Source organism: Ammospiza caudacuta, chromosome 21 (genome assembly GCF_027887145.1).
Source record: "Ammospiza caudacuta isolate bAmmCau1 chromosome 21, bAmmCau1.pri, whole genome shotgun sequence".
Taxonomy (NCBI): domain Eukaryota; kingdom Metazoa; phylum Chordata; class Aves; order Passeriformes; family Passerellidae; genus Ammospiza; species Ammospiza caudacuta.
The window spans coordinates 13289-156873 of NC_080613.1; the positions used below are offsets into that span (position 1 = coordinate 13289).

At 41.6% G+C, this 143585-nt stretch overlaps 7 protein-coding genes across 16 annotated transcripts in view; 4 read left to right on the forward strand and 3 right to left on the reverse strand.

The window, feature by feature from the left end:
- Positions 1–20102: 20102 nt before the first annotated feature.
- LOC131567006 (steroid 21-hydroxylase-like) lies at positions 20103–26451 on the reverse strand. The gene is made up of 10 exons (XM_058818487.1): positions 26043–26451; positions 25806–25931; positions 25129–25280; positions 24562–24657; positions 24182–24289; positions 23439–23525; positions 22895–23080; positions 22048–22208; positions 20939–21042; positions 20103–20350 (listed from the first exon to the last, which is right to left on the reverse strand). Exons 1-10 carry the CDS (start codon positions 26449–26451, stop codon positions 20103–20105), a joined length of 1677 nt encoding a protein of 558 aa, XP_058674470.1.
- A 10435-nt stretch (positions 26452–36886) lies between these two features.
- LOC131567001 (COMM domain-containing protein 4-like) lies at positions 36887–37457 on the forward strand (the record flags this gene model as incomplete). Its single annotated transcript, XM_058818477.1, has 3 exons — positions 36887–36949; positions 37189–37223; positions 37322–37457. Coding segments are annotated over 3 exons (234 nt in total), but the record flags the coding sequence as incomplete, so codon positions are not given.
- Positions 37458–38982: 1525 nt separating this feature from the next.
- Positions 38983–72023, forward strand: GARNL3 (GTPase activating Rap/RanGAP domain like 3). Its single transcript, XM_058818309.1, has 29 exons — positions 38983–39110; positions 41275–41344; positions 42659–42733; positions 44022–44121; positions 44578–44696; positions 45321–45385; positions 45966–46029; positions 46295–46321; positions 46714–46789; positions 47385–47483; positions 48040–48143; positions 49298–49406; positions 50727–50772; positions 53176–53282; positions 54100–54221; positions 54899–55003; positions 55735–55809; positions 56723–56834; positions 57576–57674; positions 58586–58702; positions 59384–59556; positions 59866–60024; positions 61850–61916; positions 62551–62658; positions 63046–63164; positions 63389–63524; positions 64522–64731; positions 65037–65148; positions 65917–72023. Exons 1-29 carry the CDS (start codon positions 39055–39057, stop codon positions 66071–66073), a joined length of 2988 nt encoding a protein of 995 aa, XP_058674292.1. The 5' UTR covers positions 38983–39054; the 3' UTR covers positions 66074–72023.
- Positions 72024–73497: 1474 nt separating this feature from the next.
- Positions 73498–85791, forward strand: FBXW2 (F-box and WD repeat domain containing 2). 6 transcript variants are annotated; one of them, XM_058818129.1, is made up of 7 exons: positions 73498–73839; positions 75254–75763; positions 76982–77176; positions 77972–78105; positions 78709–78795; positions 79417–79586; positions 81041–85791. In XM_058818129.1, the coding sequence occupies exons 2-7, from the start codon at positions 75274–75276 to the stop codon at positions 81327–81329; spliced, it is 1365 nt and encodes a 454-aa protein (XP_058674112.1). In that variant the 5' UTR covers positions 73498–73839; positions 75254–75273; the 3' UTR covers positions 81330–85791. The 6 variants fall into 6 exon arrangements, with proteins under 6 accessions (XP_058674112.1, XP_058674115.1, XP_058674111.1 ...); XM_058818132.1 differs by having other exon boundaries at positions 75346–75763; XM_058818128.1 differs by having other exon boundaries at positions 73498–73767.
- LOC131566759 (uncharacterized) lies at positions 83316–91021 on the reverse strand. 3 transcript variants are annotated; one of them, XM_058818135.1, is made up of 3 exons: positions 90845–91021; positions 88444–88498; positions 83316–85836 (listed from the first exon to the last, which is right to left on the reverse strand). In XM_058818135.1, the coding sequence occupies exon 3, from the start codon at positions 85774–85776 to the stop codon at positions 84469–84471; it is 1308 nt and encodes a 435-aa protein (XP_058674118.1). In that variant the 5' UTR covers positions 85777–85836; positions 88444–88498; positions 90845–91021; the 3' UTR covers positions 83316–84468. The 3 variants fall into 3 exon arrangements, with proteins under 3 accessions (XP_058674118.1, XP_058674119.1, XP_058674120.1); XM_058818136.1 differs by lacking the exon at positions 90845–91021 and having other exon boundaries at positions 88444–88653; XM_058818137.1 differs by lacking the exons at positions 88444–88498; positions 90845–91021 and adding an exon at positions 87782–87866.
- A 1773-nt stretch (positions 91022–92794) lies between these two features.
- RALGPS1 (Ral GEF with PH domain and SH3 binding motif 1) overlaps positions 92795–143585 on the reverse strand; it is a 75235-nt gene continuing 24444 nt past the window's right edge. Inside the window, exons 11-22 of the mRNA XM_058818323.1 lie at positions 123575–123712; positions 121864–121957; positions 113969–114036; positions 102427–102553; positions 101715–101866; positions 100487–100538; positions 100154–100234; positions 99141–99246; positions 98000–98092; positions 97720–97825; positions 96263–96354; positions 92795–95880 (exon numbers count right to left, since the gene is read on the reverse strand). Of these exons, the coding sequence (XP_058674306.1) occupies positions 95851–95880; positions 96263–96354; positions 97720–97825; positions 98000–98092; positions 99141–99246; positions 100154–100234; positions 100487–100538; positions 101715–101866; positions 102427–102553; positions 113969–114036; positions 121864–121957; positions 123575–123712 (1139 nt within the window). The 3' untranslated portion in view covers positions 92795–95850. The remainder of the gene's footprint in view (positions 95881–96262; positions 96355–97719; positions 97826–97999; positions 98093–99140; positions 99247–100153; positions 100235–100486; positions 100539–101714; positions 101867–102426; positions 102554–113968; positions 114037–121863; positions 121958–123574; positions 123713–143585) is intronic.
- ANGPTL2 (angiopoietin like 2) overlaps positions 133348–143585 on the forward strand; it is a 15624-nt gene continuing 5386 nt past the window's right edge. The window contains exons 1-3 of one of the 3 annotated variants that reach the window (XM_058818326.1): positions 133348–133634; positions 136961–137107; positions 142235–143091. In XM_058818326.1, the coding sequence (XP_058674309.1) occupies positions 142284–143091 (808 nt within the window). In that variant the 5' untranslated portion in view covers positions 133348–133634; positions 136961–137107; positions 142235–142283. The remainder of the gene's footprint in view (positions 133635–136960; positions 137108–142234; positions 143092–143585) is intronic. The other 2 variants (XM_058818324.1, XM_058818325.1) reach the window with 2 other exon arrangements.

Sequence of the window (143585 nt, forward strand, 5' to 3'; positions counted from 1 at the left end):
AATCGTGGTGAGCATTTGAGGAGTGCTCAATAATCAATTCTATTTCTCTCTTTTTCTAGCTCTCTCTATTCCTAAATCATTCCAGACAAGTCAAATGAAAAATGAAAAAAACAAGTTCAGCATCAAAGTCACACTTTTTCCCGTTGTCTGGTCAAGAACAGGCTCTAAATCCACTTACTGCTGCCTTCAACGATTCAGACTTGCAAAAGCATTCTTACATATTTTACAGGTTTATCATAAAACCCACAGAACGCAAGCTCTGAATTACAGGAAAAGGTACACAGGCAAATATCTAAAGGGATCACTTATTAGTAAATACATACCTTGGTAGAGATCGCACTGAGAACCTTTCTGAGGGACTCTAAGGGACGCATGTTTTCTGAGCACCCTATAAACAAGAAAAGCTAGGATATAGTACAGGACATCCCCACTTTTTCTACATATTCAAATAGTATTTTTAATAAAAACAATTCAGTTAAAAAAGAAGGAAGAAAACCAAGCTAATTTTACTCAGCTGTATTTACTGCCGATTTAGAGAAAAATCCCGGGCAGCGTCGGCCGTTGCGTCACACGTCGCGCCGGCAGCAGGGCCTGCCGGGAGTTGGAGTCTCGGGCTGGTAGCCACTCATGTGCCGCGATAGCCGTTGCGTCACACGCCGCGCCGGCAGCAGGGCCTGCCGGGAGTTGGAGTCTCGGGCTGACAGCCACGGCTCCGTCCCCCGCCACCGGGAGCTGCAGTCCCTCCCGGGCATCAAACGGGTCCTTCGCCCCAGGGCGGGGAAGGACCTGAGGCAGGACCGCTCCTCCCGAATGCCCTCTCTTTTCCCCTCCAACTCTTTTTCTTTTTTTAACGCTGTTTTTCACCCCTTTCCCTTCCCTTCCCTTCCCTTCTGCTCTCCTGCTTTCTTTCCTTTCCTTTCCTTTTTTTCCCCTTCCCTTTCCCTTTCTTTTTCTTGTATTTGTAATCTTGGTTTTCCTTCCTAGCTTTAGAATCAAAAAGCAGCAGTAGTAACTTTCAGGCTACCTGGGAGTAAAAAAAACCCCAAAACTATAATGATTGAAAGAAAACTATTTATTCCCTGGGAGCCTGAAATTTTCTACTGCTGCACATGACACAGAGCTTTTTATTCCTTCTTATATACAGTTGATATTTTATACTCGCTTTATACACCGCCCCCTGCCGTCTGCACCGGCGCTCTGCAGGCAGAGCGCTGCGGCGTCGTTCGGTTCTGTTTAAATAAACTCGGCTAAATTAGGCTTGGTTCGGCTTAGGTCTAAAATCGTTTCGGTTCGGCTTTTCGTCTAAATTCGGCTTTTCCGGCTCTTCGGCTGAACTCGGCCCGGTTGGGCTAAAGTCGGTCATATTCGGCTCTTTGTCTAAATGCGGCCAATGTCGGCTACAGTCGGCTATCGGTTACACTCGGCTATCATCGGCTCTTCGTCTCAAGTCGGCTGTGTTCGGCCACACTCGGCTCTTCGTCTCAAGTCGGCTGTGTTCGGCCACACTCGGCTCTTCGGTGAAACTCGGCTATTTTCGGCCACACTCGGCTCTTCGGGGAAACTCGGCTGTTTTCGGCTACACTCGGCTCTTCGGGGAAACTCGGCTGTTTTCGCCCACACTCGGCTCTTCGGCTCTTCGGAACAATTCGGCCCGGCTCGGCTCCCTCAGGGCGGGAAAGCGGCTGTCAGAGGACCCCGGCACAGCGAGGCGTTTCCCCACATGCCTGTCACAAACCCGCCGAAATACGCCCGCCCGCGGCGCCGCTGAGACCACAGCATGTGTCGGGTACACTTGAAACGTCACAGAAAATACCACCGGGGCCGCGCCGGGGTCGGTATTCCATGCAGGCAGTCCACTGACACCCACCCCGGTCCTCCACTTCCCCGCCCTTTTCGCCGCCCTGTTGAGAAGGTCAACCAAAAGTCCGCGACATCCGCGACGCGCCACTCCCAAGGTGGCGGCCTCTCGGCGCAGGGCTGCAGTACCGCGCTCTGCCCACAAGGCGGCAGCACTGCCGCCCGCCCCAGCCGGGGCCGCAGCGCGCCTCGGGGCTGCGGGCAGCGAAGGCGGCAAAAAAGAACAGGGGCGACCCCCGCCGAAAACTGCTCTGAAATAAATGCCCCAAAACAACCGGGAAGAGGAAAAAAAAAACTTCTGCCTCTAATCTAATAGAACAAAACAAAACAAAACCTCAACAATTTCTTTAAAAAAAAAATTAAATATTAAAATTTTTTTTTTTTTCATATTAATATTCACATTTCTATTTACAATGTATATTGATGTACACTGTCCATTTATACATTTGTTTTTATGAATACATTTCTATTCCATATTGCATATATCCCTAAAACTTAAATTTATTTTTATATGTTTATACATATTTTTACATAGTAAGTATATATTTCTGTTAGGATTTTTACTTCTGTAACACTCACAGTACTCAAAATAAAACCCCTGCCTCTACCCCATACATGGCAAATAAAACCCCCTTTCATCTCAACTGTATTTAATTTTTTTAAAAAAACATTTTTCAAATTTATATTTAAAATGTTTACTGATGTATGATCGATTTTGCATTTATATTTAGCGATTTATTTATAAATTTATATTCTATGTTACATGTGTTCCTATTACTTATATTTTTATATACTTTTATTCATATCTTTATATATTTATTATATCTTTCTGTGTTAGGATTTTTACATCTGTAACACTTACATTATTTAAAATAAAACCCCTGCCTCTACCCACATTAAAGCCAAAAAGAACCTCAGTCTTCTCAACTGTATTTAAATATTTTTTAAAATTCTGTTTTTCAGGTTCATATTCACTTTTACATTTAAAATGTATACTAATGTATACTCTTATTTGTATTCTCCATTACATCTCTTCCTATTATTTATATTTACTTAAATTTTGTGTTTATATATATATATTTATATCTTGATTTTATATCTCAATATTTAGAAATATATAACAATAATATCTACATTCATATTATTTAAAATAAAAACCCTGCCTCTAACCCAATAATAAAAAAGACCCCAACCCTTTCTTTTAAAAAATATTTAAATATGTTTTATCCTTATGTCTGATTTTTATATTCATATTTGTATTTATAATGTATATTAATGTCTATTGCTTACTTATACATTTATCTTTACCAATGTCAAGTTATAAATAAATTTATATTCTATATTACATCTGATGCGAGTAGATATTTATATATTTTTATACATATTTTTATGCATTGATTAAATATTTCTGCGTCAAGATTTTTACTTCTCTAACACTTATAATATTCAAAATAAAACCCCTGCCTCTACTTAAATAAAAGCCAAAACATTCCCTTTCTTTTAAACTATATTTACATATTTTTATATTTATATTCCCATATAATGTTATTTATATTCTATACTACAACTCTTCCTATTACTTACATATATTTATATATAAATTTATATTCATACTTTAGCAATTTCTCTTTATATATTTATTATATATTTCTATCTTAAGATCCACATTTCTATATTACTTATATTATTTAAAATAAAACTCCTGCCTCTAACCAAATAAAAACCAAGGACACCCCTTTATTTGAACCAGATTTAAAATTTAGAAAGTAAATTTATTTTTCAAAATTTAATGATATTTATATGGATATTTTTATTTATTTTATTCATAGATATTATATATATTAGAGAGAATACCTTCTAATATAATAATAGATATATATTTTCTGTATCATATTTTTTTACTTATATTTATTTAAATTAAATAAATATATACAAATATATATATACAAAAAAAAAAACTGATAAGAGACTAAGAACTTTTTCAACAGATAACCACAGTACTAATTTCAGACTTAGAACAATATTTAGGCATAATCACTACCACAAAATTAACCCAAATTAGAAAAATTACCAGAAAACCAACAAAACAAGCTAAACTCATTTCTGAGCACCATAGTCCTTCCTCACTCACAATATGCAATTAATTCTCTCCTGCCATTTACATCCCCAGCATCATCCCATACTGAGCATTCCTGGCACCAGAAGTCACTCGGAGCCAATTAACATCCAACTTTCCCTTCCTCAGGACTGTGTGCTTTCTGTGTCTTTATGCACACAAGGAGCAGCTGTCAGACCCACCTCTCAGCAGCCTAACAAGCACTCAGATGTTCTCTCCAGGTTCAGGGGTTGCTCACAGTGAGGCAGCTTTCAATCCAGTCAGGATTGCCTCGCTTCTTCCCTGGCAGTAGCCTTGCACAATTACCTCAGCTGGAAGTCAGACCCCACTCCCTGAATTCTCATCTCTGCCTTTAAGTAATGCATTGTGTGGAAGACTGTGCAGCAGTTTCTGAAAGAAAGTGATTTCAGGAGAAATGGGAAATTCATGGTCTCCAGTTTCTCAGTTAGTTGGTGAGTGTCAGGGGTCATCTAATAACAGCACCATCAACAGTTTCAGCACTACCTCTGTGCAACCAACACTTGTTAGAACATGAAGTGCAGTGCTGTCATGGCTAAAGTGAAGAGAAGTGCTGTCATGGCTAAACGCTTTCAGGGATCAGGGAAATGGGGAGGAAGCAGGAAGGCAGGAGATCAGGAGTTTCACAGTGCCTCTCACCATAGCTCTGTGCCAAGTACTTGACACTGGCAGGGGTCTGTGCACAAATCACAAACAGGGCAGGGCTGCTGGGAACTGCCTTGAGCCGTTTGATTTTCCAGCATCAGCCTCATTCCATGGTTACGGCAATGGGAAGATGCCACCAGCTCACATCCCAGGCAGCAGACCAAGAACTCAATGTCACAACTCACTTTATCAGTTTTTTGCCCAATCACACAAAGCAAAAGCACATTGACAGTAGCTCTATCCAACCACTGTAAGCACAGGTACCTTTGGTTAAACAATGCTTGCTTATTTCAAATACAATACCTGCTTGTGAGCCTTAAACACAATGCACAGAGCTCCAGTATTAAGCCTAGAACTTCCTAATATCTTGCTAGATAAACTTTCTGTAGCTTAGGGAGTCATTCTAGGCAAGTGTTAATACACAGACCATTGTTCTATTTGTCCTTGCTTTTCCACAGTTTAAATAGTTTTTCTGCTGACCAATCTCATGGCTGCTGCTCAGCTCTGATCACAGTTCTGCTGTCTCTGAGGCCTGCCTTTTGCAGCTTTCCCAAACCCCTCTGATTTTACACATTCCCACAGTACTCAGTGCTGGATGAACCCTAGTGCAGAAACAGAGGAAGCAGGATTTAGTGAGTCTACTCACCCAAAGTACTGGGAAAGAAACTCCCTATCAGATGAGTTCTGCAGATCACAGACAGGAGGAAATGTAGTTACAATGGGTTACGCATGAGAACTGTGCTCACATGCAGTTTCCCGGGGGGTTTTTGGCCCTGCTAGCAAACGTCACCCTTGGAAGCACATGAGCAGAAACAGATGGGTCCCCCAGTGAGCGCCTTGCTAAGATAACCCTCACAAAAAAACCATTCCATCCCCTGTGGTAAATTATAACTGCTGAACTGCCAGCTGATGGCATTGCTGCCCCAGGGCTCTGTGTTTGTAACTCTGCACACGTTGGGAGCGAGAGCAGCTGAGCTGACACCTTTCTATGGGGAAGAGCCTTCAGTTTGCACGTCCTTTTCAACCATTTCAAGCAAAGACACCGGCCCAGGGTTACAAGGAATAACAGCTGTGGAACTTCTCCTTGAAAATGCTACAGCTGAAATAAAGCTGCCAAGGTGTGCTGATATGGGCCATTCTGCCAAGGTGTGCTGATATGGGCCATTCTTGTTTCTCACACAGAACCTGTCACAAAACTAAATGCTGCAACAGGAGCAGACAGCATGCCAAGCAGGCACTGCTGATCTGAAATGCATCCAAAATAACTAAACCTCCTGAGCCTGGAAATCCTGGCTTGAAATTCCATTACAATAAACTTTCCAGCACTGGCACTCTGGGATTTGGAAAGTAGAGTCTGTTCTCTCGGTCTTGTTAATTCCTTGATTTATCCTCACTTTTGTGTTCAGCCCCAAATAAGTCAGATTCTACTCAATTACAGTCTGAACTGGACAATATTTCCCTACTCAGCTGAGTGGTGTTCCATCACAGTGAAATAAAAAAAAGGCTACAAAGATGCAGCACAGGTCTTTTCTTTCTTTAGCTTGCTATGCCTACTTTTTTATTACTACTCCATTTTCCTAGAAACCTACTTAGACTGGGAGAATACTACCAGTTACCTGCCTATCTGTGAAAGTTATCACAAAAACCAGAAGAAATAATCCAGATTAGGACCAAAAACAGCCCCCCCAAAAATTGCCACATCTGCAGAAAAGAATTCCACCAATAAGCCTGTTCTGGTGCAGATATAGCAGGCAGAATTTTTTTCCAAGCAAAATACAGCTGGACCTTGACTAATCCTTCACATTGAAATGAAGTTGTATTTTTGTACCTGGGAAAATCACTGCCAGTCTCAGTCACAGGTGCATTGACAGAATCCTAAAAGATGCTGAGGACCAGTCCTAAATTCATTTATGAGTTCAGTTCTGTTATCAGAAGGATAGCATCAGTTTTCTTTGTCCCTATCTAGTTGTCTTCCTCGATTTTCAATTTCCCAGAAGGGAAGCCCCAGACTCCCGCATTTGTCCTTTCCTTACTGGAAGCCCCCTCAGGGAAGATGAGGCATTATCAGATGTCATTTCTTCCCTTGTCCTGGGGACCCTCAAACACCACCACAGTCTGATTACTTGTTTAGAGACAAAACCATTTGAATTAGTGCTAGGAACCTTGTCCCACCTCTATTGGACCTCTATTTCTGCTTCTCTTGTATTTTTATTTCACCAGACTGCAACTTGTTCAGATTTGTTTGTCAGCAAACCTGGCATGTCAAAAAATTGTTCAACTGAGAAGCTCCATCTCAAAGTGCTTAGGCTATCAGATAACCCAGGCAATGTTTTACTCACACCCTGATAGTTAAAACTATTAAACTTGCATCCCACCTAGCATGTTGACACAGCATTACCAGGAAACAAAGTTCATTTTGTCTACACATGCAAAAATCATGAGGTGGCAGAGCATTTTGACTGATACAGCAAAGTTCTTACAACATAAAGTAGTGTGTGTGGTTTTCCTGGTTGGGTTTTTTTTTTGTTTTTGTTGTTGCTGTATCTTTATTTTTTTAAATAATACACAAAGTTCAGTCATTTGAGAAAATCATCAAAGAGTAATTGCCACACCAGCGCTATTTAGCATGTTCCTTTTTCCTTTTTTCCCTGACTGAAACCCACATCAAGTAATTACATGCAATTAAACATATTCTTTCCAATGCTTTTGCCTGTTTTCTTTTTTCATTTCACTACAATTACTGTGAATTCTCTTTTACTCATCAACTTGCACTTTTCAAGCAAATTTTCATGCATTTTATGCATCAAAAGGGCCAATACCTCAAAGAGGAGGATCTTTGTAGCCTGCCCTGATGGAGGGCCATTTCATCCAAATCTCATCATTTTCATCCAAATCTGTTCTGCGCCTCATCAAGGCTCTGATAATGGGCTCTACACATCAGAAATAGTCAAATTGCAGTTTGAACCAGAGAAATTTTTTTTATTTGCTGCAAAGTAGCAATTACACGAATCTTCAGCTACACAAGGGAACCTCTCAAACAACAGTGCTGTAAATCAAGCAGTTTGTTCACTTGAGATAGGAACCTAATAAGAGAAAAATAGTCTCCAAAAGAATTCATCCCATCATTGAATTTTTAGGCTGTTTGAGATACAGACTGTGTCTGGATGCCTAAGGGGGTCTTAAGAGCTACACAGGCAGTGGTATGGTGCAAATAACAAACATGTGTGAGTCAGCACTGACAGACAGAAAGGGTAGGATCCCTGTCCTTTATCAAATCACTATGGACAGGATCTTCCTTGTCTCAAATATTTTAGGAGCACAAACACTCTTCAGCCTCCATTAAATAACATGGTATTGACTCCTCTCTATGCCAAGGATTGAAGAAACATGCTACAGCCTCACCTAGAGGAGTTATAACAACTCCCAGTCCTATGCACAGGTGACCTGTCCAATTACTAACTAAAACAGATTAATAACAGAAATATAGTCAGAGACCAACAGAACTAATAAACCTTCTTCTATAGAACATCATACTTGTTTCTCATCCTCTCCATGAACCAGTCGCCACCAAAAACATATTGGGAAACCAGAGAGCCTGAAGGAAACCATTCCTCCATGCACTCCATGTTCTTAGCACTCAAAGCTCCAGGGAATTTTCCTTGAGCAGGTAAGGATATGGTGACAATGCACTTTGAGACTATTACTGCATGATGCTCCCAGGCAATCCATTCAAACAGACTGATTCACCTCAGCCCAGCTGAGCACACCACAGGAGCAGAATAACTCTGCTAGAGCTGGTTTCTGTATGGAACAGGCTGATGAGCTCCAGCCACTGTGCTGTGCCCAGTGACTCCAGCTCACCTCTCTGAATTTCTGCTGAAATGGGAGGGCAGGTTGCCAACACAGGCTGGGATTAGACAGAAGGCAGCACTGGAATCAGCTGGGGGCTCAGGACTCTGGAGCTCCCCACCTGAGAGCTCACACGTGTTTTGTTCTGCTGAAAATCCAATTTTGTCACTGGTCTGGAAAGAGGAGTGTTCTTGAATCATTTTCATCTGAGAAGCAGTTGAAAATATGTATATAAATATATAGTATTCATAGAAATATATCTTATATAGAATATATACTTTATAGATAATATTATATCTATTGTTATATATAATTATATATTTTATATATTATATATTATTATTATATATTATATCTAATTCTATATATCTAGAGCTATATCTAGAGCTATGTGTTAAACCATCCATTTTTGCCTGAACATCAGTTCCCTGTCTGAAGTTAAAATTATGAACAGTGAACATGTTATGGACAGTGGAAGCTGAAAGCCAAACTAATTTACAGATGGATCCTGGAAACTCAGCAGAGTTAGACTACTGAAGTCAAAAGGCTCCAATATTTTATTTTCTATTTTAACCTAAAAAGGATAGTCTGGTGACATTTCAGGTTCAAATTGAGGTTGGGACAACAATTACAATTGAAGAAGTAAAATGCCACAAGTTCTGTACATGACTGGAATCAACTTAGTCCACACAGCTATGAAGGGGGTGATACCAGCAGTAATCAATTCCTAATGTTATTTCCTGTGAGTACAATGAATTGTATAAACATAAATGCTCAAGAGTTAAGTTTATGTTTGGATTCTTCTAAAGAACAAACTTTTAGGGATTATAAAAACGCCTGGCTTTTCCTTCTTCCTCAGAGAATTCTCACCTGGTATTTTGCTTTGACAATTTATGCTTCTATTCTGAATCTGAAAATAATCAACAGTAACTGAAACGGGCATAGGAAAATACATTATTTTTTCCCAGTCAACCCATGATACCACTGCACAATTTTGTGAGGGAAAGTTTCATTTGCCTTCCAGCCATCAGGCACTGGCCAGCATTCAAGCAAGCACATCCATTCAGATGAAGGACCAGCTTGTTGCATGACTGAGCAGCCAAATTCAATTCATACTTGGAGTGAAACCAATTAATATTTGTAAATAGAATATATACTTTATATATTGTATTATATAGATTATATAGAATTATATATTGTATGTATTATATATTATTAATATATATTATACATAATTCTATATAACATAGAGCCATACCTAGAACCATATCCGGAAGCATACTTAATACATATCTAGTACATATACAGAACATAACATTCTGGAACGTACCTAGAACTGTACCTAGAAGGGAACCCAGAACATACCTAGAACACAATCTACAACGATTCGTAGAGTCTAGAACATGTCTAGAACGCACCTAGAACGCAAATCTAGAGGCCAATACAAAGCAATCTAGAACGCAATTTAGAGTCTAGAACGTGCCTAGAACGCAATCTAGAACACACCTAGAACGCAATCTAGAACACACCTAGAACGCAATCTAGAACACGCCTAGAACGCAATCTAGAACACACCTAGAACGCAATCTAGAACACGCCTAGAACGCAATCTAGAACACACCTAGAACGCAATCTAGAACGTACCTAGAACACGCTCTAGGACAAACTTAGAGCGTAACCCAGAACATGCCTAGAACACAGTCTAGAACGCAGTCTAGAACGCAGTCTAGAATGCACCTATAACGTAATCTAGACCACACCCAGACCATATTCAGTGTACGGAACTACATCTAGAACATACCTAGAACGCACCTAGAACTAGACCTAGAACTGTATCTAGAACCTACCTAGGGCCTTTTACGACAGTCGCGCTTTACGGCACCTTTTACGACAGTCGCGCTTTACGGCCGGTTTTACGACAGTCGCGCTTTACGGCACCTTTTACGACAGTCGCGCTTTACGGCCGGTTTTACGACAGTCGCGCTTTACGGCCGGTTTTACGACAGTCGCGCTTTACGGCCGGTTTTACGACAGTCGCGCTTTACGGCCGGTTTTACGACAGTCGCGCTTTACGGCACCTTTTACGACAGTCGCGCTTTACGGCCGGTTTTACGACAGTCGCGCTTTACGGCACCTTTTACGACAGTCGCGCTTTACGGCCGGTTTTACGACAGTCGCGCTTTACGGCCGGTTTTACGACAGTCGCGCTTTACGGCCGGTTTTACGACAGTCGCGCTTTACGGCCGGTTTTACGACAGTCGCGCTTTACGGCCGGTTTTACGACAGTCGCGCTTTACGGCACCTTTTACGACAGTCGCGCTTTACGGCACCTTTTACGACAGTCGCGCTTTACGGCACCTTTTACGACAGTCGCGCTTTACGGCCGGTTTTACGACAGTCGCGCTTTACGGCACCTTTTACGACAGTCGCGCTTTACGGCCGGTTTTACGACAGTCGCGCTTTACGGCCGGTTTTACGACAGTCGCGCTTTACGGCACCTTTTACGACAGTCGCGCTTTACGGCACCTTTTACGACAGTCGCGCTTTACGGCCGGTTTTACGACAGTCGCGCTTTACGGCACCTTTTACGACAGTCGCGCTTTACGGCCGGTTTTACGACAGTCGCGCTTTACGGCCGGTTTTACGACAGTCGCGCTTTACGGCACCTTTTACGACAGTCGCGCTTTACGGCCGGTTTTACGACAGTCGCGCTTTACGGCCGGTTTTACGACAGTCGCGCTTTACGGCACCTTTTACGACAGTCGCGCTTTACGGCACCTTTTACGACAGTCGCGCTTTACGGCACCTTTTACGACAGTCGCGCTTTACGGCCGGTTTTACGACAGTCGCGCTTTACGGCACCTTTTACGACAGTCGCGCTTTACGGCACCTTTTACGACAGTCGCGCTTTACGGCCGGTTTTACGACAGTCGCGCTTTACGGCACCTTTTACGACAGTCGCGCTTTACGGCCGGTTTTACGACAGTCGCGCTTTACGGCCGGTTTTACGACAGTCGCGCTTTACGGCACCTTTTACGACAGTCGCGCTTTACGGCCGGTTTTACGACAGTCGCGCTTTACGGCCGGTTTTACGACAGTCGCGCTTTACGGCCGGTTTTACGACAGTCGCGCTTTACGGCACCTTTTACGACAGTCGCGCTTTACGGCACCTTTTACGACAGTCGCGCTTTACGGCCGGTTTTACGACAGTCGCGCTTTACGGCACCTTTTACGACAGTCGCGCTTTACGGCCGGTTTTACGACAGTCGCGCTTTACGGCCGGTTTTACGACAGTCGCGCTTTACGGCACCTTTTACGACAGTCGCGCTTTACGGCCGGTTTTACGACAGTCGCGCTTTACGGCCGGTTTTACGACAGTCGCGCTTTACGGCACCTTTTACGACAGTCGCGCTTTACGGCACCTTTTACGACAGTCGCGCTTTACGGCACCTTTTACGACAGTCGCGCTTTACGGCCGGTTTTACGACAGTCGCGCTTTACGGCACCTTTTACGACAGTCGCGCTTTACGGCACCTTTTACGACAGTCGCGCTTTACGGCCGGTTTTACGACAGTCGCGCTTTACGGCACCTTTTACGACAGTCGCGCTTTACGGCCGGTTTTACGACAGTCGCGCTTTACGGCCGGTTTTACGACAGTCGCGCTTTACGGCACCTTTTACGACAGTCGCGCTTTACGGCCGGTTTTACGACAGTCGCGCTTTACGGCCGGTTTTACGACAGTCGCGCTTTACGGCCGCTTTTACGACAGTCGCGCTTTACGGCCGGTTTTACGACAGTCGCGCTTTACGGCCGGTTTTACGACAGTCGCGCTTTACGGCCGGTTTTACGACAGTCGCGCTTTACGGCACCTTTTACGACAGTCGCGCTTTACGGCACCTTTTACGACAGTCGCGCTTTACGGCCGGTTTTACGACAGTCGCGCTTTACGGCACCTTTTACGACAGTCGCGCTTTACGGCCGGTTTTACGACAGTCGCGCTTTACGGCACCTTTTACGACAGTCGCGCTTTACGGCACCTTTTACGACAGTCGCGCTTTACGGCCGGTTTTACGACAGTCGCGCTTTACGGCCGGTTTTACGACAGTCGCGCTTTACGGCACCTTTTACGACAGTCGCGCTTTACGGCCGGTTTTTACGACAGTCGCGCTTTACGGCCGGTTTTACGACAGTCGCGCTTTACGGCCGCTTTTACGACAGTCGCGCTTTACGGCCGGTTTTACGACAGTCGCGCTTTACGGCACCTTTTACGACAGTCGCGCTTTACGGCACCTTTTACGACAGTCGCGCTTTACGGCACCTTTTACGGCAGTCGCGCTTTACGGCCGGTTTTACGACAGTCGCGCTTTACGGCACCTTTTACGACAGTCGCGCTTTACGGCCGGTTTTACGACAGTCGCGCTTTACGGCACCTTTTACGACAGTCGCGCTTTACGGCACCTTTTACGACAGTCGCGCTTTACGGCACCTTTTACGACAGTCGCGCTTTACGGCACCTTTTACGACAGTCGCGCTTTACGGCCGGTTTTACGACAGTCGCGCTTTACGGCCGGTTTTACGACAGTCGCGCTTTACGGCACCTTTTACGACAGTCGCGCTTTACGGCCGGTTTTACGACAGTCGCGCTTTACGGCCGGTTTTACGACAGTCGCGCTTTACGGCACCTTTTACGACAGTCGCGCTTTACGGCACCTTTTACGACAGTCGCGCTTTACGGCACCTTTTACGACAGTCGCGCTTTACGGCCGGTTTTACGACAGTCGCGCTTTACGGCACCTTTTACGACAGTCGCGCTTTACGGCACCTTTTACGACAGTCGCGCTTTACGGCCGGTTTTACGACAGTCGCGTTTTACGGCACCTTTTACGACAGTCGCGCTTTACGGCACCTTTTACGACAGTCGCGCTTTACGGCCGGTTTTACGACAGTCGCGCTTTACGGCACCTTTTACGACAGTCGCGCTTTACGGCACCTTTTACGACAGTCGCGCTTTACGGCCGGTTTTACGACAGTCGCGCTTTACGGCCGGTTTTACGACAGTCGCGCTTTACGGCACCTTTTACGACAGTCGCGCTTTACGGCCGGTTTTTACGACAGTCGCGCTTTACGGCCGGTTTTACGACAGTCGCGCTTTACGGCCGCTTTTACGACAGTCGCGCTTTACGGCCGGTTTTACGACAGTCGCGCTTTACGGCACCTTTTACGACAGTCGCGCTTTACGGCACCTTTTACGACAGTCGCGCTTTACGGCACCTTTTACGGCAGTCGCGCTTTACGGCCGGTTTTACGACAGTCGCGCTTTACGGCACCTTTTACGACAGTCGCGCTTTACGGCCGGTTTTACGACAGTCGCGCTTTACGGCACCTTTTACGACAGTCGCGCTTTACGGCACCTTTTACGACAGTCGCGCTTTACGGCACCTTTTACGACAGTCGCGCTTTACGGCACCTTTTACGACAGTCGCGCTTTACGGCCGGTTTTACGACAGTCGCGCTTTACGGCCGGTTTTACGACAGTCGCGCTTTACGGCACCTTTTACGACAGTCGCGCTTTACGGCCGGTTTTACGACAGTCGCGCTTTACGGCCGGTTTTACGACAGTCGCGCTTTACGGCACCTTTTACGACAGTCGCGCTTTACGGCACCTTTTACGACAGTCGCGCTTTACGGCACCTTTTACGACAGTCGCGCTTTACGGCCGGTTTTACGACAGTCGCGCTTTACGGCACCTTTTACGACAGTCGCGCTTTACGGCACCTTTTACGACAGTCGCGCTTTACGGCCGGTTTTACGACAGTCGCGTTTTACGGCACCTTTTACGACAGTCGCGCTTTACGGCACCTTTTACGACAGTCGCGCTTTACGGCACCTTTTACGACAGTCGCGCTTTACGGCACCTTTTACGACAGTCGCGCTTTACGGCCGGTTTTACGACAGTCGCGCTTTACGGCACCTTTTACGACAGTCGCGCTTTACGGCACCTTTTACGACAGTCGCGCTTTACGGCACCTTTTACGACAGTCGCGCTTTACGGCACCTTTTACGACAGTCGCGCTTTACGGCACCTTTTACGACAGTCGCGCTTTACGGCGCCTTTTACGACAGTCGCGCTTTACGACACCTTTTACGACAGTCGCGCTTTACGGCCGGTTTTACGACAGTCGCGCTTTACGGCACCTTTTACGACAGTCGCGCTTTACGACACCTTTTACGACAGTCGCGCTTTACGGCCGGTTTTACGACAGTCGCGCTTTACGGCACCTTTTACGACAGTCGCGCTTTACGGCACCTTTTACGACAGTCGCGCTTTACGGCGCCTTTTACGACAGTCGCGCTTTACGGCCGGTTTTACGACAGTCGCGCTTTACGGCACCTTTTACGACAGTCGCGCTTTACGGCGCCTTTTACGACAGTCGCGCTTTACGGCCGGTTTTACGACAGTCGCGCTTTACGGCACCTTTTACGACAGTCGCGCTTTACGGCGCCTTTTACGACAGTCGCGCTTTACGGCGCCTTTTACGACAGTCGCGCTTTACGGCCGGTTTTACGTCAGTTTTTTCTTGCCCATCTTGGCGTTTTTTCTTGCCAGTCTTGGGGTGTTTGTCCAGATTTCTTCTTGCCCATCTTGGGGGGTTTTTTTGTGTTTTTTTCTGGGTTTTTTCTTGCCCATCTTGCGGATTTTTTCTGAGGTTTTTTCTGGAGTATTCTTGCCTATCCTTGGGTTTTCTTCCGGTTTTTTTTTTTTTTTCCTTGGTTTTTTAAGGGTTTTTTCTGGTCCATCTTGGTTTTTTTTCCTGGGAGTTTTCTCACCCATCTTGGGGTTTTTTCCTTGGTTTTCTGTGGGTGTTTTCTGGGTTTTTTCTTGCCCTTCTTGGGGGTTTTTCTGTGATTTTTCTGGGTTTTTTGTGGATCTTCTCCTTGCCCATCTTGTGGGTTTTTTTGGGGGGTTTTTTTTCCTTGCCCATCTTGGGATTTTTTTCCCTTTTTTTTCCGTTTTTTTTTCTGGTTTTTCCTGGGTTTTTTCTGGTCCATGTAGCATTGTTTTTCTGGGATTCTTCTTGCCCATCCTGGGGTTTTTTTCTTGGTTTTCTGTGGGTGTTTTCTGCATTTTTTCTTGCCCATCTTGGGGGTTTTTTTCTCGGTATTCTCACCCATATTGGGTTTTTTTTATTGGTTTTTTGGTTCTTTTCTAGCCTATCTTGTGGTATTTTTCTGGGTTTTTACTTGGCCGGGACCAAAAAAAAAAATCAGCCAGGGTGGAAGGCAGCTGGGGATTTTTTATTCTAAATTTAACAAGGAGTTGCAAAACCTGGAAAGCAAAAGTCACACACACAAGGTTAAATCCAGTCAGCATGCGCTCACACACACAGAGACGAGCAGACAGACACAGCCACGTGCTCTCACACATACTCCTTCCACTTACATGCTCACTGTGGCCCTTACCTGAGATGCTGAAGAAGGTGCTTTGACACATCTTCTGGCTGCCGCTCCTTGAGGTAAATGGCAGATCCTGGGGAAAACAGCAGCCACGAGGACCTGTGAGTCAACAGGAAGGGTCAACAGGTGGCTGACAGCTAGGACTTGTCCCCACTCTGGACTGATAAATTTTCTACCCAAAATCCCACGAAAGACAGATGACCAGTAAAGTTGTTATAACTGTTCTACCTAACTGTGACTACGTGCCAGGGCAGGGCAGCTGCGATCATAAGTGGTACAGTGTAAGTACACACAATATAAGCTGATGCATACAGTGCAAGTCCACATAGAGTGTAAGTACACACAATATAAGGCGACATGCTTACATACATGCCAATTTTTAAATCTGTCCCAGGGATTCCCAACCTGCTACTCTCCCATCTCCAGGCTGTGGCCCCCGACTTATCTTTTGGATGATAGGTGATGGGAATCCATGTTGCACCTGCAATGAGTCTGCCTCGGAGGGCCCCATGATCACCTGCTAGCCTCTGGTCAGCTACAATGAAGAAAACCAAAACCAAAGTGTGAGTTCAGAGTTATGTGGGCCTAATCCCAGCAAGGCAGCTACTTGCCCACTCCTGAGTGTGCCTGGCTCCTTCAGGCTCCAGCTTCATCCTGATTCCAAGGCTGTGGCCTTCATTAGGGGTGGCACCTGGGTTAGAGAAAGGCAAAGTTAAATGGCATTCCTGTGAGTGCAGTGGATCACCTTGTGTGCTTTAAGACATGTGAAAACCTCTGCTAGGCTTCTGAGAAGTCTCTTGGCGGGGGAGGGAGGGGGGGGGGGGAATGTGTCCTCAAATCAACAGCCTTTCTCACCCTGCTGCCTTCAAATCTCCCCCCACCCACAATAACTCCTACCTGGATACCTGCTCACCCTCCCTCTCCTAGTCACAACCCTTAACTCGCCTGAAGCCTCAATCTCAAACATCATCTTTGACACTAGGCAGATCCCTCTTGTGACAACATGATGAATCTGCTGAACAAAGTGTTATACTTGACAGAACTGGGAGCCTCTGGAAGATCTACTCCTCCTAAAAAATAATAAAAAACAAAACAAGAACAACACCAGAACTTGCAAATGCACTTTACCACCCCTTAACACAAAACCCGAAATTGTTAACTTAAATACTCCCTGTATTCCATGCTGTTTTCTTCAGTCTCTTCCAAGCCTCTATTGCTTTAGATGCCCAGAAACACCTGCTGAAAACAAGCTGAGATAAGCTGAAAGAGCCTCCTCAATGAAATGAGAGGAGAGTTCTTACCCCAGCACATCCCAGAGAGGGAATGAAGCTCCTCAGCCAAGGCTGGGGTTAATATACCCCTGATTGTGCTCGCCTCTCGTTCCCATGGCACCCAGGAAAAGGGAGGGGGCGAATCCCACCAAGCCCTCAGAGCAGCTGCAGCTGTTTGGCTTCTCTGGCTCAGATTCAAGGGCAGTAAAGGGCTTGTTATAGAAGAAAACTCTACAGAAAAATAACAGCGCTTTCTTTTTTGCAACAACTACTTGGAGCAGAAGAACAGAAAACTGGTAAAACATAAAACTTTGTGTTAAGGTTACACATCTAGCTAAATTGGGTAATTTGCTGTTAACTTATGTAATTATTCCTTGGTGATTACTAAGTAGTACATCAGTAGTACATGCTGCCTAGCCTGCTCGGGTGCTGCCCCTTGGCAAGAGGGTTCTTCCCTTGGCATTTTCTCAAAGTGATGCTCTACGCCCAGGTTGGCCTAGCAGTTCCCTAGTCCCTGCTGGATGCTTCAACCATAGCTCCCAGAGGGATGCTTGGGATACCCCCGTTAGCCCCTGTGGACTAGCAGCTCCCTGTGCAGGTGTGCCTGGGTAACCCTCTGAAAGCAGCTGGTCGCGTGGGGGGCTGCTAGACCTTGGAGCGGGGGAGGAGGTGAAAAAAGTTCATGTGGGGTGTTCCCTTCCCTACACAGCTCTTCGTCTGCCCCTTAAACTATGGGGTGCCAGACTTGCCTTTCCTTCTACCCCAAAACTCATTAAAATTCTAAAAAATCTACCCCAAAAAATACCTTAAAATTCCCTCAAAAGCCCTAAAGATACCCTAACTCATAAAAAGTCCTAAAATTACCCTCAATAGTCCTAAAAAAAAATCCCTAAAAATCCTTCATCTCCTGTCAAATGAGACATGAGGTTAGGAATTAACTTGGGTTAGAAATCAACTTCAGATTTAAGTGGAATATGCTGTTTTGAATTGTTTAAGTTGTTTAGTCTGTTAAATTTGCTGTGTTCAAAAAAGCCTGTAGCTCTCAAAATTGTCTCAAACAAGGTGAAAGGAATGTGAGCTTCCAAGCTAGAGGAAGGTAAGAGGGGCCCCTTGGACCTTGAAATAAGAAGCAAGCCAAAACTGAGGCTGCAGGACACAACTGACAAACAGCGAGCTCTCTGCTCAAGGACTGACATTAACTAATTGTAATGCAATGAATATGCATGAACCTATTGCAAAACTTAATGCATATGCAATAGGCTGGGGGAAAAAGGGGAGTTTGGACTCTCTGATTGCGCGCATGTTCTTTAAGGAGTTATCCTGCATGCGTCCGACGCTGAATAAAGATACATACCCACTTCACGACTTTTACTAGTTGTGGAGTTTTTTCCGCAAATCATGCGGACCCTGTGGGAAACCTGAGTTATGTCACCGGGGCGGGGGGAGCGCAGGGGCTGTGGGGATGATGGAGCGGGAGCTGCGGGCGGCACCCGCGGGGCGGGGGGCCCCGGGACCGGTGCGGCACCCTGCAGACTCTTCCCTTGAGGGTCCAATGTTTATTTTGAACATTTACCCTGCAGCTGGATAGCTCAGGTAACAACCCCTCCGTTGCCTTGTACTGCCTTATCTGGCCTACCTCTCCATTTCCTTCCATTATCTTGGCTTCCACTGCCTCCCCTTGCCTTGCCTGGACCCCTTGTCTGCCCCTCCCTTTCCTCGTGTTGCCTTTACCAACCCTCCCTTCTGTCGTCTTGCCTTCTCCTCTGTTGTTTTGCCTTGTTTAACCCTCCCTTGCATAGCGTTTCGTACCCTTCCTTTTTTTGCCTTACCTAACCCACGCTTGCCTTGCCTTGTATTGGTGCCCTCTTGAATTGCCTCTTCCTCCTTTGCCTTTCCTCACCGACCAACCTTTCCGTTCCCTTGCCTTGCCTACTCCTCCTTTGCCGTTGCCCCCATTTCGACACATGACTCGAGGGGCGCGGACGGTCTCGTTCCCTCCCTGCCCCTCCTCGCTGTTCTCTCCCTCGGGTTTTTGCGTCGGGGGAGTGCTCCTGAGTGCCCCCGCTATGTTCGGAGCGAGCACTCCACCCTGCAGCGCCCGCTCCCCCAGGCCCTCGCTCTGGGGACGGCGCTCTACTCCCCTCCCGCCCCCAACAGCTCTAAGCCAATCGGTTGCCAGGCACACCAGGCCTCGGCCAATCAGAGCGCTTCATGCTTTGAGTCGCCTGTTGCCAGTCGGATCAGCAGAACGCAGCGCCCCGCACAAACCCGCCGTATCTCGCAGGGCTGTGAGCCCAACCCGGACCGCAGCCTCTCCGGGGAGGGCTTTGCGGAGCGGGGAAGTGCAAATCAGCCAGACCGCTATCTTCTGATGCTGTCCGAGGGCTGTGGCGGGTGCCGAGAGTGGCCGGTCAGGGTGGGCGCAAGGCTGGGCTTCGGGCGTTCCGGACGTTTAGGGGGTCCCAGGAAGAGCCGGGACTTGTGGGTTCAAAAGCACAAATTTTATTAGGAGGAGATAAATGGGGCCCTCCCACACTGCATTGACTCAGGCATCCGGGAGAGACCCAGCTATCTGGTTTTGAATGGGGGCACGCAGGGGTCAGGTGTCAGGTGAGTTGGGATGGAGTCACGCAGGGTTCAAGCAGAGTCAGATGGGGTTAGGTAGGGTCACAGCTGGGGCCATAGCCGGTGTCAAGGTGAGGCATAGGGTTGGCAGGGGTGAGGCCGATGTCAGGTGGGGTCAGTCAGGGGGTCACGGTCAGCCAGGTTCAGGCAGTGTCACACAGGCTCAGGTGAAGTCAGGTGTATTCAAGAAGGGTCAAAAAAACCTCAGGTGAGTCACAGTGTGTTCAGAAAAGTAATAAAGTGGTCAAGTGGAGTCAGGCCAGGGTCAGGGTAAGCCCGGGGGCTGGCAGGGCACCATACGCAGGCGAAAGGAGGGGCAGCGCAGCACCGTGCCCGGTGAGCCCCTCAGCTCCGGCAGTCCCTCCGGGCCCGGCTCCAGACGGAATTCCCGCAGGATCAGACCCAGGAACACGAAGAGCTCGGCCCGCGCCAGCCCCTCCCCCGGGCACGATCGCGCCCCGCAGCCGAACGGCAGCAGCGACCGCGAGGGGGCGCCCGGCGCCAGGAACCGCTCTGGGGGGCGGCGGGTCAGCTCCGAGGGGTGCGGGGGGACCCGCAGGATCGGGGGGTTCTGGGGGGGGACCCACAGGCTTGGGGGGAGCGGGCGCCATGGGGGGACCCAGGACTTAGGGGCGGACCTCCACAAGTTTGGAGGGTGCCTGGGGGTTCCCCAGGTTGGACTTCGGGGTTCAGAAGGGAAACATGGGGGTTTGGGGTGACCCAGGGGCTCAGAGGGAGCCTAAGATTCGGGGGAGACCCCAGGATGACAGAGGGGATTCATATGTTTGGGGAGGATTCAGACACCTGAGGGGGGTCTCAGGGGTTTCGGCAGGGGGGTAGAGGGGAGGAACAGGTTTTGAGGGGGGTACACAGATATATGGGAGAACTAATGGGGATGGTGGGGGGTAACCACAGGTTTGGGGGAGGGGGTGTGGGGTTGGGGTGGTTCAGGCATCGGGGGGGGGGGACACTCATGACACAAAGGTGTTCCCAGGATACCCAGGAATCAGGGAAAACACCATGGCTGGGGGAACCCAGTTTGATGTTTGAGGAAACCCAGGAGTTCAGGGGGGCACTCAGAGTGCAGGCATACCCACATACCGGGCAGGAAGACCTCAGGGTGCTGCCAGATGTCAGGGTCCTGTTGGGCTGCCAGCAGGTTGGGGATCAGGACAGTGCCGGCTGCCACGGGGAGCCCCCCAAGACTGGAAGGGGACAAGGTGCATGGAGATAGACTGCGGTCTGCTGGGGGCTACTGAAAGTTACATGGGCCATACTGAGACCTACTGAGGCTCTCTGGGGGCTCACTGGGTATGACTGGATGTCTGTTTGGGTCTACAGGGTCTATACTGAGATCTGGTAGGTGCTGCTGGGAGTTACTGGGTGTCTGTTGGAGTCTACTGGGGCTCTCTGGGGTCTCCTGGGATCTATTAGGTGCCTACTGGAATTTACTGATGCTATACTGGAATCTACTGGAGCCATACTGACACCTACTAGAATTTATTTGGGGTCTACTGGCACACTGGGTGGGATCTGCTAGCGCCATACTGGGATCTGGTGGAGTCCTACTGGAGCTCTCTGGTATCTACTGGCTATCTGTCGAGGTCTACTGGGGCCATACTGGGGTCTACTGGGCTCACTGGGAACTGCTGGACCCATCGTGAGCTTTTCTGGGGGCTACTGGATGTCTACTGGGGTTTCGTGGGGCTACCTTGGACTTACTGGGATATATTGGGAACTCCTGCTGGGATCTTCTGGGCTCTGCTGGGGCCTACTGAGGCTATTCTGGAATCTTCTAGGATCTACTGAGTGTCTGTTAGGGTCTACTGGGGTCATACCAGAACCTGCTGGGGCAAGTGGAATGTACTGGGGTTATACTGGGGCCTACTGGGACCTAATGAGTCTTATTGGGATTTATTGGGCCCTGTTGAAGCCTACTGGGTCCTACAAGGACTTACCAGACTGTACTGGTCTATTGGAGTCTACTGTGGCCCTACTTCTACTGGGCCCTACTGGTAAATATTCTGCATATTCGGGTCTTACCCGGGCCATGCTGGGACCTGATGGGTCTTAGCGGGACTTGCTGGGGTCTAATGGGCTCTGCTGGGTTCTCCCGGACCCTACTGATGATACCAGGCGGACCCTTCCTGTTCTGTGGTGGTTGCCCCTCACCCAGGCTGGCCGGTGGCGGCTCCTCCCTGCCCTGGTACCTGGTGTGGCGCAGGGCGCAGTGGGGCAGCGCCAGGGGCGCAGGGGGTCGCAGCCGCAGGGTCTCGCTGACGGTGGCCTGAAGAAGGGGCAGGCGCCCCATGTCCCCTGGCCCGGGTGGTCCCTGTGCCCCCTGCAGCTCCGCCCGCAGCCGCACCTGCAGCTGCACAGGTGTGCCATGTCTGCCATGGGGCACCAGGGGAGGGGGTGCATCCCAGGGGGCACACAGTGGCAATGGGATGACAGGGCGACTCCCCAGAACCCCAGACACCCCCAAACTCACCAACCTGCCCCTGGGACCCCAAACCATCCTCAAGCCTGGCCCTCTCCCTTGGCAACCCCCTTGAACTCCCAGATCCTCCCCAGACCTGTCCTGAGACCCAACCCCCACCCCAGACTTGCTCCTCCCTCCTCCTTGGGGACACCCCTGAGCCCCCAGATCTCTCTCTTAGGACCCTCTATCCCTGGACCCTGAGCCACCTCTCCATGGAAACCCCAAACCAAGGAGCCACATAGAGACACAGACACAGCTCTGAAATGTCTGAGAGATCCATGGGGCACCTCAGGGTGGTGCAAGGGCACAGTGTCAGCCATGGGGAGGAGGACGTGGGGGACATGTAGGACACAGGTGGGGATATGGGACCCCCAAGTACACACATGGAGCCCTGGCACTGTACAGGGGACAGGGGGTGCTCCACATCATCTGGGGGCAGAGCAGCAGGAAACCCACGGAGAAGGGAACATGAGGGACATATGGAACACAGGATGTAGGGGGGGACACAGGACCCCTGGGGACACAGAGGACCCCCCCAGGGCTGCATGGAAGACATGGAGGGACATGTGTTTCACCTCGGGGCGGTGCAGCAGGAAGGCCACAGCCCAGCCCAGCGCCGCCGCAGTGGTCTCAGTTCCCCCAATGAACAGGTCCACCAGCGCCATGTGCAGCCGGGGGGGGCTCAGGGGGCCCTCCCGTGCCCCAGGATTACGCCCCAGCAGTGCCCCCAGAACTGAGTCTGGGGGAGGGGAGGGGCACGCCTGGCAAAGGGGTGACACGTGTTGGGGGTTTCTCCTGATCCCCAGCTGCCCCCAAACACGGGAGTCTCTTCCAAACCCCCAAGTCCACCTAAACCCCTGGCCCTCCCCAAGGCCTTACAAGCCTCCCAGACCCCCGGCTCCTCCCATCCCCTTGGGTCCCCCCAAACCTCTGTTTCCCCAAAAATATGTGGGTGCCCCCAAGCCCCTGGGTAGCCCCCAAACTCCTGGTTTCCACCCAGAACCTGAGTCCTTCCAGACCCCCATGTAGTTTCCAAAGCCCTGGGTTTCCCCTGAGGCTCTGTTCCAACTGCACCGCTCCTGACCTCGGGCTGCCTCCCAGCTCCCCGGGCCTCCCCACCTGATGCCGCTGGATCTGGGTCTCCACAAACATGTCACGGTGCTGGACAAGCTGCAGCAGCTTCCGCAGTCCCGGGTTGGGCAGGGCCTGCACACAGGGACTCCATGGGGACCCCCACCGCCAAGAAACCTTTGACCTCAGAGAGACACCCGCTCCCCCAGAGATGCTGCCTGAGTCTCCTGAGCCCCAGAGATACCCTATGGCCGCTCCCCTGGGCCATACAGACCCCTCCAATGTCCTACAGGCATCCTCAGCACCACAGAGACACTTTACCCCACCTCAGCCCTATACAGCCCCCACAACTGCCCCTCCCAGGCCCAGAGATCCCCAACACCATATAGACCCTGTAACACTCACCCTAGCCCCACACAAACACTATAACCCCTGCCCAGCCCCATTAGAGTTATAGGGTCCCTTCCCAGTACCACAGACACCACCCAAGCTCTCTATGGACCCTATAAGCTCTCTGTCAGCCCTCCATACCCTTCTCCAGTCCCACACAGATGCTATAACCTCACTCCCAACCCCATATAATCCCACCAGCCCCATATCTCTCCCATGGGCCATATAATCCCCCTGAGACTCACAGCCCTTCCCAGGCCCCCAAGGGCCCATAGTCCCCCTGTAGATCTCCACAATTCCCTTATTGCCCCCATAGGGCTCTATAGCTCTGGGCTCCATAGACCCTCATGCAGCAAAAAGGCCACAGCCCCACAGCCACCCCCAGGAGCTGCCAGGCTCACCCGCAGCAGGGGCAGCAGGTCCAGCACCCGAACACTGCTGTGCCCCCAGACCTGCAGCAGCTCCCCCAGGCAGCGTGAGAAGGCCCGGAGCTCCCCTGGAGGGGGCACCTGGAGGAGAACACACCTGTGTACTGCCCAGTACTCAATTGTCTCTGGATCCCCCAGAACACCCCGAACATCATTTCAGACATTCGGGTCCCCTCAAATTCCTATGTGCCCCCAAACCCCTGCCACCCACACACAAATTGGTCAGTCCCCCCAAACAGCTGGATGTTCCCTCCACAGACTCCTGGGTCCCCCCCAAACCCTGGGCCCCCATAAAAACTGGGGTCCTCCTCCAAACCCCTGTCTCCATCCTGGGCCCCCTGCCAGATCCTCACCAGCTCCCCAAAGAGGAGGCGTGCGATGGTGCTGCAGGTGTGGAAGGTGAACACCTCAAAGGGGTCCAGGGGGGCCTCCCCATACGAACGCAGCTCCTGGGGGAAAGAGAAGGTTAGAGAGAGCCCCAGAGCAAATAAAGGGGGACTCCAAGGCTGGTTTAGGGGGTCGCACAAGAGAAGTGCAGAGCTCTGAGGGAGTTATGGGGACTCACAGGGATAATGCCCTTTTGGGGTGCAGAGGGTGAGGTTTGGGTGGGTAAGTTTTGGGGGACAGTGATGCGGGTGCAGGGTTTGGGGATCAGGTTTGGGATGCAGAGATTGGGGGATGAGTGCAGGGGGTAGGGTTTGGGGGGCAGTTTCCAGATGCAGGGGACATGGTTAAGGTGCATGGGTGGGGTTTGGGTGAAGGGAGTGAGGCTCAAGGTATCAGTTTTGGGGTGCATTGGCCAGGGTTTTGCTGGTCAATATTGTGTGGGGATCTGTTTTGCAATGCTGGGAGGATCAGTTTTGGGGGTGTCGGGGTTGCAGAAGGATCATTTTGGGCAGGAGTCGGTTTCAGGGTCTCACCTCACACAACTCCTGGCCCTGCAGCCAAAGGAGGGGCCCGAGATGCCCCCCAGCCCGTGCCAGTGCCCCCCGAACTGCTCCCCGCTGCCGCCGCCAGCCAGGGCAGGGGTCTCCCAGTGCCAGGTCCCGGCCCCCCCGTGACACCAGCGACCCTGGGGTTGGGCAGGAGCAGTAAGGGACCCCCAGAAACCCCCCAGCCCCTATAGGGACCCACCTCCAATACACCAGGGGTGTGCTACAGGGCCCCACTACCTCATAAAGCCTCCTTCAACCCCATAGCCGCTTCCTCCATGGGACCCTCCTAATGCCACCCTGGAGGCTGAAGGGTGTGTCTGGTGGGGCAGAGACCTCTAGAAACTGCCCTAGCCCCTACAGACAACCCACCCCTCCAGAACTGCCCCCCCCCCCCCCAGTACCCATGTCCCCAACTCCATTGGGACCCCCTCCCAATCCCGTAACAACCCCTTCAATCTCATAGGGACGCCCTCAAAACCCATAAGGACTTGCCATCCCACAGGGCCCCCCCAAACCCTTAGAGACCCTCCCCGAGCCCCACAGAGAACCCCAGAAACCACACAGTGACTCCCTTCAAATCCCCCGAAGGGCTTCACTACACACAGGATACTCCCCAAACCCCACAGGAACCCCTCCAACCGCCCCCCACCCCGCCGCCATACCCAGATAGCTGTGGGGGCGCCCCAGCCAGTCCCCCCAGTGCCGGACCAGCGCCTCGCGGATGGTCGCCACCGAGCTCGGCACCAGCACCTCTGCAGGGAAGAGGAGGGGCTGGGGGTACTCCAAAACTGGGGGAGATCCCAAACCAAGTGGGGAGTCCTGGCGTGGGATTTTGGGGAGAGCATCGGGGGATTAGGGCCCCAAGAAAGGTTTGGGGGGGTTTGAGGAGAGGTCCCCACCGCAGGGGGAAAGGGCAGAGTTGGGGGCTCGGAGAGTCCCTGGGGAGCAGGGAGGGGAGTTTGGGGGGCTGTGGGGTCCCGGGCGGTTGGGTTGGTGTCGGGTTCGGGGGTCCCGGGCGGCTGGGGTGGGGTCGGGTTCGGGGGTCCCGGGCAGCTCGGTCAGGGTCGGGTTCGGGGGTTCCGGGCAAGTTCGGCTGGGGTTGGGGATCCCGCACTCACCGCGGCCCGCCGCGCGCAGGCGCAGCACGGGCCCGTGCCGCCGCGTCAGGCGGCTCAGGTGCAGCGCCCCCTGTGGGTGCAGCACGCCCCAGCGCGGGCCGCGCCCATCGCCACGCCGCGACAGTCGCGACAGCAGCGACAGCGACAGCAGCAGCGACAGCAGGCCCAGCAGCAGCGCCGCAGCCGCCATGGCCCGCGGGGTGGGGGGGCGGACCGGAGAGCCCTTATATTGGGGAACCCCACAACCACGCCCCATGCAGCCCCACCCCCTAAGTCCTGCCCCTCTCAGGTGGCGCACACGCACCCTACTACGACAACCCGCCACCGCCAGCATAAAAGTGGACCCTGGGCCCAGCCCCATAAAGAGCGCCCCTTAAAACCCCACCCCTCGAGGCTCGGGCCTCACACGGGAGGCTTAAAGCCCCGTCTCACGTCAAGCCCTGCCCCGCACCGGCCGCTCTGCCTTTGTAAAGGGGAGCCCTACGCCCCTGCCCTGGAGGCAGCCCCCCATCCTCTATAAAACAGACCCGAAGTCCCTGCCCCGGGATCCCTGACTCCTGATGCATTGATTCCTCCATAAAGCAAACCTCTAATCTCTAACCCCTCAAAATGACCCCACCACTATAAAAGTGCCCCCTCAAGCCCTGCCCCTCCAAACACCACCTTATTAAGGGGACATTTTAAGCTTCACCCTCCTCCTCACCTCCCCAAATATCCCCTATCCCAATTCCCACAGCCCTCGTGGAGGTGCTCCCACCCCCCCCCCTTAAGTCCCTGCACCCAGAGCCTCCTTCACAGGTGCCTGCCCCCAATTTCCCTCACTCTAGCAGCAGCATTTGAGGATCAGAGACATTTATTGGGGTCCAGCAGAAGTGAGGGAGGTCTCCAATAGACTGTGAGTCCTAGGGATGTCCCCTTGGGGGATGATGTCCCTCCAGTTCCCGGGTCCTGGAATGATTACAGGTGGGGACTCACAATAATCTGAGAAGTGCTGAAGTCAGGAAGGGGACCCCCACCCGGGGATGTGTTGCCCGGGGAGTTTGTGGGGTGCTATGGTGGGGGCCCTCAGGAGGGGTATTGAGAAGGGAGTTCCAGGTGGGGGATGTCTCAATGTGGGGATCTCTCAGGGACCCCCCAATAGGATTAGGGATGTGAAAGTGTCAGGAGGGGGGCTCCTGTGGGTGGGTGCCAGGGATTGGGCCATGGTGTAGGGATCCCGGGGGTGCCCCCCATCAGACGCTCCCCCTCTGGGGCCCTTGCAGGTGTTGGGCCAGCTGCAGGTCCTTGGGGAGCAAGAGGATGCAGTGGGCAGTGAGAACAGTTATGAATCCTCCATCACCTGCACTGAAGCCCCTCAGCATCCCCTGACCCCTTGGCAGCATCTCCCAGGGGCAGAAACCCCCTAAACACACTCTCAGGGCACAGGGTCCTTTCAAATCCAGCCACTGGCAGCTCAAACACCCTGTACCCCTCAAAGTGGGTAGTGGGCCCCAGTATCAAGTGACCCTCTCCCCATACCCTGACAGACCTCCCCCTGGTGGAAGGGGCCCTCACATAGCACTTCCCACAGCCCTCCATCCATGGAGGCCACAGACCCCCCGCCACTACAAACCTGTCAGCCCCATGGGCTCTCCCTGAGCCCCAACAACGTCCCCTTAGCACCCACAGATATCCTCCTAGACCTCCCTAAGCCCCCAGAGCCACCCCCAGGATCTGCCACAGCCCCTCTGGACACCCCCACCCCCTGAGTACCCATAGCTCCCTTCCAACTGCCCACAGAACCCTCCCAGCCCCCCCCCCCACCCCAAACCCCCACAGGAGGGTTCCCCTTGGACCATCTTTGGTCCCCCTGCAGCACCAGCTGACACAGGGGGACACGGGGAATGTTGGGGGACATAGGAGGACATGGGGGACGTGGTGACACGAGGGGGATATGGGGGACATGGGGACATCGGGGTCATGGAAGGCACAGGAGTCGGAATGATGTGGGTGGGCGTAGGGGACATGGAGGGGGGCTGTGGGAGACATCAGGACATGGGAAGACAGGATGGGGACATCCTGATCTGGGGCCATATCACCCTGGGGAGACCTTGGGGACACCCCAGGAAGGGGGACAAGGGGGTGACATCCTGGGGAGATCCTGAGCGTGGGGACTTGGAGGGCACCCCCCTGGCGACATCCACTGTGGGGAAAGGGGACACAAAGCCTAGGGGCATGGAGACAGTGCTCTAGGGACCCCCAAATGGGACAGGGCGCCAGTGCCACCACAGGGGAAGGGGCACAGGGGACATGCATCCCCTGGGGGGATGGGTGGACACAAGGACATCAGGAGGCACACAAGGACACTGCAGGAGGACAAGGCCATGTGCTGGGGGGAAGGCAAGGACATGGTGGGGCTGGAACAGTGTGGAGGGGGGGCTTTGTGTAGGGGTGGTCCCAGGGGCCTCCAGGGAGTCTTTAGGGGGGCCCAGGGTGGATTTGGGTGGTCCCAGGGGATTCTCAGCAGATGTTTGCACATCGCAGGGTGGATTTGGGGGATCCAGAAGGTGGTGAGGGACCCCAGGGGAGATCCTGGGGTGGATTTGGGGGCATCTAATGGGGGTTGGAGGGTCCTGGGAGGGGGTGAGGTTCCCAGGCACTCTGGGGTGTATGAGGGTGGGTTTAGGGGGTCTGGAGGGGGTTTGAGGGTTCCAGAGAGTGTTGGTGGGGATTCTGAAGGTGGAATTTGGTGTTCCAGGGTAGACTGGTGGAAGGGCAGTCTGGAGGGTCCCAGTTGGTGTTTGGGGGATTCCTGGGAGGGAGGGAGAGGTTTTCAGGTTACATTTGGGGGCTGCCAGAGGGTCCCAGGGAGTAGAGAGTGTCTGGGGGGGGGGGGGGGGGAGGGGGTGTCTCGTGGTGAATTTGAGGGAATTTGAGGGATCAGGATGTTCTTGAGTGGATTTGGAGTGTCTCAGGGGTTGTTTGTGAGGATCCCAGGGTTGATTTGGGGGGTGCAGGGTGGATTTTGGGTGTCTAGGGCAGGGTGGATTTTGGGTGTCCCATTCTGTGATTAGTCCTCAGATCCACAGTGAGTATCCCTTGTAGCAGTGATTCTTTCTGCAGCACTGCAGCCCCCACCCCGGCCCCAGTGATTTCAGCTCCAGTCCCACAAGCTTTATTTTACTGCCAGCTCTCTTCTTCCAGCTCCAGCTCTGTGTTTTTCCAGCTTCAAATGCCAGCATCTGGCTCTTGGCTCCAGCTTGGAAGCAATTCAGCTCCCGCACGAGCCTCCGAAAGCCCACCCCACCATCCATATGCTAGCGCTGCAGTGATTTTAGCCCCCACCGAGCAGTCCCCAGGCACTTTGCCACCCCCCGCGTAAGTTCTCCTGGATGCCCACAGCCCCGTTCACAGGTCTAGTGCCTTTGCCATTTTCATTCACGTTGCCAGCCCCGCAGTCCACTTCCCAGCCCCACAGTGCGCCCCAAGAGGTGCCATCACAGGCGCAGGCAATATTCTGCCATCGACGGGGTTTCAGGCGCAAGCTTGCAGCCCCCTTTCGCCACCCCGCACATCCCGTTCTACTATTAGTGGCAATACCCAGCCCCTGCATCCATGTCACAGGCCTACAGTGATCTCGGCGCAGGAACACTACAGTGTCAGGTACCAGCCCTAAGGTTACTGTGATGTGTTAAGCCGCAATTCCAGTCGCACAATGACAAGACCAGGCCCAGTGACCTCAGCTCCTTTAGCTCTTTCCCCACAAGCTTTATTTTACTGCCAGCTCTCTTCTTCCAGCTGTGTCCCATTCTGTGATTAGTCCTCAGATCCACAGTGAGTATCCCTTGTAGCAGTGACTCTTTCTGCAGCACTGCAGCCCCCACCCCGGCCCCAGTGATTTCAGCTCCAGTCCCACAAGCTTTATTTTACTGCCAGCTCTCTTCTTCCAGCTCCAGCTCTGTGTTTTTCCAGCTTCAAATGCCAGCATCTGGCTCTTGGCTCCAGCTTGGAAACAATTCAGCTCCCGCACGAGCCTCCGAAAGCCCACCCCACCATCCATATGCTAGCGCTGCAGTGATTTTAGCCCCCACCGAGCAGTCCCCAGGCACTTTGCCACCCCCCGCGTAAGTTCTCCTGGATGCCCACAGCCCCGTTCACAGGTCTAGTGCCTTTGCCATTTTCATTCACGTTGCCAGCCCCGCAGTCCACTTCCCAGCCCTACAGTGCGCCCCAAGAGGTGCCATCACAGGCGCAGGCAATATTCTGCCATCGACGGGGTTTCAGGCGCAAGCTTGCAGCCCCCTTTCGCCACCCCGCACATCCCGTTCTACTATTAGTGGCAATACCCAGCCCCTGCATCCATGTCACAGGCCTACAGTGATCTCGGCGCAGGAACACTACAGTGTCAGGTACCAGCCCTAAGGTTACTGTGATGTGTTAAGCCGCAATTCCAGTCGCACAATGACAAGACCAGGCCCAGTGACCTCAGCTCCTTTAGCTCTTTCCCCACAAGCTTTATTTTACTGCCAGCTCTCTTCTTCCAGCTGTGTCCCATTCTGTGATTAGTCCTCAGATCCACAGTGAGTATCCCTTGTAGCAGTGACTCTTTCTGCAGCACTGCAGCCCCCACCCCGGCCCCAGTGATTTCAGCTCCAGTCCCACAAGCTTTATTTTACTGCCAGCTCTCTTCTTCCAGCTCCAGCTCTGTGTTTTTCCAGCTTCAAATGCCAGCATCTGGCTCTTGGCTCCAGCTTGGAAGCAATTCAGCTCCCGCACGAGCCTCCGAAAGCCCACCCCACCATCCATATGCTAGCGCTGCAGTGATTTTAGCCCCCACCGAGCAGTCCCCAGGCACTTTGCCACCCCCCGCGTAAGTTCTCCTGGATGCCCACAGCCCCGTTCACAGGTCTAGTGCCTTTGCCATTTTCATTCACGTTGCCAGCCCCGCAGTCCACTTCCCAGCCCCACAGTGCGCCCCAAGAGGTGCCATCACAGGCGCAGGCAATATTCTGCCATCGACGGGGTTTCAGGCGCAAGCTTGCAGCCCCCTTTCGCCACCCCGCACATCCCGTTCTACTATTAGTGGCAATACCCAGCCCCTGCATCCATGTCACAGGCCTACAGTGATCTCGGCGCAGGAACACTACAGTGTCAGGTACCAGCCCTAAGGTTACTGTGATGTGTTAAGCCGCAATTCCAGTCGCACAATGACAAGACCAGGCCCAGTGACCTCAGCTCCTTTAGCTCTTTCCCCACAAGCTTTATTTTACTGCCAGCTCTCTTCTTCCAGCTGTGTCCCATTCTGTGATTAGTCCTCAGATCCACAGTGAGTATCCCTTGTAGCAGTGACTCTTTCTGCAGCACTGCAGCCCCCACCCCGGCCCCAGTGATTTCAGCTCCAGTCCCACAAGCTTTATTTTACTGCCAGCTCTCTTCTTCCAGCTCCAGCTCTGTGTTTTTCCAGCTTCAAATGCCAGCATCTGGCTCTTGGCTCCAGCTTGGAAACAATTCAGCTCCCGCACGAGCCTCCGAAAGCCCACCCCACCATCCATATGCTAGCGCTGCAGTGATTTTAGCCCCCACCGAGCAGTCCCCAGGCACTTTGCCACCCCCCGCGTAAGTTCTCCTGGATGCCCACAGCCCCGTTCACAGGTCTAGTGCCTTTGCCATTTTCATTCACGTTGCCAGCCCCGCAGTCCACTTCCCAGCCCCACAGTGCGCCCCAAGAGGTGCCATCACAGGCGCAGGCAATATTCTGCCATCGACGGGGTTTCAGGCGCAAGCTTGCAGCCCCCTTTCGCCACCCCGCACATCCCGTTCTACTATTAGTGGCAATACCCAGCCCCTGCATCCATGTCACAGGCCTACAGTGATCTCGGCGCAGGAACACTACAGTGTCAGGTACCAGCCCTAAGGTTACTGTGATGTGTTAAGCCGCAATTCCAGTCGCACAATGACAAGACCAGGCCCAGTGACCTCAGCTCCTTTAGCTCTTTCCCCACAAGCTTTATTTTACTGCCAGCTCTCTTCTTCCAGCTGTGTCCCATTCTGTGATTAGTCCTCAGATCCACAGTGAGTATCCCTTGTAGCAGTGACTCTTTCTGCAGCACTGCAGCCCCCACCCCGGCCCCAGTGATTTCAGCTCCAGTCCCACAAGCTTTATTTTACTGCCAGCTCTCTTCTTCCAGCTCCAGCTCTGTGTTTTTCCAGCTTCAAATGCCAGCATCTGGCTCTTGGCTCCAGCTTGGAAGCAATTCAGCTCCCGCACGAGCCTCCGAAAGCCCACCCCACCATCCATATGCTAGCGCTGCAGTGATTTTAGCCCCCACCGAGCAGTCCCCAGGCACTTTGCCACCCCCCGCGTAAGTTCTCCTGGATGCCCACAGCCCCGTTCACAGGTCTAGTGCCTTTGCCATTTTCATTCACGTTGCCAGCCCCGCAGTCCACTTCCCAGCCCCACAGTGCGCCCCAAGAGGTGCCATCACAGGCGCAGGCAATATTCTGCCATCGACGGGGTTTCAGGCGCAAGCTTGCAGCCCCCTTTCGCCACCCCGCACATCCCGTTCTACTATTAGTGGCAATACCCAGCCCCTGCATCCATGTCACAGGCCTACAGTGATCTCGGCGCAGGAACACTACAGTGTCAGGTACCAGCCCTAAGGTTACTGTGATGTGTTAAGCCGCAATTCCAGTCGCACAATGACAAGACCAGGCCCAGTGACCTCAGCTCCTTTAGCTCTTTCCCCACAAGCTTTATTTTACTGCCAGCTCTCTTCTTCCAGCTGTGTCCCATTCTGTGATTAGTCCTCAGATCCACAGTGAGTATCCCTTGTAGCAGTGACTCTTTCTGCAGCACTGCAGCCCCCACCCCGGCCCCAGTGATTTCAGCTCCAGTCCCACAAGCTTTATTTTACTGCCAGCTCTCTTCTTCCAGCTCCAGCTCTGTGTTTTTCCAGCTTCAAATGCCAGCATCTGGCTCTTGGCTCCAGCTTGGAAACAATTCAGCTCCCGCACGAGCCTCCGAAAGCCCACCCCACCATCCATATGCTAGCGCTGCAGTGATTTTAGCCCCCACCGAGCAGTCCCCAGGCACTTTGCCACCCCCCGCGTAAGTTCTCCTGGATGCCCACAGCCCCGTTCACAGGTCTAGTGCCTTTGCCATTTTCATTCACGTTGCCAGCCCCGCAGTCCACTTCCCAGCCCCACAGTGCGCCCCAAGAGGTGCCATCACAGGCGCAGGCAATATTCTGCCATCGACGGGGTTTCAGGCGCAAGCTTGCAGCCCCCTTTCGCCACCCCGCACATCCCGTTCTACTATTAGTGGCAATACCCAGCCCCTGCATCCATGGCACAGGCCTACAGTGATCTCGGCGCAGGAACACTACAGTGTCAGGTACCAGCCCTGAGGTTACTGTGATGTGTTAAGCCGCAATTCCAGTCGCACAATGACAAGACCAGGCCCAGTGATCTCAGCCCTTTTAGCTCTTTCCCCACAAGCTTTATTTTACTGCCAGCTCTCTTCTTCCAGCTGTGTCCCATTCTGTGATTAGTCCTCAGATCCACAGTGAGTATCTCTTGTAGCAGTGACTCTTTCTGCAGCACTGCAGTCCCCACCCCGGCCCCAGTGATTTCAGCTCCAGTCCCACAAGCTTTATTTAACTGCCAGCTCTTCTTTTGCACTTTCTGCTCTAAATCTTCACAGTAGTGCCACACAATACTACTTGTGCTTCTCAGGACAGGATGTTTCTTTTAGCTGTAGTTCTTGAGCTCTGATCACAGCCCTTACAGCAATTTCAATTCCAACCATGCAGTTCACCTCCCCGCTCCACAATCCCTATCCCAGCCCCACGGGGGTTTTACACCAAACCCTACCATATTTCTGTCTCCTCCACGTCTGCTGCCTCAGCTCCAGCTCCTCAGCTTCCTACTGGCTGCAGCTAAAAGCTGCTCATGCTTCTCACTGCACCTTGGGGCTGTTGATAAGGCCACAAATCAGTTACTGCCATTATTACAATTTCAGTATCTCTAGAAGCTGTCCCATCCACCCACCCAGCCCTAAGTGGCAACCCTAAGTGGCATCCCAACTCTGGGGACACTGGAGGCCTGAAGCTCAACATCCACCCTCCCCCTCACCCTGGCTCTCAGCCCAGCACCTGCACAAAGGCCCCCTCACCTCCCCTCAGGCAGCTCCAGGGGCTGGGAATAGCCACTGGACTCCTGCCCCCCCATCCCAAAAGGCACTCTTGGGCTGGTTCTTGGGCCCTAGAACCCTCTGAGCCCCCACACCCTCAGCCCCTTGTTGGTACCACAGGGCAGGGGCTGGGATCCCCCAGGCATAACCTGCAGGCCCTGTGCTGCATCTCCATGCCTTCCTCCCATGGCATTTATCTAGCCTCAGCATTTCCACCACTCCACGTTGTTTTGGGCCTGGCTCATGCCAAAATCATTATTCCACACCCTGGGGTTTTATATCCCCACTGCTCTCACAACTGGTGTTTCAGCCCCAGTCCCACAACCCTTACCAAATTAACATGAGATATCTAGTAAAGAAAACAAACCAAAACGATGTATTAAAACAGGCAATAATAAAATAACACAAGTAAGAAAAAAATCATTACAAGTAAAAACAAAATAAAGTAATAAAAATACAAAAAGCAAGCTTTATTCCTCGTATTCTGAACATTTCTTTAAATCCAGAAACCGCGAAACGGCTACTTCCCAGCCCCCAGTGACAGCAGGCAGTGCCCCCCCCCCACCGCGCCACTCCAGGCCCCACACCAGCCGCCGGCTACCCGAGCCACGCAGGGCGCGGCAGAAAGAACTGGACACGGCCGGCCCCAGATACAGCCGCAGGCGTCGCGTCCGTGCTCACCAGCGCTCCCCCGATCAGCCGCCGCGGGGGTCCCGTCCTGGCGCAGCGCCGCTCCTCGGATCGCGCATCCGCAGCTCCCGTCGCTCCCAGCTTCACCGCCGAACTGACGCCATCGCGCTCCAACGCCCGCTATTTATGCCCCACGGGCGGACAGCCAGCCAATCACAACCCGAGGCAGCGCCTGCCGGCTCCACCAATCCCAGCCCGCAAATTCCCGCCGCGCTCGGCTCCGTGACTCCCCGCGGTCCCCTCAAGCGCTGCTCCCGCCGCCGCCATTGCTGTGGCCGCGTCCGCCCGCTGCCCGCCGCCTGCCCGCTTCCCTGGACCAGAACCTGATCCCGACCAGGACCTGAACTGGAAGCTCCCGGCCGCCCTTCCCGTCCGCAACAGCGCCTGCCGAGGCAGCGGCAGCGGGGACGCTGCTCCGCCGGCTCCCAAAGCGGCGGTGGCGGGAGCGGCGCCTCAGACGTACGGGCGAGCGGGGCCACTCTGAGGCGGCGAGCCGCGACTGAGCGGGCTGAGATTGGCGGGACCGCTTCCGGTTTGAAAGAGCGGCTGTGATTGGACAGGGCGGACGGAGAAAGGCGGGCCGTGATTGGCAGGCTTAGGAGCCGTCAGGCTGAGGCCCGTGGGAGCGTGGGGCGGAGCTCGGGCTGCCCGAAGGGCGGGCGGCGGCGGCGGCGGCGGCGGCGGCGGCGGCGGCGGCGGCGGCGGCGGTCGCGCTCGCCAAACCCCCGTCCCCTTCTCCGGCCTTCTCTCGTGCCCAGGTCCCGGCGAAAAGACCCCCGCAGAGCCCCTACCGGAGCGCCCCATCGGCACTCGGGGCAGGAGGCGGAGAGGAGTGTAGCCCGGGAGGGGTTCCGGGTCGTCTTTGCGGCAGCAGGGCGGACTAGGGAGCGGCGGCGATTTGGTGAGGAGAGGGCTCGGGAGCGGGGACGGCGTGCAGCGCCCGCTGCGGACTCTGGGTGCCTCTTCTACCGCAGTGCTTCCGCTTCTGCGGGGACTTGGCCTGCCCCGACTGGCCGAGATCAGCACCCTGACCAAAGTTAAGTGCCCGCGTCCCCCTGCCCGCCCTCCGCCTGCTGCGGGCCCGCTGCTCACCCTCGTCGTCGGATGTTATAGATGATAAAACAATATTGGCTTTCACATTCATAGATTAGCTTTTTGCATTACAAGTATTTTGATATGGTAAAACTTATACTTACTTTTAACTGCTTTGTATAGTGTAATATGCCAGTTTATGTATGCACTGTATATTTCATATGAATAGTAGCCTGATAAATATATCGTAGGCTTTAGCAAAATGTTGAAATAGAAACTAAAGTACTTCTATGTAACTAACTCAGAAAATGGTGTAAAGCAATTATTCTGTTTCTTATAACTGCAGACTGCCCCTACCAAGTGATAATAGTGACAAAAAGAGCTTAAGCATCCAGGAAGCATTTATCGACTCTTATCGGTATTATCAGGTAGTGTGAAGCAACAGGATAAAACTACAGGAAGAAATAAAATGTGTAGACCTCATTTACAGAACGTTCTGCAGACAAGTCAGAGTTCCTGGAACATCAAAAAGTCAGAGGAATGTTTGAATAATGTGTAAGTTAATGAATATGCATGTAACCTCAGCAATGTAACAGTATATAGTGAACATGATTTTAAGCTACCTCTGTGCTCTTTGGCTGTGTGCTAAAAGCATCCCAGTGCTGGATTATTTTGTCCTTTTATCCTTTAATAAACTTTTAAAAATTTTAAAGAATGAACTCTGTTTATCACATCAGTGAAGCTTAAGCTGATCTGCATCCAGGTGTTTTGGGACCTGCTGGGGCAGGCCATCGAGGTAAGTGTGGGGCTACTGCAGTGGAGGCCAAGTATTTCAACACAATAGCATAATCAGCAACGTTAATTTTGTGTTCTTCATGCAAGCCTCAGCCTTAAGAACTCTACCAGCCTCTAATAGGATTAATAATACGCATAGTAAGTGTTACTAGTATTAATATTTAGGTAAGAATTGTTAGTGTTTACACTGGTAGTAAGTATGTTAGCTGGTATTTACTGTGAAGCTCTGCTCTCCCACAGTATGACAAGGTCCTGAAGCTGTCCTCAGGTGCACAGTTAGGTGAGCACTGCTGTCCTTACCACGATCCCCCGATGGAGCCATGCTCCAGAGACGGGCAGCAATGAATCTGCAGATGCCTTCCCAAGGTGACAGAGCTCGCCCTCCTTCCCATCTGCAGTCAGGGGATGTGAAGGCAACCATTGCTGTCCTCGGCTTCATCCTCTCCAGTGCAGCCAAGCACAGTATAGACAATGAGTCTCTGTCAAGTGAGCTGCAGCAGCTGGGACTGCCCAAAGGCAGGGGAAGCCCTCAGGGTGGCACCATCAGCCAGACCTGCTGGGATGTTGCTTACAGTTCCCAGCCCTGCCTTCTTCACACCCAGATGGAGGGCAGGCTGCCTGCTGTGCTGTCCTCCATCACCTCCCTTCTGTACCATCAGTTCCTGGGGGCTCCTCAGGTGCTTTGGTGAGGTTTGGCAGCTGCAGGTCTGGTGTGAGCAGAGGGATTCTTCTCTTGTCTCCCCTTATAAGCAAAGCATGCCAGCCAGCTGTGCTGTTTTACATGTCACTGACCCACAAAATTGCAGGAGACTGAGGACTCGTAACAGGTGCAGGACAGGTTCAAAAGGAACTTGGGACAAAACCTCTATCTTTGTCAGTCCAAAGGGACAGCAGAGCTCACATCTGCTCACAATAATCCTCTGGAGAGCGGAGCAATGTTTGTATGGAAAGATGACTGGGGGTAAAATCAGTGGAAACCGAGTTACATTTGTGTCCTAACAGGAGCTATAATGGGACAGAAATTTTAGGGTAAAATACAGGTGCTGTTCTCAGGATGGAGCTGGGTTGGCATGCTCCACGATGATTCCCCATACAACCATAAGGACCTGCTAAGGGGGGTGGAGTGGAATGGGGCACCACAACCAGGCTCTGCCAAAATCTTTGCAGGGGCAGCAACTCCATGGTACTTTGAAGCTTATTAACTGCATAGCAAGGGCTATTTGGCATATGTAGGAACACTTTCCAACCTAGCATCTGAAGACCAATTTAGAGGAGGCGCCTCTAAGTCGAAAGCCAGCCAGACCTTATGTTCTTAGCACCATTCATTTAGAAGAAATCCTGTGACATTTGCAAATTTAAGAGGTGACACCCCCATTCAGACCATGGCTCCTGGGTGCGAACAATAGCTCTTCAACAGCAAGGAAATCTGCATGCCCTAGTGTCTCAAGGTCACTTCACCTGAGAGTCCAGAGACCCAAATTCAGCCAGAGTCCTAGTTCCCAGAAAACTTCTGCTATAAGAAATCCTTCAAAGTGTGCAGTTCTAGGAGTGGAAATCCTACAGGAAACACGAGGCTTCAGGCTCCAAATGGGATCTCTTTTCCACACAGTGGAAAACTCAGCAAGCCCTTCTGGCAAGACCAGTTCACAGGAGGCCCACAATTCTCAAGGGCCAGGCCTGAGAGATCCGACTCCATGGAAGCTTTAATCTGAGAAAAATCCTGTGATGTTGGTACTTTTAAAAGGCAGAATGGCACATTTAGACCCTGGCTGATGCTTTGGAGAGGGGCGATGCTGCCTAAGGTCCTTCCCCACCCAGGAGCGAAGGACCCGTTTGATTCCCCTGGCGGGACTGCAGCTGTCGGTGGCGGGGGACGGACGGGTGGCTGTCAGCCCGAGACTACAACTCCCGGCAGGCCCTGCTGACGGCGCAGCGTCTGACGCAACGGCCGACGCGGCACATGAGTGGTTAGCGGGCCGAGGTGGACGCGCGGGGCCGTGCGCTGGGAGAGCGGGATGTGCGCGGGCGGCTCCCGGCGCCTCTCCCGCGCGGGACGGAGCCGCGGCAGCGACGCTGGAGGGGCGAAGCCTCCGTCTGGCCGCCCGTATGGAGCTGAGCAGCGCGGAAGGGGCGTCCACCCGGTTCCTCGGCCTCACTCAGCGGTACCGGGGGCGGGGACCCAGCTCGGGCGGGGCGGGAGCGCTGCTGCCCGCCGATGGCGGAGGGCGAGGCGGTGCTTTGCTGCCGCGGGCCGGGAGCTGCAGGAGCCGCCGCGGGCGAGCCGGGCCGGGCGCTCCCGCGGTCCCGGTGGGGCGGCTGCCCTCGGGCTGGCGGAGGCGCAGCAGCCCCCGAGCTGCAGCCGTCTCCCTCGGGCTGCTGCCGGTGCTGCGGGCGGAGGCGGACGAGCAGCTGCGGAGTCGGCTTCGCAGCGTGTTCAGCATTGTGAGCAGATAGCGCTGCGATATCGCTGGAATTACACGGCTGCTGACTGCGTTAGTGCTTGTGACTCTTTCTTAAATGAAAACAGATGGACCGGTAATGACTAATAAACACATAAATGACAAGGAGAATGGCAAGCCCGAGAAGCATGCAGGCTGTATCCTTCTGATCGCACAGGTGCGATCTGCAAACTCACCCCCTTCTGCCCCTACCCTCGCGACCCCCACGTAAAACGCTTTCCAGTGTCGAGCTTCTGAAAGACAAAACTTGTGATTTGGCACTAGGATCCAGAAAACGTTTATGTTTAGATTAGCAAATGTGTTTAATTTTGCTGCATTGATCAACTTTCAGGACTGTTTTGTAGGAGCTTCTCTTAAACGGGAAGAAGCTAGTCCTCTCTCCTCTTCATTGTTGCTGTTCATTTATACAACTGCACCTATGTTTCCAGAAAAATGGGAAAGGGAGGTGGAATATACCGTGTAGATGCTGTGAAAATGCATGTAAGCTGGTTAGTTACATTCATATGAATGAAGGTGCATCTGTATTTAAATATTTTGCAATGTAAGTGAATTTTAAATTATTAAGCCCACATCATGCGAAGCACTGATGAACTAACCTGCTCGGTGCTGGCAGTTCATCTTAATAAGATGAAAACTACTCTAAAAGTGTCATAACTGGAGCAGCCCTTTTTCTTATATAGATCAGGATTGAGGAAGGATGTAATTCAATGAAGAAAATTAATATGAACAGTTGATTTTAATCACAGTGTATTTTTTAAATTAGCAGATGTGATATGTTAGAGTCGAGTACAGATCTTGGTGGTAACCGAGAATGGAGAGCCAGAGAGGTATGCAGGCACAAGGATTCCTTAGGGAGTGTATGCGCTTAGGCAAATTGCATGATAATGTGAATTTTACCTGTACCTAAGTTGAAGCCTGATTTTTATGAGGTTGTGTCTGTAGCATTTATGTTGATGTGAGAGTCTGCTTTAATTACAAGATATGAAGCAGGTGAGGTGTGATATAAAGTAGTTAGGTTGAGAAGAGGCAGAGATTTGCTCTTGGGTATATTTCTGATTTTTAAAAGGACTGCTAATGTGTTTGAAGTTTAGGTGGTTAGAATTGGGACACAAATGACAATATTGATATTTAAGCAGTCTTGTTTTAATAATTAGTGCAGATATACTCGTGTTTTATGAATTATTGAGAGTGCTGTCAGAAAAATGCTTTTGATATGAGAGGGTGTGGTTTGTGGCAAGGCAGTCTGTCTTCAAATTAGTGGAATGTAGTTTGTGAAGAGGTGGTGAGTAATGCGATACCGTGGTACGAGGTTGGTACTGCGGGTGGATTTTGCACTTGGCGTTCCAGGATTACTTTGGTTTGCTATCTTTGTCAAGATGGTGGAGGGAAACCTTTGAAATGCTGTTGTTTCCTCATGCTGCTTTCAAGTTAAAGTGCTGGTTTCTTTTCTCATTGTGTGTGGGCTGAAAAAAGACTGAAAAAATCAGTAGCAACCTACTAAATGTGGTCTTACTGAGTTGTACAGTGCAGTTGTCCTCTTTGAGGCTTTAAGTTTACTTTTTGAACGTGGTTATGAGCCACCACCTGCTTTGGAACTCTGATTGCGTCATGCCTTAGTATTTAATTTAATCCTCGCTTTTGCTTCCAGTCAGCACATGGGTATTTGCTTTGGGTGTAATGTGAAAGCCAGACTGCGATGGCTGCTAGAGATTGTGCACGCTGTAAGAAGTGTTCCCTGCAGCAATGATTTTATGTTCTGTGAATCCTGTTCAGCAGAAATTATAATTTTTTTAATGGCAGGGTGTAGCATTGCGGGAAATGTAAGACTAGTTGACTTGTGTACACTGATGAAGCGTTTCTATTCCAGCTCCGTCTCTGAAGATCTGGGTTGCAGACGCGGAGAGTTTAGCAGAAAGCATTACGGATCTGTGGAGCTTGTAAGTACACATAGCCTGTCCTTCAGTTTATCAGCTTATAATGCAGAGCTCTAATCCTTTTCTTTTCCAAGTAAAAGAGTTGGATCTAGTTTGGAAAATGTGCATTCTCAGCTAGACTTGAAAGTTATAAGCTAATATAAAGTGGCTTCTGAGTAGATATATATCAGACCTGTGATGGGACATCTTTTTACTACCTTATTAATTAATTTTGCATTGTAACAGGAAAGGAAGCTTTATATAAATACTGTTACCTCCAGATGGAAATTGAACCTTTTTTCCTCTTAGAAACTGAAGATGGCAAAATATTAGGGTAGTATTTAATGAAGTACTAGCAATTACGTAAGCTCTAAAGTGTGTACATGCTTATGTGTGTACATACGCGTGGACGTAATTTTATACGTACATGACTCATAGTAGGGGGAGAGGGCTGAAAACTAAATGACCTAGTCAGAATTAGGATTTTGAAAACGGTTCCCTAGAATCTGTCAGTTATTCTGCATTTTCTTGAAATTTAGAGATTAGGTTGGCACTGCGTTTTTCTCATATATCAATTTCTTATGCATTGTGAAAATATGTCAGCGGTGTCATTCTGATTACAAGGTCATAATGAAATGACATGAATTTACTGTAGGATAACGGAAGTGGGGAGGAGTTAAGAAAATTATCTCCAGCTCTGTTACTATGGGATGAAATCACAAGTTTTCTACAAGTGATAGTTGTAATTTTAAAGTTAGTATATTTAGTAATGTGTGTGTAAATTGGGTGTAAAATGGTGGCCTAGTTGCTGGAAGTTGTATTGTGGGAACACCATGTTCCTTTCTCTTCTTTCCTTATGTTCTACATAAAAGATGTGTGTTTTAATCCAAAAATACAAGTAATTGGTTTTCTGGTAAGAGGCTCTTTCATTCCTGGTACTTAAAGTCTTTTGCTGGAAAATAAAAAGTTATTTACAATTATTAATTCACAGTAAATTCACATGAATGGTCTTGTTTCTTGGTTGTTTTTCTTAAAAATTCTGCTAGCATTTTATGAAAGTGTATCATTTTTGGAGTACAGATGTTTAAAGGTTCTTGTTGCCCTTTCAAATTTCTAAATGTTTCAAACTTAACTTTTCTTGCTTCATGAAGCATCTGATTTGTCTCGGAGTTCTTACCGGGTCATTGAAAGTCTTTAGTCAAATTGGTAATAGCTAGACTGATCCCTTCTCTGTGGGGAGTCCTGATTGCTGGAACAAAAAGAAATGGTAGTAAGTTTTGATGGCTGCTGGTATGGCTATTTTTTGAAATAGAACCTCTGTGTTAAACTCTCTTATAGCTTATATCTAGTGATGCTGATGGAGCCATTCAAAGAGCTGGACGGTTCCGTGTGGAAAATGGCTCCTCTGGTGAGGTAAGTGCCCAAAAATACTCATAGAATGCTGAAGAAAATGATTCAGCTTCAGTTATTTTTCACTTACAGAAGATGCATTTGCAGTCATTTTCTAAGGAAGAGGACTTTGAAAAACTCTCGCATTTCGTTTTGGTAACATTTTTGTTTACTTGATCGTGTTAGGAGAAAAATATCTCTGATTGATGCTTCCCAGTCTCTAGTTCATCTCTATATGTATCCTGTCCTGTTGCTACTATGATGTTCAAGCTGACCTCTGTGCTTTAAAGTTTGCTCCTTGGCTTGATGAGGTTTAGCTTCATTTTTTTGACCCTTAGCTGTCTTTTGCCAGCTGTGCTTATCTTTAAATAAGAGAGAAAGAGTTTGAGTGGAGCCTTGGAGAGTAATTCCCTTCATCTTTCTTGCTGCTAAACTTGCAGTGTGTCCTGCAGCTACTCCAGTGACAGTTAAGTTTCCACTTACCTTCATGTTTTATCTTCCTTTGAAAAACTTTCATCAAATCCCATCTTAATACTGGAAGAAAGAAGACCAATATTCTAGAGATACTTGTAAGGCTTTGGTAAAGTGTGTATTGAACTAATAGTAACAGCGAATTGTTACTGATCATATGCTTCTATCCAGCACTGGCTGCAGAGTTGAAAGCAAACTAACTACTCTGCATTGGTTCTTTGGAGAGTTGTGTTTGGTCCTCTGTCTTTTTAGCTCAGTTTCATGCAGTTCAAAAGCTGATTAGCTCATATCATGGAAAGATTCGTAGAGTGGGTAGTGGACGGCCGCATGGTCAATGAATGCGGAGAATGGCTTTTTCTTCACATGTTAAGTCATAGTGGGAAAGTCCTTGAGGGACGCTTGGGAATTTACCTTACTTTATGAGAAACAGCACTGAAGAACTTCCAAATAATGCTTTGGTCAAGCAAGGAGACTTCTTTGGGGATTAATTTGGGAAGAACTGAGAAAATGAAAGCTGAAGGCATTAATTTATTTAAGTTTTAAAAATGTTTGTCTTCAAATTCCACATTGAAAGACCTTCTTTTCACTGACATTCTGACATTACCCCTAAGAGTGGTACAGTAGGACAAGACTTACCTACTTACAGAGAAATTAGAAAAAAGGGTAAATGAGAGGTAGAAATTTTTATTTCAGCTACACACCAACTGACTTCGTAAAAATCCTTGCTTTTTAAGTAGCAGTGTACAGCTAAAATTTCACTTTTTATTTGCTTTTGCCTATATTTTGTCCTCTTTTTTTTTTACTTGGTATTGCATGTAACAGTCTCCCAATTTGATTTCAGAATATGGACTATGCTCCGGGTACGTGGCATAGAACGGATGTGCATTTGGAAAACCCAGAGTATCATACAAGATGGTACTTGAAGTATTTTTTAGGGAAAGGTAAATATTTTTTTGCAGATGGATTGGAATTTGGACCAATGAAAATGTAATTTGCAAAAATGCTGTTGCTGTTTCTGTAGTTTTGAACTGTTACTATTTCAATATGAAAAAAGGTATGGTGTTCATTTAGTATTAAAATATTTTCTGTCCTGTACCTGAAACAAGTCCTTGCTTCATGTGTCTTTAACCTGAAAACAGAGGATGGGTATCTGTAAGGAGTGAAACCCTTGCTACGAAAAAGGGATGTTTTGAAATTCTTCATGGCTTTGAAAACTGTACCAGTCTCTTTGGGTGGTTTTTTTACATGGCTGTATATAAGTATGTAGTTATTTATGCAGACAGTTATATACTTTTATGTATGAATGCATATGTTTACAGGTGTCTCTCTGATTCTGCACGAGGGAATGGGTATGTCTTCCTTATGACTGATGGTGCTGCTTGTTTTTCTTCCAACAGTTCATCAGAATTATGTAGGTACAGATTCAGAGAAGAACCCTTTCTTTCTGTCTGTTGTACTGTCTGAGCAAAATAATCAGCGCATTCCTCAATACCATTCAATACTTTGGAGAAAAACAGTAAGAAACAAATACTTAACTGCCATTCTGACTTTTGTTTGTTTTGGATATGTTTATCATATGCTTTTCCTGCTTTCTTCAGAATTCCAGTATTTATTACATATTTTTATTTTGTATAACAAGAACATATCATTCTACCATAGTAGATAACACTAAACATTATACTAAATTTTTTGACAGAAATCTGTACTGTTAGTTATTTTCTAATTCTTCCAACAGCTGTTGTTTTAAGAAATGATGCCTAAATTGTTCTTGGTTACATCCTATGATCAGTTTTAGGCACTGACTTTATACTGCTTTTAGGATTTTCTTGTACAATGGTAAGAAAATAGGCAGGTCTGATACTGGTTTCACTATTTTTCTACTTCACGTTCCATGAGATTCTTTTATCCAAGCAATTGTTTTAAAATTCTACTGTAGGCATTTATGGTTCACTTTTTTTTTTTCCTTTGCAGCACCCGTGAATTTTATTTTTCTTTAAATCAGCAGTAAATATAGCTGAGTAAAATTACCTTGGTTTTCTTCCTTCTTTCTTGACTTAATTGTTTTTATTAATAATCCTATTTGAATATGCAGAAAAAGTGGGTATGTCCTGTAATATATCCTAGCTTTTCTTGTTTACAGGGTACTCAGAAAATATGTCTCCCTTACAGTCCCACAAAAACATTATCAGTGAAATCTATATTAAGGTATGTATTTACAAATAAGTGATCAGTTTAGATATTTGCCTGTATACCTTTTCCTGTAATTCAGAGCTTGCGTTCTGTGGTTTTTATGATAAATCTATAAAACATGTAAAAATGGTTTTGCAAGTCTTAATCATTGAAGGCAGGAATAAGTGGTTTTAAAGCCTGTTCTTGACCAGACAAAGGGAAAAAGTGTGAATTTGTTGCTGAACTTGTCATTTTTCATTTGACTTGCCTTGAATTATTTAAGAAGGGAGAGGACTAGAAAAATGCTCACCGTGATTCTGTGTAGAGCCGAAGTGAAGGGTGATGGAACAGAGCTCTGTGCTTTAGAAGGAAATAAATTTAAACCTCATCTCCTCACAGAATCTTACTAATTTCTGTCTTTGAAATAAAAAATAAGTTTAGAAAGTCTTGGAAGTTAGTATTTTGGGAAAGAAATGGCAGTTACACAGAACATTCCAATGAACAGAGGCTCTCCGAAAGATTCATTTTGTAAAAGCTGTCACTGCAATCAGTTGGTGGCTCAGCCTTGAAATGTGCACTTGCCCTTCTATAAAGCACTATTTTGTTTGCCTTTCAGTGCTATGAGTCTTGATAAATTTGAGAAGAGTCCAAGAGAAATTTTTCATCCTGAGATACAAAAGGTAGGAAGTGACTTTTTTTTGTTTGGTTCTTTTTCTTTGTTATTTTCTGGAAATCTAATTAATTAAGTATAGGTACTACTGGTTTGTTTCTTCCAGTAGCAGCTGCTGATGATGATGATAATAGTAATAATGTTGTAATACTACTTAAACTGTCTTTATCCATTGAACTGGCCATTTCAAATCAAAACTTCTAAACACAAATCAAACCATCATCCTTGTAGAATCTTTAATAAGAGTGGGCTAAAGATACTGTTTTTGTTTACAGGATTTATTGGTTCTTGAAGAGCAAGAGGTAGGTATAAGCCTAACTACTTCTAGCTCACAGACCCATCCAGTGAATACAGCTTTGTATTTTGATGGGCTTATGATGACTTTGAAATCAATTGCTCATTACAGTAAAAAAAAAATTAATGTTTTTTTGAACATGACAGCAAAAATAACTTTAAGCATGAACTTAATAATAATAGATCACCAATTTAAGTTAATAATTTTATGCTATACTATCGAAGTTTAAAGGTAAATTATTATGTATTAAGAGATGTTACAAAGTGTATGTTCTAATTTGTAGGATGTATACAAAGATACATACATACGTGAAAACATACATGAAAGTCCTTAGAGGAAATAAATTTTTATGTCTTCTGTTTGACTGTTTATCATATAATATTTGGTTTTATTTCCCAGGGATCAGTGAATTTTAAATTTGGAGTCCTTTATGCTAAGGATGGTCAGCTTACAGATGATGAAATGTTCAGTAATGGTGAGTTTTTCACCTTCTCCTTAATTGTTTTGTTCATCTGAATAAAAAAAAAAAAAAGGCAAGATAGTGCCTACAGCGGGAAGCAGGGTGGGAGGCAATGGTTATATGAACAGTCTTTCAGTTTGGTTTCATGTGTTGGGTGAAAAATTGTTGCATAGGGCCTTCTATGTCTGTAAGAAGTTGTAGTAGGAGGCCTATTGTTACAGCTTGAAAGAGAGTGAAATCTCTCTTCTAGAAATAGACTGTGTGACGTGAACATTTAGAAAAAAGAGATATTTGAAGCAAGCAACTCATTACCTCACGGCTTGTAGTTCTTTCACTCTTTTACAGCATGATCGCATTCTCCTATGCGCTTGAACAGCATTGGTGCTAGCAAAAGAGGTCACTGTTTAATGTTACGTGATGATGCCTATTCTGCATGGTCGGGGTGCTGTTTCTGGAAAGGCAGTAGGCTTGGAGGACATGAAAGGAAGCTAACTCAGCTGAAACTTGTGTCCTGGAAGCAGGACCCATTTCCTCATTTTGGTCATTTTTGAGATATGTTCTATTACTGTGGGTGCGCTTTTTTGGTAACATTTCTCCTTCCCACATGTAGAAACTGGAAGTGAAAGCTTTCAACGATTTTTGCATCTCTTGGGTGACACAATTACTTTGAAAGGCTGGTCAGGCTACAGAGGAGGACTGGACACTAAAAGTAAGAACTCATCTGAAGCAGTGAAAGGAGGGTGGAGCTGCAGTCTAAATGTTTCTTCTTATTGTGCGTAGTGCATATTGTATATATCGTGGTTATGAAAAAATCCCAAAACGGGCTTCCTTGTATGTGTCTTAAATGCTCTGCTTCACCTGAAGTAGAACTCGTTCACCAGCAACAAGTCAGGTTAGCTTAAGTCACTGGTATGGAATGCAGTTATGACAGGTATTATCAAGGTGAACAGTTTCATTTTAAGTTGGAATGAGATGCACAATAACCTGACATGTTACTTGCATCATGGTAGAAGGACATTGTGGCTTGAAGACCTGTGTAATTTCAGGAGGGGAGGTGAAATGTGTAATAGGTTTTAAGTGTGAATATGCAGATAAGTTGCAAACTTGGTTTGGAGTCACATGAAACGTGGTGTGGGCATTTTCTAAAGTGGATCAGACAGAAAAGGCTAACTGTGGAAGATTGGGTAGAAAGACTTGAAATATCTTTTGATTTTCAGAGAACTTGGAGGAGATACTCCTCCTGAAAATGTTGCCTTCCCTTGCAGATGATACAACAGGAATCTCTTCCATCTATACAGTTTTTCAAGGGCATGAAATTATGTTCCATGTTTCAACCATGCTACCATATTCTAGAGAGAACAAGCAGCAGGTACACGGTTCTCTCTTTATTTCCCTATTTATTTGTTAAATCACAAACTCCAAAACTTGGTAAGAAATAAAGGACTTCTTGTCCATTTAATGTTTGAGAGATGTAAGCCTTGAGACTTCTGCACTTTTTTTCCTCAATATCCTACCTGATCCTGAAAATTTCATTCTGTTTATTAGAAATAATGCATGCTATCATCTCCATTAAGGTACAAAAGATACTTGTGAAGAAGATCTAAATTGCTTCACTGAGAAGTGATTAAGTGTGGTGTTCAGATGACTTGAAGAGCTTCACTGCTGTAATTATTACCTCAAAGACTTTAGGAAAACTGGAACTTAGCCTTGTGTGTGAATTGTAGGAATATTCACATGTGTAATGCATAACTCCTGCCTGAGTAGCAATTAGTGTCGCTTGAAAGAAATTCCCCTTGTGAGCATGTTAAGGTTGGTAACCTAAGAAGTGCTGTCACACCGCTGTGGATTAACTAGGTGGGTTCTTGTTCAAATGTGCTGTCATTCATTGGTCAGCCCTTTCTTTGTACTTATGATGAAAAAAATACTTTATGGGCACATGTGTTTACTATACATCATACATCCATAATGATTTACCTAAATTACTTACAAATTACTTGATTTATTATTTATTATGCATTCTTACATTTATTCTTATTATGCATTCTGACATATGGCAGTTTTCTCATGCTTTTTGCTTGGACTGATGACAAGATCACAGAAGAAAATGGATCAGAATATTTTTTTCAAAAGAATACTTCAGCACCAGAGTTTTTTGTCCTTTTATTTCAAGCGAAAGATTTGCTTTTTTTGGAATGCTAGCGTTTCCATGCCCAATTCATTAATATTAATTACGGAAACTACAAGTGCTTATCTAAACATATGCAATATCTATTCTTCTAGAAGCTGCCTTGTTGTGTGCACCATGTCATTGCTAGGTTTACTTGCTAATAGTTAAGTAATGGTTTTATACTGTTCTCAGTCGTATTGACTGTAATTTTTCTGTTTGCAGTTCAGGTATATTGTTCTATTGTTCTGTCGCAGAATTGCTAAGATACTTACGTATGTCTCGTAAGTCACTGTCTATCTCTTTTTTTCTGCCTCTTCTTTCTTTTCTTCCTTTTTTGTTTTCCTTTTTTTTTCCAGGTAGAAAGGAAGCGACATATTGGAAATGACATTGTCACTATCATATTTCAGGAAGGTGAAGAGTCTTCTCCAGCATTCAAGCCATCCATGATTCGCTCTCATTTTACACGTATCTTTTTCCTGACATTTTCTAATAATTATTCTTTTTTTTAAGATCAGTATTACTTTTAATTCTGCCCTGAATTCCCCCCTCTATGCTGTTTATGGAAGTGAAAATTATTTTACAAAGACAGTTGCATTCTTGCCTTCTTGACCTTCAGCTTCTTAACTAGGAGTTTCCAAGTCTGCAGCATCCAACAGTGTTTGTTAAATCGCTTAGAGGATAAGGTGAAAGCAAGAATGTGAGTTTTAAATACTTTTATTGAAAGCATTTATTTGTATCCTTTCACAAATCTAATTTTATACCTTTTCAGAAAATACAAATTCATAAATTAATTTCTCTTGGCTTTGTAAATTATTTTGGCATTAAATCTTGGCATTTTACTCAATATTGCCTCTCAATGTTTAGATGCTGTTTATTTTAAATTTGTATTTTTGATCAGTATTTGTCAAAATTTTCAGTCTATTTACCATATATTCTCCAGTTTTTTAACAGCTTATGTTTTCCAGATTTCTGGTTGAAAACATTTTGAAGACTATATGATTGCAGAAACCAGTGGCCAATATCTTGCAATTAACATGGGGTCACAATAGTAGTAATCTGTAGACCCTAATCTGGCATGTGTTAGACTAGATGGAATGGAATGAGGAAAAATTAATTAAAAGAAGAAAACTAATTTCTGTCTATACTCTGTTGCTGAGTTTTAAAGCTTTAGACTTCCACACCTAGTTCTCAGGCAGATTAAATGTTCCTAGAACCGACTTGCTAGGGGTGAAAGAAAATGAACAAAGTTTGAAAAAATAATAAAAATCTTTACATATCAAAGGAACCTAAATACTAAGAAGAATTGTTTACCACATCAATGTAACTCTACAATAGAGCATCAGCCTTAGTATAGCTTGCACTTTAAATCGTTCTCTCGTTTTTCCTATAATTCTGTTGGCTAAATCGTTTCATTGGAATATTGTCTTCAGTGGAAGCTTTGGTATAAGCAAAGGTCAGTATCAGTACTGCTTTATCACCTAAAAGTATTTTTAATCACAAATATATCAAATGCAAGTAAGACAAACTTCTATAGTATGTCTTATGCTGTGTCTGTGTTAGTAGCTTGGTTTTTAAAACTGTTGATCAAGCAATAACATTTTGATATAGGACCCCTTTTATAAACAGTGAAATCTATATTGTCTAGAGTTGTTTATATATTTACATTGACTTGATTAATATATTGTACCTTTATTAAATCTGCAATGTACTGTGCAAAAAGAAAAGTTTATTAAAATACATGTGAGCTTTATTAGAACTGGTTTAGCTTCCTTAACTGTATGGCAGATATTTTTGCTTTAGTGAGATATAATAAGCAGAATGATAGTTACAGGTAGGTGCTGATTGTAATAAATAATTTCACAATGAATAACTGATGGTTTAGAGAAAATGGGAAAACATTTTGGCAATGGGAGAATTTTCTGGCATACAGACAGATCCGCCTGTCTGTATGCCAGGAAGCCAAATGTGCTTTAGAAACTGAAGAGCAATGTGGACCTGCATGTAGATGTCACTAAACTGGCTATAAGTAGCAGGTTTCTTAAAATCAGAAACATTAAATTCTGCAACAGGCATAAGCTAAGGAAACCCAAAACTGGTTTTTTGATGAAATATAAAAAATGATGAAAGATACGCTTGGAACTTTCATACCTGGTGAGATCAATGACATAGTAAACTATGTGGATGGTGACAGTTATTTAATGCATGTGATGCTGTGAGAGCCATGGACTACAAGTCCTTACAAGTCGCAGTTTGGCTGCAGCTGAGCAAACTAGTTCATTTTGGGTGATTTTAATAGAGTACTCGTATAGTTGAACGTCATGTACTTAAAACCTGCCAGAATTTTACATACCGCTGTGTTTCTTCAGCATTTCATTAAATCTAACTCCAGACAAGAATGATACTTCAGTTTGTGTGTGGGAGTTTTTTTCCCCTGCCTCTTATTTACAGCTGAGGTTTCTTTGGGGTCATGTCTGTAATGCAGTTAAGCAAAGGAATAGTTTTATTTTGCTACATGATCTTGTCAGCTTCCTCTTGCAAATTTGTTTAAATTGATATTCAAAACTTGTTCATGATTCCAATGTGAAAATGCAGTCACTTCTTTCTTTTTCTTCTTGCTTTGAGACAGAAACCTGGGCATACATTCCTCATTACCCTTTAAGAAGTCATTGTTGTCCTGATTGTAAACTGATAGTCTGTAGATGGGTTAGCCATGGTAAAATGCTTTTTATATTACTGTTTATGTGGGGAAGGAAATGAGTTGCAGTACATAAGATAAATTTCTCTCTTGCATTAAGTATCTGGCAGCTTTTAGTAGATCAGTCCATCTTAATTGCTTCATTCTGCCAGTCTTGACACATCTTGTCGTAGTACATGTCGCATAGTATTTTTTTCCTGTATGACAACCTTAAAACATTACATTTCAGCTTGCCCCCATTATGTTTCCTTCTCTCATTTGATTATAGGCCTGAATAGAACTCGTTCTTTCTCTTACTTTTGTGTGTGTGTGAAGACAGTCTTCCAAGTGGTCAAAATTTCACTAAAAAACGGATAGGGGATGCTCTAGGCTTTTGAGGCAAATTTTCCTTGTTTCAAATGCATTACCACTCTGAGGTCTGATGCTGAATTTCTGCTTAGAATGCCTTTATATTTTATGTCACTCAAGAAGTCTATTTTTTTAGTCAGTTCTGTTTTGGCTTTCCCTGTTACAATTCATTCTGATGTAGTTAAGGAACATTTCACACCTTTTGTAGTTATAAATGATTGCTTTTTTACCTGGACGTAATTAAATAGACATAGGGCATCTATGAAACTGTGTCTCAAATATGTGTAACAAATTTACAAATAACAAAAGATTATCAATATTCATGCAAATGTAGTACTGCCTTTCATACTGTATGCAGTTCCTAAGATTTCAGGAAAAAAGACTGTATGAAGGCATTGTGATCCATTAGACTCAATATCAGTCAGTCACTGCTGGCTTTTGGAGAAAGTAAATTCTGTCTGGTTTCTAAAATAGCAGATACAGGTTGACTCTATAATTTTGTGACTGAACTTGCTGTGACCCGTGTCATCTGCGCATGCCACTTGGAAGACTTGTTGGCAAACTATCACTTGAAATAGCCAAGAATTATTACTTATCTTAAAGAAGCTATGCCCTGGTCAACAAATAGGCATGGGTTTGTACCTGCCATTCAATATTGCTATGCTGGATTCCTTATGGATCAAAACAACTTGGCAGGTCCAGCTGTCATGGAAGTTATTCTGACTCTGTCTTCGTCAGTGTAAATGAATTTGCTGTTCCCAAGCTACAGATTCCTATGTTGTAAGCCATTGTTACTTTGGAAGCATAAAATATTTAATGTGTGTGGTGAATGGGTAGGGAAAGTAGAAATCTGTAAGGAGAACGTATTTTGTACGTGAAGACCTGTTCTTTTACAGTGTTTTTGAATAGGACTGTATTTTGCTAGTGCCACTAAAACTATTGCTGTGTGAGTAGAACTGCGAGGTTCTGTTCTAATTCTATGTCCCTTCTATGTTCTAAGAAACAGAACTTTGCTCTGCTGAGTAATTCCAAGTGAACCTTTTTTGGTTATGCCCTTTGAAATTCTTATGTAAGACACCCAGATAAGAGTTTCCTTTTTTTTTTTTTTCCCTTTGGTTATGAATAGTGTCTATAAAAAAGGTAGAGTTTGATGTGACTTTCCATATAGATAAAGATTTGTACTTTTAATAGGCTGAAAATATTTTCAGAAGAAAGCGTTCCTCTCTTTGGGCCTCCTCTTCCATCCCCACCTGTGTTTACAAATCACCAGGAATTCAGGGATTTTGTGTTGGTGAAATGTAAGTCAGTTTTTCTTTTGCTAGAAACACTCTTTAAATAATTGTGCAAACAAATTAAAATTCATGGTGCTTAAAATGTATATGCATTTTCTTGTGTATTCTGTGGATCTGTATCCAAATATTTTTTTTCATATCTGTAGCATAGTTGGGATGTCAGTTCCATCAAACTGTTACAGTTAGATAAAAAAAAAATTCTCAGGCTACTAGACAGAGGCTAACTTTCACATTTGCAGAACATGCAGCCATATTTAGCTTTGCATTTTTGTAAAGGGCTTGGGAGATTTGAAAGGATTTATAATACTGTTCATTATTTAGTAATAGAAGGTGTTAATTTAGTAGCTCCGAAAACCTGAAAATAGCATCTCCTCTGAATGTATTCTTAAAGGTGCTGAAGGATGCCTGTGCAGCACTTTTTAATTCTGTAATCATTCAGTTCCAAATTTCATTGACCTGTATTGGCCCTTCTAAATCAGCAAGAAAGGAATTTTTCAAAATTGACCATGTTGATTACAATTAAACCTGACAGGAGCTTGATGGCTCATTTTGTGTATTTAAATTATTTAGTACTTAAGTTGATCGGTAGCTTGTCTTCATTTTTTTTTATTAGTTAGGTATTTATTCTGATGCCTTGTGGAATTCTTCTATTACCAGTTTTTCTCCTTTAACTGAAGGGAGAGTTATTCTTTAAAAAGGCAAAAAGAAGGCAATTTTAAATTCATAGGGACACAGTAGGTGTTTTGATACAGAGGCAAAGTAGAGTTGGTGGATATTGTTGAAGTTCATTTACATAATGTCTCTTTTTTCCATAATCATTTAGTAATAAATGGTGAAAAAGCCACCTTGGAAACGCCAACATTTTCTCAGAAACGTCAGCGCACTCTAGACATGCTGATCCGCTCTTTATACCAAGACATGATGCCTGACCTACACAAGGGAAATGTAAGTCAGTAGTTTCTGCATCCCTCACATGTGCTACTAGTCCTGTTCTAACTAGTAGCTTGAATGTTCTGTCACTTTAAAAGACTGTAGTCCTAATGAGCACTGAATTGCATATGACTAAGCTAAATACTGATTGTTGTATAACTTACTTTACAGTTATATGAAAGCTGACAGACAGTCCTTTCTTGACATGACTCTTCACCAGGTGTTAGGGGAAGCATAAAAATGTCCTACTTGGTGTAAGCTTACCTGCAGCGAGGGAATAGGGAATTTAGATACTATAAATACAAGGCATTAGTCTCATCACCATAAAAATCTGCATTTGTTCTGTTATGTGTAAATTTAGATGATTCTTAACCCTGGGTATCTATGAGGTAACTTTATTTTGGATAATGAAGACTTAAGGTGATTCTTAACTAACTAAAAATAAGTTCTGTACTTCTAAAACTAATAAGGTGCTATTTTTTGACCAGTGTTTATTTCTTTTATCTATATAGATCTGCTTAAACTTTTCTTTTTCATATATTCATGTCACATATTCATGTGGTGTGATTGTACAGAACATGACAGTGATAAACTATGACAAGCTGTAAGGTAAAACACTGAAGGATTGGAAGAGTTGCAGTTTCTCTTCCCCGAGAAGCTGTGCAGTTAGAAAGAAACATTTTCTATTTTAGAATATGCTTAATAGAAGATCCTTCAGTGATGTGTTACCAGAGTCCCCAAAATCAACACGGAAAAAAGAGGAAGCTCGACAAGCAGAGTTTGTTCGGCTTGGTCAGGTAGGATCACTGTAGAAGGTATGCAGCTATGTTTACAAAGACTGTGTCACTCCTTTTGTTAAACTTTGATTACCTTGCAGTTATGTCGGGATTTAATGCAGTTTTCTGTGACCAGAAATAATTTTATAGTATTGCATTATTATAAGTTACATTAAAATAAAACATGAATAGAAGTATTTATCTGTAACGCCTGAGGTATACATGTAGAAATATTTATATCGTACATGAGTTAAATGAAGGTTGTAAAAATCGTACCTCAGGGGGATGCCTGGCAGTATATGTAGACACACATTTATATAGTTAGCCTTAGTGTTAGGAAGTTTTGCAAATCAAAGGTGAGTTTGTATAATTGACAAGAGGATCCTCTGTCTGGCTACTTATAATAAAGTAAACTGTGTAGATGGTTAGATTCTGTAGTTTGAGGTGGAGGTTTTTCTCTCATACTACGTTTGACTCTTCTTTTCTGGGTTGCCATTTAGAAAGCAAGTAAACAAAAACAAACAAAAAAGCCCTAACCAAGAAACAGCCAAGGTATGTTTTGGCTAAGATACTTAATAACCATTTGACATTGTTGAAGATGCAGAATTCTGCTTCTTTTTTTATTACTTAAAATCGCATAGGAATTCCAAACTGGAATTACTTTCTAGTCCTAAATTGTCCTTTTAATATAGTCTTTACTTTGGGTATTGCTGACAAAAACTCAGTTTAAATAAAACATCTGTTTGTATTAGGCATTGAAATTGAAAACCACTGTGAAAGGGGATACCACAGCTAACTTGGCAACCACAAGCTTTTGTAAAAAGGAGGTGAGTGAAACTGTCAGAGAAGTTATGGAACATTAAACGTTATGTAGTATGGTATATATTTATTTACTTCTGTAATTAGATGCTGCAGCAGAAAAGAGGAAAGGTACAGCGTCAAACTGATTCTGCAGTCACTATTAGATTAATAAAGAATGAGCCTGGGGGCAGAAGCACTTCCCAAAAGTTAAAGCAAGTGTGGACATTTTTACACCTGAGAAAATTCCATGAAGGCGATATCTTCCATATGCAATCATCTTTTATTTTAATTTCAGCACTTTTGAAACAAGATTCAGTTGTGTTTTCATTTTCTTTTATTTCGTTTGGATTTGGTTTGAAGTCATTAGGGAGTGAAATATGCCAGCTGCCCTCTTCTGCATGTGTTTTATATACAGAAGCTTCAGAAGTGTTTCTAGAATTTCAGAGATTCAACTAATATATAAATTGGGAGAGGAGGGGCAGGCTCTGGGAGGTAAGTACAGAGAACACGGGATGGAAGAACAATTTGGCAGAAAGGCGGAAACTGTACCATGTGCTAGTCGCTAAACATCACAAACTGAACCATAAATTATAAGCAAACTGCGTATGTGTAGTGGTACATACATTTTAAATATATAGGTTTGGGATTTTTAAATGAAAAAAATTATTGCGTGATGGTTGTGCTGAGTTGCAGCTGCATGTGTTTTAATTCTAGCGTTTCAGGGATATGTCTTACTAGTCTCCAAACCAGAATTGATGCAGGAAGTCCTCTGCCAGAAATTATTTCAGTTTTGATATTTCTAATTCCAGCAATATACTGTTTGGAAATGTATCCTGCCAAAAGCATTTACATGTTATTGCCATTGTCCATCACATTCTGTGTCTGCATGATCTGTATTTTTTAGTGTACTTAATATGTATCCCTTATGTTACTTCATAGCCTTGGGAATCTCAGTCTTTCTGCAGTAATTTTCCTCATGAGGTTGTCTGTGCAGATTCTTGGGGCCAGTCCTTGCTGGTTTCTACAGATGCTGGCATCTTGTTAATAGATGGTTAGTAAATGATCTAGTGTTTTTGTGTCAATTTTTATGTATCTGACCATTTTCTTGAAAATATGTGTTCATAAACTCGGTTCAGGTGTTAGTAAGTCTTTATGTAGGGGGATCGTTACTATTCCAAGTAAATCTATTACATTTATGTAACCCAGTTGCAAAAATTCATTCTGCAGTAGAATCAAGCCATATTGGCGAGCTAGTGTTAATGCAGATTTCTGAATGCGTTCTTATTTCAGATGTTGTTTTCTTGACCATCTGAAAAGCTGTAGGAGGTTGCATCCAGGTTCAAGAGGTGTCTAAATGGCTTGTCTGGTTTTCTTAGCCCTTGATAATAGTGAGCATGAAGCCAAGGGCTTATGTGACAATGATACTTCTTCCCTTAGCATTGATATTGCTACTCTGATCCCTTGTAATCCTCTGTGTGCTACATAAGGCCAGCGGGACTGAGGGAATGAAGTTAGTCCTTGATCATAATTCTCAAACTTGCCAAAGGAATGTCACTTTTAGATTTCAGTCGCTTTATCTGATTCATGACAATAATAAAACTCTCCTGTGAGGAAGTATTGGCTATGATGCTGTGGCACATGTACGCGCTTTGTGCCGTTCTTTTTGGGTTTTTTTCTCTTCATTTTTGTAAGGAAAAAAACCCAAGACTTCGATTAGAAGAAAGAAATGGTTCAAAACCAGCATCTAGTAAGTTTTAGTAGGGTTTTCAATACATATGTTTTTCTCTTTTAGATGGTCAACCGTCAGTGCAAGTATTTGATAAAACTCTCCAAATAAAGCAGATGAATGTGTTGGAAACTCTGGATCTTTTGATTGCCCGAACAGACAAAGGTAGGAGAGGTCCCTGTTCTTACATTCTTGCCTGACTCCGGGTATTGCCAGATATGTATGTCTCATTCAGAAGGCTTAAGTGTGCACTTTTTTAGTGAGGTGGTTTTTATCCAATAAAAGAGTAGTCTGTGATTGAGTTTCATAAAGGGAACATAGACAAAGCAAGATCAGGATCTTTATGTGTAACTCAGGAAAGCATTACAGATATGGTTGGTTTATTATTTTTTACCCTGTTATGTCTGTTTCCTCAGTATTTGCTGAAGCTCTGCTTGCCCAAGCTTTGGGTAAAACATGGTTCCTTCTGTCTCACTGGGAGTTGCCCAATTTGGTTGCATCTGGTGAAATTCACCCTGAGATCTTACAGAACTAGCTCAAACTACGTGAGAGCCATTTGCAGTTCTCTCCACACACCTGGAGAATGGGTGACATTTCTGAGGATCTGGCAAGTGTAGTTATATCAAAAATCAGTTTGTGAAATTTCTGGAGAAAACCCTTCTGTATCCTGAAGGGTTCAAACTCTGTTGAGGATCCAGTTATCAGTTGCTCACCTACATGGTTCCAGCTGTTAAAGTTAACCCTTTTACTCTTGTCCTGTAGTTTATATCTGTTGTATTTTAGTTATTTTGCAAGATTTTATGAATTTGCAAAATATTGTGCATTTCACTCTTTGGAACATCTCGGATCGTTCTTTGGTGCAGCACCACCCCATGGGACACTTGGCTGCTGTCCTGAAGGGGTTGATTACTACAATTGTAAATCCTAGAGAGTTTGTAAGTCTTCTGTCCCCAGAGAGGTATCATGCTTTGTTTACTTTTGTTCTGTTTGTTAGGCGCTGCTTCTCATTGGAAGTATTAATTTCAAACTACCATGTTCTTTTTTAAACTGTTTTCCTGGTTCTCTCCATACGGCAGGGAAAGACTCTCGTATCCTTGTCTTCAGACTCAGTGCTGTCCAAAAAGATATAGAGACTAAAAAAATCATAAGAAGCAAATATGACTGCAGGGAAAACAAGCTGGAGAGAACAAAAGGTGATGTTGTTATCCTTACCCTGTATTAGAAACATCCACTGTGCTTCGATGCTGGCAGCTGCCCAGGGCTTGTTAGCTCTTTGTAGGCAGGTGTAGGTGTTCACTTGTAGGTTTTTTCTCTGGACAAGTCAATTCAAACTTTGCTAAGCTTATATTTGAAAATAACTCTAGTACAGTCCAGCATGGCATTTTTGAATGTTGTAAAAAAGCCATGTTACATGGAAATTGCTAATGATGAAAAGCTTTAAGGGAAAATAAGATTTCAGGGTTGGGAGATATGAGAAGAATTTTGTGAGGATGTTATACTGAAATAAAGCACACTTGAAGCTGGACTGGCACGCTGGCAGATACCCTATTAAACAGTAGTGCTTAGATTAGTCTGGGTGTTGCCCATTATTTTTGTGGAAATCAATGGTTCCTGGTCTTCAGAAGTATGCTGCTTTGAAAAGCTGGAAGGTGCAGCATACTGACAATCCCCGTGCTTCGGATTAAAAGTGGATTTCAGAAGGGCGATAGGCTTTTGTCTTTTCCTAGAAGTCAATGTAATCCTATTGAGGAGTTTTTAATTCTGTGTTGCCAAGTCATCCATCAGAGCCCTGTTGTACTAGTCATCATACAAATACAAACCAAAAAATCAGACCCTGTCACAACCACTTAGAGTCTAGACCATTATTTCCTCAGGCTGCCATTTGTATGCCATTAATACTCACCACGGAAGCGAACTGAGGATTGTTGCAGCTATTCGGAACAAACTACTTCTCGTCACAAAGAAATATAATTCGGACAACACTTCAATCAGCACCTCTCTGCTATCGTCTCCTGAATCTCCAGTAGAGCAGTTCCAGTACATCCGGGTATGTGTAATCTAGTTACTAGTTATCTTAACACACTGAGCAGCACTCAGCTAGTATAGGGGGTTCAGGGAAGGCAGAGTGTGCATTATCATCTTCCTGAACCCACAGACTAATAAAAGTAAGAAGCCATATGGTGGAAATCAGTCATATATATGCTAAATAAAACTTGCAGATTTTTTCAAGAATTATTTCTGCTTGTTCTATGTTATGCTTCTGTGCTTAGAAAACATCCCTTTAAAATCATGGAGTACCTGCAGCACCCACACTAGGAATTTGAAAAAGAGTGTAATTCTATTGTTTACATTATAGGAAATATGCCTTTCTGACCCTCCAGTGGTTATGACGCTGGTGGATGGACCTACTGGAGACAGTGACAATATGATCTGTGTAGCATATCGGCATCAGTTTGATTTAATCAATGAGAGTACGGGGGAATCCTATAGATTGCATCATGTTGAAACAAACAGGGTAAGTTTTCATCAGTTGAAACCGTTTTTGCAGACCCTGACTGAGCATAATTTGTTGCAGACTCAGTGCATGCTGTGCTGATCTCCTAGGAGGGTAAGGAGCTCATGTGTGCTACTTTTTGCTTTAGGACACTCTGAGGTATTTATTCCTTTTGGGATACATCATGATAATTCCCAAGAGAGGTAGTTATAAGATATGACATTGGGAAAAAGCCTGTATTGTTGGAATGTTGTTGTCAAAAGTTAATTTCTCCTTCTTAGCCAGTAGTTAGCTTTTTGCTTTATTTTTGTGGTATCAGTATTTTATTGTTTAAAAAATTGCTTCAAAATAACTTCAGTGGTTGACCACCAGTATCTTGTTCAGATTTGCCTATTTGCATGTAGCTAAAATGTTTACATATTGTTTATCATTCTATTTAAGAAACTGCTGCCCAGTCCACTAATAACTGAATATCTATCTGTCTGGGACATAGGGAGAGGATTCAGGTAATGTCTTTGTTTTCAGAAAAAAGTTCCCGTATAGTTTCTAAATAGAGATGTGGACATGTAGCTTTAGACCCAATTAAAAAAAAAAAATATTTTGCACAGGTAATCTGTTGTTGTTAATGAGATAAGGGGCTACTTTTTTCATTTGATGCTTCTTGATAAGTTGTTTTCTTTTTAAATCGTCTCTATTTTTATTGGGATCTGGTGATGAAGAGGTGCCCCTGGCATGGCTGATCAAGTATAAAAAACTTCTCCACAGCACTGGGAATCAATCTTAATCTGGATGAGAAGGAACAAGAAGTAAAGAATGGGGGTGGAGAAGTACATCACCATCCACCGCTCCCATTTCTTTTCTGCACCGGAATCCTTATTTCCTTTAGGAAGACAAAGCAGACAATTAATATGAGCTGAGCTAGTGATTTTTATGATGTTGAAATGGGTTGCCTGCTTATTTCTCTGGACAACAGAGCAGCAGTGGCTTCCAGTCACTACAAAAGACGGGTCAAAATGCATTTGGAATGCACGCGTAAACTTTCAGGTTTTCTTAACAGTTCTTGACCTGCACAGTAATCCTAAATGAAGGATAGTCAAAGAACTGCTGTTCATGGAATCCGGTCTCTCAGCCATCTCCCTGTCCAAGCAGTATATATGGTTTGGGAAGCATTTGTCGTAATGTAACCTGATGTGTTTCACTAATAAGATCTCATTTCCTGAACAGATATCCCACTTTTTGTGGCTGTTTTCGTTTGTTTTTAATCTAAATGTAAAAGACAAAACCAAAGTTTAATTAAGAGAATTTATGTAGCCTAATCTATGTAAAAATACTATGGTTTAAGCAACGTTGCTTTTCAGTTTGTAAATTCAGACTGTTCAGTAATCCTTAGGTACATCCCTGTTGACCTCTGTAAAATGTTAGTGGTTTTGAATTGTATCTGATCTTTTTGCTAGTCATGATGTGCATTTTTGATCACTTTTTGAAAAGAATTGTTATCTTTAACGTACCACATTGATTCACAGCTTTTTGAAATCATCCTATTTCCTAAAATTTATATTGCTAAACAAGTTATGTTTTTATTGCTTTACAGTGTGGTATGGTTATGAATGTTCGGTACTATGCAGAATCAAATACAAAGGAAACTAATTTTCATCTTGAGAACATCCAGAAAATTACATCACAAAGGAAGCTATTTTTATAAATTTATTTGTTTATTTCTCTTTTTCCCCTTTTACCTGTAGTTGTGCACTTCCCCAACTGATTGTATTGCTTGTTAGTCACAACCCAGTTGTAATATCCACAGTATCCTCTGCCTGTTTGTTAATCTTTTCCGTTATCCTTGCAGGTTAACTTTGTTGCAGCTATTGATGTATATGAAGATGGTGAAGCTGGTCTACTGTTGTGCTATAACTGTAAGTGTTTAGGGAAGGCCAAAAATAGTAATCGCTCAATCTACATATGTAGATTTTCTTTCATTGGAGTCTAGGTCTGTATCTGAAAATAAATTTTAGTGTTTCATAGAAAATTTGTCAAAATACATTCTTTGGAACTTAAACACATATTGGAGAAATTACAAATGCAAGTATTTTAGTCATACTAGCTGTTTTATACATGTGCAAGTTATATGATTAATGAAATCTTGGTGTCTGTAATAACCCATGTGCATAACAGTCTTCAAAGAATGTAAATTACGTGAACATATGGCTACTTGAAGGGCAGAGAGATACAATTCTGCGGATGCTGCTTTCTGAAGCTTTCTTGCCTGTTTCTATGTCTTTAGACAAATTAGGGACCTGGTAACTGTTGAAACAGTAATACTTTGTGAAGTACGACAACTTATTAAAACATAGGTCTTTTAATTTGGTCTTTCCAGTGTGTTCACAGAGAAAGCAACTTTTGCTTAGCTGTTTGGCTAGAGAGGGATTTTTACATGAATGTTTGATTGTGTGAATAATGTCCACCCTTCTGCAAAATCTCCCTATAAAATGGGTGGTGGTTGCTTAGAGTGTAAAGTGATGGATGCTCCTTTTTTCTGTTTTGCTGCAGATGTTTGTCAGTACAGAAAGGTATATCCTTTCAGTGGACATTCTCCACTTGTCCAGCCATCAGCTTATGACTTCCACTTCAGCTGGAATCAAGTTCCTTATGCTGTTGGTAAGAAAATTTCTCTTTTTAGTAGATGAATTTTTGCTTCTATTTTTGCCAGCACTTGGCTCTGGTGGAATTCCAGTATTCTGGGAATAAGCATGTTACATTCATGATGCCACTTGACTTAAGTTTCTGATAATTTTGAAAAGTAGAGCCTTGGTACCAAGTTCATCCTTTGTTGAACTTTTTCCCCTTTCTTTTTTGTGTTTCACATTTTCCATTCCCTCTATATTCTGCCAGGCATGAAGAGTGAAATTTTTTTCAGTATGTTAGACAACACTTTTCATAAGAAAGGAACTTGCCATAGGAGGTCAAGAACAGTTTTTGTAGGGCATCCAAGAAACTTTTGCTTTAACCATTTTTCCTTGCCAAATAACTTCTATTTCATTGCAGTCTGTGCTTTCCCTTATGTTCTTGCCTTCACTACTGATTCCATTGAGATCCGATTAGTGGTGAATGGGAACTTAGTCCACACAGCAGTTGTGCCTGAGCTTCAGCTTGTAGCATCAAGGGTAAGACAAAAAAATATTGTTTGACTATTTCTGTGATGTCTTAGGATCTAATTTACATAAAAAGTTGCTGCCGCTAAAAACGTTACAAACAAAACCGAAATACATGCTTACTTTATCTGCAATAATTGTTCATCTGTCTGCTCCTAGTTTATCAAGGACAAAGAGAATCAGAAGATGATTAAGAAAATCTCACTGTTCTAATGATGGGTTATTTGTCATTTCAGTCGGATATTTATTTTAAAGCTACTGCTGCAGTGAGTGGATCATGTGACAGCAGCTCTAAGGAAATAAGTTCAAAGAGTTCTCCTCAAACACCAACAGCTTACGAAAAGCCAGAATTACCTCTTCCTTCTCTAGAAGGTAATGTGATCTCTGATCATTCCAACAGTTATCAAATCTTGGTGCGGCTGGTCTTAAGTAAAGATGGTCAAAAAATGTGAGTTCCTACCTGAAAGTGTGGAGGAGAAGATATTTTCTATTTTCCACACATATAAAGCACTTGGCTGAGCTTTTGCACTGTAGTATCCTTTCTGAATACATGGTAGCACTGTTCTGAAGAAATAAATTCTGTAGGAAGGGAAGAATTAAATCTCAGTATCTTGGTCATAATGCAAAAAGGGGCATAAAATTGTGAGAAAGCTTGACATTTCACATACGCTATTCCTTTCGTTAAAGAAAAGCAGAATAACCACTCAATGGCTGAAACTCTTTTGCAAAAAAGTAAGAAGTCTTGAAAAGGTTTGCACAGACAATTTAGTGTAACACGATGTATGAGCCATCAGTCTATAGTGTAACAATAAAGGAGAAACAAGGGAGTATCAGCTAAATAATGTAAGATGTGTGTACACTTTTCTCCCTTAAATCTGCTGCTTTACTGTTAGCAGATAGGAAAAGAATGTAATCACAATTTTTTTATTTGATGATAAGTTTGGGACTTTTGTTTTTCTTCTAGGAGTTAAGAAAACATGGTGTTTTGTGTTACTTAAGAGGAGGAGTCATAATTTAAATTGCTTGGGATCCAGGCTCCAATGTGTTTGCAGTGCACACGGTAAATACTGCACAGAGTGCAGTGTAATAGTCGGAGTACCAGCCACAGGTCATATAAATTGACTTCCTGGTTCCGCTCCTGAGTCATCGTGTTGCCAAGAGTCAATCTTCTTCTCTCTAAGTCAAATTGCTTGTATTTCTTCCTTCTCCTAGCTTATTTGTATTGAAAGATCTCTAGAGCAAGAAGATTTTTGTCACTTCAGTGCTCAGCTCAACAAGTATAGCTTGTCTTTATAACTTTTCATTTGGAATTTTTAAGAACTGATTCTGTTGTGCAAGTGTAATGCTCTTTTTTCTTTCTGTGTTTCAGGTGAAGTTCCATGCAAAAACCTGTACAAAATACCTCTGAGCAATCTGGTTGGGCGAAGCATTGAACGACCTCTGAAGTCACCTTTGGCTCCCAAGGTCATCACTACTACACCATCGAGTGGCATTACCTCTCTTCCAGTTTTGCACTCACTACCGTTATCTCGTATGGAAATTAAAGAAATTGCAACCAGAACACGTAAAGAATTGCTGGGTAAACTCTCCTCATTCCTCAGTGTTACATATCAGTTGCCAAACATATACTTTCTAATCTTTGCACCATCACAGGTAGGTTTGTAACATGCAAGTAGTATTCATAAATTACTAAAATACAAAAAGGAAACAGTGAGGAAGCACTATTTGCAAATAGTATAGCCATTGTCTGATCGTGTATAAGATGACCATATTTTAAGTTAGGTAGAAATTGTTAGTAATGGAAACCAGCAACAGATACCTTAACCTTTTCATGAGTACTTTGTTTTATGTTGAAAGTATTAAGTCTTTTATTCCTTTATTGAGGTCTCTTGGATGAGCCTATACCCAAGACAGAAAGTGCACAGAAGCTGAAAAAGGTTTCTCGAAGACAGTCAGACCCTAAGCAGGGAGCTGTAAGATCAACTAGTAGTGACAGGTAAAAATACTTTAGAAAAGAGCCTAAGTTAGGCTATAAATATTTTCAGTTGATTGCTCATGCTTATCTCAGTTAGCATGAGGCTGACTGAAACCTTTGTATATCCATGTGCATTTCATGCTAATGTGTTTGTTGGAGTATCTGAATACCATAAGTACTGAAGCAGTTACACTTTTTGCTAAAGACATGTTAATGATAATAATAATGATAATAATGCAAGACAAGACTAAATGGCATTTTTTGGGACCTGCTGCAGCTGAACCTGTTATAAAAATTTGGACTACTGCAGCTGCACTGTGCAGACTCTTGTTTTCTTTGTATGCTCTTGTGTTGCTATTTTCAGAATACATTTTGTGAAAAAGTACTGCAGCATTTTTGTCTGTTTGGCACTCTCCCAAATTTGCTCTGAACCAGGACACCCCCAATGCCATTCTCTTGTTTTCATTGTTTCCATAACCTATGTTTGCCTAGAGTACTGGCAGAATACAGAATACTGGCAAGATACAGGAGACTGACGGTAACAAAACAAAAAATCTCTCGCAGTGTAAAATTATGTTTGATATATTTCCCTACTTGGAAATTATTTGGGTGAGGGGCTTCATTAATAGTGCCTTTTGATCATTTTTAGTAGAGTAAAACAGGAGAAAACTTAGTTGTAATGGTCTGTGTCCATCTTCAGGATAACTCAATTGGATCTAGAAGTAGCCATTGTTCCTTCCTGCCCTGACCTCTGTATTTTTTTAGTAACTTTTGTATTCCTCTTTGCAGGATAATCTCAAGCTCATTTGAAGGCTATTCTGAAAGACGTCATCTTTCCACTAGTTCAGATCCTGATACTTCAGCAAACAGGGAGGAGAACTCACCATCTAGCTATCCATTTCAGCTGATTTCTTTATATGATGAAGACATCATTGACTTAAAATGAAGACACTTTTAATACCTTTCTTCCTTACTTCACATTTTCTTACAGCTCTGTAAGCTCTATGGCAATGTCACAAACACTGCTTCTGGTAGTAAAATGTGGCTGGAAGTACTGGTGATAAATCCTTATGGAATCCATGTTCTGGTTAGCACAGCCTGATTTGGCAATGCTTTTATCTTTGACATAGGTATGTTCTCTCAGTTAATGAAGCATTACTTTTCATGGCATTCTAACAGTAGGTAATCAGTGGGAGATTTAGGCTGAAACTAAGTAAACAAAAAGAATTACTTGTTCTAAGCTTCTTATAATTTGACTTACCTAAATGACATGCAGCAAAGTTAATTGCTGCTATTACTATCATGAGTTGTTTTACAACAGTGTATGTCATGTTGGAAGAGGAATTTTATAACACAGATCACTACTTCTGGTTTTTCAGTCTTTGAAAAACATAACAACAACAACAAAAAAAGGCTTGCAGGCAAGGTCATTTCAAACACTGGAGTCAGTCCCTAAATTGATGCATCTGTGGTATGTTCACTGAAGAATCAGGTGAGATATGAAGATGGTGTTTCCTTGGCTCATTGTTTAGAGAAACTTGAAAACTCTTTTGGCATAAAAATCCCTGAGCAGAGAACCTTTCTATAAGACACAAACTTGCAGAATATTTCTCGAAAATTTGAAACAAAAAAAAAAAACCCTAAAAAACTCACGAACAAACAAAAAACGCGGAAACAAAAACTTAGGTCCATCTACTGGAAAACTCTTATTGTAGTGCATCTGCAGCTTTTTCCATTACAGGCAGAAGAGCCAACCCAAATTGTCTGACTACAAAAAGATTCTTATGCAGACATCATCATTAGCTGTTGTCTGTGCTTGCACCAACAGTATAAGTAATTATTTCAGATAGTTGTAATTTTCTAACTGGATGCAGACTGGAATTTCAGTGCTAATAAGGTAGTCTTCTGTGATGAAACAGTGATCTTGTCTCTTACTGTATTAAAGGGGTTTATATTTCAAGTTTGATTTTTAATTTTTTTTAAACCCTTTCCTCTAGAACACCTTTGCAAGGATTTTGTTTGGTTTGGGGTTTTTTTTCGTGAAAGCTTTTCTATAGATGATGTTTTTAGCTTTATTAGCAAGTGTTTCTTGTTCTGAATATAGAAATACTTCTGTATCCTTGGTTTTTATTTCATAATATCACCCGTATGTCATGATTTCAATTTTGTTCAAGCATGATCATCTGGAGATGTGTGCCTTTTGCTGGCATCTGTCTGAATGTAAAACTGGTGATTGCCAAGTGATTTTTTTCTCAGTTAATTATATATTATGATTGAATTGCTTCACATAAGAAAATATGCAAGGTCTTACTTGGAAGTGTAATTTCTTACTCTCAACTGGGGTGGCTAATCAACAGAAGAAGCAATATTTCCAATAACAATGATTAGTCTTGGAGATGAAGGCTGTTATTACTTTTAGTGGGTATTGCACTCATAGATATGTGGGGTGAACCTCAACAAGCATCTAAAAGGAAGTACCAGACTGAAGTATTTGCAAAAACTTGTAATTATTCTTTTAGAATGTTGTTTCCAGAGATTGTGTTACTTTACCCTATCCTTATTTATCTGGACAGTTAAGGTTTAAAGAAAATCTGAAAGTACCATGCGGTACTTTGTTGTAAACACTTTTGAATCCACTTTTGGGGTCACTGCTGGCACTTACATATTTTTAAAAAGGAGAAGAACCAACTTTTTCCAAGAACAGCTCTCTCAATGTAGTATTTGATTTCTGGTTTGTGGATACTTTTGAAGACTGTACCAGTGTGTTTCAAAACTGGGGCTTTAGTTAAAATTTTAACTGGAAACTTTGCTTTACCCTGTTAGGATACTGGATTTTAAATATACTCCAGATGTTCACCTGTGCCATCACAGCATGATTTAAAATGATTAACCATTGTTTGATAGCAGTTGAAGCAATATATGGAGATTTTTAAACTTGTTTTGAAGAACCTGAGCAAACACATCCTTAGGTATAGCCTTAGAGATGGAGCACTAGGGAGAATAAGAAGAATGAGAAGATCATGACAGAAAGCTTGACTACTGGCTATGATGGCAGTCAGAATGCATATAGATACAGCATTTGCTGATTACAGAAGAAAGGGCTATAAAGCAAGAGTTATTTTCTTGAACCAGAAGTGCAGTAGCGGCTGTAAAGTATTACCGCTAATTAAGAGAGTGGGTGGTGGGTGGGTGGGAATGTGTGTGTGTGAGAGAGAGAAAAAAAGACCCTTTGAAGGTTTGCCTGTAATTATAGTATTGATGACATCTAGCAAATGAACTGTAAGGAGTACAGACACTAGATTACTGAAGACAAAACTAGATCATACTGGCTTCATGGTACACACCTGGAACAGGATATTGGTATCATTTGAAGAGGGAAGCTCAGCAGCAACTGCATTCCTGCTCACCTCCTACCTGTTTTTATGCTGTAGCTTGACTTAATGGGCCTGGTACAAGCTGCTAAGCAAGTCACACTAGGAACTACCAGACCTTAACAGATCATTGCTCGTGTAGGACAGGAAGGTGCTGAATCCTGGGGAAAAAAAATAATGTCTTCATTCTTAATGTATCCAGTAAGTGCCTTGTTAAGTTTTTGCTTTTGTACTTAGAGTGTCATAGAGGGAAAACATATAATTAAAGAAGTAGAGAGTGAAACAACATTTTGTTTGGGTTAGATGACACCTGGAGTTGGTAGCTGAGGCTTTAGAGCCATGTATCTGTAGTTTACTACCTACTTATTGTAGGAGAGCAGCCCAGAACATAGGTAGGAGGCAGAGAACATAGAAATAATATTCCAATTTTATTTGACACAAGGCACAGGAACCAAATTCTGTGAAGGTCTTTATCACAGTTACTGTATCAAAAAACCCAATAACCGACACAATCGTGAAATTGCTGGTGTACACAACCTTGTACAAGGATGCGACTTCTTTGACGTTTTTAGTAGTCTGAACAGACCACTATGATTTCTGTGTCTCTTCATGTGAGGAGAACTAGCTTCTAGCCATTGTTTCTCTCAAAACATCATCCTTACTATGTAGGCTGCTAATGAAAATCTAGAGGCAGTTGGTGGGATTGATACCAAAGCTCTTGTGCATCATTTATAAAGGGCAAAGTTCTTACACACTTGCAGAACCTCTCCTTCTTAAGACTAGCGTAAGATGACAAGGCTTGTTGAAAGGCTGCTGGGATGGCTATAGTGTCATTCACTCCAGTGTTGGAGCCATGTTGTTTGCCCTCTGTTTTTCCAGCCTGTGCATGCATATACTCTCTAAAACTTAAAAAGTAGTCTTGGGCACAAATTGTAGCCATGTCCACTGTAAACATAATCCTTTCTCCTTTCACATTGGGTGTTAAAGCTGCCTGTAGGCTGCATTCTTGATGCTGGCTGACCATCTTATGGTTAGGAGAAAAGATAATCTTTGACTCTACTATGTAAGATGGGTATTGTTCTGATAGGAAAACTGAAAAATGTTGCTAAAGATGGATGGGAGGAAGGAATTGTTTCCATGAAGGAAGAATTGTTACCAGATTGAACACTTGCTATCAGGTTAAGTTTAGGCCCTTTCTGAACCCTTGGCTAAGTTTCTGCAAGAAATACTTTCTATCCCAATGTGCTGGATTTGTAGGCAGCAGCAGGGCTCTAAACTCCTGGCTAAATGGTGTTGGTCACCGCTTCATCCCTGTGCCTTAGTCTGACTAAATTATAGGAATGTCATTTACATTGGTGCAAGCATTAGATTGTACAGGTAGTTAATTTAGAATGTACTTGTGTGTTCTCACCAGCATGGTTAATGATGCATGGAGTCACAAAATAGTTGAGGGTAGAAAGGACCACTGTGTTATCATCTAGTCCAGTACATACACCTGTGCACCACCATTCAAAAATCTGTTCAAAATGGATATGCAAAATTTTGGGCTACTTGTCATCTTTGTCCTGCATTTCAATTGCAGCATGCATATAGACCATCACCGTAACTTTGAAGTGTTACTAGGACTTAAGAACCCCCAGACACATGAGCTAAGTTAATTCACACATACACACACACACAATATGGAGCCCTTAAGGCTTTGATGAGCCTTATTCTAAAGCCAGATTGGGCTTTAGAAACCAGTACAGAGTCATTTTTGTCCAGTTCCTTATTCTAGTGGCAATGCAGTACACATAAATATTTTATAAGTGTTTGAAAGTAACGAAACACTTCCTTCTAATACGAAACAAAAACCCACGTGAAATTTGAAAGGGCTATGGCTATTCATGGTAGCAAGAGAACTGCTCTCTAGGTTCAGTGAATGCATGCATGCATTCGGTTTCCTGGTTTGCAAAGTAAGGCCTGTTCTAGTTATAGTCCTTTACTAGTTTGGGGGTGCTGCGGGGATTCTTCTTTGTTTTGGTTTGTGTGGTTTCTGAAGGCTAGTGGTGTGGGCTGTTTTTTTGTTGCTTTGTTGGATGCGATTTTTTTTTCAGGTTTTGGAGGGAGGGTTTGGTTTGCTGGGTTGAGGGGTTTTATTTGTTTGTTTGGTTTTGGTTTGTTTTTTGTTTGTTTGTTTTTGTTGTTGTTGCTGTTTTGTTTGTTTAGGGTTTTTTTTGTTGGTTTGCCATTGTTTTTCAATGCATAACATACATGCAAGTATGCACCTGGAATGAACAGCAGGTTTGTTCTCTGCTTTCATGTGATTATTTCTATAAATGTGCATGTATTCGTATTTGATAGATTCAGATTGAATTTTTTTGTACTTGACAGTCAACTGAATAAATACTTAAACAGTACTTAAGAGGGCAGGGAATGGGTAGCGTTATTGCCTAACGAGTTACATATGGTTAAGGTTGCTACTCCTGACATATATTTTCTGCTGTTCTAAGTATATTTGACCAGTAACGTCTAGCTTGAACATGTTTTTCCAAAGGTGTGGGTCTATAACACCCCTTGCAGATGCAGTGGCTTTTCCAGAGCTGCTGGCTTAGTCTGCATTTGAAATATATAACCCTTTTCATTTGGATTTGGTTTTCAATATATATACATATATAGTTATATGTATTTGTAAATTTTCAGGGATAAAAAATCCTGAGTTATATATATAGGAAATTAAAGTAACGGGGTCATAAAAGGCAGGGGAAGAGAAAATCCCATCAGCAATTGATAAGGTATTTCAGAATAATTTACGTTGCCATCTGTGTGTGAAAATGGGTATCACGCTATTTTAATTCTTAAAAATTCGATGTCATGGTTCATATGCACAGTGCTTGCTTATTCTGTTAAAGCACTGTTTTCTCTGATAGGCTCAATCTGTTTTTGTGAAGGACTAAATTATACCCTGGAAACCTAATATTAACAATATGGGAAGGCTCAAGAGATTGTGCAGCAAACATCTGTACTTGCATGCAGGTTACAAAGTATTTTTACTCTTATTACTTGAGCACAGCAACTTCACCAGCCTGTGTACTGTTTAGCTGCTTCACTTTGTTGCTGACCTGTAACTGACTGACTCCTCTTTGCTACTGGAAATTGTGGTACTAGCATCTGACTTGAAGAGAAAATGGAGATATTTTTCTGCATATTTACCTGGTTGAATGGAAAATGCTATGTAAGGATTTATGCAGAGCGTTATCAATCCAGAATGTCAGTTTAATTGTCTTTGAATGGTAGCAGACTGCTTTGTAATTTAATAATGGCATACTGTTAAGACTGTTGCTACATTTGTGATCAAAGACTCTTTACCATTGGTCTTAAATGCTGATGTATTACCATTTTTTTAATGTCATATGATAGCATGTATGGTTTGTATTTTAGATACGACATCCAAATAGAGACAGTCCTATCACATCTGAAAGTGTTTTAAGTACTATTTATCACTTTTGTGATGAAGAAACATTATTTATTTCTTCATCTGTAATAAACAATAAATTTGACCCCACCTGTTTCTTTCACCTGTTTCACACACGCAGGACTAATGACTTTCAAATTTGCTAAGTAAAAAGACAAGAATTGAAAAAGGATGTAACACACAGCGCTGCTTTTCCCATTTGAGTTTTCTGAAGTGCTGTATCATACCTATGAGATTGCTGTTTGTGTCTTAAGCTTTACCCGTCTTTGATAAAAGCCATAATCTAGGTTTGGTTTATGTTTCCAGCCATCTTTTAGACTTTTGGAGACCTGCTTCAGTTGGGGATCTTTACTCTGTAAACTAACACTGCAAACTAGTTTTTCTCCCTTTCTGGCTAAGTGTGTAGTCATACTGTCTCCAAGACCTTGCAATTCCTTTTGAAAAATCATCTTTCCCAAAGTAGCAAAGACATTCTCTTAAGAGCTACAACCCTTTAAATTTAAATGCATTTTTAAATTCATTCCTAGCCACCTTGACAACAATAAGAAAAAAGCCTTAAGTCCACGAAAGCCAAGAATTCATCTTCATTTGGGATTAGGACTTAATTCTGTGGTCAGAATTAACAGAAATAACAGCCACACAAACATCAAGTACTGCAGTCTGAAACTAACATTAGCCGGGCTATGTTGTGCACTCTTCACTGTAACATGCAGCCTAAGGAAAAGGTAGAGTTAAGGAAGGAAATTTCATTTATTTATAAAATTAGATTTTATTTTACATCTTAGAAAAAAAAAGATATTGGCCCCAATGCACTTAATATTCTCACATGGCCATTACAGTCAGTACACCAGGTTAAAAGAACACAGGAACTGAAGAAATAAGTGTAATTCGCTTACTATAAAATGCTTACTATACAATCCCGAAATTCTCTGGCTTCCTCAGAAGGCCATAACCCCGTTGGTTAACACACAAGCAGCACTAGATACGCCTCTTGCTTTAAGTAGGAAGATTTCACATATCAGCAACCATGGAGCTGGACCCAGGCAAAGGCAAAACCTGCAATTAAAAAGTGAAGAAAATAAATGCAGGTTAAGTAGGAAAAAGTAAATTATGTCCAAATTAATCAAGTAAGGGGGATGCAGTTTTCACGTTAGATTTGTGCATGGTTCCACCGACACCGTACCTCTACCACAAGGAGAGAGAATACGTGACTGTAAGTCAGTATGATAAACACTAGTGTATTTTTCATCATAATAATTACAGGAATATTCTTAACAAACAGAACTTGGCAAAACCTCGGGTACGAGTCGGAAGCGGCGGAACCCAGCAGGCAGCCAAATTCCTCAGCAGCCGTGTCTCGCCTGTGGGGAAGCGTCGACGCGTCCGTCCCCGGTCGCCTGTCGCCGGGGCGCCGCTACGAGCGCGCCGGACAGCAGAAGCGGGCCGGGTGGAAGCGGCTGGGCGCGGCGGCGGGGAACGATGACGTTGGGATGCGCCGGAAGCCGCCTGTTCGTGAGAGCGACGGGTCAGGGAGCGCCTTCTCTCCGGTGCCGGCGGTTCGCCCAGCGCGGGCTTGGCCCAGCCTCCCCTCCCTTCAGCGTCGGGCGGTCGTGAGGCCCTGGTCTCCTCTTGGGGGTGACCCTTCTGCCGTGGGTGCCTGCAGATTGTGGCGTGGGCTGCGGAAGTGCTGAGAGCCGGTCCTGCCGTAGGAGCGATGGCCGCAGGGAAGCACCCGGCCGTGCTGGACTCCGGGAGTCCGCGCAAGCCGTGGCGACTGCCCGCCGACGGACACCCCGCACCGGGCTGCTACCTGAGGTGAGCGACGCGGAGCTATCGGCAGCAGCGGCGCTGAGTCTGCAGTCCTCGCCGTGCTTTTTGCATGTGGAGGTATATTGGGAGCGGTCGGGGGGAGCGGATAGGGCTGGCTGCGTAACACCTGGAAAAGAGGCTCGAGCACTGGTTTCAGCGGCCTCACAGCAGCCCTTAATTTCAGTAATATCTTCATGTATTGAATACAACGAACGCCTTGGGGCTCACGGAGTTTTTATTCGTAGCCGGCCTATTAGAATTTTTTACTTTAACACATGCCTGTTTCAACAGCAACTGTATTCACTGCCATGTGTGTTGAGGAGAGCTGGTAAGTGCTGTCTGCAGTAAAAGCTACTGTAATGAACTTGTGATTTAATAAGAGCAGCTGGTTCTGTGGATTTGACATCCAGAACCTTCTTGTATGTTTTACCAACACTTGCATGCCATGTGCAGCCTTTTATAGAGATGACTGTAATTTTCTGTACTCCTATGCCCTGTTAAGAGGTGTGCTCTAAGATCTAATTCTATGATGGTAAAATGTGTGTATAGAAATAAACATGCTATTGAGTCCCACTCAGATACCTCAGTTCTTTCAGTTTGGGAGTGCTGTGAAATTCAGACAGTTATCTAATGAATTAGACCTTCCAGAGAAAATAAATGTATGTTATTTTTTAACTGCTTATCTGATGTTTATCTTCTTAATCAATGGTCCCAGGTCGCTGAAGGAACTTGAGATGTCACAGGATAGTATAAGTGCATTCAGGGGGTGGTATTCAATTTCACAGTTAAGTCCCAGTGGAAATAAACTGAGGAAATAGGAAAAAAAAATACAACAACAGGATTTTTAAAATGCATTTAGGTCAAAGTGGTGCAGACACATCAAAACTGATGCTAAACCAGCACAAGTTCAGGCCTTTACGTGGGCCACATAGAAAAATTAGAAAGACTAACGTATCCCTCAGCACAATTTGTCAGACATCTTTGTATACTTTTTTGAAAACTTAACTAGTTATCTACTTTGTATTTAAAATAGTTCAGAAGGAAGGTATGAGTACATTATGTTAGTAACTAGTTTATCACTCTGCTTATGTGTTTTGTTTTTTTTTCCTTTTATAGAATAATCCATGAGTAAAAGTAAACTCTAAGACAGTGTTTATTTGCTGCAATAGGTGTAAAACCTAAACTAACCCCTACGTTATTGGACTCAGAGTTTGAAAGTGTTAATCTAAACCAAGAAATATGTTAACATTCATAATGAATGCTGACATTCACTAGCTAGATACAGTTTACTTGTAAGTCTGCTGTGGGACAAATGATAGTTCAGGGTGCATGCAAATGCTTAGTCCTAACCTAAAGAATATTTTAAAATGCATTTGGTCTCTTCTATCTGTGTGTTAACATGCCATTTGGAATACTTATGTACCAGTAATAAAGATGTGATTCATGCCTTATTTTCTGAACGGAACTAATACAGTATTTTGATGTATCACAGGTAAATTTTTCCATAACCTTATGGAGAAAAAGGACTTTGAAGCATGGCTTGATAACATTTCTATTGCATTTCTTTCTCTGACGGACTTGCAGAAAAATGAAACTCTGGATCACCTGATTAGCTTGAGTGGAGCAGTCCAGCTCAGGCACCTCTCCAATAATCTAGAGATTCTACTCAAGAGGGACTTCCTCAAACTTCTTCCATTGGAACTTAGTTTTTATCTGTTAAAATGGCTTGATCCACAGACCTTACTCACATGTTGCCTCGTCTCTAAGCAGTGGAACAAGGTTATAAGTGCCTGTACAGAGGTGTGGCAGACTGCCTGTAAGAATTTGGGTTGGCAGATAGATGACTCTGTTCAGGATCCTCTACATTGGAAGAAGATTTACCTAAAAGCTATTTTAAGGATGAAGCAACTGAAGGACCACGAAGCCTTTGAGACATCCTCTTTAATTGGACACAGTGCCAGAGTATATGCACTTTACTATAAAGATGGACTTCTGTGTACAGGTAGGAAGGACAGACAACTTGGGAGTCTTAAAATTCTTTGTTTTCTCTTCCCCCTCATAAGATTAATGACAAACAATTTGCTTTTCTTTTACCAGACAAATTATTGTCATAGTGTGAATACAGATGATAATTCAAAATTACTTATTTTTTCAATTTTTTAAACACCTGGTGTACTAATAAACTCATTAGTCACTTTACTAAGAGCACAAGGAGACCAATGTCTTTGTTTGATAAAGAAATAGTAACAGTAGGTATCATTGTCCCTGCCAACGGCACCATGGTTGGAACTAAATGATTTTTAAGGGCCCTTCCAATCCAGATTGCTCTATGATTTTGATCATGCTGTTACAATGAGTAAGCCCATTTGGAAAGTACAGATATGTTAGCTATCCTCTTAGAGATAACTTTCAATTAAAAGGACTTTAGGCTGTGAGAGAACTTCAGTCTCTCAGAGCGTGGAAGAAAAATCCTATCTTCTTTGAAACAAGGTTGTAAGCACTTTCAGTTCCTACCATAAGTCTTTATGAAGTGCTGTAAAACTAGATTTAACCTTGCTACTAGTCTGACTTGCACATAATTTCAGCTTCCTCCCTGAAGAGTAGAGACTGCAGTATTTCAGTTTGAACTTAAGTTACAGACAGAACATATATGAAGCCTTAGTATGAAAAAATAATAACCGTTACAATGAATTGCTGTCAGAGCATATTCCAAGGATTTTCCAGTAATTTGGAATGATAATGTTACACACTAAGTTGGGAATACTTCCTTCAGTCAGTCATTTGTTGGTACAGTAGGATGCTAACTAGAAGCCAACGACTAGATTCTAGCCAGTCTTTCACTTATCTACTCAGTAGTGAATGTTACACACAGAAAATAGCATTGTCAAAACTTTCTGACAACTTTTGTACTGAAACCTCCAGGAAAAGCAGATGTAAGGAGTCCAGAGCTTTATTTTGCTCTCCAAAGCTAGCAGTTGAAAAAAGAGGAGCTTCAGGTAGAGAAAAGAAAGTGGCAGGATATGAGGCCTGGTATTCATCTATATTTCAAAGTTTGCTGGAACCCTTTCCTTCCTGAAAGAAACTGAGGCTTGCAGTACAGTCAAAACCTGAGTGATGTGTCACATGAAATTTCCGTTCATCTGTTTCAGTAGACACTATCAGTCAGACGTAGTGCCAGAATCTACCAATCTTGCATTTATCCTGTTGTTTTATATTCTAGGATCAGATGACTTGTCTGCAAAACTGTGGGATGTAAGCACAGGTCAGTGCATATATGGTATCCAGACACACACTTGTGCTGCAGTGAAGTTTGATGAACAAAAGCTTGTAACAGGATCTTTCGATAACACAGTAGCCTGTTGGGAATGGAGCTCTGGGGCAAAGACACAGCATTTCAGAGGACATACTGGTGCAGGTATGTTGAAATTTTAAAATTGTAATTTCACCAGTGAAGCAATGTACATCATCATCATCAAACAAAATATTATTAAATTTAGCTTTTTGCACACTAGCTTCATTGGTTTGTTCAGCCTCTGTTCTCTGTCATCTGAGTCCCCTCAGTTTCCCTCAACAGGGAAAGTGACCAGAACAGATAGACACTTGTCCCTGAATATGCCAAAGCTTACCCATGTAGCATTTTCCAATTGCATGGAAGTAACAGTAAATGCCACGGTTATTCAGTAGCTTCAAGTCTCAAAGAGGTGCAGATCTTAGGTAGCAGGGCATACATGGCCATGGCCATTTTTTCTATTCCCATATTAGACATGAGCTTAAAGCAAAGAGCAAAATGGGAGCTGGGAATAGATATTTGCATTGCCCTCATAATTCAGTTCTTTGTCGTGTACTTAGAAATACTCTCAGCTCAGCTGTAGTTTTTTTCCTTGTATTTATAAAATATACTAATCCTGTGGAATTATCTTACTAAAACTCTGGAAATATGAACTAGCTTAAGTTACACTTTGCCACAATCCAGCCACAAAGGAACCACTGATATACATGCTCTTAATTTGGCCAAAAAACCCCAGTAAATTTGCAATGTAAACTTAGGCATCCAGAGCAACAATTCATTTATACAGTTCAAGAACAATTAAGGATGTGGTAGCATATGAATTTAGAAGCTGCTAAATTCATACAGATGCTACTAGTGTCTCACAGAAAAATGCATGCATAGAGACTGGTATTCCTTATTTAGTTCCCTCTTTGCTTGAAGTTTTTAGTGTGGATTACAATGATGAACTTGATATTCTGGTCAGTGGCTCTGCAGACTTCACTGTGAAAGTGTGGGCCTTATCAACAGGAACGTGCCTGAATACCCTTACTGGACACACAGAATGGGTCACTAAGGTGGGAATATTGATATATAATTAATCTCACACATTTATTTGCACTAAATTTGTAACACGTTCTAAATTTTTATATCCTAATCCTGCAGGTAGGTTTAGAATCTGAAGAACATCTGGAAATACTACAAAATAACATTTCAAGAGAAAAAATATTTAAGATGTAATTAAACCTTTCAGACCATTGAAGATATTTCAATTCTAAAGTAGCTGGGCTAATACTAGGAAACAGTGTTTTGATTCAAAGACTGGATAAAAACTGGTTCTGAAAAAAGATAGCTTTAAAAGTTATGTAAAAATATAATGATCTTGATAACAAAAATCTGACCATGAAACAATATTTTTCCTCTGGTTATTTCAGAACTTGAAAGATGAGGGGTGTACAGATGAAGTATGTATGTTTGCTTATTAGTACAGTAAATTGTCACTAGTAGGAACAAAAGAGTGTAAACTGTAGTTTTCCTTCAGTTGCTAAAAAGTATTTAAGTATTTGTACTGCCTATATTCATGGGTACACTATGCAGGTGGTCAGTGAAATGAAAAAAGCAAATGAAAATTTATTTATTTAACAGCATCAATATAAATCATTACCATCCTTCAATTACAGGTCGTTTTGCAGAAATGCAAAGTCAAATCTCTTATGCATAGTCCTGGGGATTATATTCTCCTAAGTGCAGATAAGTATGAAATCAAGGTATGTACCATATATCATGCATATATTTTTTCGGTACATTGGGAAGCAAAAAGCTTGAGTAGTTTGCTGAAGTTTACAAACAATAGGATTTGTTTACAAACAATAGGATTTAGTTTTTCCCCACGTTTCCTGCTTTAGAGGCTGCGTGCAGAACATGAAACTCTTTGGAAGCTAATTTTTCAATGCTTGCCTTAGCATTTAGTTTTAAATGATAGCTCTACAACAGTGGTAATGCAAAGAAATTGGTGCTTCCAAGTTGTGACAGTGAAACAGATAAATGCAAATACTGTTACTGTTGGGGACTTTGGGGTTGGAGAGTGCTGTAAGTTTGTGTCTATAGAAGTGTTTCGTCGCAGTTGGACGGTTGATTGTTTTTTCCTCCCATTCTTTAAAGTACCTATTTTCACTGGGAATTTCTTAGGCTAGAAACAACATGTGCTGCACTGTAAGACAAGTCACTTGAAAAAATTGATGTTTCTACCTGAAAAAGATAAATATTTCTGGAAAAAACTCATGCACACGTTTACCTGATGCTTAAAAAGAGACTGTGAGGCTTGCTCTATTTATGTAACAGTTTATAATGTGTTTTTCTTACGGTCTTTAACTGTTTTCTAATTGTAGATTTGGCCTATTGGAAGGGAAATAAACTGCAAATGCTTAAGAACATTGACTGTTTCTGAAGACCGCAGCATCTCCCTACAGCCTAGGCTGCACTTTGATGGTAAATACATAGTGTGCAGTTCAGCACTAGGATTATACCAGTGGGACTTTGCCAGCTATGATATTCTCAGGTAAACCATTCAGTTTAGGATTCAGTCTTCATTAAATAAATAAAAAGTAGTTAACCAGTTTTACTAGCTTACCTTAAATGTGGACCAAAAGAATCTTGAATAAAATCCTGTAAACATCTTGCTTTACACATATCGAGCAGTTTAATTCTAATTTTGTCATCTGATAATATGAATCGTTTCATTGCTGTTTTTGTTTCTGGCCACATGCTAATTCTCTTCCATATTTTCATTCTGTAAGCTGAAGTGGTTCAGTATAGACTTAAACCAGACTGCAGTGCTGTAGTTGTGAATGTGGAAATGTAGTGATGCAAAGCTAATGTTACCATGGAGACTGCTATACAGAGAACCAAGCAGGAATTTCTGGGGGTCCTTTGCTGGGACAAGAAATTAAAAAGTCTCTTTTTCCTTATAGCACCACTGATCTGTCACTCCTTTAATGTTGTGGAATGACAGTGAAATCTATCAGACTGCAGTGAGGGACTGAACATGATGGCATTCCATTTCCACATAAAGAATCAAGCTGTATGAGTTGGAAATGGTGGCATCAAAGATAGTAATTTACTAAAGAAAAAAAAGCATTTTAGAACTGCTAGCAGACTCCTTAATACAAATGCCCTGAATAATTGTGGATATTTGAAAGATCTCCAGAAGTGCTTCTTATGAGTAAGAATAACTGAGCAATTTCACGTCTTAGTTTACTCTCCCATCTTTCAAAACAGAAAGATGGACTCTTACTGCTGAGAGCAGATTTTCATCCCCACATATTTTTGTGCCTCAGTTCTTTGCTTTATGTAATGCTATGATCAAACATGCAGGCAGTTGTGGAAGACTCAACTCTTCAGTTTCTGTTCCATGTTTTATTTATTAAGGGAAGCCACCATCAAGGTGTTGGGGAACTAAAAAATACTTTTATTTCTTCCCATGGTTAATTTAACATAAAACATCAGTAAAACAGCATTCTAAGGACTAGTCTTGGATGATTTATCAAACCTGGTTATCAAAAGAAGGCATGTCTCTGTTTTACTTCTGCCTTTTAGAGTGATGATCAAAAGAATAATAACAGCTTTTACCTCTTAGTGTAAAGATATTGAGGCTTGAAATCCATATGGAAATTTACTGTAAAACACAAGTACATTTGCTCTTTCATTTGTATGTAGAAATGGCTCTTTTTTTTTCCTTGTGCTCTGCAGAATAATCCCTTTCAAACCTTAGCCTTCACTTATGTTCAGATGGGTCTGTCCTGAGTATATAAAGTCAGAAGTGAAACCACAGGCCTGACTGTAGCTAAAGTGTTCAGTTGCTTAATTTGAAAGATTTGCATCTAATTCTTTCTAAATTACTTCAGAATGATGACTTTAGACACATTTTCTGTACACATACAGGATTCGCTTTAGTAATTCAAGCTCATGACAACATTGTGAGGGAGATTCTAACACTGTTTTCTTGTCTTCTAGGGTTATCAAACCTCCAGACTTCTCAAATGTATCGTTGCTGGGCTTTGGAGAGATATTTGCTCTACTGTTTGACAACAGATACCTGTACATAATGGACTTGAGGACAGAAAAACTGATAAGCCGCTGGCCTTTACCAGAATATAGAAAGTCAAAGAGAGGTTCAAGTTTCTTGGCTGGTGAAATGTCTTGGTTAAATGGACTAAATGGCCAAAATGATACAGGCTTGGTTTTTGCCACCAGTATGCCAGACCATAGTATCCATTTGGTGTTATGGAAAGAACATGGCTGAAAAGCTCATACATACAGAATCTTCAGGAATTTATGGCCTATCAGCAGTGTGTCCATAAAATGAGACTTTGCATGAACCAAAGTTGCACATCCAATGGTATCATCATGCAATGCACAATCATTTATTTTTATTTGGGCATTTGGGAATGGGTTGTTTTGGAAATAATGCAATGCAGCATGCTAACAGTATCCACCACAAAATTTTGTCTATATTCATGTTTAAATATACCTGTTTGGACTCTGAAGTATAGTTTGTAATGTTTAAACCGTTCAAATCTGCTACCAAGTCTGAAATCAAGTTGTGCTTGACCTGACTTCTGATCTTTTTTTTTTTTTTTATTGAAATGGAAGCTGAAGCTACTGTTTTAGAACCATAGACTTTTGTACATCTAATAGCAAATACTGGTTGCAGTGCATGGCAGCTTAGCAAAAATGAGAAAACAGCAAACCCTCTCTCTCTCCAGAATCTTTCTCTTCAAAATGTTTTTCCATATGACAGCTTTAAATATTGAGCCTTTGAACCAGAAGAATCAAACTAGTCCTTTAACAAGTATTTGTCCACATATTTTTGTGCTATTTGACATGTACTTTAAAGCTGCATCTACATCACATGCTTTAGAAATGCTTCAGGTTGATCTACCTTCCTTCCTGCCTTCCCTCCCTCCCTCCTGCCTTAATGTCATTTTTTTTTCACACAACTTGAAAACGTGAGTTTTCATGAAGCTTTTGTCCCTTCAGAGGACAAAACTGTCTAGCATTACTAGTGTGATTTTTTCTTCCCACTATTCAAGGAGACCTGATTTCATACTTAATACTAAATGAAGGCCACGCTTCCCAAAGGTATGTGGTATGAGTTACAACAATGAAGGGGAGTTTTCATATGCAAGAATCAGTATTTGAGGATGCCATAGGAGTAGCTTAAAGTCACAGTGGAGCAGTCTCTAAAATACAAAGCCAGACTCTTAAGCATTCAGTTTTTTCACCTTTAGTCACATCAATTTACTTTGAAAAATGTTGTCTGTACCTGAAGGATTTTATCAACCAGAAGCCAAATTCACAACTCTCAATTCAAACTGCACTGTGTGGGGCATAAATTATGAGCTCACAAAGGTGAGCTTTTGTTGTCTCACTCCTAAATGAAGAAAGCTTCCATGAAGAAGAATGTTTTCAATAACTTAACTTCAGTAACTTGTCTTGAAACCAGTTCTCAGCATTCCTAATGTGGGAGTAACATAACAGTATCATTATGATGTGTGCTTCTAAAGGAACCACCTATACAGCACTGTATTAAGTTTGAAAGATTAAACAGAGGCGTGCCAGAAATGTCCTTGTTTCCAAATCAGCAAATCAGGAAATCTTTGTTAACTACTTCTTTTAGTGACCTTGACTATATAGAGTCCACAGAGAGGTGGAGCACAAGATGGCTGAGAAACAGACCCAGGCTGAGCCCTCCAGACGGGAAGGTGTGGTGGGCATGGGATGCGGAGGCACTGCTACTGTCTCCAGCTAACTAGTGAGCTATAAAGAAAAAAGTGTCAGACTCATTTTGGCATCTTGCAGCAAGACAATAGTTAAAGGTTCGTGTGACGAGAGAAATTCTCCACAGTGAGTTTAGTTTAAGACTGAAACAGGTTGCCCAGCCTTCCTAGACAAAGCCCTGAGCACACCATGCTGTAAGCAGGGAGCTGGACTTTCAGATGCCCTTTCTAAATGGCAAGTCTGAAATTCTTAATGGACCTGTTGCCATACAAGATTGTATGACTGACAGGAGCAGGCATTCCAGATCCTAATACAGCTGCAAGTTTGTTGATACAGACTGGGAGATGCTGCAATCACTGTGAATCAAAGTAGAAGTTCCCTTTGGACATTGCTAATGATACTATTCCACTAATGACAGAGCTCTTTAAGAGCACAGGTATGTACCACTACCAAATAGATAAAGGAATGAAAGCATGACACTAATGCAGAAATTTTAAAAATCGTACTTGCTCTCACACACACTTCTGTCTGTCAGACACCAGTGTCAGGCTATCGCTGCCTTCAGATGTGCCTTCAGTAGGAAGGCTGTAGTATAATGTGACAACATATGCAATGCATGTAGTTCTGGGGTTTTATCAAACAGAAACTGAAACTATGAAACTGAAACTGTGAAACAAAAATGAGCAAATGGTTTTTCTGTTTGCTTTGGTTTCCATCTGGCCCTTCAGCAAGTCACTACTTAGCACTATTTCCAGATAGAGTTAAGAAAAAATGCAGCTTCTGTACCCTTACACCTACCAAGGAAGCAATGTAATTCAACTTATCCATCACATAAAGGACTAAAATCCAACTTGTGTCTAAATTTCACAAAATATTTTCCTACGAGGCTTCAAGGTGCCAGAAAAAACCCAACAAAATATTACATTTCATAAAAGTTGTTTGGCCATCTATTTTTTCCTCCTTGAAATAGGTTCTTTTTGGTTCACAAAAGTATCTTTTTCGTTAAGATGAATCTCTCTCCCTTGCCTCTATTAAAGCTTTCTGACACAACTCAGCATTTAGCACTTTAGTAATTCAGGAATAGGTGCAATGACTCTTCTCAAACTTACATGTCTCCAAAGCCCAGTTGAACAAGACATTTTTTATCAGCAAAACTCCAGTGGCTGTGTTTAGTGTTACAATCCATCACATCTTTAACATACACTATTTCCAAGAACATAAGGGGTAATTTTTTTACAACTGAAAGGAAGATTGTACTCAATTACTTGTCTACCTTTAATTCAAATTGATCCATACAAATTTAGTACCCAGTGACATACAAACTGCAATAATTAAGCAATGCTACCTTTATACTAATGATTGTATTTGAACTTTTTGTACATAGGTTGAAAACTATTTTGCATTATTTGAATCAGTTGACAAATACTGATTTTTATTATTAACTGAAAACAAATTATACATTTCCCAGAAGAGATGCTACAATCTGCATTGACCCTTGGTATCATCATTAAGTGATTCATGGCTTTGCTATATATTCCCTAAATCATTGCAGAAAAATGTAGACTCCATGTGAAAATCAATGTAACGTGATTTTTAAATTATATCCTCTGTCTTCCCACAATACAGGTAGCCCTCCACTTTCACTCCTTATAACTGAGGTTTCAATTTTGAGTTTGCAGCATGGTTTGAGATAGAACCTTGTTAACATTCATGATTAATGATGAGTTATATCTCCACAGTGTTGTATCCCTGATGAGAGATTCTCTGGGAAGGTTTCCCTGAAGGCCCTTCCGACAGTGATAAATGAGGGCAACATCCATGGGAACATACACACTCTTCCCATAAGCACGTAGGACAGAATGGACTGAAGTCTGGATCACCTTTCGTGGATCAACTATCATTTTCCTGGGATTCATTACATTTTTCCTGTCAGGCTCTCTGTATACATGCTGTAATATGTTAACTCCTGGCACAGTATTCCAAGATGAAATGTTGAACGTGTGAGAAGATACGGCTTCTGGGAAGATATGGTTCTCAAAGAGAAAAACACTAGCCCCTGGGTTTTCTTCCTGAAGACTGTTCATCATTGTTTTCCAGTCTGGGTGTTTAAGGGGAAGAATTATTTCATCAGCATCATTAAGGACCACAAACTTGCTCCTTTCCATGTTACGGTATATACAGTCATTTAGAGCTGTGATTTGTCCATAGTAGCCAATGTGTGTCCCGTCTTGCATGAAGCGCCATGAAGAAGAAACCCTGAGGTGTGAGTTTATTGGCCAGGGAATTACCTCAACAATTCCTTCTTCTACATAAAACTTCAAGACTTTCTCCATCAGATGGCTGCAGTTGTTCTTATAGATCACCACTTTCTCTACTCCAAGAATCTTATACATTTCCATACTCTGTATAAACTGCAAGACATTGTTGTAGTTACCAAACATGGCAGAAATGCACACGGTGAAGTCAACAGAAGAGGTCTCAGGCTTGCGATTTTTAATTTCAAACCTTGGCAGCTGGTCAATATTTCCATATGGAGACTGATGAATTGATACATGTGTTGGATCACAATTTTTAGGTTCCAAACAAACTATATCTGTTGCACCATAAGGGAATCCAAATCTATCTGAGTGAACATCAATTTTTGCTTTTGATACATATATCTGTCCATTGTCCTGACAGCAGAACCAGCAGTACAGTTGTTTTACATCTTCATGGTGAACTATCCCAATCAGACGAGTGACTTTGCTTTCTCTGTCATCAAAGTATGGGGATATAATAAAAGTTTTGTTACCTTCTAATGCTGTTATTGTGCTAATGGCAATTTCCCCTCTACATCTTCTACCTTCTTGAATTACTTTTGGCTGATGAGAAAGTCTCTGTAACTTCAGATAAGAAACTGCAAGCATTGAAGTTACAGTCATAATGCACACAGCAGCAGCAAAGTAAGATTTTTTCCCAGCACACATCATTTTGAACGGATCTAAATGTCCATGCAAATTTCGTTATCCTTGTAATTTATGCTGCCTTATCTGCAGAAAAGAAAAGGCAGTATGAGATAATACTCACAATCATTGCTCAAGAATTTCACAAACAAGATGAGGGTAAGTCTCTGTCATGGTGCACTGACTTACTCAGAGACCCAGCTACTGTGCTTTTATGAAAATCTAGTTACAGAACATGCATTTAATGGTATGTATGATATGTGACACTCTGAATGCCTCTATTTGTCAGATGTGTGGAGAAGTTTCTCTGCATGGAGGGTTCTGTAGAAGAATATAACAGGTCTATATACAGCAATACAAGGAGAATTTTTTTTTCAAGAATCCAGAATTTAGAATATCCAATTTAATAACTAGGCAGTAATTCTTAAAGCAAAGCAAAACTTTTTTTTCCACTGAGGCAGTGTGTATGTAAATTATGTTTTAAAAAACCAAACTCAACCAGACTTCTCACAGACAAGCTAGAGGCAGATAAATTAAATGTATATAGAATTAATCAAGTTCATAATAAATATGCTAGTTGGGGATTACACATGATGGTCCAGATATAATCCCTAATGTATGAATTCCCTAACTTGCAGATCACTACAGAAGAAACCATACACACAGAGGAAAGTCAATTCATACAATGCAGCAAAGGCAGGTGAAATCAATGCAGGTATAAAACTCAGTTTGCCACTCTACCCCACGTAACCCTGTATGAGGCAGGAGTTGCAGGAAAGGTCATCTCATATTAATGCTTACTAGAGATCTGGGCCTCTTTACAATGGATCAATGCTATCTTAGCTCCTGGCATGGTTTGGGGGTTCGGGCTTAAAACTCTTGCTGCTGCAGGTACAGGTAGGCAGTCCTGAGTGACTGGATGACCAAAGTCTTTAGCAGCATTTGTGCTAGCAAGTGTTAATGCCTGAATGGGAGTTTATGGCACTCTCAAGCACTAATTTCTGCAAGTGGAGCCTAGATGAAAGTGTTTTCTACAAATTCACCTTTAGGTATTCAAATATGATCCATAAATAGAAAAGTGACAGCAAGTCTCCTCAAAGGCCTGCTTGTACCACAGAGATTCTTGGGGAAAAAAAGTGTCCCAGATTAATTAAATTCATGTCAGATTAGAAAACTGCATTGGTAGAAGAGAGTTTCCCCAACTGCCAGCAGGAAGTGTGGAGTAAAATGACAGGATAGAATGAACTGATGCTATTGCAAAAGATGACAAAAATGTTTCTAGCAGGCAAAAAATAATTGCCTGTGCCCTCAAAATAATGTACTGTGTTTTAACAACTGCTATTTCATGAAAAAGTGAATTAGGGAGAACCACAGTCACAACATACCCCTGAAAATGTCCCATATGCCAAGGCTGATGTGATTTACAGCAGACTTTGCTAGCTACCAAGAAATCTCTCTTCTGCAGAGATACCAAGTGTTTCTCTGCAGAAGAGAATAGTTATAGGGGCACCAAAAATCTCACTGCATCACTAGGCACAAAGCAGAAAAGAAGCAGCAGAAAGCACTGACTCTTCTATCTCTGAAATGAAGATAGTATCCCCATAAGTCCTTAAAATGGGAGCAGAACAGCAAATACATAGTAAGAATCTGCCATTGCTGTATGACTTCTAGCTGGAGATTTGTGACTGAAAACAAGTCAAACTTTTAAAGTCTTTTTATGATACGCTCTAAAGTACAGGTTTCCCCCAAGCCTTCTTATTCCAAGGATGTTATATATTAGCATTCTTACAAAGAGAAGGTCACATTTAACATTTTCCCCCTTGTTTTTATCTATTAAAATATTGATCTATCTTATATAATAAATATTTTTTAATTAAAGAAATATCAAAACACATCAACAGTAAATAACAAAATAAATTTATTACCTGTACCTGTTTTTTCTTCTCCTTTTTCTAGCAATAAATAACTAACAAGAAAAAAAATGTCTTTTCAATTGCATTTTGAACAGCGAACAGCGGAAAGGAAAAAGTACCTTTTAAAGTAGATAGCAGAGTGAGGTTCTGTTCAGTCCTCCATTCATTTTTTGATAAAATAATCTACTAATTGCTTATTTTAAACAGATAAATACTTTTAAGGTAAATGGTAATAATTGTTCAATACAGAACAATACTGTGAGGAGAAACACTGGTACAATACCTAAGATACTTCCTGGCACATTTTATTTCCCATAGCCGTTGCTCTTCTAATGTCAGTAACAGCAGCCACACCTACCAGAAAAACAAGTTTTCCTTCTCTTGAGCAAAGAAACACAGTTGTGTTGCAAGAACTTAATTTAAATTACAAGTGAGTACGGAGTTGCTGAAGGAAATCAAACATTTTGCATGTATTTTTTAAGGCTACTTAAGTTTTCTTCTGAAAATTAATCTTGCATACTGATATAAACCCAGTTCACACACATACTTAAGAAGAAGAAAAGAACTAGAAAAATACACTATATATACTTGCATTTCTTGGACAAACATTTTTTTCATGACATGCTATAAGGCCTAGTTAGAACACGTAGATACAAATTCTGGTTAGGAACTGTGAGAGAGTGCTGAAACAACAGCGAGTTCTAGAAGCTAAGAAAAAGAGCAAAATCAAGAGGTCAAAGACACATCAGAACACTGAATCTTAAAGAAAAGAAATACGTACAATTTGAGGAGTGAAATTCATGGTTTCCGCAACATAACTCATTAATTTTGCTCTCCTGAAATAAACAGCACAAATATGTAGTCATAAAATACGTCAGTATAATTAAGAACACTACATTTATACTTTCTCACTATAAAAAGGGTGAAATGGCAAATTTTAACTTTAAAGGTATGCTTTCAGCATATTTAAATGCTCTTCTTTTATAGTAACAATTCATTTTGATTTTGCATTTTTTAATTCCAATTAATATGCAAGTAAGCATGTCACAAATTATGCAGATTTGCTTTAATACTAAATTTAGCTAATGGTATCAATGGCTACTTTGCTGTATTCCACTTAACTGTAAACAGACTTTCTTACTCTCCACCATCCTGACAGATTGTAGTAATATCACCTCCTCATCTTCATTTTCATTAGCTTTTCATTCAACAAAAGAGTTGAATGAAAGGTAAAACCATATCATAAGAAACAGTTTTCCTTCACCCAGTGTTTCTCTGCAGCTGGCCCAGTTTCCATTACTCTCTAGTACAAGAGACGGGAAATGCCTGTACCTTTACCATTTGCATGTGGCAAGTTAACATGCCCTCATCATTGTTGGAAATTTTCTTTCTTAATGTGTGCTAGGATTTCATTTTTTGGAGATGCAACATATTGCATCAATACATCTTAGCTTGTCATCAGCCTACAATTGACATATCTGCCCAGTCAGTCAGGCAAGTGCAGTTACACAATGTTTTCTTCTGCAGCAAGGTCATAATAAAGAGCTCTTGTCACGGTTAGAATCATGGAATGGCTTGGGTTGGACAGGACTTTAAAATATCTAGTCCCAATCCCCTTGCTGTAGGTGAGACATCTTTCACTAGATTCAGCTGCTCAAATTAATCATGTCTCTCCTTATTTCAGTGGTCACAGTCTTGCTAAAATTTACTCTAAAACCTTGCACAGGATCAAGAGTACACTTACAAACTTTCATATAATTAAATAATCTTTTTTTCCCCCGTCCTGAAGGAATCACTCATGCTTTAGCCACACTGTACCACTATGCTCACAAACACATTTATTAATCTCCCATTACAGGTTCTTTCAATATCTTGTCTTTTTAGAATTTTGAAATTACATTTTTTTTGTATTGCCTTCAAATTGGATGTTGTGTTTACCTTTGCTGTCCAACTTGTACTTATTTTGTGCCATTAGAACTGACAAACCCCACACTTCCGCGTATGCACTCAGAAACTTCTCCATTATAATCTGCTGTACATCCCTAAGCCAAACTCCTCCTATTGTAAACAGTTAAACTTTGTGTCCTTTGAAAATCAAACAGATTTGGCAAAACAAAAACTGCATGACATTTAAAAGACTGTTATTTCAAATTTTTTCTTTCACACTGTTCTTTTTTAGCTGGGACTGAGATGATTTTCTTCCTAGTAGCTAGCAGAGTGCTGTGTTTTGTTACCAAAGAAAGTGCCTCAAACACACTGATGTTTAGCTATCACTGAACAGTACTCACACAGAGTCAAAGCAATTTCTGTTTCTCCTTTGGCTTCTATCCCAGGAGGTGGATGGCACAAAAAGTTTGCATGGAACACAGCTGGGACTTCTGAACCAAACCAACCAAAGGCCTATTCCACACCATATGATGCTATGCTCAACCATCTAAGCTGTGTGAAGAAGTAGAAAGGAGGAAACACGCAACATGACAGCACATGGTTTCCCAAGTCAGCGCTAAACCTGACCACGTCCTGCTTTCCTGGAAATGGCTAGAAACGTGCCTGCTAAGGGGACATAATGGATAGAGCATTCCGTTTTGCATTCTGCTTTGCTTTACCTTTTAAATTGTCTTTATTTCTGGGAAAACCCATAGGATTTGCCACGTTCACCCTTCTGATTCTACCCCCATCCCAGTGCAAGAAGAAGGGTGAGGCTTGAGCTGCCTACTCCAATTAACTCACAACATACACTGGAACTATGCTTTGGAGGAGTTTTGCATTCTTCAAATCTAAAGTTAATCTCCGCCCTTAGTACGAATTCAGACAGAAACTCAGAAAACCTGGTTTGGACAATTAATAGGTACCTTTAACTTACCTTTAAGCGGTTAACCCCACTAGTGAAAAATAATGCTACAGCTGATCACCATCCTACTATTTCTTGAGTGGAAATAAAATCCCGAATCTGTCGCGCCTCTCCCGCGAGCGCTGCCAGTCACAGGACCCCGAGCAGTGCCGCTGCCTGAGCTCCACTACGGGGCGGGCAGGTTGAGCGCGCCCGGCTTCCCGGCCCGCGGGACCCGCCCTTTCCCGCGCTGGGTGCGCAGCGCCCCGCCGCCGCCGGAGTCCCGTGCGAGCAGCGCCGCGCAAGCCGCGCGGAGCTGGGTCGGCGCTACTGGAACCCTCGCGTCTCGTACCTGGCTCCCTCTGCGGTACCGACAGAAGCAACCGCAACACGCTTCTACGGCCCGGGGCTGGCGGGAGCGCTCCGTCCCCTCACCTCCCGCCCGGGAAGGCGGCGGCCGCGGCGGCGGCTATGGCCGTGGACACCCCGCGACCCCCGCCCCGGCCGTACTTCAGGTCGAGCCCCCGCCCGGCGTGGTCCAGGTGGGGCCGCTCGCGCTTGGGGCGGCTGCTCGTCGCTTCGAACCGTGGTGGTGCCTCTGCGCGGCTTGCTGTGCACGGCATCGGCACCGACGGTCGGCGAGCGGCCCCACCGGAGCGCGGCTACAAAAGTCTCGTTCGGCGAGCGACGGGGAATTGGCCTCGGCCGGGGGGACCCCCGGGGCGGGCCGCGGCCTTGCCCGCCACGCCTCTGGCCTCTCCCGCCATTTTCCCAGGTTCCCCGAGGCATCGGTGACGGAGGCCGCATGTAAGACCGCGAATGGGGCAACCCTAACGCGCGTCAGCGCCAGGGCCGCCGGTCCGTGCCCGCGGCGCATTTTGGGGAGCAGAACCTGCACATCCCGCCGCAGATCCGGACGCCAACGGCCCCGGAGCGCTGATTACGCAGGTGCACATGCTGTGCGCCGGGGGGACCGCTCCTGGAAATGAACGGCATAGACGGCACAAGTGCAAAAGAAGGACATCAGGAGGTCTCCGGATTCGACCCCGCTGCCTAACTGTCAAATTAACTTGTGTAAAATGGAGAAACACAAACTGGCCATTATATTTTCAAAATGCAAGTCAATTTCAAAAAAGTACAGGGAAATTGATAATTACACAATGATAAAAACTCAAAAAAAATGGAGTCCTGTCTACTTTTAGAGATAGACATGATAGCTGAATCATTTCTACAATAAAATACAAGGTTGGCATTCGTAGGAATTCTCTGGTGGGATTTTCTTTTCTACTGCCAAAGGCCGTAAGTTATGGACCTTTGTTCCAGTTATAGAGATCTTCCACAGAGAGTGTCTTTATTTCTGGGGAGAACACAGAATAAAATGCTTATTACAGTGAAATGCTTTAAAATGTAATTCTTACATTTAAAATTGCAGAGCCAAAGCTGTGTATCTCCAAAGGGATGTATCCTTGTTAAGAGGTATGTCACACCAGTTTCCTGCAAAGACATGCAAACAGTGCTATTAGGCGCTTCCCAACCATGTGCAAATACCTGTAGAAAACAGTAGACTGAGGCCTCAACCACCCTGTGTGGACCAAATATTTTTTTCCCATTTGAAAGTGTCTTTCCTAGATACACTGATCCAGTTCACAAATCAAATGCATTACCCTCACTGCAAAAAAATTCTTCCCTATATCTAGTCTGAATCAACCTTCTTTTAGTTTTAAACTATAATCCGTTCTCCAATCACTACAGGCCTCACTTAAAAAAATCTGTCCCCATCTTTCTTCTAAGTCCCCTTCAAGTACTGAGAGGTGGCAATAACATCTCCTTGGCACATCTTCTCTGGGCTAAACAATTCCATCTGTCTCAGCCTTTCCTCTTAGCTGAGGTGCTCCAGCCCTCAGATTATTCTTGTGGCTCTTCTCTGGACCCACTGCAACAGGTTCACATCTTTCCTATACCACGAACTTGAGAGCTGGATGAAGCACTCCACGTGGGGTCTCACAAGAGCTGAGTGGAGGGGCAGAATCACCTGTCCCCTGCTGCCCACACTGCTTTTGATGCAGCCCAGGACATGGCTGGCTTCTGAGCCGCCAGCACGCATGGCCAGAACATGTCCAGCCTCTCATACACCAGCACCCCCAAGTCATTCTCAGCAGAGTTACTCTTGATCTTTTCATTAGAATTATGTCAGCCCGAGCCTCTCATCAAGCTTGTCCAGGCCCCAGTCTTCAGGTGTGGCCACTGCATCACTCTGGTGTAATCTGCAAACCTGCTGAGTTAAATTTGAAGCGCAAAGAAATTTAAATTTGTCTCTACTTCTTTGGACTTCCAAAATCTCACTTGAAAAAGCTACAAATTTGGAGGCTTTTTCAATTTTATCCTAGAAATGTTGATTCTGTTGTATTTATACTACTAAATGGCTAGACTCTCTGCTCTATAAAGTCTGTTCAATTATATTACCATTCGTTCACAAATAAAACATGCATGCTGCCTTTGAGCTAAAACATTCCTTCTGCACCTCCCCTTTTTCAGAATATTTTATTGTCAACAGCATACATACCCCGCACATTTTTAAACTTACAACCAAATGCTATTACTGTTGTAGTAAACAAACGTTTTTTACATTAAAGTATTTAATTAGCAAAACAGTCATTATTATCAATGTAACAAACTGAAAAATGCAGCAACTCGATACAAGACTGAGGTAACAAAATACTTCGCCAAAAACCTAGATTCCAACACCAGAGTTCTTACAGGTGAGACAGTTCACAAGAATTTTAGAAAGAATCCTTTACACAAATGGCATGCAGTGGACTGCTGGAAAATACAGCCAAAAATAGTGCAACAGCTTCCACACAAAACAAACCAAAATGTTGAAATTGATTCACATTATAGTGTGACAAGTCAATCTCACTTTGAAAACTAGTTTCTTTGCCTCATTTTAGTGCTATTTGGAAAAATATGCATTTTGGCACTAAATTACATTAAAATTAATTAAATAAATAAATAAATAATTAATTAAATAATAAAAAGAAAAATCAATTCAATAAATTAATACATTAAATAAACGAATAATATTACCTATAGTTATTTTATCTTCACAATTCTGAAAATGGCAATTTTGTTATAATGTTTACTTTTACATAACTATCATAGTTGTTGTTCTCTTTGATGGAGGAGAACTTGTATGGTTTGTGATTTTTTTTGGTGGAAATGCAGTAACAATCAGTGGTGATAGGCAACCTTTTGTTTTTCACTAGCAGCTTTTAATTAACCATAGCAGTACCTGGTAATAGCAAATGGTACCAAATGGCATCATAACACCTCTAATCAGCAGCTAGGAACTGTTTATTACTTAAAGGCCAATTCAAAATTGGTGTAAGATGTTTTACTAGTATTCTTTCACTGCCATCAATCTGAATTTCTCAATACTCTGCAGCAATTTCACAATTGTGCTATGCGGAAAAGATCGTAAATCTCATATTGATGACTAATCACAAAAATCCACATGTGTAGAGTAATTCAGACTATATCATAGCCTAACAGTCTGAAGTAATTTACTGTTGACAGGATGTTACCACATTCAAAAGCTTCTATACCATCTCTAATGGCGTTCGATGCTCTGCTCTTGCAGATAACCATGTATTTCCTAGTTCAAAGTTGTCTTAAGTTAGCAAAGAAAGAGAAAAACAATACAAATATATTTTTATTACCACTCTTTTCATAGAGTTCCTCAGTTATCAAATAAATTTTGTCAACTTTACATATACTTTCCCATGTCCCAGGATCTAAATGCAGTTGTTATCAGGAACTGTTTTTCTTGAAAACCTGGTATATATTAGGCTTTCAGGATTGTAACATGAACTCTTAAAAGAACAATAAATTTACTTTTGACCTTCATTTAAAAAACAGTTGGCTTTTTCTCCTTGTTGTTAGAGAAGTTTCAAAATTAAAATGTAGAAAATCATGAAGTCCACAGAATACATACTGCTAATGCCAGGGAGCTTGTTCTAGTAGAGGTTCTGTTCACTTAAACTTTCTTTCATGGTGTTCCTGGTTTGTAAGTTAGAGGCTGACTTGCAAATTTCTCCTCTACGCAATCTTAGGAAAGTCAGAAGAGGTTTTCTGGTGATTGATGAAGTCGAAATAATGATGCTATATAGCAAAAGAGTTTGAAAAAGTGATGAATTAAACATATGAACAGAAAACGATTCTGACTGCAGGAGTGCCAGGGTACAGCAGGAATACAGCACAGAGAGCGTTCCTTCGGAGGAGAAGCTCCAGTTACACTTCTTTTGTTGTTCATTTATTCTCTGGGTATTGATGTGGAGAATTCTTTGTACTTGCTCCACTGCTGGACAGTCTTTCACTGCCACCATGATTTTATAATAGCAGTACCATCTACCAGTACTAATGTCCTGAAGTCACAACACATACTGGAATTGAATGGAGCCAAGTCGTCCACAGAAGGACAGAACAGAAACAATGATATGGGGTCATTCTGAGGAGCCAGGACCACATGATATAAAACACCTGATTACCTGCTTCCCTATGCTAAGGGATTTGAAATGAACAATGTTCAGACTGAACCAAAACACCAAATTTATGAGAATCTATGCCATTGGTAAAAGAATGAAAGACAAACTTCAGCACAACATAAATTTAAACAGCCTTAAATCTACTACCAGTGTATTCCTGAGCAAAATAACTGAATGAAAAAGAAATCCAGCTGTCCTATGCCAAAGTACATTTTTCCCAAATAGCTCAAATATGAACAGCATATTGTCCAGAGATTTGATAGAAAATTTGAGGCAGCCACATTGCCAAGCAACTCAGTGCACTTAGATTATAAAAATGTTGTTCCACAATTTTCTATTCTAATTGACACTTTGGAGCAAGTTAACACTGTCAATCATTCTGTGCATTAGAAAGAACTGAAACCCAACATGGGCCAAATATTCTTCAGTCACACAAAGCAGCTTAACAATAAAAAGAACCATTTGAAAAAGAACAGGCAGAAGATATAATGCTCAGTTTGCGGCCAAATATCAGTTCATGCAGTCTCTGACCACAAATAGTTGAGGGCTCTAGAATCCTGCAGGAGTGAGGATTAATCTTCTGTCCGTCTAACTTGTCTGCTTTCACTCAGTGCATGAGACTTTATCTGGTCCTAGGGATAACATTCACTTTCTGCTTTTAAAAGCTGTGTCAGAATCACTTTCAAGTTACATGGGAAAGTGCTGAAATATCTGTGGCTGGCTCATGTCAGGAAAACCATTCTCCTCTTCCTCCTTAGAGAACAATAACCTGTTTCTTCAGTTTGGCACTTGAAGTCACAGCAGGTAGGAGAGGAAATTATTCGAATGACATTAGATTAGCAGGTACCTAGAAGAGATTGTAAATTGAATGATTACATTTGGGAAAGATCTCTAAGATCATTGAGTCCATCCTAGTACGGTTGCTTTCATTTTCCATGAGACAGTCCCTTCTAAAGAAGAGATGAGGTTATCTTGCTTGAAGCAACTGAGAGTAGAGGTTATATGCTCCTAAGGTGACCAAACCAATAGCTAGACCTGCACAAAACCTGATTTGATGGGAATTCTCTAATTTTACATAATCTTTCTTTCTCCCACTGAAAAAAATTGATCAGCGTACAGAATGAGGAATTATGTCCGTCCCCACAGGAAGGTGTGTGCACACAGATTGAATGAGCTTTTCTAGTAAGGATTTTCTGGAAAATAGAAAAAAGTGGGTAGAAATACCTTACCTGAGGCTTGTTGCTTTTGCACGCGTCATCCAGATGTTTATGCCATAGTATTGCATGAAACCTTGAACCAGTCTGAAACTTGTAAACATTGCCTACAAAAATAAGAAAATTAAAGACTCAGAATTTACAGACAGACATATAGTTTCAAAGGACTCCGATTTCTGTGCAGAAGCCAAAGTCCTGAATTAAACTCTTAAATTAATTTGCACCTCAAATGCTCAAACGTGATGCTGCTAATATAAGAGAGCCCATGTTACCCAGCAATTCTTGGGTGAAGCAAGTATGAGAACATATGTGGTCTCATAGGCAGAAAGGCTGAATTACAGCCACAGAAAAGACCATGTAGGTCGGTGTGCGGCAAGAAAACAAAGAACGCTTAGTAATAAGAGAACAAAGCCCGCTTGGTTAAGAAGAACAAGAACTATTCAGTCAAGGCAGGAGAGATGTAACAAAGTTTCTAAAATGTAACAGGGAGCAGAACCTCAGTAGTTATCAGAAAAAAATTGTTATACAAGCACTTGATTTAAAGGAAAAAGGCTGACGTGTATACTAGGAATGCAATCCCTTATATTATTGGTTAACAGACGCGTCAACAGTTACCGTATTGGCTATCCAGAAATATGATATTCTAATCTGATACTGAAAATATTATAAAGCTATATACACTTTTAATAAGTGTTTCTGGTTATACCACAACTGGGGACTGTGCATCATTCACACACCGCAGGTCAGATCTAATTTAATCCTGGCTTTCTTCTCATCAAGGCTTCTGTAAACTTAGTTTTCTTCAGTGTCCTACTGCAAATTGTTTCCTGCAATCAAATATTTTGTGCATTTTAGTTAACTCCCAGATGATGCACTTCATAGAGTAGATGGGACTCCATATCCAGCACCAAAGCTGAAAACGTGGAAACTGAAGAAAGCCTCAAGAACCTATAAGCAGCCACTCAAAGTGCAAAATAACTCCAGGAGTTTTCTTATTTTATGAAGTTTAATGAAGGAAAATGAGTTATGGCACTGCAAAATAAAATATTAAAAAGTAATAATTACTTAGCAGACTTATTTTGGTAAATGGTTTGATATTTTAACTGACCTCAGTGTAAGTCAAGATTTGATATTGACTGATTTTAAGGAAGCTATTCAGAGACTTGTAGATCAAAGTATGGAGATACACGGACGGGCTGCAATCTCATATTAGCTGAGGAATTTCTGTGAAATTTACAGTAACTGTCAAAAGAAATGAATCTCTGCAGGCAGCACAGGAGAACCACAGCATATTGTAGAAGTACATTCCATTTAATTTGTACCTTCCCAGGAAAATTCTGTATTGAAGGTCTCCCTCTTCAGTCTTATGAGTGCCACTGCAAGTTCTGTAATCTACAAGCTCATTAATATATATTAATCTACTTCCTGTCACAGAAATGTAATGCAGACATTGTCCATCTTGCAATATCTACCTTTGTCAGGGTTATTTAGCTGGAAAATATCAGGATGCTCCGGGTCATCAGGCAATGCCACCATCCAGCCTGCAATGGAGACTTTTTTCCCAGGTGTAGATTTATACTGGAAAAGAGAGACAAATCGGTCATAGCTGAGACTGCAGCAGAGATTAACTTTTGACTGTAGAAGTTGTGCAGAAATATGGCTTAGCCTGGAACAGAAAGTACACTTTGGATGCCATTCTAGATCTACTGATGAGTATTCAATTTTTGGTTTTAGAATAAATTTAAAGCTTACATGTTTTCTTTCAGTGCCTCTTAAAGCTTTTGCTCCAAAGTACAGAAGAGTTGATCCTGAAAGCATGACCCAGTATCTAGTCCATGAGGAGAGCTGAATGAAAAAGGAAAAAAATTAGGTAAAACTCTGCATATCTCTGACATTTCAAAAATTTATTCACAGGCAAGTCCAAGTGCTACCAAAGTTAATTCTAGAAGCAGGGAATGGAGATAAAGAGTGTCTCCTGGTGTAAATCACCTCAGCTACCTAAAGCTTAATGGCTGGCTGTGAATACAAGCCTTCTTTGTTGGGTATCTCATGAAAATATCAGTAATGATTGTTTAGAGAAGAATAGTGTGCAGCCTTCTGCTGCACAGATCTTGAACTTTTGATTAAAAAAAATTATTGAGTTGACTCTGCAATTCAGTTCTTCAAATCTTTTCGCTCTGAACTGCACTGGGTTGCATGTGAAATACATCAATCAACCCTACAGAAGGCAAATACATTATCAAATGCATAGGACTAGAACCATGTGAAACCCTTGAATTCAGGTTAACTATGAATTACCATGACTTTGGTGCTATGGGGGCTGCCCTGCAGCCTTTCCATCTTAATGCTGTATCTCAAAAGCACCAAAATATATTGTAGAAATATATTCAATTGAATTTGTACCGTCCCTTCCGTACTGAAGATCTCCCTCTTCAGTCTTTTATGAGTGCCACTGCAAGTTCTGTAATCTACAAGCTCATTAATATATATTAATCTACTTCCTGTCACAGAAATGTAATGCAGACATTGTCCATCTTGCAATATCTACCTTTGTCAGGGTTATTTAGCTGGAAAATATCAGGATGCTCCGGGTCACCTGGCAGTGCCACAAGATTTATTTCTGTCCTCACCACACTACTTGCTAGTTACACAATTACTTCACTCCTGCTCTGCTGTCACAGCTAGAAACGTGACTTGCAAACTGATGTATATCAAATGACACACAAAGGTTACAACCTTGTTACAACCTGGTTATAACTTTGATCAGAAAATTACAATTGATAAAACCATTATTTGGTGTGGTATCAAGCTGCAGGTTTAATATAATTCTGAAAATTAAACCAGCCACTAATGAATTAGGACCATAGGAATAATTATAATTAGAATTACTTACAGTAGGTTTCTTGCCTTCTTTGAGCAGTGTTTTTCTTCTTAAAGGCCCTTCCATGGTAATGACTCCTGTGGGACCACCTGCTGTGCAGCTGCATGCACCTGTTGGGCTGGAGAGACAAAGCATTCCTCAATGTGTTTCAGCAGAATAAAGATGATAAGTAAGCAATATAATTTAGTAAGGCAGCTGTAATTTATACATTATATCGATAACTTACTTCTACAATGGCTAAAGCAAACTAATTTAAACAAAATAAAATCTGACTGGATTTAAAATGCAACTAAATCACAGTATTTACAGAATACTGATTCTGGGCCCTATTTTCTTAATTGTTCGAACATATGTCTTCATTTGCCAGCATCACAGAATTTACCAAGTTCAGGTCAGGTATACATGCAAGGAATGATTTTTACCCCTCAAACTATATAAAATTTTCAGTGTCACCTCTCTTAGATCTGTAAATGGACTGCCTGCTTCTAGTAGGTCCACTTCTTATGTGACTAGCAACATTGTGAGCACCTGCTAGATATGGCTTGTGGATGTTCCCTCTCTTACTTGAGGTCCAAGGTCATACCCTTTTACTGACCAAAATCAACAGACCACACAGACACAGACAGATACTATGGGTAGCTGTCTGGTAAATCAGGAAATAGATTGTTGGAAAGGGTCAGGAAGGTATCCTTCTAACATCATCACTTGTAATGGGAGTCAAAGATGGCCTTGATGACAAACCTGCTTCCACAGAGGTTTCATAAAACTCTAAGTAAAGCCTAGTTTTCTGCAAAATGGAAGCCAGACAACGTTAGTTAAATGAACAGCTAAACTGCATTTCATCTGAAAGAGCCATAACCCTGCTTTGCCATTAACAGGAGTTCTTATAAGCAGGAGGGGGAGACTTCGTAAATTGTCATGGTCATATAAGGATATTTGGACCCAAAATACATTACTAGGAAAGCGTAAAGACCCAAATTGAAGTTTAGCACCATACAATTAAAGAGGCAGACCCTGAACTGTACCTGTAGACACAGCTTCGACTCCGAGGAGAATTCCTGAGTGGTACCCTCCAGTTAGGACCCAGCGTGGCATATAAACGACCCCTGTTTGTGAATGCAAATATCTGATGAGGGGTGTTCTTTAGGTTTTGGTAAATATGACAGAGATAGCTCCTAATCTTTTCAGGTCCAATACCTTTACAGTGCTTTATTTCAAAATGTTTGCCTTTTCCTAACTAATCAATAATTTGATAAAAATAACTATTGATTTAGGGCTTACCTATGTTAGGGATCATTTGTGAATTTCTTAGCTAAGTCTGTAGAGTGCTCAGTGAGTGTACATGAAGACTCACTCACCTTTCAAGCCCTGATGGCAGCTCCTCACTAAATTCTGAGCTTTCACTGCTATCTAGAAAGAGAGTAGTACAGAGAAGGAGTAAGAAAACCACCCATGGGAAAACACAAAGCCAATGTATGTGGATCACCAGAATACTCTTTTGTATAGTACTGTGGACACTGCTTACTCAAATCATGTTTTGAAGAAGTGTTTAGAGTTCGTGGTAAAATCTTTAGTTGGAAGAGGCTTACATGAGCCTCTCCATTTATAGTATCTCACTCTTAACTCGTGTTATTGCTGTGTTTTAATACCATTACTTTTATTTTCATCATGCCTCTACTTCAGAACCTGAGAACTTCAGGTACATAAAATCCATCTCCTTTGTAAGACAATATTTCTAGCACAATATCCATAAGTCAATTGAAGTTATTAGATATGGTATCACGTTTTATTTTCAAGAAGCAAACACACCTCTAATAGAGGATATGTCAGCTGTTTGCTGCTGCTAGGAATTATTAAAATATATACATATATGATGGTATTCATAACTAAAGTTCCTATCTCTCCTTCGAGCCCATCACCCATTTGTCCCTCCTTTACTGGCACAGCTATTTAGCTCACAGTTTTAATTTGCCCAGGACTGATCTTCTAATGCTCAGTTTAACACACTGAGCTGTTCCTGTATTTTCAGAAGTGAAAAGATCATCTCAGTGTCCAGCTCTTGGTCAAGTAAGTGCTATCTTTCACAGTCAATTTCTTATTCTAGAAATTGCCTGAGTCTCTTGTAAGGTAGCCTTCTCTTGCTTAGAACACAGCTTCTTGATCACTTTTTTGATATTATAAGAATTTCTTTATTAATGATAATACTATAATGTGTTCATTTTATGTTTCTTTATAAGTCTTAGACAGTAGTACCAAACAAATCCCCCATCTTCTAAAACATATAGTTAAAATTAAAGCTTTATTTTGTGTAAAGGTAGCTTTTAAAATACATATCCACTTTCCCCTGGTAAAAGCTGATAAACACTTTGTGTCACACACCGAGCATCTACAAAACCAATCTTCTTTCATGCCGCTTTTACCAAAAGCATCAGTGGGTAATCAAGGAAAGCTGATGTTACATTGACCAGGTAGCAGTTCTGATCTACTTCCATCCATGAAAACAATCAGTCTTTGCAAGGGAACTAATGATCTCCCTAATTCTCCGCTTTCGGGTATGGGAGCAGGGGTGTCACTCGCCAGACATACCTGCGGAGAGGCCGTTGGCAAGGCGCGCGCTGGGCGCGTGGCCGCGCGCTGGGCTGTGACACTCCAGGACACTGTCGTCCAGCAGGTGCCGCGGCCGCTCCGTCGGGAAGGTGGCGCTTTTGCTCTCCACGACGCTCAACTGACACATCATACTGGAACATGGAAGAAGAGAAAAACGTGAAACCCCTCTTATGTCATCTAACAGCAACCCTTGGCTCACATTATTTCCACTAAGCCTCTGCCTCATCAGCAGGTTATTAAGGAGCAGGCAATTATACGCTACCATGTACTGTGCATATGCTCCTTTACTATCAAAATGCATTTCAGATTTTACTTCTCTTTGTCAGTAATAATTATTAAATTTCTGTAGCTGGGAAGTTGTAAATGTTTTGACTTCTCCGTACAAAACGTGAACATCCTTGGTGGCAGCAAAAGCAGAAACCTAGAAAAAGGAGACACACCAGGAATCCACAGACCAAAGTGGATAACCAGCTTTCAAGTCTTGCCAGTACCTGGCGCTAGCAGAGAACAGAGTCAGCAAAAATGACAAAAGTGACAAGAGAAAACCTGGGGAATACGTACTAGAGCCTGAAACACTTTTGCAATACAAGAAATGGAAAGGACAAATACTAGCATGTTCTCTGCTACTATCTTAAATTTTTGTGACACATGCATGTAACTGCCTGAGCATGAGACAGCTGGGAATACACACTTGTTTCCTAGGCTGTGACTCTTCCGGTGCCTTGGTACAGGAGGTGTAGGTAGACTTGCTGCAACTGAGGCATCAGGACATGTGGGTCTCCTGCTGAATTTCATAATTGCTGACATGTCAGATGGACCTAAAAGACAGAGATTATTTAACACTGGACTGATGCAAATCCCAAAAATTTCAATGGCATGTTTAGGAACTGATTAAAATTAATATTTACAGATAACCAAATGGCACCATTTCTGAAGCACTGTTTCTTGCCCATTAGGGTTACACCATCCATTTTTGTTATAAATTCATCTCCATAATCTTGAAGTCCCTGGAGTAATTTTAAAAATAGTTTTGCTCATACTTTTAACAATGAACTACAAAAACTCTCGGCATCCTTACAACAGCTGGATGTGCCAAAGTGTAATATGCAGAGCCATAAAGTTGGTTTGTACTTCAGGTGTGAACAGGAACATTCACATGTGTTTTGAATTCTGTTCACAACTTCATGTTGTGAATAAACTGTAAACAATGTGCTCATACTGACTCACAGCTTGAGCATGTAAGAAAAACCAAGGGCTCTTCATATACCTAATGGATGGACAGATGCATTACTTCTCAAAGATCTATGAGCTCTAGAGATGTCTCACTGTGATCATTCTTCCTCTCAATTTACAGATTTTATGAGGCCTCACAGAAAACACAGTTTTGTTCCAGCTCCTCGATGCTGTTCACAAAAGGCAGGGAGTGACCTTTGCAATACAGTGGAAAACACGGACTATCATCATCCTCAGTAAATGCCAGGCTCTTCTTGGCTTCACAGCAAACAGCTGAGATTTCGCTTTTAAACACTTAGTTATGGCATTGGTGCTTGTGATGAAAGTGGGAACAGTGGTCATCAAAGTCGCCACCTGCCCCATGTGTTTCTCCTTGGGACAGTCCAGGTACTAGTAGAACAGACTTTCCTCTATAGTACAAAAATCCCTTCTTGGAGGTTCCAGCAACCTGGGCTTAGTCAGCTTCTGGACTCTTACCAAAACCACTCATTAAGAGATTGACACAAGAAGAAACTTTGTGATGTGAAAAGCCATGTACAATCATCATCAGAATATTTACAAAAGTGTCTGGCATCAAATAAGTAATAAACTAAAACAGAAAAAAACCCCAAAACACCTCAAAACCAATCCAAACCACCAACATTCCACAGCACAGTTTGACAACAGGATGAAAACGAACTTTTAACAGAAATGGTTCTGAGAGACAAAACTTCCCAGGGAAGTGGTCATGGCACCAAAACTGTCAGAGTACAAGGTGAGTCTGGTTATATCACAACACTCTTAGTGATATAATTTAGTTTTACGGAGCCCTGCAAGGAGCAGGAAGTTGGACTCCATGATCCTTAGAGGTCTCTCCTTACTTGAGACATTCTGTTTCTATTTATTATACAGGCTGCTCTCTCTACCCTGAAGCACCCTGAAGGAAGGTATCATCTTCTGTCTTGAACTGAGGATTCATGAGACACAAGAACAGGAGAACCAGTAATGAGTTTGTCCCAGTAAGAGGCAAAAAAAACCCCCAAATAAATGCAAGATGCTTTCCTGCCCATACTCACTCTGCAATATAGACTTATGTCAAGTTGTAGGAAACAAAGAAATTAATTCAAAATTATTTGTCTTTTTATTTCACCATAGCCCAGACTCTGGAATTTCACTGCTAACTGGATTGTAACTAGGAAAAATTGCAAATGGTTTTCCCTAGCAGTAAGGGGAAAGATTTAATCAACAATATTCTGCATATTTGAGCAAACAGTTCATTATGCTGCTTAATTAATAATGAAGGGAGCCCCAAGACAAGCAAAAAAGACACAACTTCTTTTAGCAATACAGAGAGGATGGACAAGTTTGTTAGAGGAACCTTCAGTAGTATTCTTCATCAGACCATCAATTTAGTAGGACAACAAAGATAAAGCAGTTTTTAGGCATGTTTTCTGCCTCATTCATATATATCATCAGGACAGCATTTTTGCCTGCCCATCTTTGCTACCATCACACAACTGTAAATTTGTGAAACACAACAGTCACAGCATCAATCACTGGCATATGCAGCTTCAGAGAAGGTCTTATACCTAATGGCTATGTGCAGTTTTAAAAAATGACTTTCAGTCATTTTAACAATGAAGTACAAAAATCCATCCAGAGATTCACCTAAAGACGCACATCTGGGATGTTGGAGAAGGCACAGTACAATGTTCTTGCTGCACATACAACTAAAATTTTGATGCATTTGGGCTGTAACACAACACTGGAAGCTTCTTCCCTAAAACCAAAGCAGTTCATCTTCCATTTCTGCCATGAAGGTGAAGCACAAATTAGGACAAGAAGAAGTATGATTATGAATGCAATTATGTGTTTCCTAGTTTAATGTAAAAACTCTATGGATTCATAATTCACCATTAGGTCTGAAAAATCTTATCTGCTGCATTAGTAGCAAGAATATACACTTCACTGAAGTCTTTTACCATGGATTTTCATTACAAATTAAAATTTATGCAGAGACAAAACAAATGCCTTCAGAAGTTTCAGAAATTATTACAAGTTCTTTAGTTTGAAAACCTCCAGTTCTTCTGATGGACTAGGTTCCCAAAAAAGGAGTTTGCTCTACATGCTTTCTTTGTAGTGCCTTTCCATCAGATACTTTTCAACTTGTGAACAGGAAAATACTTAGGACTATTGAGGTATTTATTACCTGCTAAGAAGCCTAAAATATATTGGAACGGAAACCCAGGATAAAGACAGTGGCAGCTAAAAGAGAATTTCCCTGAAAATTATGAGCATTTATCAGCAAGAGTTTAATCTGAAACTCAGCATAAACTTCAGCGTTAATATGTCCACTCTGAGGCTTGTCCCTTAATTTGGTTGCAGGATTTGTTCATTTTTATATTGCTTCCCGCTGTGTCATTCAGGTGTTTCTGATGCCACTTCTCAATCTTGATTTACATTAAGTTTTTTTCAAGTCAATGACATTAAGTTCTTTTAAGTTCACTGAATGCTACTGAAGTATTATTTTTAACAAGTTACTGAAACCACAGCCTGTGAAATAGTAGCAATCTTAAAACCTAGCCCTAGAGGATTATCAGTACAGTGCAGCCCTTCTTCACACAGACATTGCGCCACATGTAGAAATAACTGTTAAATTTTGTAACACATAATAGTTCAAAGTTTAAGTTTCTCACAGTGGAGAATCAGAGATCTGAAAGCAGTTTGATTAATTTTGTTCCAAACATTGATATGCAACAAAACAAAAGCATGAGACTCCTTCAAAATTACTTTATCAGAAAGAACAGCACAATAAGAAGTCCAATGCTGACACAATCACGTTATTAAAAAATCAAAGCTGGCTGGATTTGACTCCAGGTAGGTTCAAATGTTACTATCAAAACCTACAAAGAGTAAGAGATATTATCTAGCAAGAAATAATAGTTTGAGACTTTTCACTCTACACTCCCTTTTTTTCTCCCTCTCTTTAGGGAGCATGGACTGAAATTTACTCTAATACCATTGCAACATGAAACTATCTAAAGATTGATCATTGTAAAGATGATAATTGCTTGATTTAAGTAAGAGCTTTTATTACCTGGACAGCTTTTAACAGAAAAAGTTTGATAAACTGCCATACTCCCCCTGAAACAAATTACGTAGCATGTTTAAAAGGACCGCACATCTCAGATTATAATATAATACTAGGGAATATTATGAATAATATAAAAATTATATTAGGGACTACAATTTCAGTTCACAAAAAATATTGCCAGGCTTAAGGTGTGACATGTCAAGGGTGACAGAGTTTGCAGAAATAGGTGTAAGAGTCTTAAAACTTAAGACAACAGTCCAGCTTGGCTTCCATGCTATTACATATGGCAATCACAATTGCTTGCATCAGTCCTGTCAAAGAAGGAAATGGACCCAGATTGACAAACCACTGGAACACACTGCCTAGAGAGAGCTTGTGGAGCTTCCTTCATTGGAGGCATTCCAGAGCCATCTGACACAGTCCTGTGCCATGTGCTGTAGGATGACCCTACTTGAACAGGGAGCTTGGACTAGATGACCCACTGTGGTCTCTTCCAGCTATGCTGTGATTCTGTGACTTATTCAAATGCCCAGTCAGGTGTCTTCAGTGAAGTTCCTGATGGCAGAAAACAGAATGCTTTGTGGGACCAGATGAAAACAGAAATATCATCTGTGCTGGTATTATTATGGCTGGACTGACCATTTTCAATGTAGTTCTGCATCCTCCTTTTCTCCAAGGCAAGAGAAGGAAATCCATACAGTTTAGCTCTGTTAGCCCTGTGCTAAGGTAATAAGAATCTGAATTGAAACATCTTTACATAGTCTTTATATCTGCTCTGCTGCCAAATGTCTATGAAGAAGAATGATGAAGTTTATAGAGTTCTCTTCAGCTGGCTACACTTAGTTCAGCAAGAAATCTGGGGTGTAGTGAGTGTCAGCATGAGTTATGGGGCATAGAGCAGATGACCTCATTTCTGTAAAGGAGTAAGAGACAAAGAGAGCTCATGTCACGAAGGATGCCAAAGAGGGTAAGCAGTGAGATACTGATGACAACTGCACAGACCAAGGGACGTCTATGGACATACCAGACTGCTGAGCAATTAGCTGGGGAAGTTATGCCTGATACTGCTGATAACAAAATTCCAATACTTAAATTCATTTCGGATTGAGTTATTTTGCCCCTTTTTTCCAATAAGTGAAGTCATCTGCTACTGCTAACTCTTGTTTTTACTCTTCTGGCTGCACTCCTAGTGCATACTGTTACCATGATTGCTACTCTGTTATTTTGCCTTTCATGGAGACAAAGCACTCTTAGCAGGATTTTCCAGTCAGCTGGCATGAACAAGGGTTAGTTTGGTTTTCATTATTTCTCAGCATCATTTTCAAGATTATGCTGACATGCACAGGAATGATGTATAAAAATATTAAAATGTTATTAAAAATGTGTTTGCATTAGGGAACGTGAGACAACTTCATCAGAGCAAGTCAAATGCTGTTCAGAGATCTGTGGCAAGAACATTTGGAAAAGTTTACACATATCCCAAAGGATCTCACTGTTTTTTCCTTTGCATAATTTTTCCATGAATAATCCTTCAAATGTTATAAATGAATGTTACTTTTGCAATCCTTCAGTAAAACATGTGAACATTTACAGTCTCCAGAGCTTTTAAAAAAAGCAGTAGGGTAAGGGAGTTACAGTTCACAATTTTTCTCCACTAAAAAGCTATCAATAAACAAGTACTAGATATGCAAACTAAAATCTGAAAATGAGTTGCATATTATATGATGAAGAATTGAGTTACTTTTCAGGAAAGTAGAACAGTCTCAACTATTCACTATTTTTTGCTGAGCAGTTAAGAAGTAAAACTTACTAGCTCTGATTCTAAGAAATAAAGGCATTCCAATCTACAGACTCTCTAGTTAAATATTCACTGTAAATTTTTACTGCTGTTTCCATTTTAATCAGTATGTGATAATTAAAACTTGCAAAGAGAAATATCTACTTACAAAATACACAATCAATAACTTTAGATTAATTTTGTGCACAGAATCAAGAATGACAGAAAAAAAAATACACCTAGAATGATGGCTATTGTAAAAGAGCAGTTTTAATTTTCAGAGTATTGCTTTACAATTCAACAAAAGACTACTAATGCATAAAACATGTAATGTTGTTATGGCTGCTTCTCAGACAAGAACAAACTAAAAACAAGAATCTGAGTTCTTGACTGAACTTCCCCGTGCTCCTCCAAGCTCCCCAAAAGCTGTCACACACACACACTCACACACACACGTACTTCTGACTGCACAGTAAGCACACTTGAGTGTATTTCCTTCAAATGCTTCCTGTATAGAAGTGGTATTTTCAATTTTAAGTGACACTTTTATGGAATCACTAATTGTCAGCATTTGTGTTACATATTCTGTACCAGTGGAATGTGCAAACCCCAGACTTACACTTCAGTAAAAACACTGAAGTTTTTGCAGTTGGATCTACAAGGCAGTATATGGGCTTGGGTGACATCAAGATTGGCAATGAAAACATAGCCATTGTGAGAGCATAGCTGCAGGGAAACTAAAGTTTGGGTTCAACCAAATACATTAACCAGTCAATCAAAAAAAAAAAACCAAAAAACCAACTTTTTACAGAAACTATTTCAGGTGACTGCTGTGAATAAAGAGTCAAAACCAAAAGACCAAAACCAACTAAACCTCCAAAAAACAAGGCAGAAAAGCCCTTTGTCCTCTGGCTGGTCTATATTTGTAACATTCCTCAGGATAATAGCTTGGTAGTTAAAATAAGCATCAATGAACTAGGACATTAGACTTGTTTAGTAAGGAGGCACAGAAAGTAATAGAAAGCGAGGAAGTTAAAAACCGAGCCCAATCATTCCCTCAATGGAAAATTCATATTTGTTTTGACAGAATGTTCTTCTACAATTTTTGTGAAGCTTTGGTATGTTAAGAAAAAACCCACAGTACACTAATTCCAGCTGGATTTAGTAGTTGATAACATGTGAATCCACTGATTTGTCTGGTATTGATTTGTTTCAAAAATACTCCAGTGACTTGTAAAAGTTTCTCATGAAAGTATCACAGAGGAAGAGAATGTAAACCAAAGAGTAAAGTTTTCTACACAGTCCATAAATTTATGTGAAGAAAACTTAGTTCTTCTATTTCTACCCTAAGTTCTGTGTAAGAAAAGCAGACATGGTGCACATGAAGCAAATGACCAAGAACTTGCACAAGGATTAGACAATTCTCATTTCCACAGAATGACTCGCTGCTAAAGCACTTAACACAAACTATTTATTAGTTGCCAAAGCAACCAGTAAAACAAATGGCAAAACTAAATGTCAAACTCAGTGTTTACATGGAAAATGATGGTGTGGGGGTTTTTTATTATAAAATGCTGTAACTGCTGTAGAGATATCACTAATGTAGTATAGTTAGTTCAGAGGGCTACAAATGTGCAAACATCCCCAGTCTTTCTTCCTTCTGTTTCTAGATTTTCAACTCCTATATATCACATACTCTACATCCAATAATTGGCCCCTTCTAATTAATTAAAATATATACTCTAAAAGTTTGTTATGAGCTAGCTCTCAAAGCTGAATGAACTTGGCAATATGGACTGAATTTTACCCGAGTAACAAAGAAGAGATTATACCTGTTTCAGATTAATTATTCCACATTCCTTGTATGATGGTAACAGAAAACCTCTGGTCTAATTATTTTCCCCTCAAGAATTACACCAAGACCTACTTGGGGGGAAAAAACAAAAAGGAAAAAAAAAAAGGGGGGGGGTAAGGGTCCATCCCTGACTACTGCATAACAAATGATAATAAATGCCCCAAAATAAGGGCTACCCACAGCAGAGGCCTGGCTGTTGCTAAAATTTAATGCCAGGTGTTAATTTTAATGAAGGGGTTCATTAAAAATCACAGAATTGTTATGACCAGTCTTTGAGTCACTTAGTATTAGATGAAATTTTCTGGATATGGTAATTATTTTACCATTATTTGAACTTTTTATATTGTTTTTCAAGACAGAGTAAATATGCTCTATTTCAGAGAATGAGTGAACCACTTTGTATGTTCTGCTTAGCACTGCACCCTGAACTTTTCCAAATAACATGATGAGAAAGAGTATGCATAACAGAACATTTCTCTACTGAGCTACATTTGGTGTGCAAATTCTGAGGAACTTCAGTTGCTTAGAAGGCTTACATTTACCATATATTGCATTAAATCTTTTCCTTTGTTCTGGGAAATTCTATTGAGTTATACCTTCCAAAACAACCTAACAGCCATACCATAAATGACAAGCACCTTTCAGTTAACACTGCAGGAACAGAGATGTCTTTTACAGCTAATTCAACTAGAAACTGTGAACAGTTAGCATACTATAAGCTCTCCAGCTACATTCTCTCTCTCTCTCTCTCAAACCACAGCAAGGCAGAATGAACATACTTAAGCTGCTGCCAAGGAAGTTGTGTGAATCACACGGTTCCCGAAAGCATTCAACTTAACTGCTTAAAGCTCTTTCTTAAATGATACTTGTGAGGGACAAGAATCTGCAGCATTATTGAAGACATTAAATCTTCCGGTGAAAGCATTATTCACAATTACATATGCATTTGGTAATTAAATGAGGCCCTTTTAGCCACTAATATACAAAACATAGCTTGTTGTGAGACAGTCACTTTAATCAGATGCCTGCCTCCTGTTTGAATTTACTGGAAAACTAGTTGGCAAAAGAAGTGGAAAATGGACACATGGTTTTTCCAGCACTTTCTAAATAGAAATGCTGCAGGACTTAACTGAAAAAAAGAAACCCACAATGTCTCTGGCTACAGTAAACTGTTAATATTTTTTTGAAAGAGAGAAAACTGGGTGGAAGATAAATTTGGAGTGCTGGCAAGTAAAATCAATTTCCATAATCAACACATGCAATTATATTTTAGAACACAAAGATGACACTATTCTCTGCACTTAATCCCATCATAGGTTTTGGAATTATTACCAATGATATTGAACTTTTTTTCTGTCTCTGGAAATACATGCTGATCTCCAAGGAGGCAGCATGTCACAGGCAAAACTCAACTAGACCTATTGCTATTAGTAATGCATTAACCTTTGTACTATCAAGGCAACTGAACTGATTACTGGCCTTATGGGCTAAGAACCTTCAACTTTAAATCACTGTTATCAAACTCCCAGGCCTTAAACCATTTACTGAAACATTAAACTACTGCCCAAAGTATTTTGAGATCATCTATTATCATTGTAGCCTGCCACCTGCAAAGGACTTACTTATGGCATACAATGTCCAAAGTGAAATTAATTTCAAGGTATAATTTGAATCCAAATAAAATTGACAGCAATACCTGTAAATGTGCTATTTTTAATTCTCCATGTTCAAATATTGCATTACTAATATTTGAGTATTTTTGTTCAGAATTACTGAAAACTAACATATGGCAATACTCCTATTTATTAATGTTGTGAAATAAACAATAAATGCCTTCATGATTAGTCAGATTTCAATTTTAATTCATGCTAACTTACTTAATAAACCTTCTCCTTTCAGTAAAATATATTTTCAGTAAAATGTACTCGATTCCATTTAGTAGCATTTTTCCAGTCACACAGGTGCAGCTCACTGAAAAATTCCTGTGGGTATTACAAAATGCCGATGGCATTCATTGTCTAAGTGGCACTAAGTGAGAACTCTCTAGCTGAGCAAGAAATAAATACAGTAGTCCACAAAAGGGTCAAGCTTTCGAAGGAAATACTAACAGAAGAATGGAGCAATAGGAATGACTCAGCACTTGGTTTCTAGTCATCACATTAATTCTCACTCTGAGTAAAACAACCTTAGAAGCACTTAAGGGCACTGCAGATTCAGAAGGGAAAATTCACCCTCTCCTAATACTACCAGATACTATAGGATCCCATATTCAATGAAGTAGGTACTGCTGAACATTGTCCCAATCAATTTTTGTGGACTCCAGCTGAGCTCACTGCAGTATCATGCTGTATTCCTTACCTAGATCAGACAAGTTCAAAATTCTTGTTTCCAGCTTTGGAACTGTATTTTTAATTGCCTTCCATTAGAGTTCTAATAAGGTCTCAGCCCTTGATTAAGACTTACAGAGTACCGGTGATGATCACATGCCATGCTGCTAGGACTGAAATTATATTCCATAATCATACAAATGAAGTGTTAACATCAAAGTTCAAGAGTTGAGCATGCAGACATGAGTACTACAAAGTAAAAGTCAGAGAACAAAAAGAGTTTATTTGTCTGCTTTATAAATGTAAGAAAGATGTAATAAAATGAGAGGCAATGACTTTGTTTCAAGTCTCCAGTATGAAAAATCAAATCCTTACAAAAGCAAAAGAAAATGTGGCATGATGTGGTGGGTTGACTTTCATGGGCTGTCAGTACTGCCCAGCCTTCACAGGACAAGGTGAAAAAAATAAGATACGAAACCTTTGTAGGCTGAGATAAAGGCAAATTAATTTTTAAAAGCACTGTGCGCAGAAGAAAAAGAAATCACAAGAAAAATTTACCATCTACTTCCCATCAGAGGGCAATAAGAAGCCACGGCCTAACCCAAGCATTGTAGCACGTGCTTAGGAAGTTAAACACCTTAATAATAAATACCTCACTCCTCCCTTTCTCTTAGCTTTTATTGATGAGTGTGTCATATGGTACAGAATATCTCTTTTGGCAGCTTTAATCAGCTGTCCTGGCTATGTACCCTCCCAACCTCTTGCCCATCCCCAGCCCACTGGCCTTTTTGGCAGGGTGTTGGGTTTGGAGAGATAGCCTTGATGCAGTGGGCACTGCTTAGCAGAAGCCTGGTAACTTATCAACACCTTTCCAGACACAGATACCGAGAACAACACTGTGATGGCTCCTGTGGGGAAGTTAACTTCCAAATGCATTTCTGTGTGAAGAAAGTGTTCATTACGAACTACTTTTGAACTCATCTAATAAAAACCCAAAATATCCTGTGAACTATTCCTTTATGCAGCAATTAAAAATACTGAGCATTAAGCAGGGAAAGGAAAAGCACCTTCCTAAAGAAACTGAAGACCAGGCCAAATGTTTATCTAACTCTGGGAATAGCAATCACAATACTAGGACCAAAAAGAGGTTCCCTATAAACAACTGGTCATTTGACAGCAGCCAACATGAAGAGCTGGGAGGCAGAGGAAAAACACATGGGCCTTTTCCTTATTTTATATTTAGCGTTTTCCTTTTTCTTTCTCTCATTTACTTTGCCTTTCATTGGTGAGAAGAAAAGACATTTTGAATGCCAATTAAATAAATGCATGTCAGCTGTGGTCTGGACTCCTTGGGGTTTTTACATTCACACATAGTTTTTTACATAATGAAACAGAAAATTGGCTATTCAGGTTCAAGAGATTAAAACAGAACAGCTTTTGAGTTACTAGCTCATATAGCAGGAAGTACATTTCACATAGCCTGATGTTAGTTTAGTCTGGTCATAGCAATAAACAGCAGATTAGCTTTTGTCAACTTATGGATAGTACTCCAGTTTTCCAGATGTTTCTAGAAGCTATTGTTGCTACAAATATTTTGTCTTCCTGCTGTCCACAATGAAATTGTCTCAAATGTATGTGATCACAGAGAAACCTGAAGAAAGAATTTCCTGTGTTATTCACTGCACTATTTTTTTTTTTTTTATTGCAAGAGGGCTCTTTTTTCTTCACTTATTAAATAATGATGAAAACACAAGCATTTGTAAAAAAATCCCATATTCTGACACCTGTTCCAGAACTAGCAAACACTCTGTGACATCCCTTAAACTGGAACTGCTTTCATACAAGTCAGCAATCTTTCTTGTTGATTCATGCTACTGATGAACCTTTGGGTTTTCCTATATACTTCAGTAGAAGATTTCTGTAATTAAAATTATTTCCTTACTCAAATTTTCAAATGATGTTTTATACCTGCAAGATCTTCTTTGGAGGAAACCAGTCGAGGAGAGCTGTTACCTGGCTCAATTCTTAAAGATAATCTGGAAAAACAAGTTTTTAGAGAAATTAACAAAAAAAAAAAATTCTCAATAAAAGTTGAAAGAAATTGAAAACGTAATTATTTTGGCAGTGCTAACTAGCATTTTACTGTCTTGGAAGTGTAGTTATTTATTCTGTGATGCAACCAAACAATTTTTTTTAAAAGTAAATCGCTACCTGTAAGAACCAAGAAAGAAACTCTGAGGAAAGTCTGTAAAAGCAGAAGGAGAAATCATTATTTAATCCTCCCTCTCAGTTCAAAAACATAAGTTCATCCAGTCTTTCGCCTTGGGAAAAAAAAACATAAAAAGTTAGTAATTTGTATACAAACCTAACATTTTATTCCCTCTAAACATGAAAGCAAATTTCCTGTTACCATGTCGAAATGTGCACACAGAAATATCTATTTTGTTACTGTGAATTACAGAAAAGAAGCTTAATAGAGCAAAGTGACCAACACCTTATAGTAAAAGAAAGTGATTAGAAGAAAGTATTATATGCCACGCTGCCTCACTCCATGTGTTTTATTATGTACTCACTCTTGTGCTCTCAGCATTCCAACCAATCTCAATCTCCCAATGCACATCACCTCTGCCATTTCTCAAGTTTAGGCAGTCTTAACTAGACATTCATGGGTCCTTTGCTCTGTACCAGTCTGACAAAAAGGTATGAAGGACTACAATGTTAAGTAAACTTTAATGGACTAGGCATAAATCCAAAGAAAATAACTGCTATCATTGCCCAGCAGTGAACACACACGAAAGCTGGAAAGCTTCAGCACCTTGCTGTGCACCCCAAGGAAAGGCTTTCTGACTTCATTAAAAACATGCAAAGGGGTGGAGGAAGAAACCTATGACAGCATTTCAAAATATCATGTATGGCTCAGCCACTTTCCTTACTACTCTTTATTGGGAATACCTTTCAGTTCCTTCTCTACAATATTCCAACACTGTCAACTATGTTTTAGTGTGAAGTCAGGTAACAAAGCTACAGTCCTTTTCATGTTTTTGAATTTCTATTCTTCTAACAGTACTAGATTCTTTTAACTACCCAAAGTAATGTATTTCAAGTAGGTAATGAATCATTCCTTTCCAGACTACTTTTCTTTCTGTCCACTTGATTTCTGTGACTAGGAATCAGTAACATAACTCTCCTAGAAAGTTACAATAATACAAGTCAGTGCAAGATTCAAATGTTGATCACATGGGAATTTCTTTCAGTATGGAAAAAAGACAAAAGAACTTAATGAAGTCCTTAATGAAGATTTAAGGCAAGTGCATTCTTACACCTTCTTTAGTGACAAAAGTGAGATCAACTTCCATGCAACTACTTGCACTATATTATTTCTCTCTCTTTCTGCCTAAAATTATTCTTGTGAGGAAGAAAAGAGGAACATAACAGCAGGAAGAAAAACCTGACACCTTTATGTTTTTAACAAGGTTTTAGGAAGAGCTATGCTATGATTACACCATTTAGAAAGCATGTGTGTTTTGTGCTGCACTTCTGTGTTGGAATTCACCAACAGAGCAACAAATGAGTCTCCAGTGCTATCAAATAAGATTACATCTCTCTCCGCTGGTCATCTCCCCAGAATATGGGAAGCTAGATAATGTTGGTTATCTGTTTGGTTATGTTAAACGGCACTCTGAATCTTAGCCCTTTCTAAGTCTCTGACAGTTTGGACGTTGACTTCCATGATGCCAGAATTCTGCAATGTTTCCAGAAAAACTAGAATGCAATTTATCTGTTTTCAACTTATGAAAATACAGATGTATTAAAAGAAGAACACATAAATGCAAGCCTAAATGTATTTTGGTAAATATAAAATACTCATGCTGACATGTTATATTTAAAATAAACTGTTGAGAAACAGATGTCATTCCTGAGTCACCTTCTCCTCTATTCCCCCTCTCCTCCACAAGGCTGGAAGCAATCAAAAACATTCTTTATTTCCAAGAAGAGATACTGACAGTCAGTACAGTTTCAATCAGTCCTGGCTTGTTTGCCACCACCTAAATTCAATTTTGCAATTCCTCTGACACTCCATTTTCCATGGAGCAGCACAAGTTCCACACATGCACACACATGCTCAGTGTATCCCAAAGAGGACCCTGGAGCCAGAATCTGGTGTGGCCCCTGAGAGGCTTAGTGTGATACTTTCAATAGATCAGTGCATACTTTGAGACTGATGTGCTTACCACCAACATGCATCATCCATATCCACAAACACCTAACGACACTCTCACAGCTGACTGTTCAATGTCAATCACTAGCATTACTTTAAATAAAAAACTACCTTGGTTCCAGCATGCCTAATAAACCACTCATAAGGCATAAAGACACTCTGTTTTGTGTTGGCCCTTGTGTAACATCAGAAATTCATCTCAGAAGTCACTATTCTGTGATATTCATCCAATATCACAATAGTATTAAGATTTTTTTTGTTTGTTTCAGGAATCCTTTTCAAAAAACAAATCTTTGTTTTACCATGGTAAGGAAGCCTAGTTTTAGTGCATGGTCTAAATGCTGACATACAAAATTTCAACGTTCCAAAATTATACTGCAAGAGTTCAGCTAAGAGACACATCAGGATAAATCCTAGATATCAGCCTTAGAAACTGCCCACAAAAACTGAAACTTCAAAACTGAGGAGTTAGTATTAATAATCTAAGGTCAAACAAAAATTGAAAGTAAAATCTCTAGGAAAAAAATCAGCATAGAGATTTGCTGAATTAACAAATACCAATCTACCATCGGAAATTAAGACAAAGCTTCTACACGAACAAGTGCAGAAGAGTATGTGAAGGCTTTGTTCTTGGATTGTAGAAAGATGACTGAACAATTTTTGGTTTTTTTAAGCCTGATACTCAAAATATTTTCTGGAACATGTTAGGGCAGGTATGCTCTGGAAAGTAAGATGGATGGACCTCTATTTCAACCTAGTTTTAAATAACACTCTGCTACTGGGCCATACAGCTCATTTTAGAGTAACCTTCCTAGCAAGCAGGAAAAGAGGAACCTAACATAATGCAGAAAATAAATTAGAGAGTCAGTCTTGAACATAGTTCTTTCTCATGGAAGTATGCTCTCCAGTACAGGATGAAACTATTGCTAGGACAGTACAGCCACTGTTACTCAATTCTTCTTGTATCAAGCAAGTAAATTAAGACAAAGAATAGTCTTTCACAGAAGTTTAGCTGCTCCATGAGGAGGCTGAACAAAACTTACTAATCTTTGTTGAAACAAGGATGATATTAGTTGCATCAAAGCACTCCAGTCTTCAAAGCTGTCCCTTAGGGCACTTCTGACCATTATTTGCATACCAAACAAGACGGGTCTGGCATATCTGAACACTCTGGGCTGCCTGTCTAGCATTTAAACAGTAGGTCCTATGACAGTAGGTCAAGCAACAGTAGGTTCCTGGGACCTTCTCCTGGAAGGATACTGTCCCCCAGTATCCCCCAATATTCTCCTGCTGCTGGAGAGGCTGCAGCCCAAGGCTAGGACAGGTGCACTCTTCACTGGGATGTGAAGTTGGATGACTTGGACCCAGAGAGTGGTAGGGAATGGTGCCACATCCAGTTGGGGCCAGTCCCTAATGGGGGTTCCCCACGGCTCAGTCTTGCGCACAGTCCTATTTAATATCATTGTTGATGATCTGGACAAGAAGATCGAGTGCACTCTTGGTAAGATCAGTAAGCTGGGTGGGAGTGTTGATGTGCTGGAGGGTAGGAATGCTCTGCAGAAGGATCTGGACAGGCTGGATTCATGGGCCGAGATCAGTGATGTGAGGTTCAACAAGACAAAGCCCTGGTTCCTGCAATTCAGTTACAACAACCCCATGCATTGCTACAGGATGGGAAAGAGTGGCTGGAGAGTGGTCCAGGAGAAAGGCACCTAGGGGTGCTGGTCAACAACAGCTGAGCATAAGCTTGCGTATGCCCAGGTGGGCAAGAAGGCCAGTGGCATCCTGGCCTGTATCAAAAGTACTGCGGCCAGCAGGACTAGGGAAGTGATTCTCCCTCTGTACTGGCGAGGCCAAAACTTGAATCCAGAATTCAGCTCCGGGAGCCTTACCACAGGAAAGACATTGAGGTACTGGAGCATGATCACAGAAGGGCAACAAAGTTGGGAAAGGACCCAAAAGATAAGGCAATTCTCTGCAATTCTCTGACTGGAGGGTATAGCCAGCTGGGGAGCAACCAGCAACAGGCCTAGGGGGAACAATCACAACCTGTGCCAGGGGAGGTTCAGGTTGGACATCAGGGAGAATTTTGTCACACAGGGGGTTGTCAGGCATTGGGAAAGGGCTGACCAGGGAGGTAGTGAAATCATCATCCCTGGAGCTGTTCAAGAAACAACTGGATGTGGCACTCAGTTTACCTAGTCTAGTTGACAAGGTGGTGATCGGTCAAAGGTTGAACTTGATGATCTTGGAGGTCTTTTCCAACCTTAGTGATTCCATGCTTCTATGATTCTATTTTTGCATCCTGTGGAAGAGGCAGTCAAGCCACAATTACAGCTACTGAACCATATGGCCACTGGATCACTATGAATCTTAGACTAACAATGAAGGTTTTTTTCCACCCCGCCTTTCACCACAACTCTTGGTGGAAAAGATCCAGGGAATACAGCTGCCTGGGAGGCTTATTGAAGATGAACTGCAACGAAGGTTCACTGCTTCAAGTACTAATTTAAGTACTACTACTCACTTTAAGTACTAAGCATAATACCTGCTCCCATAGGACTGGAACTAACATGGTACAGCTAGGACTTCTATAGCACCAGCATTGCTAGGAGTCAGTATAGCCTTTTAATTGCCAATCAATTTCTCTTGAATGTTTTCCCACAGCATCTTGCCTTATCTGAACCTAAATTTGAACTGATTTTTCTGTAAGTCATCTTATTACTCTATTGCCTAATATGCTCTGAAGAACCAAGTTATAGGCATAGGTAGCAGCCTGATGATCCTGTCCTGTCCCGACAGATAATACTGAAACACAAATAACAGTCTTCAAACTGGTTTCACTCAAGAAACAACTGTGAGAATACAAGGCCTGACCTAACAATGCCAAAAGGTCAGAAAAAAAAATTGATAGGAATGGCTGCAAGGTATGTCTGGTTAGGAGAGGATAAGGTATTGCGCCACAATACTACATACTGCTAAAACTGAGCAGCTTCTGCAGAAAACGGTATATGGGCTGACCAAGAAAGATCTGTTATTTTTAGGATATGACATCATTGTCAGGGGTTTTCTGGAGCATGCCTGCTTGCTGACAAGCACAAACCTAAAGGAAGCAATTGGACTGGCACAAAAAAAATTGTAGAGAAAAGCTTTGTTTATATAAAGTGGCTGCCATATTTTCCTTGCCAGTGTAATTGAGGTTTTCATTTGGCAAAACACATGTTGAGATTCTGCCAATATGTTTTAGGACAACTATCTAAGTGTCTCTTCCTGACAGCCTGGTACTGAGATAGTTCTGTTCTTCATGCCAAAGGTGACACACATTTTTCTGCAGAGAGCCCTAATGCTGTCCCTGGCTCAAAAAGAGCAGTCACTGCAAAGAAAAAGACAGAAGAGGTTCTTACCCACTCTAAAAGCTTAGTACTCTCTGCATTTTTAAAGCTTACAGTTTCTTCTGGCATGGGACCAGAAAATGCTATGAAACTAAAGGGAAACTGACTGAGAGGAAAATGTGAAATCAAATACTTAAAACAAAAGCCAAAAACTTCTTACCTAGTGTAAAATGGAAGAGGAATGAGAGTTTTCTTTAAGGGTAGATGTGATGTGTTTTGATGAATTAAATTAATTTTATTAATTAGTTATATTTAATTAGTTATATTAATTAAATAGTTTTATTCTGATGAAACAAACATGGTAGAGAAAGATCAAGGTTTTCCAATGTATATAAGCTGTAGCAACTTTCCTGTGGTAAGAATCAAATCTTTCCCTCTTTTTAATACCTTTTGTGACTTTACTCCAGTTTTTCCTTGCCACAGTGAAGCCTGGAAAGAAAACCACTAAACTTGATTGTATTAATCTCACAAATAACTAAATTTTAAAAATTAAGGATTACATGATCTTTAAGATATATCAAATGCCTTCAAGCATTATGAGCAAGCTTGCTACTAAAGTTACATTAATATTCAGATTTAAAATAGAATTACTTCTAGTTTTTACAAATATTATATTATGGTGTCATATGTTTATGGAAAACACTTGTTTAATTCATTTTTTTGGAAATAGTACAGTTTATGAAAGATATTGTATACATGGGGTTAACACTGATGCATCATCAGGAAACTCCATCTAAAAATCAAATTTAACAATATGAACAGTTTCTTTAATCCAATCCAGGGGTTGTAAAGCCTCTACTAACTACAGTTCTTCACCTTTGCCAATGACTGCTTAGTTTAATTTTTCTCTGTCTTCACAACTTGAATGAAGCACAGAAGCTTGTGCAAAATTAGTAAAGAAAGACCATTTGTTAAATTTCAACACTGAGGTTTAAATCTCAGACTACCCTTAATAAAAGTCTTGGACCTCTTGACCTTTTCAAAGACTCTGTGCACTGCTCATGGTCAGTGTGCATCTCTTGCACAATGTGTCTGTGAGTGAAACATATACAATGTCATGGGACTGAGTAAAGGAATTTACACATTCCTTTGCACTATCATTTACTTAAACCCTCAAGCATGCAAGCATGGATGGCCAGAACTGCATACAATGCTCCATGTAAGCTCTCACCAGCTTCTTCTGAAGCAGTATAAACAACTCTATTTTTTCATGGAAACACTATATTTGATAGGCAGTAGGGATGAATTAGTCAAGTGCTGTATCTCACTTGTGACAGCTATCTACTGATCAACGCCTATAAACTAGTGTGAGAATAATTATATAACATTCCAGGGTTTTTGGCACTATTATTTTAGCCATCAGATTGTTTCTTGGTGGTATCTAAACCACGTTCTATTTCAATGAACCCTTCCATCACTGTCTTATTAGCATATGGTCTAAGTACACATAAATTCTGAGACAAAATTCTTAACTGAAGTATTTAACAAAACTGGTAACAAGACCGGTTTTAAAGAAGTTCATTACCACCCTACTCTCCGAAACATGCTAAAATATTTTATACTAGCATTGTATGACTGAACATATGTTTGCTTTGAATACTTCAAATTCTGCTTAAATAGTTACTTTATTTGTCAACAGCTAATTGTATAGCATTGCATCTAGCTTGGTTGAGCTATTTAAAACCTCAGTTCCTTAGCCTATGACAACTTTCTAGTTCTCTCAGAATTACTGGCCAGGGATTATCACTTTTAACTAGAGCATGTTCACATATTGACCAATGAGCCTCTGGCATCTGCTTCAAACCTCTGTGCGGGTTAACTCTTCTCTGTGTCCTTTGTAAACATTGTTTTAATATGCTTAAACCCCCAAAACTTAGTATTAACTTACTAAAAACAGTAACTTGACATTGGTAGATGTCCTCAATGTATTATTCATAATACTATAGAGTCAATGCTGGACATCTTGGAGATAACTTTAGTATTACTGAACAAAATTCCCAGAACACAATCATCAATTAATAGAATAAAGACTAGATTTTCATCTACTCTAAACTGTTACTTTGCACTAGTACATTTCACTTTGTAAATTTGCTTATAGTCATAAAGCAAGACAGTAATTCTGGATTTTACTTAGCAGAAACACCTTAAAACATCTTCAGCCAAGGGCTTTTTGCTCAGTTCTTACTAAAACTAATGACTAAGTAATCTTTCTGTTACATTTCTCAATGCCTGAAGAAAAGAACAGTACTTACTTGTAATTGTCATCTTCTACAAATTTCTGAAGTTCCTCAATGTAACGGACAGACTTCAAATACTTTTGCACATGGGGAAGTGTTGTGAGATAATCTGTGGGATGTTCAAACAAACAAAAACCATTAACATTTATGTCATTCAGAATTATAATTTTTTCAGGTGATTTCTTTTTCTGGATCTTATGATACCTTCATGGAAACAGAAATTGAACCTCCCTAAAAAGTAAATTGGGCAGAACTAATTCTTTGACCCTAAAAAGGTGTTTAACACTTGACTGAGCAAAAGTGATGCTCTCAGTTGTTAAAGAAAATACAGATGCATTTCATCATCATGAAAGCTGGTGGATTTCATTAGATGCTATCTTGCTGGTGGAAAAAAATTTTCTGCTGCAAAACTGCTTGAATTTTTTGTTCATTGTTCTGGGGAAAATCAAAGCCTTTAGCCATAGGTATTAGTGGTTCTCATATGTCCGTGAACTGAGGAGAATGAAAGACAGTTCAGAATGACAGAAAAACCGCTTGACACATGGTGCATGGACAGGAACATGCCTTGTAGTACATAACTAAAGTTTTGTGGTCTTGTAAAGGTAACTGTTTTAAAGGCATCCATTATGCCAGAATATTGTTTCAAGGCCGTATTTTACTTTTAATCTTAATTTTAACAAAGGACTCAAAGGTAATGCAAGGCACTGCAGCAAGCTACCAAAATTGTAAAAAGGAAAGGGTCAATGAAATAAGGAGGTTTCTTTGTCATCCAAAATTTTCAGAGACAATATGAAACTCACAATAAGAAAATGGTACCTGAATGATCTAGCTGTTCAGAATCATATGTAATTATGCCTAGTTCTTACCTTTAAATACTTTGAAATACCGAAGTTGACAAAAAAGGGCTGGATACTTAAGCATACACAGTTAACATCTCACCTTGTTTTTTCACAATCTAACAATCCTTGTTCTTTAAGCTCTCCAAAACTTCAGCTTTTAAATTTTCTGAATTTTATTGTTTAGCTGCACTCAAGGCTTTTCAGCTTGTTTCAAGTTTAACCAATGAAAAGTCGTGCTAAGTCACCAAGAGTACACTGAGTATTCACTAAGACACCAAAACCAGCACATTTATTGATATACAGCTTCACTAGCAGGCTAGAACTGCAGAAATTATTTTTAGAGTAAAATTCTGCTAACAAAAAGAAACAACCCCTCCTTTTCCTGACTTCATCCAGTAGCAACACACTCGCAAAAGCTTAGCACATTGAACAACCAAGTGTAGACTGAAATATTTGTATTTCATTTTGTAACTATATTACCAGTATGCTAACAACAAAATGATAACCAAATGAACACATTCCACACTCTAGACATCGTATCTACTGCAAAATAAAGGGAAGATATTAAGATAATCTCTCTGATTGCCCCTGGTGGAAACAGTATATAAGCCAAAGGCAATAGCTGCACTTGAAAGTATGTCATTTGTACCCCACATGTAACAGTAAACTCTACACAACCTCTGTTATAGCTCTTACAATTTTGAATACATGCTTATCTGCCCAATTTGCTGGTAAGACTGAAGCTACACAGAAGTGGAAGCTACATCACTTACTAGTGTTCAACTCTACCAACATTAGCCTCTTGCGTTCCCTCAGAATCTGCTTCCACAATTTCACACTAAAGAAATTTTAGTTAAGGCTTGATAGACATAACAACATTTACCAACCATAGTTGCAGGATACTTGCAGATCAGCTATTATTCGGAGAATATTGTTCATTTGATTGGATCTTTGTTCATTCTCCATTATGCTGTCTGAAGCAGGATATGCAGAATCTATGTAGATTAAATCCAAGAGATAAATTCCTGAAACAAACAAATCAATCAACCAATTGATCTAGTGTTTCAAACAGAAACAGTTGCATAATTTTTAATGAACATAGCTGTTTACGCCCCTGTGCTCTGGGCCCATTAAACAAAGGAGATCTTGGGATTTGCATTTTGAAAATTTCCAAAATTACTGCTTGAGTTCCATGACACCCCTTAAAAAGAAAAGTTTTTCTGCACTTAGGCTACTGCCTACTATGAGCAATTTGCAGGACCATAAAAAGGACACTAAGAAAAGAATGAGAGGTGCCCCAGGCAGTGGTGCTGACAGTGGGGGGACACAGTGCTGCTGGCTCCCATGACCAGAGACCACTGCAATACCTCCTTTGTCTGCCACCAGTGGGGAAGAGCTCCATTAACTTTTCTGCCCTGAGACTTCGGAATACTTTATGGAAATCCTTGGCAAGTCTTTTTCTCACTCAAGCTGAGCTCGCCACACATCTGTTTCCTCAGATCTCTACCACCTTGACCGGTACGTTGCTCATTGGATCACACTGTGTTAGGTCCAGCATTAGCCAGGTTGCAATATCTAATTTCTTTAGGTTTTTACCTTATTCATTCATGCATTCTGAAAAAGCCTTACACTGCTTAGGGAGGAATGAATGAAGAAATCACATGACCTGTTATTGAAAACTGAAGAGACAGACAGAGAGGCGACAACAAGCCAGAACAAATTCAGTTTGTTATGAACTGTTTAATGCTTTGCCTGGAAAGCATAAGGCCATAACTGTCTCTCAAGTGCGCAGCAATCTGTGAATTTGGACTATGAAAGAACCATATATGCCCATTAGACCCACTGACATGATAAATAGGAGAGTGCTCCAGAGACCAAAGGTAATTTAGTAATCCCACCAAAACCAAAAGGGACATTTAGACCTTGTAAATGAGTGGAAGAGAGCTGGATTAACAACTGAACAACATACAAACCATGGGAATTTCCAGTCATGCTGGAGTTTAAACAAAGAAAAAGATGCTTAGAAATCAGGTCAAGTTTTATAGTCTACTTTAACTTTCTGCAATGACACAGATAATTTTCATCCCATATTAAAAATCCTCTCTTGAAGAAATATATCTCGTTTTTTATATATTTATTTATGTAGCTATATAATTATTTTGTATGTTTTATATATAATCATATTTATATATTTTTATATATCTCATAAATATAAGTACAGTTTATAAACCAGAGGTTCATATGACTCTGACCACCTTAACAGTTTTATCTTAACAGTAACCTGCAGTATTTATTGCTTTCTCCCAAAAAGTATCTTCTAAAAACCGTTCTCAACTTATCTTCATTTCTCTCTCTACACATTTCTACCTCTAGAAAGACAGAATGATGTATAATCAAAAGTTATTAATGCTGTGAATTATTGTTTTATTTGCTTCCTTTTCTTAAAACAAAACAAAACAAAAACCCCTCTGTTTTTGTAATTTATATTAGCAGTTGGTAGTTTTAGACCTACTGATAAAGTATGCCAATGTCATTCTACTTCTCAGCTACAGTAATTCTTCAAGCCAAAGGATGAGTTTAAAGAAAGAGGGAGTAATTGGGGTTTGCTTTCCTAGATTATAAAAATACATACAAAAAGCAGAGAGGCAAAAAGGAAAAAAGGATGACTTTATGTGATTAGAAGACAATTTTGTACAAGTTTGTCAAGGGCAGCAATACCTACTCTTTGTTTGTCCTTTTCCACTCTTGTGAAGATAAGCTATTAATCATACCAGTTTATTTTATCTCATACTAAATTTCACTTATCATACCAAGGAAATATAAAGAGCACTTTTGTCCTGCTTTGTTTCCATGTCAGTCTTACTTAGCTTTAAAAGAGGGAAAACCAAACCCAATTGTTATTTTCACCTTTTCTGAACTTTATCTGAACAAGGGTTTCAACCACACTGGGAACTGCTTTGGCCATCATCCCACACACTCGAGAGACCTTAACACCTCCACAAGGCCAGCACAAACCAGGCACCTTATACCTCAGAATGAGGGAAGAACTCCAATTTCCCTAATATTAGAGTGGCTCTGTAGCAGTTTAGCATTGAGCAAATCCTGAGTCCCCAAGGTTTTGCAATGACCTAGAGGTCATACCTAGACTGAGGTTCCATACAGCAGCTCTTCACTGTCCTCTCCTGTCAAGTGGCACATCAAAATGTAGTTAGAGTTATGACTGTAAAGTTTCTATTTGCTCATAGCCTCTCCACTGCAACATGCCTTATGGCAGCCTGGGTCAAGGCCACTTTCCAGCTATTTTGAGGAAGTCTGTAGCCTCTCATTGATATTAAAGATATAAACACATTTCCACTCTGCAGTAGTAGTTGTAAGCATTTTTCTCAAGACAAAGAATTTATTTTCCAGGACAACATACAGATGAGGACCAACAAGGTATACAAGCACCAAAAAGGATGAAAGGTGCTAGCCTAGGCCCTGCAAATTCCAAATAAAAGTGTAAGGAAATGGGCTTTTGGTAGGTAGTGGGGTGCAGGAAGAAAAAACCCAAACTGACAGATGTCAAAAAAATTAAACTGATTGTAATATGCTAGAATATAAAAGAACACATTTTTTGTAATTACACACCAAGCCACCCCTTTCCCATATTGCTCCTCTCCCTCTCTTCCTTTAAAGCAAGAAGGATAATCAAGTTTTATGAATTTTTTTTAATCTTGGCAATGATATTTTAAACTCTTCTATATATCTGATGCAATCGTGGGCATAGATAAGAATCAGTTCATTTTGCACAGAGGAATGACAAAATTATTCCCTTCAGCAAAAGACTTCAAGACCCGCTTCTCAAAGGAAAGCCTCAGGGCTGCCCCATGCCAAAGCAAACACACAGCACTAACTTTTCAAACTTTGGCTCACATTTGTGCTACTGTGCACTGAAAAAAGCTAGGATGTGAGGCCACCAGGATATTTTCCACAGGGTGAGCTCATGGGCAGCTTCTTCCACAGGCAAGTATCATTTTCCAGTGATACTCACTTTTCTCCATTATCACCAGAACTAATTTTGCAGCTGGATATTGTATGCAGACAACAGTGTTCATTAGTTTATGGTCCCATGGAAGTAACAACACATGCTAAGGAAAGCAAAGCCAAATAATCCAGGACTACATTTATGAATGAAAATCACTTTGTGTAACGGGGACAAATTATTTTTAAGCTGGTAAAAGAAAACCAAACCTGAGATACCAAGCTTTCAAACTTCTACTAGAGAGTTCAAACAAAGAAGTAATATTAGTAACAGTTTAAAGACAGGAAAACATTAATATGGCAAAAAAGTGAACTTCAAATGTAGCAGTCAATGCCACATTTTGAGTCCTCCACCCACCAGACAACAATTTCCAAGGCTAGATTTTATTGAAAAAATATTTATGGAGAACTGCAGTGTTCAGCAGGATGCAAACCTAAGTCTGTATATTTGTGTCTTGATTTACAGTTAAGCTTCTCCTATTATTTTCTTTATTCAATACTCAAAGCTTCTGAGAAAGTAGCACTGGGACAGATAATAAATAAGCATACTTTGGAGTTGATGGGTACTAATAAAAAGGTCTTCAGAAAAATACTCCCAAGCCCTCAAAAAACGAATGGTTATTCAGCTTCACTCAGTTCTGAAGAACCTGAACTGGAACATGTAAGCTTTAAAATGTTCATGAACAACTACAGTACGCAATTTGTCCCTCATTAAGAAAGACGGACATAACATGCTATGAAAGACAAAACACTTTCAGTCAAGTAAATAACGTACAAATTTATACTAATGAGAAAAGCTGGGCAGGTATTACTTTAAATAGCAGTAACAGAAACAAAGAGGAATCTGGTTTTTTTTGGCTTTTTCCTCCAAGTTAGAAAGCCTGGGTTCAAGCTTTCTGCTACGTCACAGATTTCTTTTACCTGAGCAGCAACATTTATTCCTAACAATTCAGAATTTGGGGGGTTTATGACAATTTGCAGGCATGAGGTGTAATCCAAAACTTGCAGCACCTAAAATTGTTTCACAAATATACACTGTTGCAAAACCAATCATAAAAGACATCTGCGCAAATAAAGACTGAAAACTTGCATCATTATCAACTGCGTCTTTTTTACTTTTTAATTTTTTAAACTTTTTTTATAATGACTATAAAACTATACTGAAAATAGTACGGCTAACAAACAAAAAATTAGGTGGTTAAACCACCCCACTACTGCATATTTGATATATACTTTCATGCATAGTGGTCTGTTAAGGGTCTGTGCAATTCTGCAAATGCAAGTAAGCTAGGAAACAGTTGATGTATGATATTTTTGTCAGTCAGACATTCCCTACTTTGCAACAAAAAATAATTAGCTGATAGAGAAGTATTTCACACAAGCCTGGGGACTTCAATTTATTATTCTTAGGTAACATTTTGATCATGTACTATAATAAATATCACAGTTATTTGGTAAATTGTACTGTTACTGTGAACAAACACATGGTGTAAAAGGAGGTAAAAAAACCCTTAAATGTTTTAATGAACAGTTTAGTTCCCTATTTACAATCATGTACACTTCTAAATATTCACAGCCCCTGAATGCACATATGCTGCTGTGTAACACAGATGTCTGGGCATAGAGCATTCCTTCAGCACAGGAAGCAGAGTCTGCAAGACATGCACTAACTGGCACACATAAAGTAAGAGAATCTGTGGAAAGTAATTATTTTCCATTTTTGCTCCTCACAAATTGAATAATGACACTGGTTTGACAGGAGGACCAGAAGAGACAAGGATATATTTCCAATTTGTAGTCAAGAATATTTATGAAAGCATTTTCCTACATACAGTAGTGTGGTTGTATCACACTAAACAAAGCAGAGGACAGAGGGACAGTAACTTATCAATTAACTATGTGGTAGAAAGTCCAAACTACTACAGTCAGCAGTTTGTAAAACCAAAGACACCATTGTTAGGAGATTAGCTCATAGGCAAAAAAGCCAACTGTTTTGTGGTATTGCTGGTTTCAAGAAGACTGGATATTTTCCAAGGATTAAGGACTGGAAAATTTTTCTACAAAACCAAATGTATATACTGGTTAACCTTGGCAGGATTGGAATACTCTAAAAAAAACTGAAGACAAACCTTTCCTAAGGCAACATCATATAATTTGTAACATACAGAAATGTATTCATCATAAAATGTCTGAAGAGAGACTTCACACATTTATGACATGGTCCCATGGACAGCCGTCAAGGTGATTACAGGTTTGGAAAACTTCCCATATGAAAAAAGGCTAAAGGAATTGAATTTGTTCAGCTTAGAGAAGAGGCAGGAAGGGAACCTAACTGCTCTTCCAGTACACAAGAGCAGTCACGGGGAAGATGGAAATACTCTCTCCAGAGTGATAGCAACAGGTCAAGAAGTGATGGGGGAGCATTCTATCTGCATATAAGCAAATTTCTTCTCTGTGAATACACTTAAATATTGAAATAGGTTTCCCAGAGGAGGACAGCAATTTCCCTTGCTGGAAATACTCAAGATATGGCTTGACTGGACACTGGGTAACCTAATTTATGGCCCTGCTTTCCACAGAAGGTAGATAAAATAATCTCCAGGGATCTCTTCAAGCCACAACTCTACTGTTCTATGACAAGCTTGAAAAATGTGCTGGCCTATACCTGCATATCTATTATTGAAGGGGAATTTGGAGTACAGCAGTTTTATGGACTAATTTGCTGCAGCAGGAAGGCTCTGCACATACAAGCAGACAATGGACCCTAATTTTAACTGTGAATAAAGTGAGTACTTCAAGCAATCTCTTTTATCATGTGATATAAGCAAAATTTACCTTATAAAAGTGTAGAGCTAGAGAGGGCACCTTATTTTGGTTCATTATGTCTCAGCAACAACAACTAACAAAATTAAAATTTGATGTTGATTCCATAGTCTTTCCTGAGTAATCTCACCCTATTCAACCCCGGGAATTAATCATCCCACATTTGTCACCACAGCAATGAAGCCTAATATAGAAAATCAGATCAATAAGTGCAGCAAAACCCAAGGAACTTTCAAACTAAAATACCAGTTTGTGAAAGAAAATGTTACCAGGAACTCAACTGGAATTACATTCAAGAAGCTGTACCGTGAATCATCTCTGACTGGTGCAGATCATTTTGTTATCCACTGAAACAGGCTAAATAATTCTGAAACTGTCTAGACCTTTCTACCAAAGCTTTCCCCCTAAACAAATAAGATTTTCTCCAGAATACTGTCAATTTTTTTTTTTTTCATTTTCCCCCAAAGCCCAGCTATTTCCTAATACATTTCCATGAATTAGGAAAAATACATTACGGAAGATTAAATGCTTTAAGAGTGATGCATTTTAACCTTTTTAAACGCATGCTATCCAATGTCAGAAAGCAGAAAATACTTCAAAAAAGACTATAGGAAAAAGGCAAAGGTACAATAGCTGTTTTCCAGATGTTGCTTCCTGTCAGCAGCAAGTGGTGGTTAGAGACTTCCTGAGACAGATCTTACATAAACACTTTCAGGTTTAAGTCTGGGTGGTAATTTTTCTTTACAATGTTTTTTCACTGGATCCATCAATTTTTTCTTTTCCCTGCTATTCCTACAAAAGCATTTTTCCTTTTTTAACTTTTGAGATTGAAAGATCTTGTGGCAAATGAATCTGGCAACTTAACTGCACCCTGTCTGGAAAAACAATTTGTTTAATTTCTCAAAGTTTACCTTTTTAAGATTGGCACATTCTTATCTCTTTCTGCTTACCTTGAATTTCTGATCACTCAGATGACTCAAAGTTAATTTCTATGGCCAGATGTTTCATAGTATTTTCAATCATTCTCAAAGCCAAGTCTTTCAAACCACTCCTTGCCAACTGCATTACCCTGCTGAAGACAACTGTCAGACTTCACAGCCAGAAATAACTGGATGTTAGTACCTTTCTGCTAGTAGGGTGTTTTATTCTGTAACCACAGACTTTAATACAAGCTGATTGCTGAGATTCTGAGGATGAAGGAGAAATCAACTATGAAATCTTTTGCAAAACACATCATTCAGCGTAAAGCTTCTTAAAAAAAACCAGTGAACTGCACTTCACAGCATTACAAATCCAAGGAAAAGGTATGCCCATTTGGTCCAAGCAGAATGCCCACACAAAGGCAAATCCTGTTTTTTCTCTTCAGTCCTTCCCAAGGAGCAAACACCTGTTGTTATACAAACAATTCAGCTATGCTACAAACACCTGGCACATCCAAATAAAAGCTCCCCGTCATCTATCAAGTCGGCACAACTTCTCTTTTTCCCTGTAGACAAAACTGCAACAGGTTGAAGAAATAAGCTTTGTCATATGCTATTTAGAACAAGCCATACACAAAAGCTTACAGGTTATTTAGACAGCTTTTAAGAGACTAAAAAGCACTCAGTACTTAATCAGGCTGATCTGTGTAAAAATATGCTTCTTGTTCAGCAAAGAGGACAGTCACAGAAACAGAGTTTGGCTAATTTTGATTTTTCAAATATTTTATTTATAACATAATTACCTGTAAGAGAACGCTTAATGACTAAAAATCCACCACAAGAAAAGTCTCTAGGCTCCTTCACTGAGTAAAAATTTTAGGCATTTAACTGCATTTATTTAAGTGCCCTAAAATCAATGGACCTAAACTATACGTTAAAGAGCTTAAAAGTGGTTATGGATACTTTATAAATATGAGCCTAAATCAACAACCTCATCCTCAGGAAATAGTTTTTTTCAAGAACCTTGGTGCTGTGGGGCATAACTTCAAGTTAGAAACCTGCATTTTCCTATAAAAGCAAAGAATCTAAAACTGTCCATTTTAAAATGAAAACTAAATACTCCACCCAAGTAGTAATCTAGCTAGAGAATCACCTATCTAGCTCTACAAGCAACTTAGGAACTGGAGAAACTGATCAGGAAACAACCACTCTAATATCCTGACAAACACTCATGGCAACCCACTCCCTTTGCTCTTCCTGCTGCCACTTCCCTCCCTTGAGCAGCGCTCTCCTAGGCTGAAAAAGCACCTTGGGAAGGAAGGAGTGTGAATCATACTCACGTTGAAAGAAAGTTTAATGGGGATATTGCTAAATCGGTCAAAAATTAACAGAATTATCACTTTCTGATTCTATTAAGCCAGCTTTTTCAGTATAAAACTGGAATAAAATCGGAAAAGCTTTGGACTGCTTTAATCCCAAGCATCCAGACTATGCTCCTAACTAGCACTGAAATGGCACTCCAGTCAGTGATCCTCCCTCTTTAGAATAGAAAGGAATAAGCTTCTGAGTTAAAATAGAAAATAATTAACATAACAATAGTAAGTTGAAGGAATCACAGGCCATACAGGGAAGGTACAAAAAACTTAGAAAGCCTAAGGCATATTGAATTGATAGTGTAATATAGTTAGACGTGAGGGTTTTTCTGACATTCACTTTTATGATGGAAATAATCTGTCATTATAGAAACAACTACTTGTTCATGTTTTAACTTGAACAGAACTGGTTTTAATACAGTGTCTTTAAACCTCTCTATTTGTCCTCTGGTTAACTCAAGTGCCCTCATATTGGTTTCCTCCAATTCTAAAAAACCCAAATATCTTCAAAACTGACCGACACATTGCAAACAAGCCCATTATTACAATGCACCCCATTAGTACAATACAGCTTTCTTATGATGCCAATGATATACAGTGACTGAAACAACCATTTGGTTTCCTAAACTGTAATAAAAAAGCCATTTTTATGTTGTAAAGTTTCACTTTTAATTTGCTAATTTCTTTGCAGGATTCCCAACAAGTTATAAAGGCAGATTTTAAATTCATTCATTCATTTGACAAACCTTTTTTTAAACCCACAGCTAATAGCTAATAACCAAAAACATTCTACACGCAGAGTTTTATAATAGCAAATTTTTAGAGGTTTTAGGAAAATTGCAAGAATTCCTATCACTCAAATGAGAAACAGGCTTTAGATTACCAGGACAAGTGTGAAGAAGCATTTAAAATGCACGGAGGTTCAGCCAAATAACGAATTCGTAATCTGCATTAGAATATTTTAAAAGAGCTTGCTTGAATTTGGACAAATTTATTGTCCACTATTTCTTTGGAGCTGTTGCCTGACAAAGATGACCTAGGAAGTACTAAGAAAGGAGCCCCTCAGCGGTACACAGAGCTAGTCTGCTGGCTCCGCTGGCGCCCGCCGAGCGCCTGGGATGAACGTCCATCCCCGCATCCCTGAGCACGCCGTGACGAGATCCGAAGGCAGGAAGTGCCCCCCCGGCCCCCGACATTTTGGGGCTGAGTCCCGTGCAATTACCCACCCTCACTGCCCTTGATCTAACAAAGCGGACGGGCGTTGCTCGCGGTCTCCCCAGTTTCCCCTTAACCCCGGCATGTGCCTTGTTTCGCGGCTGAAACTCGGCTTCCCCCGAGGCCGGTCCCGCAGCCCGGGCGGGCTCGGCCGGGGTGGCCGAGGCACGAAGCTCCTCCCGGCAGCCCCACTGCCCGGGGGCGGAGGCAGCTGGCCCGTCCAACCAGCGCCCGGCAGCTCGCCGCTGCTTTGCCTTCTCTTCCCCTTTCCCGGCCAGGATAAGCCTGCCACAAAGAGGAGGGGTTCAAATGAGGCAGCTCCGGGCTGCCTGACGGGACGGCCGGGAGCGCCGAGCGCCCCGCGGGAACGTGCCGCTTCGGACGCGGGACGCAGCCCAGAACCGTCTTGAGCAAGAAAAACGCAGAAGAGGAAAAGAACTGCAGAAGAGGAAAAGAATCCCCAGTACGTCCCGTCTGGTCCCAGCACGGCGCACGCGGACTGCGGGTCGCCGAGGCGATGTCACCGCGGTCGGGCCGCGGCGGCAGCTGCTGACGGGAGCGGCCGAGGAGCGCGGCGAGGAAGCCGAGCAGCCGCGGTAAGGACGGGCACTGCCGGGGGCTGCCGGGCGGGTGCGGCGGGTTCCGTACGCGCGGCTCACAGCTCCCGCTGCACGGAGGGAGCCAATGCAAGCTTATCAGAGTAGGACTGCTCCCTAAGGTAAAGCAGCAAGCCTGCTTATTCACTTCAAAAGAACAAAAAAATACCCCCGACCCTAAACAAAAATCCGTCACATATTAAAATAAAAGTTGTAAATATAGCTGAGACATTATGTGTCAGGCAGTGAAAGCCTTGGTATTATTTTCAAGAGTACGACTTTTTTTTTTTTAATCGTATTTTTGCGCCTTTCTTTGATCTTCACACTTCCTTAAACTTGCCATCCAAACTTGCCAATTTTTCTAGGACATACTATTTTCTAAAGGACTATCTGTCTTAAAGATTTTGAAACCTCCATTCGGTCTTTTTTACACTCATGTCCGATTAGGGAGATACAAAACTTTCTGATACTTAAACAGTCTATAAAGGAAATATTTGAAGTATTTCACAAAAACTTAATTTTACAAAGAAACTAGCATTTATGAGTACATTCATGTAGGCATCAAAGTATTACATGGTCTAACTGCTATTTTTCATGGGTAAAATGAGCCACATTTATTAAAATATGAATCCCTTTAAAGGCTGTTACGGACAATGTGCATGCACACATATGAGCACACTCAGTATGAGCACTTTCTGGTAGTGATTGGATTAAGTGAAAATAAGGTGAGGCCACTGTTAAGGGAAGCAACAACAAAAGCAGTGCTTTCTTTCAGTAATTACATTCCACATCTATGACAGAACTTTAGTAAAGCACAAAGAACAATCCACAAACAACTAAAATTCTTGGTAATCAAGAATATTTGTACTTCTTGTAACTAAAGTTTTTGCCAAAACTTGAAGAAAGTTACACGGCAACAATAGATACATAAACTTCTGCAGTTTCTTTCAGCAACCTATCGGTTGCAACCTATTTCAAAACAAAAGTTTTCCAAGACCTCATGAAGACACTTTCGTTCTGATGTGCTGCTTAATCATCCAATCCCCTCATTAGAAAAAGTATTACCTTTTAAGAAAACTGAAGTGGTGCTTGAACTAAAATTTCAGTTTTAAGAGGGCAGAAAATCTGACAAGAGAATGTCTTCTAACTCGAGTGTCTTAAAGGAATTAATTAGTTAATGCCAGTGTGGCACTTTTTACACTGGAAGGAACTAGTGGCAAAACTGCAAAAGTGATTCCCCCCCCCAAGGTGGAGTTAAATTTTTCAATTCAGTTCTGTATCATGTTTTCATAAACTAGCACTGCATGCTACTATGTGTCAGCCCTTTCCTATGTATTTACTTTAAAACTTAGAGCCCAGCTTTAAAGGTTTTTTTCCAATACATGGAAAAATGTGGTCTACATATTACTGTGCTGTGTTTTCACTGTGAATTGCTGTTTCCTTTAACAAAACAAAAAACAAACAAACAAAAAAAATCACTAGATTTTTCACAGCAATACTTTTCATCGAAAAGCTAAGACGTGAGCTTATTCTAAAAGAAACCCTGCAGCAGTGGACGTCCCTCCTCTTAGAAAAGAGCAAATTTCACACTAAGTTTTAAGATTACCTTTGAGAGGTAAAAATTGACAGGATAATTTAACATAATTCCATGGAATAAAACGTGTAAAGGAGTGAAAAACAGAGCATGACCTCTAAGACAAGGGACAGGGAGTAGGAAAGAAAGCAGATTCAAAAAATTCATACTTGTCTGTCTTATCACAATGGTGTTGTGAAATCCAGATCATATTACTGGCTTGGTGCCTGGAACATGCCAGCTAACTGTAAGTCCACAAACACTGGCTATCAAAGGATTCTATAGAAGCAAAAACCCAAGATTTGTTTTAAAAAAACGCAAAACCAAACCTTCTGATCTTTTCATAGCAGGATTTTACATTTTCAACACCCTTGCTTCATTTGCTTTTATAATGCAATAAAAATGTAAAACTGCAATAATATAAAAATATCTTTCATTATCAAAGACAAAAGTATTAAACAGTAAAGATGTGTTGCTAGCTATTCATGTTTCTTCTTTAGAATGCACAGCTATCAAATTATGTATGAATTCACAATAAAATACAGCAGTTTATCTTCAAGAGAATAAATGCTGTCTTAGTTAACACTATGCCTTTTGTGAACATGCCTCCTTTATATGCCTCAGTGCCTGAGGATTCTGCACAGAAGATGGCATATCAGAGGTACAGAGGAAAAGACAGCCCATCAAAAGGACTCCTGGCCTTGTTTATTAGATATGACCAGCACAAAAACCAGTGATTAACAGTGGTTTAGCATAGCTGAATGAACTCATTTGTATGTGTGGTATCGTTTTTTTCTTCATAGTCAAAGCAACCATTTCAGAAAATATGAGTGTCATGCAAAAGTGTGTGTGTGTTATCCTTTTTATGTATGTGTTTTTCACCTATCTGGGTATTCTGAAAGGCTTTGATGTGTGAGACTAATTACAGTGCATTCAGTTCTGGCATGCTGGACCTACATGAACTCTTAAACAATCCAACCTGTAGACTGTAAGCCCTTCCTCAGTCAGAGCAATTTGTAGAGATGGAAATAAATGGTGAGTGTTGGACCTTGCCTATCCACTCTTTAATTAAATAGAAGTCACCTATTACAAAAAAAAAACCCAACTCACACCACAAAAATAAAACCCTACACAGAAAATGGAGTGAAATATTAAAAGAAATTAACCCCACGATCCTGAAATTAACTTCTAAGGTATGTAATACTCTGGGAGCCTTTTTAGGGAGGCTGAGTGACAATGATTATTGTAAAAACAACAGTTGTTATCCCTAAGATGCAATGACTTAAATGGAGAATCTTGCTTTAGTTTAGTTTCTGAGCATTCCACGTAAGAGTAAGTAATGTAGAAAAGCTACTGCATCACCTTGTTTACAATAATTATGATAGCCCAGTAAACTATTAATGCATCCTTAGTTCCTCAGCTGCAGCATACAAGGCACTAAAAATCTTTCTAACTTGTTAAAGTTTGCTGCTGTGTTCTTCATATACCAGGTTCTCACTATCACTTCTACAAAAGAAACAGGTAGTGTTTTTTATCTTTGCAGCAAACCCAACTATACTGCAATCCAAATAGCTACTCAAGTCCCCAGAAATGCTCTTGTTGTAACATCTGAGTTTTAGTGCAGAAAATTGCCTTCTCTGTAAAGCAGTGTCCAAGGGTAGCGAGAGTGCCATGGATCACATGTTTGAAAGCTGCCTGTCCATGGATCAGTGCATCACAATGTCACATCTATGTTTCTCTGGCTTTGTTGCAGTTTACTATACATAGAAATACAAGAGCAGCAGCAAGAAGCAATTCTGTTACTTTTACCTACTGGGATCTGTTATGTTCCTTATCTGTAGAAATAAGCCATAATGATGCAGTTTAAGATACAAAACTTCTATTCTGGTATGACATCCAGGTAATTATTTTTCATATTTGTCTTAGTTAAGGTGTTCCACGCATGATTCACACAGATCATTATTTTGCTTTGTACTTTTCCAAAATGCTATAGTACAGGTAATGTCTTAAGAATCAAAACCTTTCCTCCTTAAACTGACTTGTAATGTTAAGCAACACATAATAAAGTTCAGTGCTCAGCCACCATCCAGTAGTCTTCCTGCTCTTACTTTTTGCAGGACATTGAAAAGCAAAGATATAAAAAGGACATAGTATAAACTCCTAGACACAAAATGCCAATCTCTTAATGGCTGAAAGACTCAACATTGCAAAACCACTTGAGATCGAGATGAGAATGTTGACACTATACACTCAGGCTTTCATATACACATTTCTTTCCAGAGTAATATGGCAAGTGTTTCTTTTATGAACAAATTTCATTCAACAAAAACCAGCCATAGCATTGAAAAGCTACTGGCAGCATTTTCAGATAAGCTTAATGATTCTATGATTATTTTAAGTAATATTTTTCATCTCATGGAGACAGATCTTCACTTGTACACAGAATTCCACAGGCAAAATATTTCATAAAACCTGAGACAGTTAGCCTGTCTCTTTAGTAAGAATGAGATCCTCCTAGGCATGGCATCAAAACCAACAAATAATGAAAAAAGGTATACAGGTTGGATTATCCAATATTATGCACATTGTAAGTAGCTGAAACCCAAAAAGACCATTGTGCTGACATTGATACCTTTACTGCTCCCTCTTAAGGCAAGCTAATTAAAAATAGAAATTAATATTTACAAAATGGTAATTTTTTCATGTAGAAGTATTTTTACCTTTATAATTTTAGGATCACAATAGCAATTAAACAATACGTTATGAACATTTCTACAATTTAATATTGCAAAATACTGAAATCCTGTTGAAGTACATAAATTTCACGATATTTGTAAAAATTAAAAGGCAACACATTTTGGCTAATGAAAAGCTGCATATAAACAAGACAGAATACAGGACAGAAAAATGTTTCAAAGCAAAGCCAAATTAAGATTTTATTATCATTTTCTCTCTAAAGGACAGAAAAAGCAATCAAGTGCTGAAACATCCAATATCCCTTTCAGAAAATTTATTTCCTCTTTTGTCACCAGATCATGGAAATATCCTTACTTGGATAAACAATGAATAAGCAAACCACCTACTTCCAATTACATACATATATAGGCAAACAGCTGGTATACAAGCCAAAATTTTAACTAAAGCACTTGTGCTGGCTAGGAGTATAAAGCTGCTACAATTATATGCCACACAACAATGCTGCCAAACATTTTCATACAAATGCAGTTATACTGGTAAAAGACAAACAGGAGAAAAAAAAAATTATTTTGCCTCAATAAAAAGTGAAATATACTGCCAAGTAGGGTAGATATACAAAACTGAGGTACATCTGCACTAGGGCAAGTTTGCCCCAACTCAGTTGCTATGAAAAATGCTTTTATGAGTATGCATCTTGAACAGAATCTAGAAATAAAATAATGAAATTACTTCAACTTGATGGTTAACCAAAATAATTACTTTTTAAATGTGCTTCATTCACCTGTATGCTTGTGTGTTAAAGTTTGGTCAGTATGCCTGAGGATAAGAGACAAACAATGCTGTATCTCCAGTAATAATGAAAATTTCCCTCAAACCTGCAAGCGTGCTTTTAGATTGAAAAGTCTACAGCTGCCCAAGTGGAATTTTGCACTGGGAACAAATATGGCCCTAGTGATATAGTTTCCACTCAGTCCCCCTGCAGAAGAGCTACTGGCAGAGGGCAAGGGGAAAGGAGCCAGAGAAACAGGAAGAGCTGCGTGATCAGCAAGCAATGGCAGCAGTCAAGTACAAGGAGTGTGAGCAATTACAGGGCACAGGAGAAAACTGGAAGTTAATGTCCTAGACGTCAGATATGATCTTCCTCTCACCTGGGAAGGAATTGTAATGTCCTAAGAATCTGATGTTCTGCTACTCAAAGAGGAAGGTATTAAAAAAAGCCTTAAATCCTTCCTTAAAATGGTTTCTCTGGCTTCCCTCCCTACTTTCTCTATTCCAGAAAGCTTTTTTGTCCATGAAAGATTAATCATTGAGAATTGCTCAAATGACCATGTTGTGAACTTCATTTTAATCCAACTGCAGAAAGGAAGGAATGCCATTTATTCATGTAGTTGTTCCCAATATGCAACAAATAGCCCTGATACTAAACACATTTTTTTTAACCAAACAAGTACAAACAGTGAGAGACTTACAAAGTTATCATATACAGACTGCAGGAAGGAGGACAGCAGATAACAGTATGATTCTTGTTTCTGTTTGTACTGGGGCATTCTCTAACCAATGTCACTTTCCTTCCACTGATTTTTCTTATAAGAAGAACATCTTAGAAAAGGTGACATGCAGGAAAGATCATGACAGAGAAACATTTCAGGACAGTCTAATTATGCTGATGTCATTCACTGGTGGCCTGCCATCTGCAACCACTGGTCAAACCCTAGAATAGGCTTCCTAGAGAGGGGTCACTCACATGGTCAGGCAGTGGGACTAGATGATCGTTGAGATGCTATGTTATAATGAGGCTGATGAACTCTGGCCCATTACTTTCTTACACAGTTCTTTAAAAAATCAGGAGAAAAATCTGTTACATGTCGCTCTTTCTTCAGCTATGGGCACCCCAAAGCCATACTCAAAGCAGAGAGATGCTCATATGAGATGCTGTAACAGACAGAAGTGAACTCTGAGGAAAAAAGAGCTTCTTTTCAGTAGTCACAATAAGTACAGGTTGGGGGGGGGGGGGGAAGGATATTAGAACTCCAACATCAAAATAAAACTATTTTACACCTACACGCAAGAAACATTTGCGAAACCAGTCATCTGTGCAGGAACAGGAGGCCTGGAAAACTTCCAGGTTTTCCAAGTGTGACCTGCTGTGCAAATGCTGATTATGCAAGTTAAAGTTGTCTGGGGTGAATTTATGTTCCCTATTTTCCAAGACTCCAAATAGCATTGCTTTACTTGCAGAAACCATGTCAAACTCCAGATTTTTATCTGACATGTTTTCAAGATTTTTGAAAAGTCCTGTACAGCACAACTCCTTTCTACTTGCAAAATTAAAATTAGTTTATTCCAAAAAAGAAACTGAGGCAAAAGTATATAACAAAAATTTTTAAGAAGGATTAAGTTCTAGTCACTTTGAATCTTTTGCAGAAACATCTATTGTTTATTTCATAAAAACAGAAAAACACAAATGACAACCATATCTTTTCTCAGTAAGAATAATAAAGGATGCATATCCAGCACTAGCTTGACATTAAAAAAAAAAAACAAAAAAAAACCTCTTAAAAGTCTGCAGCTGCCTAGAGTCATAAAACAGTTTAGATTGGATGGGACCTTATCTTCGTCTTACAGAGCAAGTCCAGTTTCAGCATTTGATCAGCCTGCTCATAGCCTTACCTAAATCAAAACTTCATATATTTTTAGGAATGGAGATTCTACCACCTGTTTGGGTGACTGCTTCAGTCCTCAGTCACCCTCACAGTGAAGTTCAAATAAAACCCATTTTTTTCCTGAGGTAATTTGTATCCGCCATATACTTTCACTGCACTTCCAAAAGGAATTTATCTTCTTTACAAACACCATTTAAGTAGCTGAACATGTGTCTTTCTTTACCTTCTCACCTGGAGGCTACACAAACCTCTCTCTTTCTGCTGCTGTTCATTCATCATGTCTGCCAGCCTCCAGCTAGCCATGCTGGGTGTACTCAGCTGGACTCACTCCAGTTGCTCACAGCTGTTACTATCACCATTTCATGCAATTTAAAAAAACTAATGTACCAGAGATGAGCAAACAGTAAGGTGATAGATACTTAAATATTCAATGATTATTCCATGAGAAATATTTTAGAAGCAAAGAAATAACGCTACAGCAACACTACACCTTGGTTTAAAAGTATCTGACTTTATGCACTGAAAAAACTCCAACACTGCATTTTTCATTCGTTTTATTTAAGAAAACTAGGTTGCATATACACATGAGCATTAAAAATCAACAATGAAAAGGTTTTAGAAGTACATGACATCAAAGTGCTGATAAAGTAGCTGATAAGAGAGTGGTTTGTGACGGTATTTCTGGCAGCAGTGACAATGCTAAGCCCATATTTCCAAGTCTACTGTTGCCCACAAAGTTCTGGTATTGATTTATTTTTTGAGAGATTGTGAGGGCCTCAGCTGTCCACCTTGAATATGAATCTGCATGGAGAATTAAGTTAGGGCAATTTCACCGAAGGGCAACTGTTGCAGTATGCCAGTAGACACTACCAGCTGATTTAAATCACCATGCAGTGCCACTGTCCACCATGCACGTATGCAGCTACTTTTCTCCTTTCAAGAAGGGACTCTGAAGTGAGATGACTAGGCTGAGTTTAGAGACCGTCTCCAGTGAGAGTCACAGTAAATGTTTCAGTTATAAATTCTACTAGTCTAGAAAAATAACAGATTTTACTGCCTATTATATCTGAGTAGTAGAGTTTTTAACTTACAGTTATTAAGGACCAATGTAAAATAAGTTTTTCCTTTTCTTTAAAGCAATGGAGATTCAATACTGCTGAATAAAGTAAAATTGTTACATGCCACCTAAGCTGTATGTCTTGCAATGTATATACAGTTCTAAAATACTGCAAATTAACAGTTTGATATTTTTAGAACTTTTAGCAGCGTTAATACATATATTAACTTACATTATGTTTACATTTAAAGGTTGTATTTATAACTGTAAAAAATTGAAAGTGTAATTAATATTTAAATGAAAACGCCAATCCTGGAAACTTTTGTGGTATTTGCCTGGAAGTAAGGAATCTTAAAATCCTTGTATTTATTGCTTACTTTCTTATGGTTCTTGGCAGGCTTTAGATGAACTAGCAACTAGTAACTACAGTTCTGACCACAGAAAGATACAACTACTCCTCATGATGTCCCCTTTAATCAACACAAGTTGATGCTGGACCTCGTTTGTACAAACAGTTACTATGTACTATTTTGTAAGTTTTAGAAGAGATGATAATTTGTAAATTCACACTTATTTCCTACTCATTACTGTTAAATTTATTTTAAAACAGATTTTACTAAATTCTTTGCAGAAGAATATTTGACCGGAACTAGAGGATCATGATGACAACAAGATTCATCTGTTTAATACTAGTAACTGTTGTGGGAGTTACTACAAATGAAACACAGGAATTTGAAGGCAATGACAAGGAAAAAGCTCAAGAATTCATTTATATGAATAGATATAAGCGTTCCAGTGACACACAGGATAAATGCACTTACACCTTTATTGTACCTCAGCAGAGAGTGACAGGTGCCATTTGTGTTAATTCTAAGGAGCCTGAAGTTCTGCTTGAAAACAGGGTAAATAAACAAGAACTACAGTTACTTAACAATGAACTTCTTAAACAAAAGAGACAAATAGAAACTCTTCAGCAACTGGTAGAGGTGGATGGTGGAATTGTTAATGAAGTTAAACTGTTAAGAAAAGAGAGCAGAAATATGAATTCTCGTGTCACACAACTCTACATGCAGCTATTACATGAAATTATCCGAAAACGTGACAACGCCTTAGAACTTTCTCAACTTGAAAATAAGATTTTGAACCAAACTGCAGACATGTTGCAGCTTGCAAACAAATACAAAGACTTAGAGCACAAGTATCAACATTTGATGTCAATCGCCAACAATCAGACAATAATAATTGCCCAGCTGGAAGAACATTGTCAAAGAATGCCCTCCATAAAGCCACTGCCACAAACTCCACAACCACCAATTAAAGTGTACCAGCCTCCTACTTACAATCGCATTAATAACCAGATATCTACTAATGAGATTCAAAGTGATCAGAACTTAAAGGTTCTGCCACCTACCTTACCAACCATGCCTGCAGTTACTAGTATTCCAACTTCAACTGATAAACCATCTGGTAAGTAATATTATTGATACATTTACATTATTTTATGCTAATATGCAGTGGGCAACATTTTTATTGTAGTCAGTATTTATTTAGTTAGTGAATTTTACATACATGCTGTAGTAGAAACACAGAAAGAAAGCAAAAAAAAAAAACTATGAATGTCGAAGACACTCTAAGCCCCACATATTTTTCTCATGTTACTTTGCTAAGGCAAACCCATCATTTATATTACATGTATAAGATAAAGGACTTTCAGAAAAATCTTACAGTTCAAGTAATCTAAATCTTATTTACTTTGCTCAAGACTGAGCTGCTACAATTCATGACATCTGAAGGAGTTTGACACTGTGTAAACATATGAAATTATTACAAGTTTTTGATATAGCATCTGATAATGTGCTTGTGTAATTAAAAAAGGAGTAAGTATCTCCTTACTTTATATGGAAGACTTGTGCTGTAGACAGAAGCAGAAGGAAGTAAGTGGTGGAATAATAACAGGATAT

Coding starts and splice junctions, on each gene's coding strand:
- GARNL3 (XM_058818309.1), top strand. CDS start 39,055: ATGGAGCTGAGCAGCGCGGAAGGGGCGTCCACCCGGTTCCTCGGCCTC. Junction 45,386..45,965: donor TCAGTGAAATCTATATTAAG/GTATGTATTTAC, acceptor TTTGCCTTTCAG/TGCTATGAGTCTTGATAAAT. Junction 61,917..62,550: donor TCTACTGTTGTGCTATAACT/GTAAGTGTTTAG, acceptor GTTTTGCTGCAG/ATGTTTGTCAGTACAGAAAG.
- LOC131567006 (XM_058818487.1), bottom strand. CDS start 26,451: ATGGCGGCTGCGGCGCTGCTGCTGGGCCTGCTGTCGCTGCTGCTGTCG. Junction 24,290..24,561: donor GCCTCCTCTTTGGGGAGCTG/GTGAGGATCTGG, acceptor GTTCTCCTCCAG/GTGCCCCCTCCAGGGGAGCT. Junction 23,081..23,438: donor CCCAGATCCAGCGGCATCAG/GTGGGGAGGCCC, acceptor CCCCTTTGCCAG/GCGTGCCCCTCCCCTCCCCC.
- FBXW2 (XM_058818129.1), top strand. CDS start 75,274: ATGGAGAAAAAGGACTTTGAAGCATGGCTTGATAACATTTCTATTGCA. Junction 75,764..76,981: donor AGATGGACTTCTGTGTACAG/GTAGGAAGGACA, acceptor TTTATATTCTAG/GATCAGATGACTTGTCTGCA. Junction 79,587..81,040: donor GCCAGCTATGATATTCTCAG/GTAAACCATTCA, acceptor CTTGTCTTCTAG/GGTTATCAAACCTCCAGACT.
- LOC131566759 (XM_058818135.1), bottom strand. CDS start 85,776: ATGATGTGTGCTGGGAAAAAATCTTACTTTGCTGCTGCTGTGTGCATT.